We start from the raw sequence: 111,027 nt of genomic DNA on the forward strand, positions 1-111,027 counted from the left end.
CAGGGTACCCCCCAGCCCAGACAAACATACCCTTATCCCCCCCAAAGCCCAGCTATGGGGGATCCTTCCAGCCTAGCCACCTGCACCCCCTATCTTCCAGAGCCCACGTGCAGGGCCCCCCATCTCAGACACCGGCACTCCTCCCCCCTGAGCCCAGGCATCCAGAGGGAGAAACAGCCTGATGCTGGGTGTTTGTAGGGAGTTTCCTGCATGTCACCCCCTTCCTTCAGGGCATGCCAGCAACTGCATCTGCTAGGAACTCTCCAGCTCCACCTCTCTTCCCACCCCCTCTCCTCCCACAATACCTTATATTTGCAAGCTGGGCTCTGCTGGGTCCAGCAGCCCCTGATGGCAGCCAGGAGCTCTACAGCCCATTTCTGCAAGGGAAAAAGGAAATTCTGCGCAGAACATGAATTCTGCACAAATTCTGCATTGCTCAGTATTCCCCCAGATGTCAACAGTGGTGTTAACTGCCAAACTTCTGAACATGATTCATCCCAGGCTGTGCTGATTTCCAAGCAGAGGTCAGCATCATGTCCGCTCACACGAGGGTTCAGACACCGTGTAGGCCAGTCCAGAGATGGGAAGAACCCAAACCATTTAGAGTCTTGTAGTTGAAACCCACAGCTGTGTATTGCACCAAACTTATCTATGCTTGAAATGCTACAGCGGTACAGCAGCAGAATCGCAGCTGTCCCGCTGCAGCGCTTCATGTAGACGCGATCTACGCTGGCAGGAGGGTCATAGGTAATCCACCTCCCCGAGAGGTTAGCACTGCCTACAAAAGGGACATAGATCGGCTTAACTGGGTCACTCAGAGATGTGGATTTTTCACCCCCCTGAGCCACGGTCAGTCTAGTTTTCTTGCGTAGAACAGCTCTATAAGCCAATGCAGATGGGAGTTTGGGTGTCACATGTTCCCTGTGGGATGTGTGCCTACACTGCCTTCTGCAGTTCCAGAGCTGTGTGCAGGTGTAGGTCCCGGCTGAGTGCACTTCAGTAAGTAATTCTGGAGGTGACAGTGGCATAGACCGTGTTCTGACTCTCTTGCCGTTTCTGCCATTGTGCTCACTTCACCAGCCTCTTGTCTGAATACCAAAGTGAGCTGTGAAGATGATGAGAAGGGCAGGGCATATAGGAGCCACAGTATCTGTAGCAGAGAACAAAAGGGGCCTGATTCTTCATTGTTCTACTCCTTGTGTAGTCATTCATGCAAGTGCACAGTGGGTGTAAGTGATTACACAAGGACCAAGGCCATTCAGAATCCAGCCCATGTGTTGAGAGCATGGCCTGTCGGCTGGCCTGTCTTCTCCCCTGGGGATTTCTGAAAGCTAATTATCAAAGATCGACTTGAGGCAGCTTTATCGCTGATTAGCCCTCTGCCGCTGAATGCTTGTTAGGTCTGATTTTGCGGCTTGCTGTGCTCTTGAAGAGCATTGAGATTCTTCAAGCTTGTTTTTTTGGGCAGTAATGTTAGTAGCCGTCAGAGTAACTTAGCGGTCCTGAATGCCTGCAGGTGTCGCTAATAAAAGCAAAAGTACCCTTTGACACGACTATTTCATGGTCCCTGTTCTGCAGGAGACCCACGATGGGGAGGGGAGAGATCCATGCTCCTCACGATTAGCACTTTGGTCAGGGGTTCTCCCATTGCAATGTGAGTGCCATTGAGAGTCCCAGCCTGAATGTGCAAGACAAAAACAGATACAAAACCTCCTAAACTTGAGAGGCCTTGGGCTGTGATCTCAGGCTGCATGTTTGCGAAGTGTCTCTTCTGGCTTAGAAATGTCTGCTTGTGCCTGTCCCTCCAGCAAAACAATTCTCCGAGAGCCCAAACCCTGTGCAGAAGGTCCTGGGTTGCATGCTTCTAATGACCATGTCGTCTGTCGGCATGTTTCCATGCTCCGTTACATGTGTGAGACAAAAATGCAAATAAGTGGCCATGTACATATATGCAGAAAGGGTGGTTGGCCAGCTAATTCCACATAAGGCCTTGCGAGCTCATCGGCAGTCATGAATGATGGCTTGTTCCAGAGTTTTAAGAAGAGGGATAAATGTACACCGGAAGGTGCGTCTACAGAAGCTGCTTTGTAGCCATGTCTGATCCCATTGTTCAGTGTCATTAGCAAGGCTGGAAACACCAAAAACTGGCTTAATAAAATGACGCGTGTGTTCTGAGTTCTTGGCAGTGTTCTTTTTTCATTTCTGGCAGGAAATTCTGCTTCTAGCCCATGTATAACGGAGATTGGGTCCTTTGATTATTAATTCATTTGCATAACCCCAGGCTGAGTTAACTTAATCCCCGACTTTAAGGAAGGTGGGAGGCAGCGGGTGCCAAAAAGGCTCATGCAGGTGTGTGTGTAATCCAGTAACATTTCTGGGTGTGTTTTAAAGGTACAGGCTGGCGTTCTGTGGCTGGGTTATTTTCAGAGAGGAGTTTTGTTTAGCTCTGCTGCTCTTTCACTTAATGGCTCACCTTGCACATGTCCTGGCTTGCAGCTTTTCAGTGCTCCGCATTAATGAGCTACAAGTCAATAAGAGCCCTGCCGTGGTTGTGCTCTTTGCATGGACTTGAGACCTTGATAAGAATTTGACCCATATGCGCTGGTTTCCATGACATAGTACCATATTTGCTTTGGGAGCTCCTTTCACGAGTGCTGACCGAGTCCTGGGGCTACGCTTGACCTGGCCAAGGCTTCTTAGCCTATGTGCAATGTACCTTAGGTGGCACGTGATCAGGATTCATCACCAGATTTGGTCTGCTGGTTGGATCATTAGCTTGCCCAGCTCAGGCCAGGTACTGACGGGGAGCGCGGCATGAACGCTGATCCAGGCCAAGTAGCTGTACTGAGATTGGCCTCGATATACTCTGCTCCCCAGAGCAGGAGGGTTTGTACAGTTTAATGAGCCACTATGTTGAACTGTAGAGAAAAACCTCAAGTGGTCTTGCATGCTACTGTCATGCCAATCTCCTCAGTTGCTGTGGACATAAGCACTTGAGCTACTTGTAGAGAAAAGGGGGCAACCCAGACTTTAGTTAGAGAGTGTGTGTGTGTGTGTGTGTGTGTGTGTGTGTGTGTGTGTTAGAAGTCAGTCTTTTTTTCTTCCTAGAAAAGGGAGAACACTGCTACATGCAGTCTTTCCGTTGGTGAAAGTGGTTGCTGGTGCTATTTGATTTTTTCCTGCTGGTAAACAACCCAAGAGACGGGCAACATGTAGGATGGAAAAGATGAAGTAAGATAGCATGGTCAGAGTAGAAATGTCTGTTCTTGGATAACAGTATGTTGTATAGCATTGTCGGAGTGCATGGTGTGGCCCTACCTACAGTCTAATAACGGGCAAGGGTAAAAGGTGGAGGACAGCAAAGATGTGACACGAGACATTTCAGACGAGGGGCTCTAGAAATCTGTCCCTTAGTTTTGCTTGACACCGTTGACCTACAGTCAGCTCTGTTTCTACTGTGTGTGTGTTGTTTTTCTTCTTGCTATTGCAGACAAAGCATTACCTAAACCACCTAGGGAATAAACGTAGCTCCTGGGAATACTCTCTTCTTACACCACCTCATCTGCTGGCTCCAGTGAAGCTAAACAAGCCGTGTTTTGATGAACTGCTGCGAAGCGGCTAGTACTATCATGTAAACAGGGAAGCTCTTTGCATCAGCCTGACTCATTCAGTCTTTTGTGGGAGGGGGAGGGTCCCCTCTGTGCAGTGCAGAAATAATTATGCACTGGGTCTCTGCTGAATAAAGCAGAGCTAATGAGTATTGCTAACCAGGCCTTCGGTGCTACACCGGGGCCACTCAGCCAAAAGACACTCCTTGCAATTCATGTTCGTATTGAAGATAACGTTTAGGGTAAGTTACATGGCTCTAATATCAAAGGGAAGCCGTGTTAGTCTGGATCTGTAAAAGCAGCAAAGAATCCTGTGGCACCTTATAGACTAGCAGATGTATAGGAGCATGAGCTTTCGTGGGTGAATACCCACTTCACTGGAGCAGGATGAGGTCCTTCAGTCTGCTAAAATTCTCAGGTCAGGTGACCTAAGATGGAAGTAGATTCCACCTCCCTAATGTAATTGGTCCTAATTGATCTGAAAACTTGAAAAAGGCTTGCATGAGAATTGCCTTCTGCTGTCCATTTAATCACTGGGCTTCAGAGCTTCCTGAACTCTAATAGTGGCCAAGTAGGATTTTTTTTTAGGGCTGTCAAGCGATTAGAAAAATTAATCGCGATTAATCGCACTGTTAAGAATAGAATACCATTTATTTAAATTTTTGGATGTTTTCTACATTTTCAAATATATTGATTTCAATTATAACACAGATTACAAAGTATACAGTGCTCACTTTATATTTATTTTTGATTACAAGTGTTTGCACTGTAAAAAGACAAAAGAAATAGTATTTCCCAATTCACCTAATACAAGTACTGTAATGCAATTGTATCTTGCAATGCTGGCTACAAAAGTGCCATGCAAATGCCTGTTCTCACTTTCTGGTGACATTGTAATAAGAGGGCAGCATTATCTCCTGTAAATGTAACCAACCTTGTTTGTCTTAGCAATTGGCTGAATGAGAAGTAGGACTGAGTGGATGCGTAGGCTCTGAAGTTTTACATTGTTTTGTTTTTGAGAGCAGTTTTATAGCAAAAAAAAAAAAAAATCTACATTTGTAAGTTGCATTTTCAAGACAGAGATAGCACTACAGTACTTGCGTCAGGTGAATTGAAAAATACTGTTTCTTCTGTTTATCATTTTTCAGTGCAAATATTTGTAATCAAAATATATACTTTGATTTCAATTACAACACAATACAAGATATATATGAAAATGTAGAAAAAATCCGCAATATTTAATAAATTTCAATTGGTCGTCTCTTGTTTTGCAGTGCGATTAAAACTGATTAATTGCAATAAAATTTTTTAATCACGATTAATTTTTGAGTTAATTGCGTGAGTTAACTGTGATTAATCAACAGCCCTAATTTTTTTCTTAATTGAAATGGGGGGGAAAAGTATCTCTGAGAAAGAACTAAAACTCATCACCACCTTGATGGATTCAGAATCCCAGAAGAAATCCTCCTAGCAGGAAATCCCAGGACCTGACTAGTTTTTCCTAAATCTTTGCTAGAATCAGGGAGCGCTCTCTGTTTTCACCCAGTTCAAAACAATAGGGAGAGTGGGTGGTAATAGCTGATTTTTGATTGTCTAAAGGTCGTTGTGTTTTTCTTTCAGCATCACCCTCTATTGATGCAGATTGAGTGTTGCTGCAGGTAACATGCGTGGGTGAGAGAAAGCTCTTCTCTGTTGCTGGGTTGTGGAATTCAGTAAAGCCAAGATGTATTAGAGCTTCTGAAAAATCCTCAGTGCAGAGGCCCAGAGCCAGCCAAGTAACATGTTCTTTCGCCCAGTAGGGGCAGTTGATTTGTTTCTCCTCTCTGGCATTTTAGCCTGGTTTCACGTCAGCGCTTGGATTGCTACACTTCTCACTCGGCACTGCTGGTGAAACTGTTTACTGTGCAATTGCCTGCATCACTCAGCGTGCAAAAGCATGTCCGGTAAAGCCCTTCATCAGTGTAACCATCCAATGTCTCTTCCTCCCAGCAGGTGAGCGAGGTGGGTGATGGGATGGATGAAGCCGAGCAGGACCAGTATGAAGCCCGTCTCAAGGAGCTCTTTGACAGCTTTGACAGCACAGGTACTGGATCCCTTGGGCAGGAGGAGCTGACCGATCTGTGTCACGTGTTACATCTGGAGGAAGTGGCTCCTGGAGCGCTGCAACAGACGCTTCTGCAAGGCAACCTTCTTGGCAGGGTAAGGCCGACTGATTGTGGAGGGAGTAAGTGGCAGAGGCCATGTGCCCCTGCCAAAGCCAACAAGCACGTCCTATCTCATGCAACTGTCTAGCAAAGGGGGATAATGAAAATGTGGGGCATGCCCTGATTGTTGCATCTCCGTGGGAGCACATGGGAACTTTTGGTTATTGAATTCAGAATCCCGGTCGTTCCTGTAAATTAACGGCTTCCGTGACTTCTTGCAAGGGAAGAGGCAAAAAGAGCACTAGTCAATGAAGCTGCTTTTCCCTGCAAACTGTATTTTGCAGGACTTCTCTCAGTGCTCCCTGTTCTAGGCTAATGGCCTGACCTAGGCCGTTTCTAGGCTAGGGCAACCCACAATGGGGTAACTGGTTATACTGGCACCAAACCCTCACGTAGATATGGTGCCCCAGGGCACAGCAGGGCTTGCGCTGGTGTGTTACCCAACTGAGGTGCACCGATGCAGCATGTGCACATAAGGGGTTTGTGAAGATGTAACCATGCTGATGTTGCTAGGTGAAGGAGGCTGCTTATCTCCTCTGCTGTAAAAGGTAATGACCCTTATACAGTGACTCTCCTCTCGGCTGCTTGGAAGCAGGAGCCAAAGTGACTCAATTCGGACGTAATCTTTACCATAAGAAAATAGCCTGCTTTTTCCTATGGCTTTCTCTTGAACTGAAACAGTTGCTGAAAGAGGAATTCGTGACAATGAGGAAGAAAACTATTGCTAATGGATACATTTCTTAAGACTTTAAGGAAGTCTGTCACACTGAGTCTTTGGGCTAGAGTCACTTCCTTTCCGATGCAGAGCGGAGTGACTTCTGCTTCAACTATTGCACTCCACTAAGGGGGTTTGTTTATACACAAACTGCCTTTAACTCGGATGTTGCCCTGATTTAATTAAACTGGTGCAGCTTTGTTTGGTGCACTCGTTTAAACCTGTTTTCATCTGATGTAATTGATGCATCAATTTAGCTTATGCCGGTTAAATAACAGATATAAACCAGATTTAAACTGATGTAAGTGTGTCCACACACATAAGGTTGCACCGGTATAACTCAATTGGTGCGACATTAACACGTCTAGTAAAATGAGTGCAACATTTAGACCGGCCCTTATGACACTCTGTCCAAATATACTCCTGGCAGCAGGCTTGGAAACGGGCCATCATTGGTTCTACAGGTGTTCATTAACTTTCCATGCAAGTGATCTGGCTTTGTTTCAGTTTTGATACTGTTTGTGTTTAAAGTATTTTCCCTTTATTTCTTCCATGGGGTGGTGGTAAGAAGAAATCCTGTGACTTTGTGCTCCAGCAGCCTTCCAGATAGCGGGGAGGGGGTGTTCAGTCTTTGTCTAATGGCCTCAATTATTACAGAATTCTTAAAACTGAGGCTAGTTTCAGACATGACTTTGATCTTTTACATTTACAGTCCACTGTATCCTCCCACTCTACAGAGAGCATGGGATTTCCTCAGATGTAACCAGAATACTTTGCTGTGACTCCTGAGCGGGTGGATTATGTGGAGGAGCAGCTGTGGTCTGTGAATTGTTCGCCACAGCCGAGCTTCCCTCCTGCTAGCTCACGGAATCTGTGTACAATGATACTGTGTACCAGATTTGGTACCGGCTTGTCTGGATAACGGGGGTGCAAGTGAATGCACCTGTTTTTAAAGCAGCATTAGGGTGTGATGGTTGCTTTATAGACTTCAAGATCAGCCTGTTGCTCAGTGTGAACCAGGTGCATCATGGGACTTTCAAACTGAAAACAAATGTCACGTGTTGCTGGGCTGTATCCTATTGCACAAGACGCCTGCCCCTGAAAATGAAGAGCTTTGGTGCTTGAAAGCCTTTGTTTGATAAAACTCCTTAAAATCAGGAAAACAGAGGAAGCTAAGGCCAAGTTTCCTCTGCTTCAGACTAGGGCAAGCGCAATAATTTGACCTGCGAATTTCCCACCAAACCTAATCTCCCTCAGACAAAATAACTTTGTAAAAAAGAAACTTCCTCCCCCTTGGGTTGAGATTCTCTTGCTGATGGGACTTGCTGGCAGGGAAGCATTAATGGATACAAGAGGAGACTTCTGACCTTTCCAAATAGCAGCATGGCATTTGCTTGAATACTAGTTACTTACTTTCCACACCAGCTCGAACTTTGTCCGTTCAGACGCCATCATCCGGCTTCACTGAGGAACATGAGACCAGACGGGGGTGGGGAATAAGGGGTGCCTCAAAAGCCTGGTTGCTTGAATTTTGCCAGGGAATTTGGCCACCTATGCTAGCTGTAAAGCTAGAACGAAGTCCCTTGTCAGATGCCCACTTGGCGAGTAACAGGGACAAGGTAAAAAGGAAACGTTGGAAACGCTCAGCCTAAAGAAAAGAGGCTGCTATTAAAGAATGTCATGAGGACTGAATCACTCTTGCGTAGTTATCACAATGTGCTTAATCTCCTAAAGCTTTCCTGAGGCGATGACAATGTTTTGGGGGTTTTTTTGGCTTTGGGAACAGTTGTTATAGTCTCGTGTCTTAATGAGAGTTCTAATAATCTGTCTTCAGCCTCTCCTCACGCCTCCCCGCTTACCCCACTTGCTAGTGGCATCAATGGTCCATGCCTGAGTATGAACCTGATTTAATGGTTATCAAATCCTTTGGGCTTCCTAGGGAGGTTGTCAAGAGACTGGCAGTAAACACACTGCTCCCTAATGGAGGTCTATTCCATCAGCACCAATCTAGTTCCTGCAGATGGTTACTCTCCACACTATGAGTGGCTTTTGTTTTGTGTATTTAAAAAGCAACCTTGTTTTAAAGGACACTTGTGCGGTGGGGGAGAAATGAACTGACATGTCTAAGCAGTTGCAACTCGGCAAGTCATGTGCCGGCTTTTGTATTTGATGTTTGCCTATGAATAATGAATACACGAAGTCGCGGCTTGTAGTATGGTATTTTCCCAGTGCCCCGGTGACAAAAGTTATATAGGAATGCATACAACAAACACTGCTTCTGATGTACTTGGTGGTTATCTGGAATCATGTCAGTTTGAATTAAGCTAGCATACCACTTTCTGTGCATAAAACTCTAAGGATTAACCAATCCACTCTACCTTCCCAGTATGTCTTGGTTATAGAAATCTGATAGTTTGTCTTGCAGTAGGACTAACCCAACTCTCACTATCCTTTCTTATCTCCATTGTGTACTAAGGCAGTGCTCAAAATAACCCTTCAAATTCCTCTGTGGGGTGCATTTCATCGTGCCTTTTGAAATACAGTAGCCAGTGTGCTTGTACATTTCCGTCTATTTTCTGGACTTTAACAGTTAACTATGGTTCTTGCATCATAAATGCTCAATAGGGAATAAAAAAATTAGTGTTAGTGTGACTTTTTTGCATCAGTTGTGCTTCTAGTTCAGCCACACTGAAAATGTACGAGGTGCCTCCCAAAACAAGGAGACCTGGTCCCTGCCTTAGAGTTGAAATGTGAGGCTAGACCATGTAGCCATTGGAATGTATTTTACCTAGTTCCTTTCAGATGGCAGAAGCTTTATGCTGCACTGTAATAGCTGAATGTTTGCTGCTTGTGAGGGATCAGTTTAGTTTTACAGCTACATAGGTTCATACAGATCTCAATAGCGATTCCTTGCATCTAGTTAGCATTTAATGCTGTCCATCACTTTCCTCTAGGGCCTCAATGATAAAACTAGCTCTTTAAGGAAACTTGTCTTTCGAATGATTTTCAACAAAAGGAGACAAAACCAAAGTTTCCATCCCAAGAATCTTAAGTTTAAAGAACTACCAAGGAGAGTCTGTTTCTGGTAGTGCTATATGCTGTTCCTTCATGCTGTATAAAGATGGCTTCCTAACTCTCTTTCCTGCTGATCCTGACTTCTTTGATGGGAGGACTTTAGTATTGGGAGGACTGGGTTGGTTCCATCGCAGGAGGCTAAAACCTCTGGCTGTCCCAGCCCCTGTTTCTGGGGAGTATTGAGGCTCCGGCAGTCCAAGTATCCAGCACATTATAGAGACACGTATTAAACAGCATACAGCTTACGCTGTGCCAATACATACTGGAGTTGGGTGGGCGGCCTGGCCTGGTCTAAACTGGGGTTCGTAGCCACTGAGGTAGATACACCCATGCGACCCATAGTGCTGATGTGCTGTACTCGTGTAAACTATACCAGGATTTAATGCAGATTGAATCCTGTGGTGATGCCAGTGGTTAAAACTCGGGTGTAGACAAGGCTGAAGACTCTCTTGTGGCCTTCTTCAGGAGAAGCTGGAAGAGGTCGGGTTTCAGACCGATACGCCTGATGTAAAACGCAAGCAGGCGAACGTGCACAGAGAGCACCTGCTCTGTTTGTTTTCCTTTTGCAGCTCACCTTTAAAGGACTGCCTGCTGCCTCCCTGAAATCTCTTAGCAAAGTCTGCCATGATAACATTCTGTATCTCTCTTCCATTCTGGAATTTTGTGTGTGTGTGCATATAAAATGGGCTGTTTAAGAATTCATCTAGCACCAGTTTATTCTCCACCTGAGGTCGTTCTCGGTCTGTGACGGTATGGCTGGTTGCTGTGGGAATGAATTCACAAACAGAGGATTATAACTTCAAGTCGCGAATCTTCTATGAAGAACAAGGAAAGGGAAATCTAAGAAGCTGGTACCAGATTCTCTCATGGGAGCGGTAACTTGAAGAGTGTGGATTTGGCTTGTGTTGAGGCGAATAGTGAAAATAATGAATAGTTTGACACGCACACCAGCGCAGGGTCCCTTCTAGGCCTATATTGCTACGATTCTGTTTTTTTTTCTTTCTAGTGCCGATAAGGGTGCTAGTTTATAGGAAGCTTCCTTCTAAAAATGGGTCTCAGGATTTCTAACCACTGTCAGGAAAATGCTGCAACCTGCAGTGCAATTCGCCTCTGATCACTGTGGGGAAACTGAGCCATCCAATCTATACATATTGTCTGTTGATTTACTTGTACTTGGATAATTCTTCTCACCTGGGACAAGATGCCTTATTCAGTGGGTGAATACAATATAATTTAGTCTTTGTCTTCCTCTTCCTTGTGAGGACGTGGTGAGTAGATTGTGTGCATGGGATGAGAAATCCCCAGGATCATTTTGCAAGGCTATCGTAAATAGTGCACCAAACCCAACCTCCCCCCCCCCCCCCAGTAGCCTAAATCTGCTAAATAGAGGCAATAATTGTAAAGCTTTGGGACTGGGACCTTTCCTGCCTACCTGTTTGTAGCAGCATCTAGCACAATGGGCCACTGGGTTGCCAATGCCCTACAGAACTAATGCTGTGTCATTCTACTCCATTTTATTTCCTGTTTGTTATGCATTAGGAGCTTTGTAGTAAATGCTGTACCAACAGCACATGGGACCTACAAACTTGAGAGCTCTGCCAATTGCTAGATTCTGAAATGTCATTTGGGCTCCCATTAATTCAGTCATCAAGAGCATTAAACTTGACATCTGCTGTAACTATTTCACCACGGTGCTCTCTTCCTTCTGTTTCGAAGGGGCTCAGGAGTTTTTTTGATCTTGAGTTTCTAAGACTGTTTTTCAGAAGTTGAGGTAAATGGAGTTGCAGTCGAACCTCAGAATCACGAAAACTTCAGGAATGGAGGATGTTCGTAACTCTGAAACGTTTGTAATTCTGAACAAAACGTTCTGGTGGCTCTTCCAAAAGTTTACAACTGAACATTGACTTAATACAGCTTTGCATCTGAAGAAGTGAGGTTCTTACCCACGAAAGCTTATGCTCCCAATACTTCTGTTAGTCTCAAAGGTGCCACAGGACCCTCTGTTGCTTTTTACAGAGTCAGACTAACACAGCTACCCCTCTGATACTTAATACAGCTTTGAAACTTTACTATGCAGGAGAAAAATGCTGCTTTCCCTTGATTTTTTTTTTGTAGTTTAATGCAGGACTGTACGGTTGTTTTTTTGTTTCTTCTGTTGCCTGATTGTGTACTTCCAGTTCCAAATGAGCTGTGTGGTTGGCTCGTCAGTTCATAACTCTGAGGTTCTCCTGTATGTTCAATAGCTGTGCTAGTGTATTTGTACAGGCTTTGCTGTATCGCAGATTGTCTGTCTGATAGAACAGTATCTCCACTTCCATATCTTGACAAGCTTTTTCAAATCTCTGTGTACTGTACCTCCATCGGCCTTTAAAAAAGGCTGGGAAATGAACGTGTCAGCATGGTGACAGTAGCCATTGCTTGAGGATCTTTGGTGTAAAGGGACAACTAGCTTTTTAAAACTGTAATTTTGAGTTTGAGGTGCAGTCTGTCTGGGGGTCCCTTGCTCAGTTCTTTGAGTGTGTTCCTTTTTTACTTTTTAGCAGTTGCCTTTTCTCCAGACTTAAATGATATTTTTTGTGAAAGACTCATACAAACATAAGGTCTGTTTCATCATTTTCTTTGGACAGCCAAGATCAAATGTGCAATATAAACAACAAAAGAATACTTCCTCCCCTCTTTCTCTCCACCCCCCCTCTTTGGTTTTAATGATTTTTACTGTATGACAGAAGCAGGTTTAAAAAACAAACCAACCCTCACATGTTCACTCTTTCAGTTGACTGTGTCCCTCTAGCAGCTAAATCTTAGCGTTCAGAGATCAAATGCCAAATTTGTATTCCTCATGAGAGGCCTCCCAGCCTTTTTCCAATGTGACGACTTGTATTTTTGTTGTCATTTCCTTCATAGTCTCCATTTTGGGCAGGGCACCTGTACATTTTCTCAAGTTCCCCGGGGTTCTTGTTTCACTGCTAAACACACTATTGTTGTAACTTGCAGTGATGTATTGTAGGACTCATTATTTGCATTTTTAATCCCATTGCATAGCTGATTGCAATGTTAATTTTTTAAGACTACTATCAGCTTCTTCCCTGAAGACTAATCTCCTTGGGATTCTACTTGAAGCGGTCATGGTGAAATTGCTTCGTGTGATAAAAATGAGCCATCTGTCCCGTGTGCAGCTGTTTGGCTAGAGTTAAACACCAAGGGAAATGCACTGGTTCTACTCTCCCCTCCCTGCCCTCTCCTTCCCCTTCCTTAACACTGCTTGCAAAACTCATTCAATTGCATAGCAAACTCTGACTTGGCAGGAAATATCTCTTTAAGCCTTTAGCATTGATATATTGTGCAGCGGCTTCCTTCAAAACAATGAGCACTCTGTTAGGTGAGAACAATATAGTAATATCCCCCCCCCCATTCGCTAGCTATACATATCTACTCTTGAGTACTTAAGGGGTTATTCTTTGCCTCTCTGCTAAGAGAGGCATCTGAATAATTCCCACTAGTTATTGGTTGTATCCCTTGCACAGTGATGGGAGAACAGACCCCCCCCTTTTTTTTTTTTACGTGTTTCTCATCGCACATAAATAGTCGCCAGCAATTTACAGGTAGCTGGAGTTTGTTCCGTATAGTACAGCAGGAATAATCCACTAACTAAATTAAGCAGCAAGCCCATGCGAGGGATGCTTAGAAGTCATGTCTAATAGTATTTTAGCACCTTGCTCAACCACTCATTAACTAAAGTAGATTATATGTAACTTACACCCCTGAATTTGCCCCGTTGGCTTTAGTCAGCCCTTTGGTGCATTGATTGATTGATCACTTTGGCAGTCAGCTGGCTGAATCGTTTTGGGTGCTAAGGTTCTTAAGCACTGGTACTTCGGGCAAAGTGAGCTGGTGGCTCTGACCGCTCGGACTTGCCGCCTTCATCACGCAGCGCTTTCCGCCATTCTCCGATTGGAGAGAAAATTACAAGGAATGTGGTGGGGGATGTGAAACAAGACCAAGTGACTCCTTCGACCCCATCCGCGGCCCCAGCTACACTGGGACGTTGATTTAATGCTGTCAGCAGTAGGTCCTCTGAACCGGTGCTGAAAATGGTTTAACTGCTAATATATTCAGCACTGACTTAGGGTACCCTGTTGTTATTACTGGGGCAGTTTCCTAGTGCTGAATCTGAAACCTCCCCTCTCCCTCCCTCCCCCAACACATCCTAGAGAAGATGATGCAGGGGGGAACTGTTAATCTAACTCCTTCATCTTTTATTCATGCTCATTTAGTTTAAATGTCAATTTTTTTTTTTTTTTAATCAGGCAAATTCTCCCATCCCTGTAAACTGCCCTTTGAAGTACACTCGCATTTTGAAATAGACGTAGAATGAACGGCAGCAATTAGTATTCAGATGAAGTAGTCTCTAACAAGTTTCTTTACGGAACATGTATCTAACTCTGTTTAATTACTTCTTGTGCATATGTTTAAAAATCTAGTGGTGATTTGCATAGCTTGAACCGTTGAGTCCAGAATTCATTTGTGCTAGCAGACGAGCTGATTCTTTTCCTTAGCAGCAGTGTGCATGTACAGCAATCTGCATATTGTTACTCTTGCGTAGCTGTCTGGATGCTCTGTGATCTGCCCTGGGATAAGGAGAAAGCTCGCTCTCTGGCCTTGTCATTCACTGCTAATAAAGGTGCGGGATTTTTTTAACCTCAGTGTAACTAACATGTGTCAGCTGTCCTGAGGTTAAAAATACAGTGCGGACAAGGCTCTGTAGTTTTTACTTCAGTGGAGCTAGATGGGGGCGTAGTGTTGACTTCCGCTAGTTTACCTCATGGTTTAAACTAAAGTGCTTCATCTTCACTATTTACCTCAGGATAGGTCCCGTGCTTAGGTTAACCCAAAGTAAAAAACCGCACCCCTTTGTCAGGAAAGACGGCTTGTCTGGTTAGGCAGGCGTGTTAACACTGTACGACTGTGCAAACTAGCAGAACTTAGCTACAATTCGCTCTCTGGACAGTCCCGCCAGTGGTAGTTATCAGCTTGGTCCCGCATACTAGAGCTTCCACCACTGGTGCACTTGCACCAGTAGTGTATTTATGGCCCCCAAATCTGCTAGTGTGGACAAGGCCTCGGCAGTTAGTGCTACTAGCACAGGATATTTTTCAGGAAGAAAAAAAATAAACCAAATCTTGTACGACGCTGAGAATTCTATTCCGGTTCGTCTGGCTGAAAGGGAAATCCCTGAGGTTAGCTGTGGCTTGCAGTTGAGCCACGTTAAATAGCTTCACCCCTTGTCCTGTCATTTTCTTTTTCTGGCTCGCTGTGCAAACTGGGGGCAGCAATACAGCCTGGGGTGTCTGGAATTGTTGGCATTCAGAAATATGCTTCTACAAATGAGGCTGTGTCCCTGCCACATTACTGTTAATGGCAGTAAAGCAACTGTGCTTCTTACAGGCAATGCAGAAAGGCCAGGATGACAAATGCATGGATTCAAATCTTTTGTGGGGATCTGTCCTCCCTCTTCTTGTTTTACCATATTTAACACCCAAGACTTCTAGTCCTGTAGATGACCTTGAAAGTATAAACTAATGCACTGCTGTTTCAGTCTGTCAGGATGCAGGCTCAAGACACTAGTGCCAAAAGGTGTGAAATTCCCCTGTTTGTTTCTGTGGGTGTTCTGAAGCTTAATTACAGCTATTTATAAGCATTTCTATGTCACTCGTCACCATATGGCTACTATTTCACTGTGGACCATCAAACCAGACATCTCCAGCTAACGAAATGTTCATTCACTCAAACGTTTCGCAAAATAGCTTAGCAAGAAACTTAAAACTAGTCTGGTCAGAGTACTCGACCACACCATGCTCTGCCCTGTCCAGGGGATTGGACAGGTCTCTTCTAGCTAACTGTTCTTCAGTCATGATTCTGCATGTAGTTCAGTGTTCAAATTCGTGCCTTCACTGGGTAACCGAGCTGCTTTCTGGCATTCTCAGGAATTGATGTAAAAGGGGAGTCTGCCGTTGCCACCAGCTAACCTCCATGGTGAGGGTGGTGAGTTGTCTATGAATCGTGGGTGACTGGGAGCAGGTCTCCTCTTGGGGTGATGCAGGAGCAGTGATAGTACTTCAGGCTTGCTTAAGCGGTGTGCTCTGAAAAAGCTCAGAACTGTTCCAAAATGCAGCAATGGTTTGCTTAGCAACACCGACCTCTGGGATCGCATCGGCTCAGTGTTCTGCTCCCTGCTCTAGCTCCTCAGTGAATACAGCATCCAATTATACGTCCCAGCCCTGGTATCGGAGCCCTCCATGGGATTGGACCTAGGTACTCGAGATCACCTCACCTTTCCCACTAGTACCTCTGTGTTTCACTGGAACTGTGTCACTCAGCCAGCAAGGGGAGGCCTCTGAGTGCCGCAGACAGAACGTTCACAGGAGCCGGGCCTAGACCAACAAGCTCCCTCCAGGAGGAGAGACCGTAAGTCTTGCCACTGTCAGAGCTCAGTGGAAAATGTTCAGCTAGTACTTAGCGTTAGAGCTCAGTGACTAGCTGGTGCTTTTTGGTTCAGTGGCTGACCCCAAAAATCCAGAAAAAAAAAATCATCCGTTTTGAACCGAAACTGACCTTTTTGGCACCAAAAAAAAAAGGAACTTTTTTGTTTGGGTCAATTTGAAATGAAATGTTGATTTGAGACAAACCATTTTGATGTTTCCAATCCCCCCCCATCCCCCCCATTTTTTTGGCCAAAATATGAATTTTTGTCAGTGATGTTACTATTCACCTAAACAATTTTGTCCGCTCTGCTTCGCTTCCCCTCAATGTGTTGACACTCGGAGAAACACCCTACAAATAACCCAGGCTGTCTGTCTTAGGCTGGGAAAGAAGAGAAGAAGATTGTAGCATTTTCTTAAACACGAAGGCTATGTCTACACTAGCAATTGAACAACAAAACTTTTGTCTTTCAGAGGTGTTAAACCCCCTCCACGAAAGACACAAATTTTGCCGTGACAAGTGCCAGTGCGAACAGCCCGTTGTCGGAAGGAGCGCTCTCCTGCTGACAACACAAACGCCGCTCGTTGGGTGTGGAAGTTGTTTGTTGGCAGGAATGCTGACAAACACCGGCTACGCTGCACGACTTCTAGCGGCACGGCTGTAGCGACACAGCCATGTCGCTAAAAGCTGTGTAGTGTAGACACTACACTTCAACTACCAAGAGAAATGAAGCTGCTGTACCAGGTACTGAGAAGTGACTGGGTTGGGCAAGGTGCTGAGCTAGAGGTTATGTCTAAAGATTCTATATGGGGCTAATCTAGCAGGCAGTGTTGGTGCTCTGACACTGCCCTATGCCTTATGTTGTGAAAGATGCTCTGGGGGTCACTGATCTGTGAGCGGTTTGGTAGGAAGCACCATTATGATACCTGGTCTACAGAAGAATCCACCTGATGCATCAAAATGGCTTTCCTGTCACACAGCTGTACTCTAGGCATTGTTTGCCATTCACATAAGTAAGGGATGTCTCTTCACGTTGAGACTCATTTGAGACTTTTGCAATAGGTTTTGGTTTTAAACAAATCTGTGCATTCAAAGAAGTGGCCTGAGTACGTATGGAGCGCCATCTGCTTAAACAGACTCACTGCATGACTCGCTCAAGAATCACTTCAGACTTTTACCCAGGATTTCCTTGCCCATGTTAAAGGCTCTGTGCTGGTTGACTTATTTATGTGTCTTTCTCTCTTTCAAGGTCCACTTTGACCAGTTTAAAGAAGCGCTGATCCTTATCTTATCCCGAACCTTATCGAACGAGGATGACTTCCAAGAACCAGGTAACGTTTCTCTTAACGTGCTTGAAGAAACCTTTTTCTGTGCTTGAGAGAAGAGGACCCTAGCAGCATTTAGAGAGAGATGTGGATACAAGTGCTGGGGCTGACTGAGGCAGGGGGATTTCTTGTGTTCCTTTGGCAGAACTTTCCTTTTAAGAACCTCCTGGAGTGGAGGAGGGGAGAATTCTGATCAATGGTAGAAAATGTGTTTGGTTTTATGGGCATTTTTGGGGGGCATTTATATGCCACTTCTCCTCACCATGGTCTAGATGCCTGGACAGGCATGAGGACTTCTGGAATCCCTGTGTCTCAGAACTCAGCAAGAAATGTTGGGCTGGAAGGGACTGTGAGGTCATCTAGCCCCGCCCACTGTGCTGAGGCAGGACTAAGTCTACCTAGACCATCCCTGACAGGTGTTTGTCTAACCTCTTCTTAGAACCTCCACTAATGGGGATACCACAACCTCCCTTGGTAACCCCTTGTGTTGTATATGCCCCAGTGTTTTAGGAGCCTCTCACAAACAAGTACAGACAAACTGATGAATCCGTAGCTGTTCAGTTAAGATGGGCCTTCCAAACTCCTGAACTTCGGAGAAATGCTGACATTGGTTTTGGGTGATGGTGTGATAACTATCACTCACTGGGTGACGAGAGATCTGCACGGCTGTGTACTGCTGTCCTCTCCTTTTAGTGAAGCCGGGTGAGACGGTAAAATTACTCCATTTAATAAGTTAGAGAGAGAGGATGGTTGTATGGTTTAGGCGCTGGACTGGGACTTGGGAGATGTGGATCAAAGTCTCTTAATGGCTCTGTGATTCAGTTTCCCAGTTGTGGCATGGGGATGATGCGTCCTTTTCCCTCTCATTCCTGTCTCTTCTATTTATATCGTGAGCTCTTCAGGGCAGGGAGTGGGTCTTGTTACCTAGCACAGTGGGGCTCTGATCTTCGTTTCAGCCTCTACAGGCTATTGTAATATTGACACTGATAATTTGAGATTTTTATAACTGAATAGAACAACCTAGCTAACTTCACATTGCAAATAGAGACACTTCAAGTCTTTGCCCCCTCCCCCCACCACAAAAAGCAAGCCAGTTCCTTGCATCATTTGAGTGATCATTAAGGGTATGTCCAATACCCGATACGGCGGGTAGCGATCGATTTATCGGGGAGCGATATATTGCGTCTCAGAGATGCAATATATCGATCCCCGAACGCGCTCCCCGTCGACTCCGGAACTCCACCGGAGCGAGCGTCGGTAGCGGAGTCGACGGGAGAGCCGCGGCCGTTTATCCTGCGCCGTGAGGACGGGAGGTAAGTCTGAATAAGATTCAGCGACTTCAGCTACAGGAATACCGTAGCTGAAGTCGCTGTATCTTACATCGACACCCTCCCCTCCCCCCAGTGTAGACCAGGCAAAAGATGGGTGGGGGAGGGAGGGATGGATGGAGAATATAGCCAGCACTAATGCTTGTTGGTGGAGAGCATGAAGATGGTGCACTTACATGGGACGCCAGCATGTAATGACTCTCTATCCTGTCTACTCCCTGGTGACCTTCAACAGGCGTTGTGTAACTTCGGTGTGATGAATGCTAGGTTCATTGTCTAGTTCTTCACAGGAGCCTGAAAGGAAGTGACCAGGTGTGCCCAGAAAAGCTGAGATGAATTTTTAAATGAACAACAAAAATTGTCACGCTCTGTAGTCTGAGCTGGTTCTGCTGCTGCCTTCTGCATCTTATGTGAGAAATTATGTCTTGAGGATTAGGCCCATGACCTCAGCTTGCTTGATGATTGTTCCGCGTGGTCTGATTGCAGCAGGAAAGGTCAAGTGTGCAAACCCAGATTGCAGCTCCATGTGGTCGTTTTTGTAGCTGTGCACATCCTGGGGCAGAGAAACGGATCTCTGTGCCACACAGGAGTCTTGTTAGTTGTAATGTCTGAGTAATTAATCTAGCGAACATAAGAAAGGAATCCCAACAGTGCAGACTTGGCTTAATGCTTTCTGAAGAAAACCTGTTCTATGTAACAAGCTGTAATATGCCGTTTGTTTCTTAAGGTCTCAGCCTTAAATGACACTTTTTGAGTGACAGAAATATGACTAGCTTTCAGTTTGTGTCCTTAGTTTGAAGGAAGGCTTCTCTTACTGCTACTAGCTCTGAGTATAACAATCAGCTTGCCAGGGCAGCGGTCACTGCTAGCTAAGTTCTGGTGGGAGTTAGGTATCTCCCATACGTTAATGCAGTAGTTTGAATCCCTTGCGTTTTCCTTGTGAAAGATGTAAAAAATGTGTGGGGAGCCCTGTTAGTTTCCTAGCATTGCAGTGGCACAGGGACTTGTTCAATTGGACTTGCAAACCCACACCTCTTTGGGCAATTTCTTTCCCTGAGATTCAGTTGCTATAAGTTCATTGTGGCACAGAAGATGTGGGACCAACAGACAGCTCCTGGGTGACTTGCTTCCTAGGCTGTGGTACAGATGGCAGTTTCAGTCCTGGAATGGAATATGCGCTCTTAATTTTTCCTTAACTCCTAGTGGCTGGCTAAAGCAGCATCACAGGCCTGGTGAAGATTTATTCCTCCTTTCCTGTAAAGCTAGTGCCCCAGTCTAGTGGCGGGTGGGAGGGAGATGAGGTGGAAAATGGTAATTGGCAATAGAAGATGGAAAAATCGGGGATCCCACTCGGTGAGCTGGGAAGTTTGGACCCTCTGGGGAAGAACCAGCAGACTGTGAGAGAAGACACCTATCCATGTGTAAGGGGGTATTAGTTCCCTAGTAAACTTAAACATCTGCCCATTTCGAGGTTAAGCTTGTTTGCAGAGATTTTGTAAGGGATAATGCACAACATCAACAATGAGAGGCCATGATAGAGCTTCTACAGGCTGAAAGAGACGGGGAGAAATCCAGAGCAGCTATCTTTGGGAGCTGTGCGGAGCCCTGCTGTGGGAGTGCTGGAGCCCAGCCACTCTCAAGGGAATTCTGTCTGAAACTGAAGCAAACATGAGGTGTCCAGGCTGCTAATGCATCTCCAGTTACTAAGTTTGACAACTCAGGCCCTGGATGACCAATTTATTGACATAGAGGCCAAGTTAGTGGGACAGAGTGCTGACGGGACTTGAGAGCTGAAGTCTCTGTCGCCTTCATTAAAGCAAATAACATGCTAAACAGACTGAAGATATTGGGGAAACAAATTGGACTTAAAGCCATCAGAATAATTGGTCTTCCTGAGGGAAAACAACTGGACTGCTTTTCCAGGAGCTGAGAGTTCCAAAAATATGGCATTGAAACATAGCTGAAGGTCCAGTATGCCCTGAAGTCTCGCATAGAGCAAAAGAAATGCTGAGCATGCTACAGGAAGAAAAATCCTATTTAATGCAGCAGATGTCCAAGATACAAGTATGACAACAGCAGGAAATGCAAAGAATATATGCCAGTTTTTTAAAAAACATAGAGCGTTCTGTTCTACCCAGTTCTAAGAGTGACTTGAGAGAATTCCTTTCTATAAGGAAAGTGTCTGTTTGAACCATCTCTGTTTTTCTCACCCAAGCTCCAGGTCAGTCATTTGGCACAAAGATTTCTGGACAAGCTAAGTAAAAGCCCTCAGAAATGAAGCTCATTGGGGCTGACAATACAGAGATGTAATGCTTCAGACCTCTCACTGCCTTTGGGTCTGTTAACCATTCCTCTCCTGGTTCTCCTTTCTTTGTTTCAGCCTGTCATTTCAAGCTCTTGGCTAAATAGGGAATGGATTATGGACCAGTGCTAGGTTTATATGTTGTTCATCCTCCTCAGAAAGTTGCATGGCTGAGAGGAACTTACTATTGTCAATGTCCAGCCCTTTCTAGGATTAGTCGGGCAATCTGAGGAATGCTAAACATAATCTGGGGAGCCCTCCTAGCTGTCTATCATAGAGTAAGATCTAAATGGTGATTATTTTTTTTTTCAGAGGCACTGAGCACCTGCACCTCCCCCTTGACTTCAGCTGGAGTTCTGGTGCTGAACAACTGAAAATTGGGCCTTTAGAATCTGTGGTTCGCATCTCCCTTTGTTATGTCACATCTGTATGTAAATCATGTAATCCTTTCCCTTCTGTGCTTCTGAGCAGGGGACAGCAGGAAATCCAGGAAATAAGAGATGGCTTAACAAGGGGATAACTTTAAGTCCAGTAAAAATGCTGGATTCTTCTCCTAGATCTTAAATTTCTGATTGCCCTCTTATCTAGAGGGATCGCTAGTGAAGTGAAATTTTATACAGATGCAGACAATTGTGTGGTTTTTGTCAAACAACCCTCCCCCCCCCCCCCCACACACACACCCAAAAAAACAAAACCTTCCAAAGAACTGAGTGGAAAGCTGTTCTTGGCAGATGTATTAGTCCAATGAATGTGGAGAATCCCATGCCTGATGGCAAGGCACTATGCAACAAAAATTGTAACTTTTCCTTGAAACTGCACCAACAAGCTCTATGGTTCACATCATTTCATGATGCAAATCAGCCAGTTCCCTCTGTGAGCCGGGGGGCGGGGAGGATAGCTGGTCTCTTGTAAGGAGATGAGGTTATTTGTTTAATTCCCTTCCAGCTCATCGGCATGGAGCTGGCATGTGGAGCACCACAGACCATGCCCGTGCATGCCAATGAACCAAGACTAATTTGGTGCTCTGTGTTCAGTAGTGAATCATCCAACGAAGATGCTCAGGGACTTATTTTTCAAAATAATGGTTCTAGGAAGGGCTGAATTTTGGGTTATCCCAATGAAAACGGTAACCAAACTGAAGCAGTAGGGGCATGAACTCCAATAGAAGAGGGTAACTGGGGCCTGGTAAGCCCACCCCACTTGTGAGCTCACCTGTGGGAAGGTGAAGGAAATCTTATACAACATTCCAGTCGCTTCTAACAAATCTTGTTGGGGAAAGGTACCTAAAGAAGACAAACCACTCGGTAAGTCCAAACAAAAAGGCCAACTGATGCAACTCAGGGACTGGTGAGACCATGTCTGGTGAACACTGATTTCCAGTCCTACACTTTTTGGACTAAAATTGGAGTGTTGGAGATTAGGCCTGACGGATGAACAGGATAGTGAGAGGGTAGGCTATTCTTCCTATTGCCCCTTTTCATGGCCCTTAAAAAGGGTAGGGGGTGGGGAACTGACCGAGGGATTCCCAGATGGGCGGGGAGGGCCAGCCAGCCTTCACTTCACTCCAGGGACTCTGTTTTTTGTGAGCCTCAAGGACCATCAGATCACTGAAACAGCCAGGCCTCCGGGCAGCAGTGGGGATACCTGACCATCGCTGCTGCTCCAGTGAGGACCCACCCTGATACACGCAAGAGCCTGCTGTTTACTGCCCTCTCGTGTGTTGCTTTCCATTATCCTCCTGTTCTACTTCTCTTGGCTTTTCACCTGATCCCAAAGCCAGCTGTACCACAGGGCAAGAACACAACAAGATGAGAGAGTCCGTCCTGCTCTGCCCAGCATGAGAGAGACCCATAAAGGAGAGGCATCAGCCAGGTCACATCCCAGACTGGGGAAGTGAGCCAGAGTTCAGAGCAACAGCTGTTGCGGTCAACCTGCCAGTCCGTAGCATCCATCTATGACTAACTAGCTGCCTTCTATGCTGAGAACATCAACAAAAGCTGTATTCCCCCAACCCCCCTCATCCCACACTTTTACTATCCTGTCTCTTCTCCCTCTTGTGTTGGTCTTGTCAAAGGCAGGGAAAAGGACTCCTTTATAACTCAGGGTTAAGTCTGAAGCTCAGTTCTTTCTTCCCCAGCAGGAAGGAGTGCTTGAGAAAATGAGACGGACATCCTCCCCCTGAAAAGGGAATTCTGATTGTGATAGTTATGTATAAACACTCACTTCCAATTCCAGAATATCTTTTTTTTTTTTTTTCCTCCTTGTGTAACTTGATCAATAAACTCCCAAACTTTGGCATGACTTTTCTAGTGCATCTGCCACGGTACTAAGCAGGCCAAGGTCTCTGTACTGGAAACCCTGAACCACACTTACTTGTGTTAACGTGACCCTGTCACTGTACAACCTTTAACTCTCTGGGCCCGTGTAGGCCATCGCAATTGACACAACATAATTAGAGTAATATTTGTCATCTGGATTTTGAATGTCATAAAATCCAAAGGCTTTTGTGTCAGCTAGGGAGTTCTATAGGCCTGGAAGGAATGTCTATTTAATGCATTTTGACAAGCTGACACAATGTAGAGGTGTTCACTTTTTTTCTTAAAATGTAGAGCAAACTTCCTCTCTCTAATGCTGTTGGTATCAAATTTTCAGCAAGTAATGTAATTGCAGCACGGTCAGCCCCAAGCTTTCAAAAATCACCAATCCCGCCCCCCAGAAATAATGAGATTAAAAAAAAAATTCATAGGTTTTTAGGCCGTGATTCTTCCTCCTGTATGCTGCACTTGTTCTTTTGTGAAAGCCTCTGTCCATGTGCCTGGTAAGCGAACGCTGCTCTACATGAGGGCGTCATTCGAATTGGGGGGTGGGATTGGTTCAGAAATGGGCTTCGGGGAACTTCATTCTCGAGCTCGAAGCTGGTCTCTGCTCAGGAGGGAATGACTCGCTCCAGTTGACGCATAAAGCATAGCCTATCGCAACAGCTGTTGCGTGCAGAGGAGGAATCGAGCTTGTGGTTGTGGGAACGCTTGTGTGCTCATCGTGAGCTTTCAGTTTGGCAGGCAGCAAAGGAGCCAGTCAGCCCGTCTTGGTATTTTCCTTGAGAAACCTGCCCGACTCTGAAACAGTGTTAGAAGTAGGGAGGCCAGAAGAATCCAGCCCGTTGCCGTGACCCAGGTTGGCTTCCTGGTTATTGATTTCTGCTTCTGCTAGAAGATAACCGAGGGGGTGAGGAAGAGATGTTTGGGGAGCGCTCCCAGCATTTGGGAGAGGATTTTGTGCAGGTTTTTCTCTTGGAGAAAAGGGCGGGGGTCAAGAAAGCTAAACCAGTTGATCTTGAGTAACAGAGGGAGCACTTGGTCCGGACACTTGGGTTGAAGCCCGTGGGTGAGTTTGCCGATTTGGAGACCCGCTGGCGGTAGTGGAGGGGGTTGAGTTTCCCCAGGAAAGGCAGGTAGTAAGACGGCCTGTGTGCTCGCTGGAATAATGGAATTAGTGATGCTGCGGGGCTGTGTGTGTGTTTCACTGGGGAGGGGCAGATGGCAGGAGTGGCAGCAGGGGGCTTTGGCCTTGAAGAGTGCCCTGCATGCGCAAAGCCGAGGATGAGACGGCTGTTCTCTAATGGGCTCCTGCCGCGCCAGCGAGCTCCCTTTGATCCAGCAGGAATCTCACGTAACGAAACTCCAAGGGCTTCGTTCTGATGTGCTTGACAGTCTCGTCAGTGGCTTTCGTTCAGATGCAGCCATTCTCCCTTCGGTGGGTTCTGCCTTACGGGGCACGGAGTGTCCTGGGTTCCTGCTGACTTCAGAGAAGCAACAGCGCTGGATCAGAGCTCTCTCCTGGGTAACGATGCGTTCAAAGGGGACGTGCCCGACTGCAATGTCAGAAGAGAAAGGAACAAGAATGGCCTCTTGCCGCATAAGCACTTCCTGCAGAGGGAGCTGGCTGGGGACTTGGCCCAGTGGATGGGTTGGTGGGCGTGGGTGAGGTTGCAGCTCTTGCTTCACAGCAGCAGTCAGTCTGGTGAAATGTGCACTTTGGGGGGTTCTCCTCTCGGACGTGGTGGTGCTCCTGGGAAGGACGTTGGATTGTGAATCGGCTGGAAGCACATCTCTCAGGGAAGAGACCTACTCTGCTCCATTATTAAGCAGATGTAAAGCCTGGGGTAGCCATACATCCAAGTAAGCAGCTCCACCTGCTCTGTTGAAAGTAGGGGAGGGCTCCCCAAACTTCCCCTTCCTCCGTGGCTGCTGCGGGGAGCGCTCCCTGTCCTGTTTGCAGTCTGTGTTTAACTCCTGGGGGTAGCGGCTGATGTTGCAAGGAAAAACTCAGCTGGCTTCTGAACCGGAGCATCAGCATCTCAGACTAAGTGCACCAGTTGCCATCCAGAATTCCCACCTGGCTTGGAAGTGGCTGGTTGTCCAACCCTGTGGCCTGAAGTGCTGCATTAACTCCTGCCTAGAAAACAGGAGGAGGATGTTGGCTGTGGAAGAGACAGAGAAAAAGGCGGAGAGTGGCAAGTTAAAGGATCCTAGGAGTCCACTCTGCCAGCCAACGTTCCGCCACGGAGCAAGTGATTGTGGTTGAGAGATTTCAGCCACCTCAAAAGAGTGTGTGTGTGTGTGGGTGTGTGAGAAAATAAATTTCTGGCAGAAAAATAGTAGCTGTGCTTCATATACATTTGGCCTCTTAAAACTGCCTTTGCCCTGGGTGTTCTGACGTGGGCTCCCATCCTGCCATGAGCGATTTGGGCACTGAGCCATGATAACTTCCGTGGTTGTCGGTTAACGTGGAGTCACTTATTGTCTCATGTTTAACCAAGCAGAATGCACCTGTTTCTCCATCTAGAATTGGAGGGAAAATTGGTTCATGGATAATAAAGCAGATTTAAAAAAAAAAATAAAAATCTAAAATCAGTCACGTGTGTGTAAAATTAATCGGGCTTTTTTCTGTAGCAGCAAATAAGAAGTAGGGTTTTGTGTTTTAGAAGCCTGGTTAGGAGTGGATTATCAGGATGGAGTTAAAGATTAAAAGAATGCTCTAAACAAATTGAAGACCAGCTTACTGCAGTACTCGCATGCAGTTGGCTGCTGCGTTCGCTCATGATACGCAAATATTGGAGAGAACAGAACTGATCACCTAATGCTGCCCCCCAAAAGGCATGTTGGGAATAACTTACAAGCACCGTGAATGTTCCTAGCCATCGTGGGACTCTCTCTGCTGGACATGTATGGTCTGTTCCAGGTCCCTGGCTTTGCTTGTGCCCCAGTTCTGCAAGCTGATTCACATGGGAAACTTTCTGCAGTCAGGCGCCATCCATGTGGGCCTGAGAGTGCCCATGCAATCCGCTTTCACAACTGGGGCCTTCAGACAGGCGATGATTCATTTATAGGCGGGACCTTGCGCCTCCTAGAAAAGGGGTCTTGTGTCTTTAAAACTCCAGCAGCCTCTGCTCTGCCAGACAAACGGCTCCAGCAGGCCTCGGTAGCTTGCTGTTTTGTGGCTGCACATTGCTAAGACTGAAGTGTGAAATAGGGCCTAAGAGGAGTTTAGACGATGCCTGGTATCTCTGGGGATTAGGATTTACTAGATTCTATCTCTCTAATGTGATTTGTACGGTGGTAGGCTGCCTGACTTTGTTTGCAATGACTAGGAGTATTTGGTCTCTTTTTAAAGAATCTTGAGCAGTAAAGAAATTAATTTCCTCTTGAAATGACTGGCTTTCAGGGTAGTGGCATCCCTCATTTTAAACCCCTTTTGTGTGGTAGCTGGCTTTTGATGCTTGGGCTAGGAAAGCGAAGTCTGTCCTTAATAATAGGGGAACATTTCCCACAAGTGTTGGAAGGACTGATTCAATCTCATCTCTTCTCCTTACTCCAAGGGTCTGAGACTAGAGCCTAGTTTTGAAGTACTCTATTTGGTTCCAGGAGGTAGAAAATAAAGATTGACACTTGAACCATGGAGGCATTTACTCACCGAAACAGATAACCAGGAGATGTGGTGGATTCTCCATCACTTGTAGTTTTTACGTCAACAGTGGATGTCTCACTTTAAACTGTTTCAATTCTAAGCTATTGGGCTAAATGCTAAAGATTCCACACAGTGATGCCTGCCTGCGTTATACTGCAGGGCTGACTAGATGATCATAATGGTCCTTTCTAGACTTAATCTAGGCATGTGCTACCATAAAGATCAGTCTGCCTGTCAAGTTTTATCCGATAATTAATTGCAAGCTAAGAGTACAAGGTTAGGCACTAGGTAAGATTTTTTCCAAAGTGAGTTAGGCACCTAAATCTCATTGAAAGTCAGTGCATCCCCCACCAACCCTCATTTGATCTTCATTCAGCTTCTTCTTGGCAAGATAGCCCGAGGTTCTGTGGAAAGCAATGACTTGACCTGTCTCCTGTTCACACCCTGGAATACCAGAGGTCAGGAAGAGCTTTGAATACGATCGGTCTTTCCAAAAACACCTAAGAGTACACATCATGCTAACAAACTTCTTTTAATACCCTGTACCTAAATACCATCTAGCTTTCCTTTACCTAGCCGCTCCTTTATGTCTGCATCGAGCACAGCCTCATGTGTACCTTCATTAGCATATCACATTGATTTGAAAGTTTCTCTGCCATTTTCTTGTGTGCAACACACAACATGGGCCTAAGAAATCTGTCCTGGCTGTAGTCGTGTTCATAACTTAAGCTGAAACTAAGATACATACGTCAGCTCGGTTAAAAAACAGCACCAAAACATGCTGTGCTCTGGATGGGTTGGTCACTTTCTTCAGCATTTTGCCAGCAAATGTATATGCACATTTTCCTCAATATGAATTTGAATTACATAAATATTGCTCTACTAAAAATAGCTCCTGCTACAGCTGCTGTAATTTGAATGCTTATAATTCTGAAATGACGAACAGTTGCAACTGGATAGTTGTTTGTAGAACTACTTTGTATGCCCTCCTCTGAGAAATAATGCCTTGGGGGGTGGGGTGAAACTTGAGGACTTTCACAGTGTTCCTTGAGGACTTTCACATTAGCTGGGGATGCTTCCTGTTTGCAAGATAACTCTGTTCTTGGCTAACTGTACCCTGGAACCACCATGACTTTTAGGACTTCCTAACCATGAAGCACCTTTATGTTGGGTCTGTTTTCTGTTGTTGTTGTGTGTTTTTAATATTGAAGTGTTCACACCTTCATGCTAAGATGGGACTGCCCATCTGTCTGTGGATAGCCACAACAAACATGGCCACCTCCGCTTCTGATCCCACCCAGTTCAACCTTGGTCTCCTCCCACTTGGAGGTAGACCGTGCCCACACCACTACTGAAGATCCATACATGGTGCTCAGAACAGCTGGGCAGATGTTGCGGCTCGGGCTGGAGTTTGAGCTCTGCGGCCTCGGGAGGGTGGGGGGGCTTCAGAGGCCGAGCCGCAGCGTCTACACTGCTGTTTTTAGTGCTGTAGCACAAGTCCTGGAGGGCTGAGTCTGTAGCCCTGGGCTCTGAGACCTGCACTGTATGGTGTAGAAATAACGGTGCACCAGTGATTATGCAAATCAGAAGCCTAAAACAGTTGGAGTGCCGGGAATCCTATAAATGAGAAATGTACAGTTATGGGTCAGTACTTTTCCAGCATTCCCTGGGTTTTGATTGGCTGAGACAATTCCACTTCAGGATAACTAAATGCAGGGAAGGAAGGGGGGTATTGCGAAATCACCTCACAACAATAAGGCTTTGTTCTAAGCCGTGTGCTGCACCAGCAGTGCAGTTAAGGTGCACAGATCATGGTGTATCGTCTCTCACTCATTCCTTACTGCTTAGGAATCGGAAATCGGGCTAGAAAGAAGCATTGGTCTGTCCCTGCCCTTAAGTAAAGTTTGCGGAACATCATTTTCCCTTGCACTCTGGAGATAGAAATGTCCAGTCCCCTTAAACTCATTGGCCAGCTGGGTTTAGGCATAATACATGTTAGAAAGTCAGGCCTTTCCAGTCCAAGCACAATCTCACCGTCCTTTTCACAAATAGCACAAGTGTCCAGTTCTATTTTCAGAGGTGGATCTTCTGTGTCTTCAAAAGCCTTTTGTTTGCTAACAGGAGTTGTGCAAAGCATTTAGAAAAACCAAAACAGACGCTGGATTCTGCTGGGATTTAAGGAGTCGGGGAGTAGATCTAGCAATAGCTGCATTGTTACCAAGCTGTTTCTCACCCTCCCTGAAACCTTTCTAGATACAGGCCTCCCTAAAGATGTGTTTCTGCCTTTGAGAAATAAGATTGCACCATGGCAAGAGCATTTTCGGTGGGGGCTGTGGAGGGGGGCAGGAGAAAATAAATGGGCTAGTAAGTAGCCCCAAATGTTAGCATTTCCGAGAAAGCTGTGGGGTAGAGATTGCTCGGTGTTAGTCCAGCTTTAATAGCAGTGATAAGGTTTGCTTTTGTTCTCTGGGCTCTTAATCAGTCTATCTGCGCCCTTCATCACACAACTTTCATGTGTGAGCTCCCAGCTGCAGCAAATCTTGTTCAAACGTGCGCACAGAATTTGTTCCCCAGAGCTGCAATATATATGGATGGCGTGTAAGTCTGGAAAAATCAAAGCGTTCCCAGTCCTGTGTATTTTATAATTCATTGCATAGCTAACTTGCAGAATATTTTCCCTCTAACAAGCTTGAAGATGGCATCCATATCTAAAGGAATACTATCCAAGATGACACGGGGGGGGGGGGGGTGTTGTGTTATAAAGCCCCTATAACTTTCTTAGAGCCCTATGTGGGTGGTGGGTTTTTTTTTTCCCAATAATTGAACGGCTTTTCTGGTCTTTATTGCTGTTGCAGTCTTGTATTTATTTTGTACCAGAGCTCTCTTCAAATAAAATTTTAAAAACCTACTGCCTTCACCGCTGCCTCAGTGCATTACAAATGGCCAAAAAGCCTTGTGGGACTTTTAAATACAAAAGTTAACAAACAGAGCAAAACGAAGCATTCCCTTAATTGAATCCCTGGTTAATTTGATCCTCCATTTAATTTGACCAAATTCCAGACATTGAAGGACTTATGCTAAAAATAGCACAACTTCCCTCTTTTCAACGGTGCTGGGAAATTCACTGCCAAGTCTAGAAGGTTCCCATAAGGGAAGCTTGAAATTTTGGTCGTGAGAAGAGCTAAGAGACTCCCCTCCCCAAAATTACAGACAAGTAAAAGGGTTTGTAGTTGACATTAGCTCTATAATGCACCATGCAAGCTATGACGTGTACCCTGCTTGTCATGTAGATAAGATTGGTTGCTTATTTCAATCAAAACATCAGTGCCTTCTGGGGATGGCCCACTCCTCAAGTGCTCATTTTCCCCCCGCACTTGCGGGGTTGCTTTCAGACTTTTAGATTAAAAGTACCACATCCATTGAAAGCAAAGGGAGGGTTGCACAGGTCCTGCGGGTGGGACTCTGAAGAGCATGGAGCAGTGCATGTGTAACAGAGTACGTAATTAGGCATGCAGTAATCTTCATTACTGGTGATGGGCAAGAAGGAAATGGCTTGTCATCACTTTCACATCCCAGGCTGAGTTTGGAAGGCTGACGGTGAAACCTATCTATTTGCAACCTGAGCGAATTCGGTCTGGAAGTCAGTGAGGGACAGTAAACATAGAGCTCAAGACGATGCCATTTTGTAGTATCACTTTTCAGAGTACAGCGAGTTCTGTCTGGTGTATTAAGACCGTTACTGGTAACAAGCTGGTGATGTCTGATATGGTGGAGGAATGGGAACTGCTCGCAGGAGGTGGCACAAAACCCAGTGTTACACTGTGATCAAAAACGGAGTCTTTTAGATCTCCTGGTGGTTTTGTTTTACAGGAGCAATTCTTGAGACTCAACTGGAGTATTAGTTGGCTGCTCCATCACAGAGCCGTGAGCATGGGCGTGTACCTGGGGCGGTTCACCACTTCCCCTGACACCTGCCCTTTCTGCAGCTAGAGGGAAACCCTGGAGCACGTTTACATCGAGTGCACCAGGTTGCAGCCCCTTTTTCGGCTCCTCCAGAAACTCTTCCTTAAGTTCCGGCTGCACGTTTCCCTGCATCCCCTTATTTACACATACCCCATCCATAACCCCACTAAGTTGTGAGATCTCCATGTCCACCTCCTCCTGGTGCTGACCAAGATGGCCATCAACCATACCAGGAGGAGCACGCTGGAGGGGGTGTGAGGTGCTCTGTGACTATGGAGCCTATTTCTGATCCTTCTTAAAATTGCATCTTCAGGCAGAGTTTCTCTAGGCCATGTCCACTGGCTCCCTGGACGCCTTTGAGGAGAAGTGGGCGCTGTCTGGGATATTCTGCTTAGTGTCCTCCTCTGGATCCTAGATTTTGGACCTGTGACCTTCACTCCTGTCCCTGTTTGTTTCATTAGTTGTCCACTGTAATCATTTAACACCTGGGTCTGGTGGCTCCTCTCCTTAGGCTAAGGCAGTGGTTCCCAAACTGGGGTTTGTGAACCCCTGGGGGTTCGCGAAATGTTACAGGGGGTTCTCGGGGGGGGGGGGGGGGAAATTCCTAATGGCAGAAAGAGCTGACCCCGGGCAGCCCGGGGCCAGCAGCCCGGAGCCCCTGGACTTCCAAGAGCTAAGCAGATCAAAGCAAGCCTATCTATCACACTGAGGAGATTTAAACTTCAAGAGTCCTTATAAGAAATGGAAAAGGGGGTGGATATTTTTTGCTGTTTTTAAAATTAAATAGGCAGCTAGTATTTTTAAAATTATTATGAAGAACAAGTTTAAGCTTTGTTGTAACGTGTGTTGTTTCCCTGGACTCCTCAAGACCTCAGTGCTTGTGTAGGAGGAACTCTTTGAGTTGGCTTCTTAAATACCTTCATTCTTTCACATCTGATACTCCTTGATGAAACATAGGAGCCTTGTCTTATAACAGGCTTATTCAAAGTGATACAAGCTACGAAAGTGAGATCTTGCCGTTTTCATAATGTAAAAAAAATACTGTAAATAAATAATAATAAATAGTGTGTAATAAACATGTCATAAAACAAATTTTATATTTCCAAGATCACTGCTTTTATCATTTATACTCGGGTAAAGGAGAAAATCCCTGGAAATATTCATTTTTAGGAGGGGGTTTGCGAGACTTAAAATTTTAGTGAAAGGGGTTCATAGGTTATTAAAGTTTGGGAAACTCTGGGCTAAGGGGAGGGCCCTTTAGGTGTGGACGGGCCCATCCCCAGTGATTCAATAGGTGTGGCCTTGCAGCCTGGTTTTCAGAGTGAGAGCAGTCAATGTAGATTAATAAATGGACTGTAATGTATGGCTTGGAACAAAAGCCACAATCTTCAGTACCAACTGCATAACTAGCATATGTTGGCACCTTTAGGGCTCTCTACTTTTTGCAATGCTTATTCAGGGTCTTTTTCTAAATTGCTGTTTAGCATTTGCATCTCTGGGGCATTTTTGGTTTGGTTTTAGTTGCCTCTGCTCTCCAGGTGAGAGACCCCCCCCCCCCCCCTACAAAAACCGCGTTCTCAAAACCACTCTCCAAGATGCTGAGGAAATCTGCCTGCAGAATTAGGGCTGCGAAGTGAGGCATTCTTTGGAGACCTTCTAGAGCATGTGCAAATATTCATGGCAATGGGCACCACCTAGAGATGTCCCAGACTCAGTCCTATGGACAATATAATTACAAGAGGAGCTGCTCTTTGAATTGCCACAAGTATGAAGGAATAGCTTGTTCTTTATAGTTGTACGATGATGCATCTTGCTGGGACTAAATGCTGACTGCTTCTTCGGGAATGATGCTGCCAATGCTCTATCTTTGTTTTTAATTCAATAGATTCTTCACCTGAAGCCCAGCCCAAATACATCAAAGGTGGGAAACGCTATGGCAGGCGGTCTCTGCCGGAGTTTCAGGAATCCGTGGAAGAGTTTGCCGAGGTGACTGTGATTGAGCCTCTCAATGAGGCAGCCCGGAGTTCACACATCGCTTCCAATGACTGCGATGAGGTAAAGTGACTATCCACGGGACCTACGTCGCATTGATGGGATGTGTGAGGGGGAAAAGGGAGGTTTTGGACATGACCCTGGCCGCCTTCTGACTCCCTTCCTTTTAAGGGTACACAGTTCAGTTTCTTACTGTTGTATTGGTTTCACTGCTCTCGTGCCAGAACTAAATGTTTAAACTCCATCAGGGACAGTGTTCAAGCCATGGGAAGCCATCTGAGCTTGTGTATGTGAACATCAGGTATAGATGAATGCTCATTGACTCAGTATTTAAATCCAGCTACTTGTCTTTTGATTTCTGTTCCTCTCACCCCTCTTACACTGGCCCAAATTTAAATCTGTGCAAAAATGTGCTGACGTAGACAATACAAGGCAGAGCACTGTTTAGCATTAGGGAAGAAAGGGGACATCACAAACGGTTAAATGCGCTTCTCATAGCATGCTTTTTAAGGTTCCCTTTTGGGGAAAAAGACCTCTTCGCGGCATCTTTATGAGCATTTGGTTCTTATTTTATTGCTGAGTTAATATGTTGATTCACAAGTGAGCAGGTGAAAAGTCCAGTGACGCTGGAGAAATCCAACTGGATTAGCATCAATGCCTGCAATGCAAATGTTTGCCAACCATTTTAGCCCCATGGTGTACGTCAGTCCCTACAGCACTGTGTGCTCCCAGAGCACGTTAGTGTTCTGCTACCAGGAGTGTTTTTTGTGATCAGGCTTCTCCTTAAGTGTTGCTTTTTCCACAGTGCCCAGATTGTATTCTCACCCTCTCTCCTGCCAAGGTTGTGGTCAGCTGTAATGAATGCTCCTTGCCGTCCACCCGCCTCTCTGCCCTAGTCCATCCTTCCTCTTTATGAAGAACTTTTGAATAGAACTGACCACTTGCAGGCCACACTGCAAGCGCTATAGGTGACTGGAGCTTGCTCGGTGTAATAGGAAGGATGGCTTCCAGCCACACACGCTCCAAAGAGCTGTATGGCCCATTCTGCAGACTTGCGGAGGAGCCCAGCTCTTGCACGAGCGCTGGAGCAGTCTGTCAGGATCCCAACAAGGGCAGTCAGGGCCATGGGTCAGAGCAGGGCCACACCTGAGGCTGGGAGAAGCAGAGAAGTTGGTAGTCGGGTTCCAGGGTCGATACCAAGGTTCAGTGTCCGAGTCGGGTTTCAGGGTCTGAGTCAGGAAGCAGAGGGCAAAGCCAGGAATTCAGGAGTAAGGAGCAGGAACGGTCGTGGCAGCTAGAGAAGATCCATGCTGTTGCCTGGGTTTATAAAGGGCAGGCAGCCAATCACGAGCCATTAGGCTGCTGTCTGTCAAACCCTGAAGGCGGAACTTCCTATGGTCAGCGTCCACAACGGGTCCTGGGAAGTGGAGCATGAGCTGGCTACAGCTGCCGTTGGGAGATGTCCGCTGCCTGGTAGCTCTGCAGGCCTGGGTTCTAGACCTGAGGGGTGTTACACTATCAGAAGATGCTAGGATAGGTCTGGGATTTCAGAAAACCATCTAGGCTCCTTGGGCCCAGGAGGTATGCTACCACATGGCTGGTGCTACCAGCTGCACCCAGCTCTCCATGTGTACGTACAGACACTGTAATCCACTATCAAAGAAAAGCACTAGTCTGGAGACTTAGCTGAATAATATGGCTGTGACCTACCTGCCCAATTCAAGCGTTGTTCCTTGAACCCCAACACCGCAGGATAAGATTGCAAACTTTATGCTGCCCAAGCAGCTGAAATATAAGGTCCATTCAGAAATAGAATAGTAATAATTAGGTCTTGTATAAGTGCTTTTCATCCATCAATCTCAGTGCTTTACAAAGGAGGTCACAAACTGGTCCCTTTTCTATTTTTCGTGAAGAGAAATGGTTTCTTTGGGCTTCAGTTGAGTAAAGTCTGGGGGGAAACCGGAGTAGCTGGGATCAAAGCTTTGTTGAATCTATAGTTTCCCACAGCATAGTTCTTTCCAAACTTCCCTCCCTTGCTGTACCCTGCACATCGGCCGGGGAGAATGTGGTACAAGGCCAGATTGTGCATAATAGTTGATCAAAGTGGGCAGCAGGGCAGAGCTAATTTGAACTGAATGTAGCATCTCCAGAGTCCTTGTCATAATTATACGTTGTTTGGAAATAGGCTATTGTGTGTGTAGCATAATTTTAGGTTTAAAAAGATTAGATTTTTACTGGTAAATGTCAGTGACTGTTGATTTCACTGTACACACAAAAAACGTTGAAAATATTTCCATAGATGATGATCAAAACCAACAGGCGAAGTAAGAAAAATATGGCTTGGGAATTTATCAAAATCCATTGATTTAGTCTTGAATTAGGCTTGTTACAAATGGACTATAGAATGAATAGTAAACACGGGTCTGATTTATTGAAGGATATCTACTTTGTATATTTTGACATGTGATGTTGACAGTTTGTGTTCAAACAGTTTTTTTTAAAGCTTTAATTTTTTAAATCTCTGCATCTACGGTCATTAAATAATTATCTGAAACCACTATAACTTCCTGCAGTTGTGAAGATTTAAATCGATAAACTGAAAAAATGCTTAAAAATAAACATTGATATTATCGGTAAGAATTATATTAAAAAAATATAATCATCTGCCGACCCTAAACCGAATACAGAGCCTGGGGCTGAGGGTTACAGTGCAAACCTGTCACTTCAAACTGGGGCCAAGCATAAAACCATGTCCGACTGCAGAATTATTGCCTCCTGGATGCCACTCGCTTTACTCTGGGAGAAAATATTGCTCCATATTAAAAGTGTTCTTCGTAAATAAGATGCAGCTTCACTTAGTCTCGGGTCTGAATTTATACGTCTGGCCTGCAGATAATAGTGTAACTCCCGAAGTAAACTGGGGAGCTGTCTAGTCCTACCCAAGATCATGTCTGACGGTGCCACCGCTGGACCAGCCTTGTAAGATGTCTCCTACTCAAAACCCAGAAGAATACATGATTGTATCTGGTTGATGTAGCATGTTAATAACTGTTCTACACATTAGATCATGCTGACTAAATACCAGAATACCTCCCTCTGGCCTCTTTGTGCTCCTGAATAAAGTAAGGGCCAGTAATTAAACTATGGCTGTAACTCTGGCTTCATGTCTAACGAAGTGTGTTGTGAGCAGAAGAGACACGTCTTCTGCCTTCAGTTCATCCGTGAAAACTCAGTAGCAACTACAGTACTAGCTAATCTAGACGATGAATAACTGGGCTAGCTGTCTGATGTTAGAGTATTAATCCATGTATTGTGGTACAAACAGAGATTAAGGAAATCTGGCCTTCTTACTCCGCTCCTTTGCAGTGGCGTTTTACAGAACTGCCCTAACTGGAGGGTGGCGAGTCTTTGCTTGCAGAAAACTTTGTTCCTTCATTATATGCATTTGTTAGATAATACAACAGGGATTTTCCTGGCATTCCCATCCTCTTATCTTCTCAGTTTGTGCTTGGTGATTTCTATTGCGCTGCCATAATCTGCAACACCAAAATGACACATGCTTTGAGCAGAGACACTTCATAAATATTCTTGAGGTTCTGAAAGCTGCTTCCCCCTCCCAGCCCCTGCATCTCCAGTTGCCAGCCTGGGAATGTTCTGTTCCAGAGATGCCTGATTGTATCAAGCTTTATTTATAGTAGATCTAGTCATGTGCTCACCTAAAGATCTCAACTCCTGTTTTGCTTGTGTTCTGTAAGATCAGGGCATAGAATCATAGGGGTGGAAGGGACCTCAGGAGGTTATCTAGTCCTACCCGCTGCTCAAAGCAGGACCAATCCCCAACTATTTTTTTTGCCCCAGATCCCTAAATGACCCCCTCAAGGATTGAACTCGCAACCCTGGGTTTTGCAGGCCAATGCTCAAACCACTGAGCTATCCCTTCTCTTCCCCCCCCCCCCCCCGGTCAAACTCCACCATGGTACTGCTGGATGAAACTTGTGCATCTCATCGTGTGAGCACTGAGACTCTTCCTCCTTCCACTACCCCAAGCCACAGAATGTGCAAGGGAGGAGAAATAGTGTAACCTTGGTAGGGTGTATTTAGCATATGGCCACAACAGCACGTCGCTGATGCTGGATCCCTGCCACTGTGCTGTGTGTTTGCCAAACCCTGTCAATCCGATAGTGAATGTTCAGTAGCACTCAGTGGAAATTGTCCAGTGAGGGAGAAGAAACATTTGTTTTTGTTTCCCTTCCCCCGGGTTTGCTTATGATGCCTCCTTGGAGGGCTGTGACTGCTGAGGGGCGCCAGGCGCACTGCACTAAGTGGTGGATTATATCCATGAGCTTTGGTACTGCACTGCCAGTATTGCTAGCTGTCAGATGGGAGCGGATGCACAGACCTTGCCCTAGAGGGGAAGCGGAATTCTTTCCCCAGTGTGCTCTACAAACACGCCGACGGACCGTTGAAATACGGAATTGCGGGTAGGAGCAGGCAGCTGTTAGTAGAGAGAGCAATACTACGGTGCAGTGAAAACCTGGTTATCTGTAGGGGAGAATGAAATGTGTCGCTTTAAAATATACTTTAAAAAAACACCACCACCCAGACCAGAACTTTAAAAGACCAAGCTCCTGGCTAGTGCGCCTGCTTGCCAACGATTCCACATGGCTCTACGATCCTTTGCTTTCCAATCTCGCCTTCCTGGCAGTAATTCGACTGTGCACTTGGAAGAGAGCTGGCTTCTGCGGTGATATGTGCACTAATGTGTTTGCTTACCACCGTGGAGAGACTAATCCATCTCCTCTGGTGCAGGCCACGTGGACTGCACTGACCTCAAAATCAATGTTAATATACCTCCTCGGGATGTGCACCAGCTAGGAAAACTCAGCGTAATTGTATTCCTTTCTGTTAGCTGTAAAGTGGGTGTAAAAGGCTGGTAAATTAACAAGGTCAGTCAATTAACTAAGTAGCCATACTTGTTCTTCTGTCTGCATGAAACATCCTAATGCAGGTGTGTTTGTGCTGCTTTCTTTCAGGAGGGATACCAAGGACTTAATCCCTCGTGAGGTTTGCTCAACACTTGGATAAGTTTCTCAGTGCCTTCCTTCTACCTTTCTGTAATGCCCTCAGTAAGGTGTCTGAAAACGAGCGGGGCCAGCTGATACGTACTGAAGCCCTAAAACTTATGTATATCTTCAGCCTCCCAGACTGCAGCGGGACCTTCTGGGATCTGCAGGGGAGCAAAAGACACTACAGATTTGGTTAGGAATGACCCCCCTGAAGATGACATTCAGCATTTTTAAAGCCACTTCTCAGAAGCGTGGCTAGTGGGACTAAATCCTTGCAAGCAAGTCCTTGGCCAGTGTTTCTGTTGCATGTCTTTAAGCTTGTAGCTGTCTTCCTTATGAGTGACTAGCCCAAGCACAGCGTGATCCACAAGGAACTGACAAAGTGGGGCAGTGGCTTCATTGGGATGCTTCTTTGAACCAGCCCTGGGCCAATTAAAAGGGTTCATCTTGTATATCTGAAGCTGATCACTTCCTCCTTTAGCCTGTCCTCTCTCCCTGCTTGTGCTATGGGGAGGGTTAATCAATTTATTTGCGGAATCTCCGTCATTAAGCAGAGTAATGTGTCAACTACTTGGGAGATAGGGAATGAGCGCCTTGGCCTGCCCTGTGGACGAGGTGCTAATCGCCGCCTCCGCTATGAAAGCCCTTAGACATGGGCTTTAAAAACTTGTTGCAATCTCAGCTATTCACCTGCTGCCTTCTGACGCTGCCTTTGCTGCTCCGAAGCCCGTGTTGCAGGTATTGACCTCCTGCTAATGCAGCTTTTGAAACCCTGAAGTTGTTGATGCTGGGGGTTGGCCAATAGTCCCCACGTTCATAATTGGTGATTTGCCCAACAGCACGTTGGCTAGAACTGACTCCATTCAGCAGTGAGGAACGAAGAGCGGACAGGTACATCTGTACTTACGGCGTTGTGTAGCGTACAGACACTTCACGCCCGGAGAGCGCGGGTATAAAGAGCAGGGTAGACAGAGAGGCCTGGCTTCGGCAGGTAGATTAGAGAAGAGAGCCTTATACACAGCTCACCCAAGCCATTCCTCCTGTGTCTACACTGCAATGTAGCATCCCGCTGATGGCGCCCTTCACTGTGGCCTGTAGCTACATGTAGCTGATTTGGCCTCAGTGATTCATGCATTTGTAACTTCCAGGCTGGCCTGCTGCAGTTCCCGGTCGCTAGCCCAATACCCTGAGGCTGGACTGCTTACTAGGGACACATCACCCTGGTACACTGCTTCCCCTTACCGAGCAGAGTCTAGCTCAAGGTCGCTGCATTGACACCCAAAGCCCTGCAAAATGCCTGCCCTAGCTACCTGATCGCCTTTCCTTCCATGAGGGCAGCCTCCCGTGACTGCCTGGTTGCCACTGGAAAAAGCTGTTGACAAGCAGGGGAAGACTTGTATCTTAAGGAGATGGAGCTGGACCAAGCCTAACGAACCTGCTGCCAAATAAATGACCCCCATGCTCCCTGTGCTCCAAACCAATGGCAAAACCCACTTCCTCTTCAATAGAGCTTCCCGGCAATTACCTCCCCAAACATGCCAGCCGCTTCACCCTTTACACTTGTCAGTAACTGTAAGCTTGACCCTGCCAACAGGGCTTGAAGAGAGATTTTTGTACTTACTATCGGTGGAAATTATTTAGATACCATGGTGATGGACAACCTGTATAACACTCTAGCTCCGGGGTTCTCAAACTGGGGGTTGGGACCCCTCAGGAGGTCGGGAGGTTATTGGGGGGGGGGGGTGTTTGCGAGCTGTCAATCTCCACCCGAAACCCCGCTTTGCCTCCAGCATTTATAATGGTGTTAAATATATAAAAAGTGTTTTTAATGTATAAGGGGGGGGTCGCACTCGGAGGCTCCCTATGTGAAAGGGGTCACCAGTACAAAAGTTTGAGACCCACTGCTCTAGCTAGAGGTCTTTCTGGCAATCCTCTACTAGTGAGATGGCCAAAACCCAAACTTTCTGCCTCCTTTCTTACTGTGCTGTGGAGGGATGGTTATGTCCTAGCCGTGTGCCTTATTCCTGAATTTGCCTGCTTATCAGATAAAGAAGAGCTTAATCAGAGGAAAAGCCCGAGGAGTATGAATGTATACTTTCCTTTGCTTTTGAATGAAAAGGCAGTAATTGAAACTGGAAAATCTTCCATCCCTGACTTGCGTCACTTGCCAAGATGGCCCACAAAGTTGGGCAGAGAAACCGGGTTGGTGACTTTTTTTCAAAATCTAGGATCCTGAAGTCTTCGAAGTACAAATCGGATAATCCAAAGCATGTTTATCTTTTTAAAACAGGAGCTGTGAGTGGCTATTGTTTGGCCTCACTATTGGCGCTTAGTGGTGGCGCTTTATAATCAAAAGCAGCTGTAAATTGTGTTGCAGTTTAGAGGCTTGCTCAGTTTTGGGGATCTTTGTTCTGGCTGTTTGCATTAATGAGTCGACCCTTCAGCAAACACATGCCATCCCCCCGTCAGTCTGCCCCCCCCCCCCCCCCCCCCCCCCCCCCCCCCGCAAAAAATCTGATGTTCACATTGGTGCTAAGGATCACTTGAACATGTGCAGGATAGAATAGGCGCAGTGTGAGCCCCTGATCATCATTTTAATTAGCAATATATTCGGACCGAGAACAAAGGTCTGTCTCACTGAAGCAGATGGTAGGGTGGGAGAGGTTGCTACGTTATTATGGAGAGAGGCCGCAGCGAGCAAACGGCACGGGCTGCAGATGCTTACATGGGTTCTGAGCTGCAAGCTAGCGATCATTGAAAACCGGAGCCATCTGCTCTTCAGCCCAGCAAAGCATGTGTCTGTCAAAATAATACATTCCTAAAATCTCTGCCTTCTGCACACCGGCTCAGTAATGTGTGTGACCCACATCCAGCTGTAGAACAATCGCGCCCGCGACAACAATGCCTCGCGTGACATTGAGATGCACGGTCCACAGCACTGATGGAAGTCTCCCTTTGTCTTCCTGAAATAGGCTGGCTGCCTTCTGTGGCAGCCATTTTGGGTGTTGCTTGACCTCTGACCTCTGGTATCCCCCTGCCTCACAATGAAGCTCTTGTCAAGCATTCAGTCTGGTAACGAGTCCGTGTGCTTAGAGGGTCCTGCAGCAGCCAAGTACAATAGAGCCCCTGATGCTGGGCGGCAGAGGAGAGCGCCCGCAGATAAAGCGAATTACCGCAGCAGTCAGGCTAACGGGGCCGTTCGGCCTTCAGTGTCTGCAACAATTGATTATCCGCATAGAGCAGGGACGACAGGTGTTCAGCTCACCATTCAGCCGCTCTGAACTGTCTGGATTTATGAAATTACCTGGTGCTTCTCCAACGAGTGCTTGAAAGTTTTTCCAGTGGCTTCAGTTCAGCTCTTACTTTAAAAAATAAGAAACAAAATATTACGCTACTTGTATGTAAACCCTTCACAACCGGGCTCAGCGAGATTTCTCCTCCTCACCCCGTCCCGCTTCAAAATCCAGTTCACGCTAACAAATCACGCCTCCCACCAAAAGGGAATTCAGGGAGGATGCTGGGAAATACGCTTGAAGGTGGCGTCTATCTCTGGAGCCCTAGAGGCTATTCTTTGGCCGTACATTGTCGACTGCAGGAGTATGCTCCGTTTTCCACTTCCACAGACACAAGTTGTGGCCATTTGCTCCCCCGGCTCCTGCCTTCTGTATATTTTTCTTTCCTTAGAGGTCATTGGAGGTAAACTAAGAATCTAGCCAACCTAATTCTTTAATGCCATTCTGAGCGGAGCTGGGGAGTAGTATTCATTGAGGCTAAGCGGCACAAATTCAGGCCGTTCGGTCCGTGTTTGAATGCGTTCCTAGTCTGTCAGTATATTTGCCAGAACTGTAAATTTCATACTGTGGGTTGTTCGCAAAGTTTTCAGTTTTCTGTGCTGGTGCGATTGTCACATGGTAGGTGTGCATGCGTGTCGGTGTGTGCATTCAGCAGCAGGCAGGAGGTGCTGGAGGGAGGGGACGGAGCGGGGCCAGGGAGACAATGGGAGGGGGCGGGAAGAGGCAGGGCGAGGGTGGGACCTTGGGGGAAGGGACAGAGTGGGGCGAGGCCTCGTGGTGGAGCAGGGGTGGAGCACCCACCTGGACTGAAGAAAGTTGGCACCTGTGCGAGCAGCTCTTGCTCGCTTACATCAGTGACGTCCCATTGAGGCTATAGAAGCTGTCTTGCTGCCGTTTGACTCTTTACGCACGTTGGAGGATATTCTGGCAGTTCATTCGCCCACACCCATTTTTATTTTCCATGGGGGTCCTTGCTAGGGAAGCATGAATTTCCCCCACCCCAGACTGCTCTGCTGCTGGTTTTCGCTCCTGTACCAATCCCGCAGAAAGGCAGTGGTGGGCATGCAAATCGTGTGCTGTTAGGAGCTGCTATCATGCGGTTTACCTGATGATGAAACAGAAGCAAGAAGCCGTGCTAAAAAAGTACAGTGACCTAATCCAGTTTCCATGGTAACATTGTAGATTAATGGCTTTTAGCTGTAATCTGAATGAGACATATTAAACTTTTATATTGTGATTTAGAGCCTCTTTATGTCCTTGGTGACTTTGACTCTAAATCCATCAGTCACATGCGTATGCTTTCATGCGCTTCTTTTTAACTGCTGAAAAGTAACCTCTGATAATACTGCCATTAGAATGAAAGCTGATCTTGCCGGGCTTCACGTGTGCTGAGTACATAAGCAACGAAATGCCCCGTCAGTTGATTAGGGGCAGCAATATCTAGGGATGGCTGTGCAGTGCTTGGTAAATCCTTTAAATAATGCATGTGAAATATAGAACCGTGGAAGTAATTTGGCCACGGATACTTGGGTGCTGACTGCCATGTGCTAGGAAATCGTATCAGGGTGGCTGCCAGGTGGAGGACAAGCAAACCGCCCAGTGCTCAGAGTGCCTCGCCAGCACTTGTCCCTTTTCTGAGGGAGATCGCAATGACCCGAGTTCCTAGTTTTGTCTCCCACGCTCACCCTACCTCTGGAAAGGGCGTTCCGTAGGGAGCGGGCTGCTGCCGTAGGGACGGCAGAGAGTACATCGGTGACTTGCTTTGTCTTTCGACGTCGCCAGTCAGTATTCTAGTTTAGGTAAGGAGGAGCTTGTCGTTGTGGTTTCCTGTCCTACAGCGGCCGTTTGGTGATGGTTTCCTTTCCCAATGTGGGGCAGGTTCGGTGAGTAGAGGCTGACCTGTCCCACCCGTGTTACAATGGACAAGGTAAAGAACAGTTTAAGCTCTTTGTTGCATGTTCTGTGAGCAGATGTCCTGATCATACGTGTATGAGGGGCTTTACGGTAGCCCAGCTACTCGCTGGTGATTCACAGCCCCAGGGATATTTAGGATATTTGCCTAGGATTATAATAACGTGCTCTACAAGAGGCTATCCATTTGGAAGCGAAAGCTAGTGTGTTGTACGACCACCTGTTTGCCACGTGGACCTTTATAAAGTCCACTGCCTGCAAATACGTTTTTTCTAGATTTCGCCTCACGTCAGTGCTCTGCTCTCTCCCCGAACGGTCTCTAACCTGTCACAGCTGGAAGCAATGCCTAGAGTAGGATTTTAAAGGTGAGCTAGCACTTCTGAAAGGCTGTTGTGAACAAACCCACGCTGCCTTAATTCAATCAATTTAGTGCATCTTCAAGCCTGGGGGAGCCAGGATTTTAACTTGGTTTGGATAGGGGCGGTATAAAAGGGTGCAGAGCAGCTTTCTTGCTGCTTATCTTGACACTGAAAATCTGCTGCTTGTGCTGTGTGTGGACTTGTTGTAGCGGGAAAGGGGGTTCCGTACCTGGTACTTGGCGGTGTGCAAGATGAGATCATAGTGCGTAGTTTGCTAGTCGTTTTTGTCTTCTCTGGGTTGTCATATAGCCAGAGCAGAAGAGAGATGGCTGGTGCTGTTCCAGAATTGGAAAGATGGTCCAAAACCTGGAAGTCTAGGCTCATTCCCTTCCTTTAATCTTCCCCTTCACATCCTTCTATCACAAAGACAGATGGACTGGTTTGCTTAATGGAGCCCCTTTCAAAACAAACCTTTTTTTCCTTCTAACTGAACTGGTTTAACCAGACTCGGCTCTAGCCTGGTATCTTCCGATCTGATTTTTGCAATAACTACACTTATTGCAAAAGTGATTTTATTTTGAAATGCCCCTGGCAAACCCTCACCGAAATACCTTGGAACAGATACACTACTATCAGTGGACTTCATCAAAAAGGCTTGGATTGACAACTCGGCTCCTGGAGGCTGTGGAGATGAAAGTATTTCAGCATTGTTGGAATTCTGTAGCTCATCTGATGATGACCAAAGAGTCCTTTTTATACCTGTGCTGCCTTTGAATACTAATAACTTGTGGAACCTATTTTTTTCTTAGCACTGGAAGACTCAGGACAGCGAGGAATATGAAGCAGAAGGTAAGAACACGAAGAAGCACCTGCTTTTATCCTTGTAAAGTTAAGGAGGGGGAATGGAGGAGAATAAGAAAGTTAAACAATGGCAATTTCTTGGTAAGAATTTCTGACTCAGCCCTAATCTAGTCGTAAGCAGAGCCCTCGGCATCTTGCCCTGGGGAATGTGTATGGGGCAATGCTCAGCGGGGCCGAGCCCAGGAACCGGCTGCAAGTGTCTGAGGCTAAAAACCACATGGACCAGAGGAGGTTCCTGGCTCACTCTCGCTGGGGATGCGAGAGCCGTGTGTGCTGGAACCTGTTCCTCTGAAAGGTTGGAAATACTGGTTTTGTGGTTCCGGGAAGCCGGTGCTCGTTCCTAGGGCTGTGCAGAAGTGCTACGCTCAGGTGGCTGGAGAGGGGCCTTTAGACGCTCTTGCAGCGGAACATGGCGGATGAGTCTCTACTTTTGTAATGGCGGCCAGCTAACGCAAACGGCAGGTAGACTGCAGGGCTTCGGTTTTCTGTCGTGGCGTATTGAGATGGAAACTTGCCCCAAGGCTGGGATGAGACGAAAAGCCGGGCCCAGGAGAGGCGGCTGCCTGAGCCCCACCCTGGAGGCCAGTGGCCCTGGATCACCTTCAATCCTGCTCCCTCTCCCAAAGGGTTCTCCGCTTCCTGCATCCCAGTCCCCCGGAGGGGAGGGGGCGTTTCCTCTCACTTGCTGCCTTCACCCATTTTCATTCTTCTGTCCCAAGCAGACCTCTCTTCAGTTCTCGTTCATCTCCCTCTTCTCCTGCTTTGTCTTTGCTACCCCATTCCCTTGTTTCTCCTTCTCCCCCCGTAGCAGGTCCCAGTCTTTTGTGATGGCCGGCTGCTCGGGGCTCCCGTGCTGTGAGTCCTGGGGGAGGAGCAGTGTACGAACACACATCAAGCCTCTTGCTGCGTAGCGAGGTTCACTGGGCTACAGCAACGCAGACCCACTGCCATAGATGCTGCTAGTACAGGCCCTTCTCCTGGCTTTCCCCCAGCAGTGGGCAGGGCCGGCTCTGGCTTTTTTGCCGCCCAAGGCAAAAAAGCCTCCGCCTCCCCTCCCCACCCCCAGCGCGGCAGGGGAGGGCGCCAAGCCCGGCTGGGGCTCCGCTCTCCCCGACCGGCCGGAGCGCCGCACTGCGCCGCCCCCCTCTAGGTGCCGCCCCAAGCACAAGCTTGGTGGGCTGGTGCCTGGAGCCGGCCCTGGCAGTGGGAATGCTGAGATAGCGTTAGATGGAGTTGCACTCCGTGGCCACTAGATGTCAACGTGAGCCACAGAATGAAATGATTTCCTTCTACCTTGGCTAGAGTTTAAATTGTTCCCTTAAGGTTTTGCTGTGTGTGTCTTATCACTTGTACTGCAGTGACCTAACCAAAACATAGGGAGTGATGATCCCAGTCCAAAGAGTAGGAGGAGACATGGAAGTTCAATGCCCAGGGTCATGCAGGAGGTCAGTGGCAGAGCCAGGGATGAAACTGGTCTCCTGACCCCCAGTGCAGTACCCTGCCCACGAGAGCACACTGTCTTCACGGACTGTGGAGCACCGCTCGAGAGCAGTGATTGCAGGAGGCTGGTCAGCCACAGAAAGATCCTAAAGACTCTGCTTTGATTTGAGAGATGGCTAAACGTTTCCCATTTACTTTGGAAATACCAGTTTCTTCCCTGTGTGTGTGCGCGTAAGAGGGAGAGTTCAGGCTAGTGTGGGGAGTTGCAACAAAAAGTCTTCTAACCCTTCCAAGTAACCCTCTAAACGTTAACGTTTTCAGCTGTATAGGGTATTGCACTGAATTTATTTGCTTGGAGGAAGGGGCTCAAGTGGAGGTTGCTGGTGACAGAGAATTGTTTCAACGTCTCTTGATCAAAACATTTGCTTAATGGCATATTTAAGCTTCAGAGGGTTTGGGCTGGGGGGTTCTGAATGTCTTGCCACAGGAGCACGGCCAGGGCCGTAGGACTCCCTAGCAATAACCAGGTCTGGCCCTAGTGGCCGACACACAACTATCGAGGGAAGAGCTCTGGCAGACATTACATGACTCTGCAAAAGCTCCAGCTTGTGCGGAATGCAGCTGACCACTTCCTCCTCCGTCTAGGCTGCAGTGAGCACATCCAGCCTGCGCTCTTGTCCCTCCACGGGCCCCCAGCCTGCATTTGCGGCCAGCTGAAGGCCTTGGTCCCAGTCTCCAAAGCTCCTCGTGGTTCAGGTCCCAGCTGAGTTACAGACTACAGGTCATTCTGGGAGCATCAAGGGAGTTGCCTTCCCCTTGAATTGTGCAGATCCCAAAGCCCATGGTGGAGCATGAGAGTTAGACATGCTGCAAGATCTTCCCCTTTGATGGAGTCCCTCCTTTAACCAACTGACACAGCAACCCCACCCCACCCCCCAGTGAAAAACCCTGCCCAAGCAGAGCCCCTGCAGCCAGGGATGGAGCACAGCAGAAGATCCCATGAAGTTCACTAAGAATCTTGCCAAGCAAGGAGGAGGTGCCCAGATGCTGTGGTGATGGGCACCATTACAAGCCCCTAAGGGTGGGTCTACACTACCCGCCTGAATCGGCCGATCGATTTGTCACATCCCGATGGGATGTGACAATCGATCCCCGAATTGACGCTCTTACTCCACCAGCGGAGGTGGGAGTAAGCGCCGTCGACGGGAAGCCGCAGAGGTCGATTTTTGCCGCCGTCCCTACAGCGGGGTAAGTCGGCTGCGATATGTCGAATTCAGCTACGCTATTCGCGTAGCTGAATTTGCGTATCTTAAATCGACACTCCCCCTCCCCCCCCCCCCCCCCCCCCCCCCCGTAGTGTAGATGTAGCCTAAGGTAGATAACTTGCTAGTGCTGGCAAACAGCCAGTTGAAGGTGTTGGGTGACATAACTACGCTGGCACCTAGTGTTAGCTTCAGATTTGTTCTCTATTATAAAATCCTCCAGAGTTTCTTGCAGTGGTGTTTTGTATCTTTTTCTCTCTCCTTTTAATAATGTCAAACAAACTGCCCTTGTTTCAGGCCAGTTGAGATTTTGGAATCCGGATGACTTGAATGCATCACAAACTGCGTCGTCCCCTCCCCAGGACTGGATAGAAGAGAAGCTGCAGGAGGTTTGTGAGAATCTAGGGATCACCAGAGATGGCCACTTGAACAAGAAAAAGCTGATCTCCGTTTGTGAGCAGTACGGGCTGCAGACTGTGGATGGCGAGGTAACGATCTCGGGTGTCTCCTATAGAGGAAAGCTGGTGGCACAAAGTACTCTAAAGGCTTTTCCATAAGAAATGTCTCATCACTTTTACCAGGAAAATCACTCGCTTTTCTTTGAGAAATGCCTAGGATACATTTTAATTGTCCATTTTAAAGAGACAGGTGGTGACTTGGAAAACAGAATCCAAACCCAGTTGATAGCTTCCTAATGAGCATAATGGTTTTGAGTCAACAAATGTTCGATCCTGTCTTTATAAAAAGGTAGTAACAGCCCTAACTAATGATGGTTTCTCCAGTAAAAGGGGTCTAAACTGTGATTACGAACCAGAAAGTAAACGGCAGTTCTGTAGCCAGGGTATCTGTAGTGTAGGCCAGGGTTAATGGAGTTTATCCACTTCTTGGTTAGGGAATACGGAGTTAACTCACTTCTGATCGCTTTGTGTATAGCAGAGAGTGTCAAAATGCTTTTTAATGGCACTTCTGATTTTCACCCCGATGTCATCCTAGCCTAAACACAATTCAAAATAAGGGAATCTCTGCACCCCCTTAATGCCTACCAGGTCACTGCCCAGTCTGGAGCACCGAAAAGGTTAGTTTGCCCAGTTTTTTTTTTTAATTTTATTTTATTTACCACTACACCACTGTGTGGTATTAAACTTCCTCATCAGGAACTAGAGTGCTTGCCAAGAAGTCAACAGACCCTTGCTTTGAGCGCCATTTGCAAATGCCCTGGGGCAATATTTGTGACTCAACAGGATTTCAAAACTCAATTTGACATGAATATTTTTGTGTTACTGGGACATTCTCATGTCCATTTAGGATTCACAGGCTTGTAAAAAGTAGCTTTTCTACACCCCCAAATAACAACTTAAATGACTTTTTTCCCCAGGAAGTTTGTATTGTAGTGGGATAATATTCATTCGCAGTGTTTGCAACACAAACATTGCAGCGTCCTGCTACCATTGGGGAGCCAGGAATTGAAAGGGACTAGAAACGGTTGAGATTCTTTCATAGTCAAAGCAGAGTATAGTGCAGAAAGTCAATGAACTGTACATTTTAAACACTTTGCATATTAAAAATTAAGCTGTTTTAAAAACCAGGTCGCCTTGAGGTAGTAACCGGTATTTATTTCTTTGAATATACTACCCCTCGAGACAGTGAAATTCTTTAAACTGTGTTTTGAGAGGGGAGAACAGCTTAAAATGTTGCAGGGGGAAAATGCACTGGTACACAGGCTTCAGTGTAGTTGTATTTGGTATTTCTGTGACTCAGCCACTGTTCACAATACCGTCGTTGCCATCTCATTTATTATTATTAATAATAATTCATAATTAATAATCTGGTATACTGAGTAATTCTTTTGGGTTGCTCCTTAAATGACATCTGCACAAAAGACTTAAACTGGTAGAATTTTGTTTCTTTTATGCTGAGCTGTAAAAGTGTGTCTCATGTTGATACATCTGAGAGGCGCATCATGCGTATAAAGGATGTTGACTGTATTTTACCACTTTCAGGTGCTTGAAGAGGTGTTCCATAATCTTGAACAAGATGGCACAATGAGCATAGAGGACTTTTTCTATGGCTTATTTAAAAATGGAAAATCTCTTACGCCATCAGCTTCTACCCCATACAGACAACTCAAACGGCACCTCTCCATGCAGGTGAGAACCACTGGGACAGTATTTCTCTGGAAAATGGCTTCATTCGACTAGAATGCTGGACGTTTTTTAATAGCAGCTAGTCCCGGATGGTAGGGAGACTAGATAATGTAATATTAAGAGAAGCTTTCGGGTAGATATTGCTGCCTGAGTCTGCTGATAGGCCTTCTTGATCTCTAACCTGATTCTCTGACGCCACATTAGACTAGGACCCTGATCCAGAGTCCTTTAAAGTCAGCCGGAGCCCTTCAGTGGAGATTGAGTCATGCCCCACATGCTTTTATTTCTCCATGCAGGCACCTGATTGCTGCTGGTGGACCCCCAGGCATTACCAGAGTAATATTGCATTGGTGTAAGAACTGTGGACCAGAGCGGTCACTGTTTCAAGTTCCATGTTCTCTCTGCACAAAAGAGAACACGTTATTTTGAGAATGGCTCTCTCTAGGCATTAACAACAAGGAGTCTGGTGGCACCTTAAAGACTAACAGATTTATTTGGACATAAGCTTTCATGGGTAAAAACCTCACTTCTTCAGATGCATCAAGTATCAAGATGGTATCCAGTATCAAGGGGTAGCCGTGTTAGTCTGTATCTACAAAAACAACACGGCTACCCCCTGATACTTGATACCATCTCTAGGCATTGGTTATCAGACTCCAGAAAGTCAGCAGTAATGTCACAGGCCACGCTGGGGTGGGTTAAAATGACTGCTGCATCTGACTTTGGTTGTGCCCATCGTGAATACAAAGGCAATCTCTGTGTATGCTGTAAAGAGGAGTAAACTGCTTTGGTGTGGGGGAATCGGGATAAACCACCGCCAGGTCGCCTCTTATGGAAGCACCCCCAGGCTCCTGATACCACGGTGTAAAGTGGCAAAGAAATTTGTCGGCCCAAAGTGATCAGGTGAAAGCCTGCACCGCCAGGCAAACTGTTCCACTGAAACGTCACGTGGTCTGTGGGGAGGAAGGGCCGGCAACGGTAAATGTGTGGGTGGATTCCTGAGGCAGCCCTTCTGGGGGAAACAACAAAACATTCAAAGCCAAAATTGCCCATAGTTGGGTAATTACAACAGGGTAAAACGCTTATCAGCCTGAGAACCTGTCTTGCTACAGTATTTTCCTCCTTTATTTTACACTAGAAACTTAACAGCAAGGGCCTGGTTAGACTGGGATTTCACTGGGTTAAATGGAATTACTTCTGAGCCACATCGGTGCAGTTGAGAGAAGACTCAAGTCCTTACGGCAATTGAGTTTATAAGCCTTCCTCCTTTGGCAGCAGTAGGAAGATGTCCAGTGTTGCCCTTAGCTGGCCTTTGCAAACCCCCATCTCTCCTCTCTTCTAGTCCTTTGATGAAAGTGGGAGACGCACCACTGCCCTGTCCACGATGACTAGCACAATTGGGTTCAGAGTCTTCTCCAGCCTCGACGACGGGCAGGGCTGTGCCTCTGTGGAGCGAGTACTTGACACGTGGCATGAAGAGGGAATCGAGAACGGCCATGAAATCCTCACGGTAATTGGGTAGATCCCCAGCCACCTGATTTTGATTTTGGATGTTGCTGCTTGTGGATCTGTACTTTTAATCTAAAATGATGCAGTGCTGGGAACAGCAGGGATGTTGATATCCATGGTAACTTCCTAAGGCTTAGAGAAATGAGAAGTGACAACTCCCACGGAGTGAATGTGTTTTAAGATAACACAAAGGGCAGCATTCCATCCTTCCTGAAGCAAACCACCTATGCTTACAGGGGGCGGTGTAATTATTTAGATGTCTAAATACCAGATTGCACCAGCAAACCAAATACTCCAGCATCGGAGTGCTCCAAATTATTGTGCATACCAAAATGGAGAGCAAAATTTGAGAGCCTGGCTCATGTGGGTGTTTCATATCCAGAGGATAAAAATGTTCATATCCATTGCAAAACAGATGTCCTCACCCTGCAGCAAACTGCTTCCCAGGCTACCTTTTCAAAAGCTGTGGACAAGCTAAAGGAGAATTTCCTGTACTTGTTCTTGGCACTTGATTCTATGACACTGGGGATACACTGGAAGAATTTTTGCTTGTCTGTCAGTCAACGTTACACTGAGTTTGAGCATTACTGGCTGCTATAAACACTTGCACCAAAACTCTGCTATCAGCCCTAGGCAAGAAATGCAGTTTGGGCTACTCTAAAAATTCACAGCTGTTTTTTCTTTTTAGCCAGACTGGCATTTGAGAAATGTAGCTCCTTAATTTCTCTCTCATTTGCTGCTTGATTACTTTATTTTTTAGCTTTTTTCCTATCTGGTTTTATTAGCATTAACATGTGATTTCTGTCATCTTTACACACAGTGTTTTATATAATTTTAAGTATCGTAAAATAAAGTGCAACTAGAGGCCCATCAAAGGCTTCCACCATTGTAATTACTAGCAATGGGCTTTGTGATCTAATTAAGGTGAGGGGTTTTTTGTGATCTAATTAAGGTGAGTTTTTTTACTATAAAATACACAAGTTAATTGAAGCTAAGGGGTCATGCACAAATTAGCCTACCTCTCTAGTTGTCTTTATTGCAAGACTTTTTTTAATGTTTGAGAAGATCATTTTTAATCGTCCATCTTGCCACATTTAAATTAGAAACAAATGCAGTTTAGCTGAGACCTACAGTAAACAAACAAACATGCATCTGCCACTTCTGTCATGTGTGCACTTGATTGACTGTGTGTCTGATTGGAAATTGTGCCTCTCTCCTTCCCCTTTGCCACAGCGTGGATTTAATTTTGGGAGGGAGTTGAGAGGCTACGTTTCCATATCCCTGCGGAGATGCCATTCAGAACAGATTCACCACCACAGGCCACTTCTAGGCCTCCCCAGCTTTCTGTTGTCACCTTCTTCATTCAGGAGAAGGGAAGTTAGCCCTGTTGTGCTGACTTGTTTCTGTTTTACAGGCCTTGGATTTTAGCCTGGATGGGAAGGTCAATCTGATGGACCTGACTGGAGCGTTAGAAAATGAGCTCCTCCTGATAACCAAGAATGGAACCCATCAGGCCGCCTTGGCCAGCTTCAAAATGGAGATCAGACATTTACTGTAAGTTGGCAGGGTTTGTCTCCATCAGATGTCCCATATGTCCTAGTTATGTGGCCGGGCAGGGGTTTAGATACTGTTTGCTTACTCCACAATTCAGAGAACATCTCCCTAAAATGGTGTGAAAACTTGTACCTCTTGAGAAGCACCGGAGGGTATTTTGTCAGCACCTCCGAATTTCTCATTAGCCCGAGTATTGAGAGTCTGAGAAGCGACATACCTCAGTGGAAGCAAAGACTCACAGGAAAGCGCGCTCAGACTTCTGAAAAACCAAAACCACAAGAAAGCATCTCTCTTGCTTGTTCCTAAAGGGCTGGAAACAGTAACAGCCAAGATACGTCAATAGTTATGGCAAGGGTGAGATTTGATGCCTGCTGCCTTGAATGTTTCTGATTAGTTACGGTTCTCTAGTGTGACGTGGGTTGTCATGCAGTGCAAGCACACGGGATGTACAAAACTGACACTTAGGGCATTCAGAACCATGAGACACCTTGTTATCTCTTTCGCTGAGGCAGAAGGGTTTGCTCGTGCTGAACTGGGTGCAGCTCCCTGTCACTCCGGTCTGTTAGCCACCCCCAAATTTCTCTGGACTCTGCCAGCCTGTCCTTTGCCAGACCGGTAACACTTGGTGCACTCCAAGTCCCGAGCCCCTGGAAGATTGTTTCCCTGGAGTCGGGGGGCTGGAACAATTTGTCTAGTGGGGGGGTGCTGTGAGCCATTGAACCAAACTGTGCTAGTTCCAGCACCTATGCCTGGAGTATCCAGGCCTGTTACTGGACACTCAAAGAAACTGACCACGTTCATTATCTCCAAAGAGGCAGGGTACACCCCGGCTTGTTTGATTCCACTAAGAATTCACACTTTGCTTAATATTACAGCACTGAGGTCTACCTGGGATAAAACAAAGACAAGTTTATTAACAAACATGGATTTTTTTTTTAAGTGATACAGAGTAAGGGTAGGGGAAACAGGACTGGTTATGAATAAAACAAAAGTATAATACGCTTCTAAGAGTCTAGACATAACTTTAGCAGACTACAATCCTTTGTCTCAAACGGTTTCTTTCTCAGAGTCCTTTGCAGAGCTTGCTGATTTTCAGTCAAATTAGGAGCCAGATTTTTCATGAATCACTCCCTTCCGCCAGGAGTGTTCCTCGTGAAATGCATCAGGAAAATATTTGTTTGCTTCTGCTTCTGTTTCCCCAAACACAAGACAACCCCCTGTGGCTTTAGTCTCTGGTGCTTTCCCAGCTGATTTCACATCCCCCAGTCAACCTGGCTTTTCCTGTTGACTTACATGCAAATGTATCTCCTCTTGTGTTGTGCTTAATTTACCTCAGAGGCCTAGGCAGACAGATCACACAACATTTCTTTGTCGGGGAAAAACTTGTTTATCATCCCTGCCTGGTTACCTAGTTTAAACATTTTTAGCCCAGTGGCACAGCTCCACCAGTGCAGGAAATTAAACTACTCCAAAGCAGTTCCTAAACTTGTCCGTCTTGGCCAGCAAGAGTTGAGACGACAATGCACTTGTGCCCGCGCTGCTGAAGAACTAGAACTGATGGGACAAGCCCATCCGATCTTTCACCAAGAGGAAGGTGGCTATGACCTGGAGGCAGGAGGGATGTATAGTGGGGGAGAAAATGGGGTATTCCTCAGGCCTAGAGATGTGTGAGTGACTTGTTTGGGTGCTGGGGAGCCAGGGAAAGGTGTATAATCCAGGATTCCTTCCTTTCAATAGGGAGCGAGTTGACCAAGTGGTGAGAGAAAAAGAGAAGCTGCGCTCAGATTTGGAAAAAGCTGAAAAACTGAAATCTCTCATGGCCTCGGAAGTTGACGACCACCATGCTACCATAGAGCGTCGGAATGAATACAACCTCAGGTATGGCAGCCCACCTGCTTTTCTGCCTTCACTGCCGTGAAGGAGGCTGGAGTGATCGGAGAACACCGGTCTCTCCATTTTGTTTGGTCGTTGCAGGTGTATACAGTATTGGTTGTACATAAAAATGAGATAATTGCTTTGCTGCGTGTGTGGGGCTCTAAAAAAAAAAAACTTCAGGCTGAAGTGTGTGTGTGTGTGTGTGCGCTCTGAAGGGCTCAGGGGGCTTACCCAAATTGATCCTGTCTTCCTCTTTCCTACCACCCATTTCTACAGTACCAAAGGTCTCCGAATTCTGTGCAACCCAGTTCCATCTCTACAATTCCCTCTTTTTTTGGGGCATCATGGTCCTCACACCTGGTTTTCGTGCTCTCATTTTGCCTTCCTGATTAGGTGGCAGGAAGTGTTACATTTTGTTTTCCACAAATATAATTTTAATTGAACTCTAACTTTAAGATTTGGATTGGTGAGAGAGAAATCCCAATTTAATCCTAACAATGGAGTGGCCTATGCAGAACATCGCATGGGATGTGCATGTCGCTCAGCATTGTACAGTACGGCCGGTGGGTGTGTATGCTACTGATCTGTGCATCTCTGCTTTCTCTCCCAGGAGTCTTTTTTCTCATCTAGGAGTTGTTGGTGTAAGACCCAACTGCTTCTGTGTGACTGTTCCTACCTGACTTGCTTTTTAATGGTGTTGGCCCATTCTTCTTACCATCCTCTCTTGTGTTAATAGGAAGCTGGATGAGGAGTACAAAGAACGCATTGCAGCTTTAAAGAACGAACTCCGGCAGGAGCGAGAGCAGATCCTGCAGCAGGCTGGCAAACAGCGATTGGAGCTGGAGCGGGAGATTGAGAAGGTGAAAATGGAAGAGAACTACGTCCGCGACCGGCTCACCCTTTCCCTAAAGGTAACAAAGGGCTGGCTGAAGTTGCAGAACTTTCTCACTTAATTCAGCCCTCATTACGAGACTCAATGACTGCGTGTGTTGTGCTGGATGAAATTACCTTTAGCAGCATGATTTGTATAGGTGCAGGCGTTCCTGGGTAGGCTGTTGCCTAGATGTCATAAGGGTCCCAGACTCTGCAGCTGTGATCTGCAGCGTGTACATGTCCTGTCAACACAGACACCAGATGGGCTATTCTTTCTCCTGAGGGCATTCTGCGCCAAAAAATTAAAAATGGTGCGCCAGAAAATAAAAATTTGTGCACATGATATTTTAAAATTCTGCCAATTTTGTCAAATAAATGTGGAGGCTCCAGCATGGCATTGGGGAGCACAGGCCACTGGCTGCACAGAGGTGGGAGATCACTGCGCAGCTCCCCTCTGGGACACGGACTCAGCAGTGAGGCTGCACCCAACCCCGACACAGTGCAAGGAACAGGCCTGCCCCAGAAACACTCCAGGGCCCTGCCCCTCCATGCCAGGTGCACCAGGTGCACCCGGCAGGATCCAAGTGTGGAGGGGCTTAGTGTTGGGGGGGAACCCAGAAGTGGGTTGAGAGGGTACTGTGTGGGGCAAGCTGGATCCGGGCAGCTCAATGGGGGGGTCTGGATGCGGGGGGGATCTGGATGCACAGGGGCTTGTTGGGGGAGGGGGGTTCTGGGTGCAATGGTAATGGGACTCTGCAGGGGGGGTCCAAGTGAAGGTGGTTGGGGCTCAGTGGGGGGGGGCTGGGTGTGGGAGGGATAGAGCTTGGCAGGGGGCTCTGGGGGTGGGGTGGCGATCCAGATGTGGGTGGCTCATCAAGGTGGTGCAGGAGGAGTGGGGCTCATCGGGGTAGGGAGCGCTCTGAGTGCGGGAGTGTGAGGCTCAGTGGGAGGGGCTGGGCATGAGGGTTGGGCAGATGGGGAAGCAGCTCCCTGTACAGCAATCCCTCCCCCTGCAGCTAAGGAGTGATGGGCGCAGGAAGCGGGGTGGGTTGGGAGAGAAGGGGGTTGCAGAGCTTCCTGCAGCTGGGGAGAAATCTCAGGGTGGGTCTGACCCGGCCCCGGATGCTGTGCAGGGGAAGAGGAAGTCCTGTCCTCCCCAGCCCAGCCGGGACTAGCAGCTGAGCCCGGCACAGATTAGGAGCCACCAGCCGGGTCTTCCCCAGTCCTGTCCCCTGCCCCACAGTGATTTATCTCTCTGCCTGCTGCCCTGGGCACCCGAAACATACTGCTGGGGAGGGTCGCATGACCGCTCTTGTGGGTTCCCTTTGCTTCCTTGTCAGAAAATCGTTTTTCTGCGGGGAAGCAAAGAAATCTGTGGGGAACATAAATTCTGTGCTTACGCAGTGGTGCAGAATTCCCCCAGGAGTAAATTCTGCTTGATAGCTGTCTGTTTTATCATCTGGCCATCAGCTAGCAGAGGAAACATCTTACTGCTAAGGTCTTGACATATCAAAATACAGCTCTGAAACCCCCATAAACCTATCCTCCAATTGGATCCGTATTCTCAAAACAGTCTGCAGGGTTGTGTTTTTTGAGCTGGGGCCATTAGTATTTAGGCCCCAGATTCAGGTTCCTTTCCAAAATGTTTTTAGAAATAGCAAACTCATAAATGATCTAGTTTTAGTCTGAATACAATTGGATCGGGCAACTCTTCACTCTCAAACTTCATAGTTAGTTTTTTCAACTAGGCAGAAATAAACTAACTAAGGTGAGCAGGCTGTACGCAAACAAGCTCTGGGGGTGGGGAAGGAGGACATTTAAAGATATTGCTGATGTCAATCCCCCCATCTGCCTGGAAAGTTGTCATCTCCTCCCTAGGCAGCTGTTGGCCAGATGCATGCAGGGAATACTAGGGAGAAGAGCCCCAAGACAGGACTAGGGGTTGTTCTTCGCTTTGTACGCTGCTTGCAGGTCCAGGCCTTCCTGTGCGCAACTTTGGTGTGACAAGAGGAGTCTTCCATTTTTTACCAGCAGACAGATTCACACTTCGTGTTGGTAACTGACATTTGTACCAGTATCCGTGTCGGAATCCAGGCTTGGGCCTACTTCTGGGCAAGACAAATGTACCTTCTGACCTGACTGACTGTGGACTTTCTTGGGTGTCAGTGTTTGGAAAGTTTTTAAAGCGAACAAAAATAGACCAGAACTTTAAGATCCCCTCTCCTTTAGGAAAACAGCCGTTTAGAGAGCGAGCTGTCGGAGACTGGACAGAAACTGGCAGAGTACGAGAGCCTGACGAGCAAACTGCAAAGGAACTTGGAAAATGTCTTGGCCGAGAAGGTGAGCCTCCCTTCCTTCCGTTGTGCCTTTCTAATAGAGAGCAGATTCCTAAAGGGTGGCTGTCTGATGCTGATTTAACCGCTAGCAGGAGACTTTCACTGTGAACATGATCACAGTGGACCTTAGTTACTCTAACAACTGTGTCTGGGTGTTACTGCAGGTTATATTTTCCTAAATTATCAGTAAATGACTTACTATTTCGTATAGTGCCCTAAAGTGGGCGAAGCATTTTCCAAATCCCAGAGAAAACAGTCTCTTTCCTGCAGAGCTGGTTTTCTATGGTCCTAATCACAGAAAAGGAGTCATAGACACACATACATGGGATCCTGCCTTAGATAAAGACACGACATTAGGAGCCCTTGCACTCTTAAATCTGAGCTAAAAATTGGGGTGAACAAATTAGGTAGGTGGTCATGTTTTAATAACCTGCACCGTAATTTAGGATTGGACCCTCTTTTGGTCATTTCACATGTCAATGTTCTTAAAAGATGTAACGGTGTAGAATTTCTGTGCCTCTAATCCAATAAACGACTCCTACATTTAAACAGGTTACTCTTTCGGGATAGTTACTTTTATAGTTGCATTATATATTATTGGCTAAAAATAAAAATACCCACTGGAACCGAAGTTAGTGAAATGAGCATGCGGGACTGTGAATTAACATCTGGTCTGTTGCCTAGGAAATTGTTTTGATCTCTTGCTGTCTGTCCCTTCTGACAGTATTTTCTATATAAATAAATAAAACACAGCCTGAGTGGAATGCTTGGGAATTGAGGCCTGGCCTTGAATTCTGCACCAGGATTATTCACAGTGGAGGATTAACTAGATGGTTTTCATCCTGTGTTGTAGTTCGGCCACCTTGATCCCAGCAGTGCTGAGTTTTTCCTGCAGGAGGAGAGATTGGTACAAATGAAAAATGAGTATGAACAGCAGTGCAGGGTGAGTGAATCAAAGGGTGGGAGACACCAATTTCAGTACTGGATCTCAGTTCTGTACTTAACGCATCATTCTCCTAGGAATCGAGAGCCATGTCTAATAAGGTGCAGGTGAGTTCGCTATTCTATAAACAAAATACACCTCTACCCCGATATAACGCTATCCTCAGGAGCCAAAAATTCTTACCATGTTATAGGTGAAACCGCTTATATCAAACTTGCTTTGGCCTCGAGCATTTCTGTTATTAATAGTCAGGAAACATGCTTGGCCCCACCCCCTATCCGACTTCCACCTACTTCCCGCCCCCTGACTAACCCCTCAGAACCCCCGCTCCTTCTCCCCTCACTACTTCCTCCAGAAACCCTCTGCCCCAATCACCCCTCCCAAGACCCCACTCCTATCTAAGCCCCCTGCTCCTTGTCCCCTTACCGCCCCCTCCAGAGACCCCCATCCCTAATCGCCCCCAGAACCTCCAAACCATCCAACCCCTATGCTCCCTGTCCCCTGACCGCCCCCCGAGACCCTCTGCCACTTATCCAACCCTTCGGCCCTGACCCAGCACCCTTAACATGCCGCTCAGAGCAGCGTGTCAGGCTCCGACACACTGATCTGCTGGAGCGCGCAGCCCTGCCTCCCAGAGCACTGCTTTAAAGTGTTGTATCTGAATTTGTGTTCTATCGGGTCACGTTATATCGGTAGAGGTGTAATGCCCCCCACCCTCCCTGTTAGACCAATGCAAGCCTTTGGACCTAAAAGCCCCTCTTTTAGCTGTTGCTTTTTAAGGAAAATGACCATGACACAGGGGAGTACCTTGATTGGGATATGAAGCTTTTCATGTTAGCCAGTCCTAATACAGCTCCAGGCAAAAGTTACCTTCTGGCTGTTTGTTGGCCTTTGGAACAAGTTGGGTCTCACATTGTGAAACTCGCTACCACCTTTGGCTGCCCCAGGGACAGGCCAAAGAACAGTTGCATGTAAAGGGAGCTTTTTTTGCCTGAAATCTTATGCATTTAAACCACGGTGGATGAAAATTGATTTTTTTTTCATTAAAAAAAATCAGATTTCTTAAAATTTAAATAAATGATTACAGAAAAAGCAATCTGAAATTAAATTTGAACTTGACAACTCATGCTAAGACCTAAACATATTAGAATCTACTGAAATCATTTAAATTAAACTGCACAAAAAATGATACTAAGCCGTACACGTTGGCTGCCAACCTATAAAGAAAGTCAACTCACTGAACTGGTGGATGTCCCTGGCTAACAGCTGGAACCAGAGTTTGTTGAAATGCTAAGCTAGCTTTTGACAGCAGCAGCCTCTTCTGCAGGTGCAGAGAGAATATTTTCTTCATTTCAGTTTAGTCAACTAGTTCAGTTCATTGACTAGCTCAGTGGTTCTCAAACTGTGGGCTGGGACCTCAAAGTGGGGCCAGACCCCATTTTAATGGGGCTGCCAGGGCCAACATTAGACTTGCTGGGACCCAGGGCTGTAGCTGAAGCCCAAGCTCCATCCCCACCTAGGGCGGTGGGGCTCGGGCGGTGGCCCTCTCTCCCCGCACCCAGGGTCATGTAATAACTTTTTCGTCGGAAGCGGATTGCGGTGCAATGAAGTTTGAGAACCCCTGAGCTCATTCCAAGTTAAGAAACCTATTGGGAGTTAAAGCAGGAAAGCTTGTTTTTTGGGTGTTTTTTGCTTCGAATATGTGAATAATAACTAGGTGTGAGAGGATGAGATCTATTCGTTCTAAAATCTTAAAAGACATGACCAAAAACAATCCATTCAATTCGCTAACTACAGATAAAACTACTCCTTATGTTTAATAAATCAGTTAGTTTTAAATGCAAAACATGTTTTGATCAATTTTTCTTATGTATCCAGCATATTTAATTTTAAAATGCCGTTTTGGTGCATTTTTAGTTGATTTTAAATCTCCATTCAAATGAGCTGGAATACTAGATGACTGTTTTCCTGCAATCCACACATTGCAGGAAAACCGTCATCTAGTAAATAAGAGATGCATCATTGATCATTTTCTAACATAATAAAAAATATAAAATTTAAGAATCTGAATAAACGTAAGTTAAGCTACACAACTGCTTAAATAAAAGTTTCTAGATCTAGTATATCCTCCTGGTTAGCAAAACGAAGTGCCAAATGTAGCGAAAAGGCTGTGTTCAGTTGTTTTACTGATTACCAACCAGTCATACTCAATCTTTCTTTAGGTAAATAACGAAGTACAAATGCAAAACACAATTAAAATTAAATCAAGGTTTTCTGCTTGCTGATTTAAATCATGATTTACAATGCTGTTATTTAAATCAACCCACCCTGATTCAGATTTCTTGTAATTTGTGCCCCCAAATATCTACTCTAATTTGTCCACTTTCTAAGGACTGCTGTGGCTGCAAACGTTCACAGCAGAATGGATGAGCTTTCTTGTTTCACAGGGAATGCCCTGGTTTTAGATGACATTTAATCCACAGCAGTACTGTCACTCTGCTACCATTCTGGGATTCCAGCAATTTGGGAGCTAAAGCCAAAACCCCTGTAGAACTGGTTACATCAACTCTGAAGGTGTTGGAGAGGAGGTTGGGGGAGTGAAATTTCAGTGTTCATTTGGTGGATGTTTTCCAAATGCACAACAATTAGTGTACATGCATCCTAGCTCAGGTACTCATTTGCGCCAATAAATGCCAATGCCGTGTGCTCAGTGCGTCGTATGTGGTGCAGAGTCAGGATATCCTGTTGGCCACTGGACAAAAGTAACAGATGGTAAATGAATTAATGTGCAGTGAGGGCATCACAGCCTGTAACTTTCATATCAAGGTCACAGCAGAAGGGTGGTTCCCCTGTGAGTGATTGTAGATATTTCACAATTACGTCTGAAAGGCTTTTATGTTGTATCCTGGGTAACAACCAATGGGAAGCAGGCCAGAATGTAGGGTATGAAAGCTTCATATGTTTCATATATGTGAATGTGCTGATAGCTCAGTGAGTAAACACACACCTCGGAGTTACCTGTGCGTGTTGGAACTTGGAAAAGGACAGCCATAGGTCTTGCAGATGGGAGGATAATTAGTGCTGTTCTTAGGCTACTCCAAGATTTTTGGCAAGTCGATCTCGTAAAATAAACCACTCTGAATGTCCTGTCATGTTGCAATACATCTGTTCCAGTGACTTGCTCTATTTCATTCTGGTGTGTTTTCTACTCAGGAGCTGCAAGACCAGATCGATGAACTCCAGTCTGAGCTGGAAGAGTATCATACTCAAGGCAGAATATTTAGGCCTTCTCTGGAAAGCTCGCTGCATGAGGAGTTTGACATTAAAAATGGGGGAAGCGGTGGTGTGGAGCCTGACCAAGGTAAAGGATATTTCCTCTAGGTTTGTCTTGGAGTAGGCTCTTCTGCTGTGATTCTAGTGGAGGGATTACAGGGATCTCTCAGCTCTGGAAGTTTTTGTGACAAAACGGATTAAATGGGAGTTGATATTCCAGAACTAGGCACAACTTGAAACTTACTGACATAAGGAAATCCCAAATATTCCAACACTTGGAGCAGTCCCTCCACTGGAATTATCAGCAGTCGTAGTAGGGCAGGATATTACCACAACTCCAAGTCAACTGTTAATTTGTTTATGAAATCTTAAAAGCCAAATGGTGTTTATACACTTGCTCTAAGCACGTCTAAAAGCCTAAAGAATAAGCTATTACAGCACCCATACGGCAACACACAGCATGAGCATTTGGTCAGAAAACTCACAGAACTAGACCCACAGGTACTCAAACCCATGTGGGCGGGTCCAACTTGGTCAGGCAGGTACTAGTAACGAACCCTTTAAGAGCTCAACTTTTTATACAGACAAGTGATGTGTTTGCCAGTTGCTACCTTTAGTTAAGAACCAGTCTGAGGCAGTTTGGGGTTGACCCCTTCGCCGCTTTGAGCAGACAAGATTTTATGGCTGGGCCTGCTTCTTTGGGATGACATTGGTGTGTTAGGGGTCGCTCCTGATTCAACACAGAACAACTTTTCTTTATTGTGCAAACTAGAGGGTGCCGTTCCTGGTGATCAGAGGCGTCTCTTTCTTATCAGTCACATTTTAAGCGCAGCATTTTTACAACTTATCTTGCCACTTACTGTGACGGGTTGGATCATAGAAACCCCCTTGGGAGCTGCCACCAGATGTGGAAAGACTACCTCTGCTCCTGTTTTCCCTGCCAGCTCAGGACTCCAGCACCCTATCTTGCTGAGCCAGACACTCGGGTCTGATCCAACACAGACCCAGGGTCTGAATCACTTGTCCCAGAGCTGCAAGTTTACCTGAAAACAGCTCACAGAAGTGTGCTTGTCCTTAGCACTCAGATGCCCAACTCCCAATGGGGTTTAAACCCAGATAAATCCATTTACTCTGCATAAGCTTTATGCAGGGTAAAACTCATAAATTGTTTGCCCTCTATAACACTGATAGAGAGAGATGCACAGTCGTTTGCTCCCCCAGGTATTAATACATACTCTGAGTAAATTACTAAATAAAAAGTGATTTTATTAAATACAGACAGTAGGATTTAAGTGGTTCCAAGTAGTAACAGACAGAACAAAGTAAGTCACTAAGCAAAATAAAATAAAATGCGCAAATCTATGTCTAATCAAACTGAATACAGATAATCTCACCCTCAGAGATGCTTCAGTAAGTTTTTCTCAGACTGGACACCTTCCAGGCCTGGGCACAATTCTTTCCCCTGGTACAGCTCTTGTTGCAGCTCAGGTGATAGCTAGGGGATTCTTCATGATGGCTCCTCTTTCCCTTTGTTCTCTTCCACCTCTTTATATATCTTTTGCATAAGGTGGGAACCCTTTGTCCCTCTGGGTTTCCAGCCCCCCTCACTGGAAAAGCACCAGGTTAAAGATGGATTCCAGTTCAGGTGACATGATCACATGTCACTGCAAGACTTCATTGCCCACTTGCCAGCACACACATATACAGGGAGACTAACAGGTAAACACAGCCATCTGCAGACAATGGTCCTGGTTAATGGGAGTCATCGAGATTCCAAACCATCATTAATGTCCCACACTTTACATAATTACAATAGGCCCTCAGAGTTGTATCTAAAACTAGAAATATAAAATATAAGAGTGGTACATTTCTACAGATAGGATGATCACACTCAGTAGATTTAGTTTTGTAATGATACCTTACAAGAGACCTTTTGCACAAAGCATATCTCAGTTGCATTATATTCACTTATTACATGGTTTTTATAAAAACCATATAGACTGCACAACGTCACACTTACATTTTTCTCCCTGTATTTTCAAAGCCTTCCAATGGCTGCTAAAACCCATTTATTTTCCTTAATCTACAAAACACACATAATTTTCCTTCACTAAACTAAAGCAACATAACTTTTTTGGTACCTGTCTAATCCTGCACCATCACGACCACCATCTCAGCAAGGCAACATGAGAACAGGCAGATGATGATGGACCATTTCTTTTAGTCCTTGGTCTACACTGGGGGGGGGGGGGATCAATCTAAGTTACGCAACTTCAGCTACGTGAATAATGTAGCTGAAGTCGACTTACTTAGATCGACTTACCGCGGTGTCTTCACCGTGGTGAGTCGACTCTGCCTGCGCCTCTTGCAGTGCTGGAGTACAGGAGTCGATGGGAGAGCGCTCGGGGATTGATCGCTGCCCACCAATACAGCCAGTAGTGAAGACATACCCTTAGTGTGGTGCAGCTGCTCTACGCCAAGCTGCCAGCCCAGCCAGGTCCCAGAGCTGACCTGTCGGGTCCAGGGAGAACTGCCTCATTGCAAGGTGGAACCTCTGGTGACGTGAAGCTGGTGTAGAGGTTTCAGCTGTACTGGTGGAGAGGGAATGGCTCCAGTGCTCGTATGCAGCAATGATTCGTGGCTATGGCTTCAGCTGGCACAAGTCAGACGTCTGAGGGATGTTCAGATTGACACCGGGTGATGAGGGTGTGCCCAATGACTCCAGGATAGGAAGAGTGTAGAGGTGAGCTTAATGCAGGATTTACAACACCTCCGTCCTCCCCTTCCCCCCAAAGCTGCACTGTGGGCAGTTCAGTGAGAGCTCAGGAGTGGGGCCCCCATTCTGATATTTAACCTCAGGGGAAGTGTTGCCGCTGGAGAGCGGACAGTCACTGTGTTGAGCATTAACACTAAAATGAAAGCTTGGCATTGCTTTGCCCCAGGTGCCTCGGGATGGTTTGAGCCTGAGCTGGGCTGTTACAGAATCCTGCTGTAGTAACTGACATCCTTGAGTTTCAATAAAATCCAGGAGAGTAGATGGTGAGGTGCTTTGCTTTTTTTTTTTTTAGGTCTTGGTTCTGAGGATTGCAATCCGCTAAATATGAGCATAGAAGCAGAAATGGTCATTGAACGAATGAAGGAACAACACCACAAGGAGCTACAGCATCTGAAACAGGAGCTCAAAGACACAGTAAGCTATCTTCATTCACAAATAAAGCCTCGGAAATTCCCTCACCTCTTCATGGTTCCCTTGGAAGGGGCGTGGCCTTGGCTGTTCCTTTTCTTGCTGCCATTTGACCTGCAACCCCCAGTGGTGTGTCTGGGTTGGCCTCTAATCGCTTTCCTCCATCCAGCACAAGTGCAGCGCTCACCCCCTGTGGTTGGGAGGGCAGGACACCTCATGAGGCTGCAGCATCACAGCCACCTACCAGCAAGTAGAAAATAGTAACGCTTTCCTGCTGTACACTTGGACTCTTGGTCTGTAGGGAGCAGGAAACTTGAGTGGTGCCCCCAAATTAGTCACCTGAGTAGTTGAAGTAATTGGAACAATTGTTAATTTGAAAAGCTGTTGGATGGAAAGTTGATAAAGGTGAAGTTTTAAGCTGCCTGGCAATGTTAAACTGTGGTAGTGTGGGGGTTTTCAGACTCCTTATCCCACCTTCCCAGCTGAAAATATACCTAGTTTGCGTCCATACATGACTACAATACAACTCTGTAAAAGGGAATCTCAGCACTTGTCTACATTACCTGCTGGATCGACGGGCAGCGATCGATCCAGCGGGGGTTGATTTATTGTGTCTAGTATAGATGCGATAAATCGACTGCCGAGCGCTCTCCTGTCGACTCCGGTACTCCACCAGGGTGAAAGGCGCAGCTGGAGTTGATGGGAGAGTGTCAGCCGTTGACTTACCGCAGTGAAGGACACCACGGTAAGTAGATCTAAGTACATAGACTTCAACTACGCTATTCACGTAGCTGAAGTTGCGTATCTCAGATCGATTCCCTTCCCTCCCAGTGTAGACCAGGACTCAGACACAGTGAGTTTGTAATTTAAGAAAATTGATGACCCCCACAATTGGGGATAGGGGAGAGAGACAATAGTTTGCTGCTTCTGGAAATCAGTTTTTCCTTGAAGAGCAGATCTTTTCTTTTGCATGGCTTAATATATTTACTTTCTTGGTGAATCAACAATGAAAAGCTTAACCGAAGGATTCTGAAAGCGTGGCTGACTAAAGTTAAAACAGGACCACAAACTCTGGTCTAGACGTACCCTTCCTGACTTGTGAAAATCAGTTGAGACCCTGCACATTGTCTACGCTTTCTTTTGTTGGTTTCACAAAAGCATGTAACATGAATTTCATTTGTATGTGTGTAAATATTATCCTTGCCACGTTAAGAAATCAAGCTGACTGCTCTAGCATTCCTATTCTGCTTCTGTGGGGAAAGGCAGTTTAAGACACTAATGTGCAAATGAGAATATTGCTCCTCTGTAAGCTAGAAAAAAAAAAAAAAACCTGCATTTTTCTTTTAACACAGATGAGCCATTATGAAAAACTAGTCGAGACCAAGGCCCATTGTGAAAAGGAGCAAGAAAATGTGGCGAAGAAATATAATGAAGAGAGGCAAACCATGGAAAAGCAAATAAGTGCCCTTAAAAACCAAATTGAAGCACTCCAGGGAGAGACCGCGATGCTCAAAGAGGAACGAGAAAGGATTGACTGCAAACATAATGAGGAGAGAAATGACTTACAGATGAGCTTTGATAAGGAAAAGGCTAATCTCCAAGAACTGCTGAAGCTAGGACATGAGGAAGAGCTCCGGGTTAGGCTGGAGCAGGTACAAGAGAGCTTTAACCGAGAGCGGGAGGAGCTGGTTCAGAATGGTATTTGGATGGAAGAAAAGATGAGAGCTCTGGTGCAGACCCTGCAAGAAGAAAAGGGGGAGGTAGAACGTGGTTTCCATGAGCAGCTGAAAAGCCTGACAGAAAAGCATGCTGTTGAGAGGGAAGAGCTACAACACAAATTGCTGGAAAAACACCAACAGGAACTCCAAGAAGAAAGGTGAGACAGCACTGCTTGGGCTATGGGCTAGGCAGGTTCGCTGAACTGAACTAGTTCAGAAGTTATTCCTGATCTTCAATGTGTTTTGACTCTTCTTTAAAGTTCTAATAGTATAAACTGTTTTTATTGTTAAATGTGAATCTGTTGGTACCCAAAAGCCTTTTCTTCTGTTTTTTTAGACTGGATGCTTAATATTACTGGTTTCAGTTCGACTTCAGATAAATATAGATATAAAATCAAACTAGTTAATAGGACGTAAAGCACAGTTAATTGGTAAATCCCATTCAGTGTCCATGCCCTTTACATTCTTTGTGTCTTTATTGAAAGACTTTTTTTAAAATTACTGCTTGAGTTCTCAAACCCAAGAGCTAAATCTCTGGCCCTGAACCTGAAAGTTGATCAGTGCAAAGAGATCACTCCCCCCCCCCCCCTTGCTCTCATGTGAAGCATCATTGAGAGGGTTCCACTCACGTGAATCAGCTGGCACCTATTTTTGGTAAGACTGCCTCTGAGAATACTGCATGAGTTATGTTCCTTGCCAGGCAAGTAGATTTTTTGAATCCCAGCAGGTTGTCTCTCTTAAATGTTACTCTGGGTCTCAAAAGAAAAATCCAACTATTGAATATCTTGGTCTGAAACGTGATTAAATGTGTAAATTTCAGTTGTTTCGTTAAATAGTTTGAAAACAGACATATTTTCCGGAATTGGCAGAGGTTTTAGTAATGTGTTATGTTGACCATATTTAGGGAAAAAATGGAAACTGAGTATAACAGAAGAACATCTCAAACAGAAACTCAGTTTTCTGTCAACAGACAAACAATTGTGAACAAGTATGAAGAAGCACTACGAAATCTTGAAGAACGCTACCAACGAGAACTGCAAGAACTCGCCGAACAACAGCGTGAGGAGAAATCTCAGTGGGAATTTGAAAAGGATGAAATCATCCAGGAATGTGCTGAAGCCCAAGAGCAACTGAAGGAAACGCTGGAGAGCAAAAAGGCCGTTTCTTTTGTCCTAACACAGGAGAAAGAACTCCTGGAGAAGAATTTAAAGGAACATGTGAACAAGCTAATGTGTGAAAAGGAACAGCTCCAGAAAGAGCTGCAGGACCTGAGAAATGCTGCTGAAAAACAAGAGGATGAGTTGCATAATAAAATACTGCAGCAACAAAATGATCATGAAAGAGAGCTAAAAGACAGAGAAGAACAAATGTCTGTGGTAGAGGAAAAAAGGAAGCTGGTTAGCCAAAGGCTTGAAGTGCTTGAGACTGCATATGAAGAAGAGAAATACAAACTGAATTCCAAACTTCTTGCTTTAGAGGGTTTAAACAAAGAGACCCATGAGAGAGCAGAAAAAGAGAATGCACAGATGACTTTGGAAATCGTAAAGCTTCAAGAAAAAATAAAGAAGTTGCAGCAGGAAACACTTGACTTTTCCAAACTGCAGAATGATTACAATGCCTTGGCAGATGAATATGCAGAAGTGAAGAGCAAGGTTTCAGCACTCTCTGGCATGCAGCAATTGGAAGAGAATGGAGAGGTTCTTATAAACCTACAGAAGGTTCATGAGCAGGCTGTGAAGGAAAATGTGAAAATGGCTTCTGAGATTGTCAGGTTACAGCAGAGGTTACAGAGGCTGGAGCAAGAGCCAAGGAAACTTTCCAGTTTTGACCAATCAAATTCTGAGATGGAAGAATCTCAGGTGCAAGACAGGATAGAGCAAAATGAGGGTAATGTTCTCAAAAATCTGCAAGATGGTTGTAAAGAGACAGATCATGGAGCAAACTTGCTTGTTCTTTCATTGTTGGAGGCTAAAACTAAGGAGCTTGAAGAAATGGTTGAGGCTTATTCCAGTCTAGAGAAGATGTATGAAGACACTAAGGTAGAGAACCATGCCCTGAAAATACAGATTGGTCAGCTTCTGGAAAATATAATGGTATTGGAAGCAGAATATAATGAAGCTAATGACAAGAAGCAAGATCAGGCTTCCGAAGTGTCTGTGCTGGAAATGAAACAGACCGAGCTTGAGAAAATCTTTGAGGCGGTTCCCAAGTTGAAGATGTTCTATGAAGACGTTAAAAGAGAGAATGGATGTTTTTGGGAAGATAGCAAGGTGGCAAAAATAACATCTGATCATGCTACAGACCATAAAGAGCTTTGTTATGAAGTTTCTAGGCTACAGACTGAACTAAAGAAGGCTGAGGAAATAACTGAAGCTTCTCTTCAACTTGAGAAGATCTGTGGAGCAACTAAAGAGAATGGAGAGCTGAACAATCTAGTACTTCACCTTTGGAAAAAGATTGAAGAGCTAGAAGAAAGATTAAGGGCACAATCTACACTTCTATTACAGGAAGAAATCCAGCTAGAAAACAAGGGCCTGAAATCTGAAATGATAAAGTTGTTTGAACAAAATAAAAAACTTGAAGAGGATGTATCAAGACTTACAAGCCTGCAGCACAGGTTAGAAGAAAGTAATCAAGAAAGTGTCAAACTCAGGCAAGAAAAAACACAGCTCCTGGAAGAAGTTAAGGAACTGGAAAATGCCCGTGAGCAATACGAACAGGAAAAGAGAGAGCTGCACAGTGAGAACTTAAGACTGCAGTGCAGACTTGGAAACCTGGAAGAACATACTTTGACGTTTAAAGTCCTGCAAGACAAACATGACCAATGTGCGACCACGATAAAAGACCTGGCAACGGAGAAAAGAGCGCTACAAGAGCTGAGCAGGAAGCTGAAAGAGAAAGTTACATCTCTGGTTAAGCAAAAAGACACGCATTCTCAAGAAGAAAAAGAGTTGAATTCAACGATACATGATTTGCAAAGCACATGTAGTGAGCTGCAGCAAAAAGTTGAACTCCTGAGGTAATGTACACTTTAAAAAAACTTGGGACATATCTGTGCTCCCCCCAAAATCTAACTTTGCTGCTTGCTGTGCTTAGAAAACTAACCTGCTAGCATTCATTGACTGGCATGTAACTGCTACTGACTTACTTATGCTTGCGTCACATTAACAAGTAGATTAACCTTGAGTAGAAAACAATGCCTTGGATTCTAATGACTAGTAAGAAAACTACTTTAATGTGGATTATGAAAGTTTGTAGGTTAATTTTAATCTTCTGTGCAGTTATGTAAGTGATGATATTCTAAAAGCAGTGATGGTAAAGCAAGAGTAATTTGTCAACTGTTCAGTGTGATTGTATGCATTTATTCTTGCAGAGTGTATTTTAGTTGATAAGTCTCAATGAAACAAACATTTTAATGTGAAAGAACATTACTGTAACTTCTTTGGAGTGCTTTTAACTTTCATACTAATAATCTCTCCACTTCTCTTGCCTTAGTTCTTGGCCTGTAACTCAGGGTACTAACGGAGCTGCAATTTTCTAAAATGTTAAAGTTAACACTAAACAATCTTGTAATTTTCTCAAAATAGGAGTACTTAAATCCTTCAGAATCCATTAAGTATATGATATGGTAAATACCAGCATAACTAAGAACTCATAGCTCATAATAAATTACCTTCATTTTTGTTGAAATTTAGCAGTTAAAGAATTTATTCCCTTGAGATTACACAAAGTGGTTACAAATGGCTGTTAACTTTTTATTAAATTCTTATGGGAAGCCTGGAATGACCCTTTCAAGTGTTGCATCATGTCTAGAGCCTGATTTTTAAAAGCACCTACTCTAAAATCGCAAACAAGAGAAAAGACAGGTCAAATTCTACTACTTCTCATGCTGGTATTCCCATTGTATTGAACTGCTGTTCCTGAAACAGATGGTCTAATACATTACAATAGGCAAAGTGCGGCAAAACAATTGCTTTCAAACTGTCTGAACTATTACGTTGTCTTCAAATCACATTACAAACAAAAAGTTCTGTAAAATATACACTGAGATTTTTACTGGATTACAGAGGTGTAATTTAAGTTTGCAGTCACATTTCAGTGTAATCGACTTTTTTTTTTTTATTCAATTTGTACATGAAATTAAAACAGCACCTATGCAATGCTCTGGGAGGTGCTCCTGGTAAGCATTACATAAAAGCCATGTAAATTCATCCATATGATATTTATCAATGGGAAGTTCTGCTGTTTCAGTTGTCAGAAGTAATTTGCCTTTTGTAATGAGAATGTTTTCTACCAGTGGAGCTGGAAGAGGTACAAGAACATCGGTGTGTTTCAACTGTCTTGTCTCTATACTGTAGATGTGAGGCTGAGAAGCTCAGAGAAGAAAATGCTATTCTGAAGAATGACATAACCCTGTTAAATGAGGAAGGTAGTGTTTCTAACCTGAAACTAAGGGAGCTAAATGGATCTCGAGAAGAAATGTGGTAAGAATACGAAGTGGCATATGTTGCATGTGCTTCCTGGTTTTAACTGCAATGCAAACAAGAAAAACGGCACCCTTGTTGCTGTTATGGGATGTAGAAAGTCAGTCTCAAAGTTCTCTAGCTTGTTGTATGCCTTTAAAATGACAGTGATTCTTTCCAGTGACAGCACTTATTCGCTGTAGCGTTTTGGCAGCATATGAGCTCATACCAGCCTCTGCTTGCTCTGTACGTTGCCAGATGGGGAAAGGGTACTTCTCTCACCAGAGAAGCACATCACCTACTAAATGATCTACTGAGCGTATGTACTAATGCTGCCCTTCCCCTTGCTCAGCAGCAGAAACAGCCACCCTGAGTTCACTTGAGAAGGCAAGTGGAGGAGCTGCCTGGCAATGTGGTTCACAGGCCCAGCACGCTGCAGCTGCTCACATTGTTTAGCAACCATGTCTACCTGCTTGCAGTGGTCCTGTTGCTTCTGATGTGCAAAAATGATGTGCCCAAAGACATTTACCATGAAAAAGGAGGGGGAGGGGAAAGGAGCATTTGAATGCCTTGACTTCCATCTCTCTCCTGAAGGACTGTCAAACATGGGGTCCTTGGAGTGCCAGAGCCTTCCAGAAAAGAAGAGGAAGTATTTCTTGGACCACGTGCATCAGTCCCTGAGGAAAGACTGGGAAAGCGAGCACTGACTGTGCCTATGTGAAAACAGCAGTTCCCTGTCTTAAGAACATAAGAATGGCCATACCAAAGGTCCATTTAGCCCAGTTTCCTGTCTTCCGACAGTGGCCCAATGCCAGGTGCTTCAGAAGGAATGAACAGAACAGGCAGTTGTTGAGTGATCCATCCCCTGCCTTTCTACTACTAACCAGGAATTTTTCAGCCATGACCATTTCGGATGGACAGATGGTGCATTTTGAAACAGTTCTAGCACGTAGCACATTTGAAAAAAACAACTTTTAACCATACTTTTGTTCAATGTCCATTATTTAGGCAAAAAATGGAGGCTATAAGAAAGGAGAAAGTGGCCGTGCAGAAAGTGGCGGACAACTTGAGAAAACAGGTATGTAGACTTGAGGCTTCCTCCTAAATCTCTTCTGTAAAAAGACATTCTGTGCATAAGGTAATTTCTGCCCCGTAGTTTAAATGTCATGAAGGCAAGAGGAGATGCACCTTGCATACATTAAAAAATTCAAAGATATTCTAAAATAACCATAGGTTCTTCTTCGAGTGATTGTTCACGTCCATTACACATTAGGTGTACGCGCGCCGCGTGCACAGACGTCGGAAACTTTTTCCCTTAGCGGCTCCCGGCAGGCCCCCCCCTCCCGCCAGAGTGGCGCCCCGCTCCAGGGTATATATATCCCTGCCGACCCGACCACTCCAGTTCCTTCTTACCATCCGTGGCGGCGTTGGAACAACTCTGTCTCTCATCTGAGAGTGTCCCTTAGCAATAGTCAATTAGAGTTCTAACAGTTATCAGTTAGTTGTTGTAGTGTTTAGTCAGGACAATGAGGATGGGCAGAAGGCCCCGACCTCTTCCTCCTCGCCAGATGAGGCGGTAGCGGGCACACTGGTGTCCGGCCCTCCCCCGATTGACCACCAGGCGCACCAAGACCTGCTTCGCCGGGTAGCCCTCAATCTGGGCTTGCAAGCGGAGGAGACTGTAGAGCAGGATGACCCCATGGTCGATATCCTGAGCCCAGGGGGCCCCTCCAGAGTCGCACTCCCCATTATACGGACAGTACAGTCCAACTATAAGACGGTGTGGCAAACACCGGCCTCCAGTGCTCCAACTGCAAAGGGAGTGGAGAGGAAATACTTCGCCCCATCTAGAGGGTTTGACTTCCTCTTTCTGCATCCATCCCCCTGTTCTTTGGTGGTCTCGGCGGTCAATGAAAAGGAGCGGCATGGCCAGCAAGCTCCTGCCCCCAAGGGCAAGGAAGCCAAGAGATTGGACTTGTTCGGGAGAAAAGTCTATTCTTCGGGGGGCCTTCAACTGAGGATCGCCAATCAGCAGGCGATTCTAAACAGGCACAATTTTAACTCTTGGGCATCAGTCGCCAAGTTCAAGGACTCCCTCCCATCTGACGCACATCAGGAGTTCAAGGCCCTGGTGGATGAGGGAATGGCAGTGGCCAAGACCTCTTTACAGGCCGCGCTAGACTCAGCAGACGCTGCGGCTAGAACAATTGCGTCTGGAGTCGTGATGAGGCGTTCGGCGTGGTTGCAGGCTTCAGGTCTCCCGCCGGAGGTGCAGACCACGCTGCAGGACCTCCCGTTTGAAGGTTCGGGCTTGTTCTCCGACCAGACGGATGCCAGGCTACATAGCCTTAAGGACTCCCGAGCGACCCTTAAGTCGTTGGGTATGCACACGCCGGTAACGCAGCGTAAGGCCTTTAAACCCCAGCCGCCGCAAAGGCATTACCACCCTCGGCCCCGACATGAGCCTTACCGCCGTCGAGGCAGGGATAACAGGCGGAGACGTAACAATACGCCTAACCAGGGCCAGAGTCACGGCCAGGGCAAGCCACAGCCAGGAAATAAGCCAGGCTTTTGAAGTTACGCCCGAGGACAGCGTACCATATCCCATTCCGGATCCTCCTCCTGTCTTTCAAAGACCGCCTGTCCCATTTCTACCGGGCATGGTCGCGCATAACATCGGACCAATGGGTCCTGCGCACAGTGAAGGCGGGCTATACCCTCCAGTTTTCCTCGCCCCCTCCCTGCCATCCCCCTTCCCCGTCCCTCTTCAGGGACCCTTCTCACGAGCAACTTCTCAAGCAGGAGGTTCAGTCCCTTCTCGCTGCTGGAGCAGTAGAAGAGGTTCCAATAGACCTGAGGGGAAAAGGATTCTACTCCAGATACTTCCTGATCCCCAAGGCAAAAGGAGGCCTCCGTCCTATTTTGGACCTGCGCGATCTAAACAAGTTTCTGATCAAAGCTCGCTTCCGTATGGTCTCCTTGGGAACTATTATTCCATCCCTGGATCCGGGGGATTGGTATGCTGCCCTCGATATGAAAGACGCCTACTTTCACATCTCAATCAATCCGGCCCACAGACGTTTTCTGCGCTTCGTCGTCGACCAGCGCCACTTCCAGTTTACGGTCCTGCCCTTCGGCCTGGCGTCAGCACCACGAGTGTTCACAAAGTGCATGTCCGTGGTAGCAGCCTTCCTTCGAAAGAGAAGAATGCATGTATTTCCGTACCTGGACGATTGGCTACTCGCGGGCAGGTCGGAGGCCGAGGTCCGGTCTCACGTGACGCTGGCCCTGCAGACGTTCGACAAGCTCGGCCTCCGGGTCAATGTGCCCAAGTCCACGTTAGTCCCCACACAGAGGCTGGACTTCATAGGTGCAACCCTGGACTCGGTAACTGCACAAGCGAGCCTACCAGAGGCACGGTTCAGGTCAATTCACAGAGCCGTAAGCACAGTCCTAATGTTCCCCACGACAACGGCAAGGTGTTGCATGCAGATTCTGGGGCATATGGCAGCTTGCACACACGTGGTCAGACATGCCCGCCTGAGGCTTCGGCCCCTACAGTTGTGGTTCGCCCATACGCACCGCCCCAACAGAGACCCATTGGATCAGGTAGTCACGATCCCAAACCAGGTGCTCGGCTCGCTACGCTGGTGGCTAGATCACCAACAGGTATGCGAAGGGATCCCCTTCGATGCCCCACAGCCCACTCTGACGTTGGTAACAGACGCATCGGACTTGGGTTGGGGGGCACACCTGGGAGAACTGCGGACCCAAGGGCTGTGGTCCAGAGAAGACAAGCTGCTTCACATCAATCTGAAGGAGCTAAGAGCGGTTTGCCTCGCCTGTCAGACCTTCCGCGCCACCTTAAAAGGTCAAAGCGTGGCAGTCCTGATGGACAACACTACCGCCATGTTCTATATAAACAAGCAGGGCGGGTCACGGTCTTCTCCCCTCTGTCGCGAGGCACTCCAATTATGGAACTTCTGTATAACCCATGCGATACACCTCATCGCAACGTATCTTCCGGGGATTCAAAACGGCTTAGCAGACCGCCTCAGCCGATCCTACCGAATGCACGAATGGACGTTGAGGCGAGACGTCCTGCATTCGATCTTCCGGAGGTGGGGCTTTCCCCGGGTGGATCTATTCACCACCAGGGACAACAGCCAATGCCCTCAGTTCTGCTCGTTCCAGAACCTCAGCCGGGGGTCATTACCAGACGCTTTCATGATTCCATGGGGAGGGAGCCTGGGATATGCCTTCCCTCCATTCCCACTCATACACAAGGTTCTCCTCAAAATCCGCAGGGACAGGGCGACGATCATACTTATCGCCCCGGCCTGGCCACGCCAGCATTGGTTCACGTCCCTGCTGGAGCTGTCAATAGCCGATCCAATCACCCTCCCCCTCCATCGCGACCTAGTCACGCAAGACAAAGGTCGCCTACTCCACCCGAACCTGTCTTCGCTACATCTCACGGCATGGCATCTCTCTGGCTGAATGATGCAGAGCACAGGTGCTTTCACCAAGTCCAGCAAATCCTCCTTAATAGTCGGAAGCCCTCGACAAGAGCGACCTACCTGGCAAAGTGGAAAAGGTTCTCCCACTGGTGTGAGCCTCAACGCATACAGCCTTTACAAGCCTCGGTTCCGTCGATCCTGGACTACCTTCTGCACCTAAAGAATCAAGGGCTTGCGCCCGCCTCTATTAGGGTTCACTTAGCTGCAATCTCGGCCTTCCATCCGGGAGAGTTGGGAGTGTCAGTGTTCTCCAACCCCACAGTGGCCCGATTTCTCAAGGGGCTGGAAAGGGTGTTTCCCTACTCGCGCCCGCCTGTCCCGACGTGGAGTCTGAGCCTGTCTTAACAAGACTCATGAGTTCCCCCTTTGAGCCCCTAGCCACTTGCTCCCTTGCGCACCTCTCGTGGAAGGTGGCGTTTCTCGTGGCCATCACTTCGGCCAGAAGGGTATCGGAATTGAGAGCCCTCTCTTCGGAACCACCCTATACAGTGTTCCATAAGGATAAGGTGCAACTGAGGCCGCACCCCAAATTCCTCCCAAAGGTGGTAACACAGTTTCACATGGGGCAGGACATTTGCCTACCGGTGTTTTTTCCTAAACCCCATACGGACCCTCACCACCGCAGCCTACATACCCTGGATGTCCGCAGGGCGTTGGCTTTTTACCTGGAACGGACCAGGCCGTTCCGCAGATCGCCCCAGCGGTTTGTTGCTATTGCGGAACGTATGAAAGGCTTGCCTATCTTGTCACAGCGCTTATCGGCATGGATTGTGCATTGTATACGCACTTGTTACGAGCTCGCCAATGTTCCGGCCCCGGAGATCCGGGCCCACTCGACTAGAGCCCAAGCGTCCTCAACGGCCTTCTTGGCGCAGGTCCCTATCCAGGAGATCTGTAAGGCAGCCACCTGGTCGTCGGTGCACACGTTCACAGCCCACTACGCGATCCATCATCAGACCAGAGAGGACGCGATGGTCGGTCGGGCCATGCTACAGTCAGTTGTATCTTGACTCCTACCCACCTCCAATGGTAAGCTTGGGAATCACCTAATGTGTAATGGACGTGAACAATCACTCGAAGAAGAAACGGTGACTTACCTTCTGTAACTGTTGTTCTTCGAGATGTGTTGTTCACGTCCATTACACTTCCCACCCTCCTTCCCCTCTGTCGGAGTCTCCGGCAAGAAGGAACCGGAGTGGTCGGGTCGGCAGGGATATATATACCCTGGAGCGGGGCGCCGCTCTGGCGGGAAGGGGGGGGCCCGCCGGCCCGACGGGAGTCGCTAAGGGAAAAAGTTTCCGACGTCCGTGCACGCGGCGCGCGTACACCTAATGTGTAATGGACGTGAACAACACATCTCGAAGAACAACAGTTACAGAAGGTAAGTAACCGTTCTTTCTCCTTCACTGGTCAGTATTGATTAAAGGTTTCCTTGACATATTGCATTAGAGGTAGTTGCACGCTTTCATTACCTAGGTACTTAGAGTAGTTTTCAGACTTTTTAAGGTGTTTTCTGTGTTGTTCAACCTGGAAAGACTTCCTAATGAAAATACATACTTATATCAGTGCAACTTCTTCGCGTAGGGGTGTCCCTGAGTGACATGTTCTATCCCCCTAACTCTCCGTGTAGATAGACCTCTGTCGATGGGAGGGCTTCTCCCATTCACCTAACTACTGCCTCTCAGGGAGATGGAGCAGCTCGCCCGTCGGCATAGGTAACCTCTTCACTAAATGCTTCTGCAGTGCAGCAAGAGTAGACAAGTCCTTAATTTTAACACATGTCTTTCTTTGTCTCCCTGGTGGGTACTGCTCTGTAGCACCCAATGGGAGATATTAGTTGAATTTCCAGGGCTGGCCCCTCTTCCCAGATCAGTTGGGCATAGGAATGCTGCCAGTGCTGGATATTTCATGCCCAGAGATGCATTAGATTTACTTGCATCAATTACAGGCTCTAAAATTTTTAAGTGGAGTTCTGTACAGTCCTCACGGAGTTCTGTACAGTCCCCACAGGTGAAGAGTAGTAGGTTTAAAAACAATAACTCAACAGGTTTTTGGGTTTTTTTTTTAAGTTGGTGCCCCTTTTTTTAATTTTGCCTAGAAAATGCTGCTTGCTCACGGTAATTTATCTTGTGTATGGGACTCCTATACCCCTCAAAACGTATGTCCTCATGGCAAAAGAGGGATTGATGAGTAGAGATTTGTCAGGCACGGCAAACTATCATGAAAGTGAACTGCGTTAGAACGTGGTGCTGTTTGGCTTGGCTTAAAATTTCTTCCTAGAATGATTGAACAAGACAGATTACAATGAGAGCAAATAAACATGTATGTTACTGGAGTTCTGACTGGTTTAGGTAGAATACTGCTCTTGGGAAAGCACAGCAGTGTAAGTAGGTCATGCCATCATATTATGAATTAGAATCTGGATAGGAACCATTCCCTTTGTATGAAAGAGATACTGTACTGTGTATCTAATTCCTAAACCTATTATTCAGTGCAGGAGAGATTTATTTAGTCATTCTGATACTTCTTGTTTTAATCAGGTATCAGATTTGAAAGCCAGGAACCAGCAGCTCGACTTTGAAAATGCAGAACTTAGTCAAAAGAATTCAAAAAACCAAGCAGACGTGCAGGATCTTAATCAACGGCTGGCAAGAATCCTCAGGCAAAAAGAAAAGGAAGTGGGGAAGTGTACATTGGAAGAATCGGAAAGGGAGAGATCCAAGCTGAAAGAGGAACTGGAAAACTGTCAAGTTAAGGTACAGGGTAATACAGACGCTCCCAAAGTTACGAAAACTCAACGTAAGCAAATCCGAGCTGACAGAAAAAGTTCCGTAAGCTAGAAATAGGAGGTGTTTTTTTTGTTTTTGTTTTTTGCGTAATGGTCAGAGATACGTTTCCGACTTACGTAAAATTCAAGTTATGCAAGGCGTTCCGGAACGGAACACTTGCATAACTCAGGGAGCGTCTGTACTGTTTCATGGTTAATGGTGTGACACTACTGAATTTCAGGAATGACCGCAATTGCATAGGCACCCCCATGAAGCTAGCAACCATGCTCTATCTCTTAACAGTGCATAGTCTTTCAAAACTGTTCTTTAAATCCCATCTGCAAACATGGGTGTTTGTAGAAGTGGAGATGGGGAGGGGAACTGAGCCAGAGAGTCTGCTCTTCGGCAGTGGTTAAAAGGGGGATTGGGAAGCAGGTAGAAGAGCGCAATTCCTAGGATTAGTTTTGAAAATGGGAATGCTAAGAGATCGTGGCTCTCTTGTTTTCACAAAGTTCTAACATAGGTATTTTGCTAGAGCCACTATGGCCTAGAGCAGTGATGGGCAAACTTTTTGGCCCAAGGGCCACATCTGGGTATGGAAATTGCATGGCAGGCCATGAATGCTCACAAAATTGGGGGTTGGGGTGTAGGAGGGGGTGCAGGCTCTGGGGTGGGCTGAGGATGAGGGGTTGGGGGTGCAGGAGGGTGGGACCAAGGGTTTGGAGGGTTGGAGGAGGATCAGGGCTGGGGCAGGGGGTTGGGGTATGGGAAGAGGTCAGAGATGCAGGCTCCGAGCAGCGCTTACCTCAAGCAGCTCCCGGAAGCAGTGGCATGTTCCCCCTCCAGCTCCTACGCAGAGGTGCAGCAGGACAGCTCTGCGCACTGCCACGTCCACATTGGTTCCTGGCCGATGGGAGCTGCAGGGACCGCACTTGGGGCCGGGCAACGTGCGGAACCCCTGGCTGCCCCTACACGTAGGAGCCAGAGGGGGGTCATGCTGCTGCTTTGGGGAGCTGTGTGGAGCCACAGCATTCGTGGAGCAGGGTAAGTCCCCAACCCTGCTCCCCGGCGGGAGCTCAAGGGCCGGATTAAAACGTCTGAAGGGCTGGATGTGGCCCCCAGGCCGTAGTTTGTCCTTCCCTGGCCTAGAGTTTGCCCTGTGCCGTTGCGCAGACTGTCTCTTGGATTGTTTTTTTGTGTGATCTTGAATTTTTCCATGAAGATGGAGTTCCAGTTCAGTTAGCGTTTCATTTTTTTTACTTTCCCCAGTCATCAACTCTGGTGTCTTCTTTGGAGACTGAGCTGTCTAAAATCAAGGTTCAAAATCGTTTACTGGAGCAGGAAAATCACCTCCTCAGACAGGAACTGGAGAAGACCAAACAGGTAAAGACAGTCCCTAATCTAGTCCAGACTCTGCAGATGGTGAATTTATACAGCTGGCAGGATGGTTGCTCTTAGCATTTATATTCTGCTCTCCTGACTGTGTTTGAGGTAATTAGCTTGTTTGTACAGGAAGGCAATGACAAAAGAGGAATGCAAATATCCTTGCAACAATGTCCCAGTGTGCACACGGCTGTTCATAAATTTGCTCTGAAGGCTGTAAAGACTGTTTTCCCCTTAGTCTTCCACCAGATGTTCCAAAGCAATGGGCTTTGGGAGCCCTGTCTTGACAATGAATGGGTAGAAAGTAACATTAAAAAATACGGCATTTTATCCAGTTGTGATTCTGTAGCAGCTGGTCATATCCACATGGTCTCCCAGTTGATGATTAGTCAGTTCCAGGATGCCCTCTACAGGAGACTTTTGATTGCTGCACCAATTGATGCCTTATCCCTAGAAGGCTTCAGTAGATATAAATTTTACTAAAAAGAACAGGAGTACTTGTGGCACCTTAGAGACTAACAAATTTATTAGAGCATATGCATCTTATATGCATCCGAAGAAGTGGGCTGTAGCCCACGAAAGCTTATGCTCTAATAAATTTGTTAGTCTCTAAGGTGCCACAAGTACTCCTGCTCTTCTTTTTGCGGATACAGACTAACACGGCTGCTACTCTGAAATAAATTTTACTGGAAGTGTTGGTATGATAATTTCATTTAATTAAACAGTCACATTAGAGCCAATGGAATCATGCTTAACATATTGTAATCTCAAATCCCTGGAACTAAAGTTGCCATCAGGGTCAGATTATTAACCCTTTTGATCTGGGCTCCATGAACTCAATTTCATCCTCTTGCATAACTGCAAAACGCAGCCTCTTTAAGCCCAAGTGACTCTTTACACTCCCCGGCAGTGCGTCCTCTGTCTACACTGCTGTTTTTAGCGGTGTCGTGTCCCGCAGCGCTCCTGGAGTCTTACTCTGCCACAGGGAGCATTTTTATCTTGTGTTTGTGGTTTTGTAAAGGCCGTTGTGCTTGGGTTTTTCACTTTTTAGAAATACCAGGAGCATAAGCCCCTGCTCTACCATGGTTTTGCTGGAGAACCTCTGGGAACTCTCCAGAATGTTTCCTCTCCAACCCATTAGTTGAAGGTTGGAGGGTGTTGAATCTTTAACAAAGGCTTCCTTTTTCCTAAGCCGGGGTAGGCAACCTATGGCACGCGTGCCGAAGGCGGCACGTGAGCTGATTTTCAGTGGCACTCTCACTGCCCAGGTCCTGGCCACCGGTCAGGGGGCTCTGCATTTTAATTTAATTTTAAATGAAGCTTCTTAAACATTTTAAAAACCTTATTTACTTTACATACAATAGTTTAGTTATCTATTATAGACTTGTAGTAAGAGACCTTCTAAAAAGATTAAAATGTATTATTGGCACACAAAACCTTAAATTACAGTGATTAAATGAAGACTCGGCACACCGCTTCTGAAAGGTTGCCAACCCCGTCCTAAGCATTAGTCAAAGTTACATGAGCATTAACAAAAGCAAAACAGAGTTTTAAACAACCTGACTAAAAATGCTGTCCCCTCTCAATTGTTATCCCAACAGCAAACAGAGTGAAAGTATGTCTTGCATTTAGCATACGGGCGGAGCAGTTTTCAGAAAGACATGGAAAAACAGTGTGTTGAAATTAACTGTAGCTTTCACGTAAACCAAGGCAGGGACTGTATTTTTAAATATATTTGTACTGTGCCAAGCCTGAAGCGGCCCTGATCCCTATAGAAATAGCTGTCTAAAATGTTTGTGAATAAAGTCCTAAACAGCAGCAGAAATGCTAATTGATATGATGACCAGATCTGAGGGATTTCTGTCTCCCACAGCTGCCCAGATGTCCTGATCTCTCTGACTTCCAGAATGAAATTTCTAGTGTAATAACTAAAAATGAAAAGCTGCTGAAAGAAAAAGAAGCCCTCAGTGAGGAACTAAACAGATGTGTTGATAAGGTAATAAGAACTGCAAACGCTTACCCATATCCCAAACCACTTGCTGTGTCCAGTCCTAATTCCTATACAGTACATTACTCTGTGAAATAACTTAGCTATTTTTTTTCCCTCTTACAGTTATGCCAGACAAATGTGTCTGGTACTATTTCAGTATTTATATCTGGGCCTCCATATGCTCTGCATTGTTTGTTTGGAATTTGCTGCAGAATCAAATTGTAGCAAATTTGTGTTCCAGAGTCTAAGCTTTCATTTTAAAATGTGGGTTTCTAGACCTTGGGGTTCGCCTACGTGCAGACTTTGCACTGGTTTAATTTAAGGTTTGATTTAAAATCTTTTTCATTAAATCAGTGGAAAAGGCTAGGTGGATGCTCTCATTTTGGGTTAAATCAGGCTTCTTATGATTTAGTTTGAGCTTTTTGAGACACAAGCTGGAAAGGAAATAACTAATTCAATTATAATTCACACTTTATTTTGGTGCAAATCTGAGGGAACACTCTTACATTCTGGACTGAGTGTCCTATATCAGTTTAATGTCAACATTTTTTTTTCCATACCAGGAACCCAGGGACCTTGATGCAGAGCTCAGGTCCAGTTCAGCCTGGAGTACACCCAACCTTGATTGTACCATGGACTTTAGTAGATGTAATAAAACCACCAGTCAAAAAGGCAGCCGGCAACAAGATTGTATTTTCACTGTAACCTGCGCCTTTCTTTTCTAAACTGGTGGCTTAGAACTCAAGCAGTGTATCTAGCGTGCAAATTGTATATATTCTTGTTAGTTCCTTGCTATACTACACTTTCTTTATCTGAAACCCCATTCAGCTCAACTCTCATCAACGTCAACATGAGCTGGAGAGAGAAATCCCCAGCAATATTTTGCTTACAGACTAGTGGTACGTTGTCATTCTATATATTCTTCCTTGCTCTCATTTCAGGTAGCTAAAGTGAACTTCTTAGAGAATGTTATTGCCAGCTTGAAGCAGGAGCAAAAGTCCTGGGAACAACAAAGTCAGACACTGAAAACGCAGCTCACAGTCTCCCAAGAAAAGGTACAGTAATGTCTTTTGTTTTGATCCTTCTGAAGAATAGACATTTTTGTTAGCCCCTTGGACCAGGCAGGAGTTCGTACCAAATAGTCCTCTTGTCCTTTGTACAAAGATAATATGCAATTCATACCTGGGACATTTTGAGGCGCTCCTTTAGTGAATTTTCATAGGGGTACGTGAATGTGTAACATGCGATGGGTAAATTTCTCCCTGGGGCTATAGCTGTGGTTTCACTTCTACTGTTAGATTCCCCTTTGCTTACGCCTGCTTCCCAATTGCCCGGTATACCTGTAAAGAGAGATTCTGCACTAGCTAGTACTAAACACCACAACCCTTTCCTCTCCTGCTGCTGCCTCTCTTCTCCCACCTGGCCTGCTGGGGGAGGAAAGGAGAAGAGGCGGCTTGCTTGGCTGACAGCAGTTGTGGTACCATAGTTGCCCTGGATTGCCAGGAATAACCTCAGCAGAAATCCTTCATATTTCCTCCTTGAGCAGGAAAATATTACGGGATGGGAAGGCAGATGCATGAGTGTTGCATTCAGTGTGTTATGTGGCGGGTAACTTGAAATGGCAGCTCAAGTCATCTGGCATCTTTCTGGAATAGCTGACAGAATTATGATTTTTCTTCACCTCTTCCTTGTCAGGCAGAGATCCTATTCATCCCCCCATTCATTAAGGATCCTCGATGATCCTTGCTATACTCCTATTATAGGCACCTCCACAGATAAATCCCTGTTGTACCAAATTTATATACGGAGTCTAAATTCACTGTAGGCGAACTGTTTGTTTTATTTTGCTTTGACCAGCAGGCAGTCACTAAGAATTTCTGTTTCTTCATTGCAGCAAGTCTAAAGCTGTCCTTCTGTGTGCATTTCAGGTTCAGAGTCTAGATGAAGCGCTACAAAATATCAACCTTCAAATGTCACGGCTAAAATCAGACCTACGGGTGACCCAGCAGGAGAAGGAGGCTCTTAAACAGGAAGTGATGTCACTACACAAGCAACTGCAAAATGCCAATGACAAGGTAATTCTTGAATAGCTACCTTTACCATACTAGCATGATCTCAGAATAAATAGCATGATCTCAGATCTTACAGCTTTGTATACCCCAGCTTATTGATTACCCACAAATTTCAATGAAAGGAATTGCAATTGCTGCTGTCTTTTGAAGCCAGTCAGAGTATCCTGCATATCATAATATTTTATTAATGCACAAGCACTTAAGTATTTTTGTTGGTTAAGAACATAAACAGTGGTAGAGTCTTGAGCAAGTAGCAATTACATATTTAATTGTGGACATCTTGGGAATAATGGAAATCTAGTTCCTTCCCCACTTTGTTTCTTAAGAGAGAGACCCAATAAAGCTGTCAAAAGATAGGGATTGCAGAAGGCTTTTATCTGGGTACCCTCCAGCCTTGGATTTCCATTATAAAGGCCTATAAAGAACAGTACCTTCCAGTCAGGTTTCTTTGAGGAAGTCCGAGTAGAAGAAGGTTTAGCCAACTCTTTCTTTACTTCATCAGTCTGGTGCTTGTATTCAAAGAATACAAGAGGACAAAAGAGCATAGTTAGTTATCATCCTTCCCTTTTTGTGAAGATATTTGTTCATCATAAGTTTTAGCTGGTCCTCCATAACTGTAACCCACACTCAGATCTGTGGTAATTTGCACTTAAAATAGACTTAAAATCTAGTTATATGGGTGTTCGGGCAGGTTAAGATCAATCAGAACCTCCCGTTTAAATGATCTTTCTCGTTAAAAGGGATATTTTGACACTGCCTCAGAGTAAACTTTCAAAAAAAAAAATCTGTACAGTTATTTACACCGTTGACTAGGTAGAACTACAGTCCTGTACCAGAGTGGGGCTTCAGAGACTTTTTAGACTGCAGTTGTCCTAACAAGTGGAACTAATGATTGGGAAAAAGACTCAATTTTCAGGTCCATTGTGTCCTTTCAAAAAAGAGTTCATTATAACAGCCTGTCCCTTTACTTTGTTAATAGATAAGGAACACGAATACTTGGGGAGGGGTGTAGGGATCAATCTTGTAATCACTATCCTGATTTGCTTGCATGGTTTATATTATAAATACTTTGTGTCCACATGGAAAAGAGGTATGAGACTTTTTTTTTTTTTCTGAATGTTAGAACCAGGATCAAATTATATCTATAAAACTGCATGCTATTACTTGCCTGATGAGGCTTGGAAGTGGGGCAGTTTGCTTGATTTTTATAGTTGGGCTAAGAACACTCCTATTAAATGTCAGAATGGCTAACTGGTGACTTGTCATCTGTGGTTTCAGCTAAGAGGAAAACCCTCTAGGGTTTTTTTTTTTTTTTTTTGCCCTGTGATTAGCACCTTGGTTATTTGAAAGAAACTGGATGTAGGGAAGCAGGAAAACAGAAATTCATTTGTAAATCTTAGAGTTTACGAGTTCCTGGTAAATGCAAAATCTTTCTGAAGACAGAAAATATCTGCTTCTTTGTTTAAGGCCTAACCCTGCAATTCTGTCTGTCTTAAGAATCGGGTTCTAGAACTGGCTGTGCATTCCTCAGGGCTGCAGAACCAGCAGAAGAAGCTGCACTGGGATGAACTCGAGCAGCTGATTAAACAGGAGCAGCAGCTGCTGAGGCAAGAGAATGAGAGACTCCAGAGAGAGGTCCAGAACACTAGAACAGATCTAACTCATTCCAGGGAGAAGGTAACTTGAGAGAGCTAACACTCTAATAGATAGTGACTGCATGATGGCAGAATCCCTGTGATGATGCCCATTTTGCAACTTGTAATACACAAAAAAAAATGATGCTCACTGGTTTTTCATAGAAATATCGCAGTAGGATTGCATAACAGCGTTGCCACCATCTCCTCGAACAACGTTACCTGTGCTAGCAGAAGCACTCCTCTGTCAGCATAGCTGTGTCTATGCTGGGGATTTGTTGGCATAGCTAGGTCAGTAGGGGATGTGTGGTTTTTCACACCCCTTACCATCATAGCTGTTTTGGTATAAGTTTTAAGAGTAGACCAGGGGTCGGCAACGTTTGGCACGTGGCTTGCCAGGGTAAGCACCCTGGCAGGCCGGGCCAGTTTATTTACCTGCTGACACGGAAAGTTCAGCCGATTGCAGCCCCCACTGGCCGTGGTTCGCCGTCCCGGGCCAATGGGGGCGGCGAGAAGCGGTGTGGGCGAGGGATGTGCTGGCTGTGGCTTCCTGCCGCCCCCATTGGCCCGGGACGGCGAACCGCGGCCAGTGGGGGCCGCGATCAGCTGAACTTTACGCGTCAGCAGGTAAATAAACTGGCTCGGCCCGCCAGGGTGCTTTCCCTGGCGAGCCGCGTGCCAAACGTTGCTGACTGCTGGAGTAGACCAAGGCTTATGAACTTTTTTGTTTTAAAAACAGTGCTCCTGTTTTAGGGAGACTTGATGGTTGAGAACTCATCATATTTAATCTAACCTTAATAGAAAACTGCTATAGGCTGGCCTGTAAATTAATTGAAAACCATTAAACTTCCTTTTTAAAGCAGACCTTTGCTGCAGTGGCTCTCAACCTTTCCAGACTACGTCCCCATTTCAGGAGTCTGATTTGTCTTGCATACCCCCCATTACACCTCACTTAAACTACTTGCTTATAAAATCAGACATAAAAATACAAAAGTGTCACAGCATACTATTACTGAAAAATTGCTTACTTTCTCATTGTTACCATACAATTATGATATAAAATAAATTAATTGGAATATAAATTGTACTTGCATTCCAGTGTATAGTATATAGAGCAGTATAAAGTCATTGTCTGTATGAAATTTTAGTTTGTACTGACTTTGTTAGTGCTTTTTATGTAGCCTGTTATGAAACTAGGCACCTATCTAGATGAGTTGATGTATCCCCTGGAAGACCACTGCATACCCCAGGGGTACATGTATCCCTGGTTGAGAACCACTGCTTTACTGGAATTCACAAATTTTTTGGTTCCCAGTAGTAGGGAGAAGGGCGGACTCTGTTCAGTTACTTTACTAAATGTATAAAAATAAGTAGAAAATATTGTGGCTAGGAAATAGGTTGGTAGCTTACATTTAAATTCAGTTCATTGAAATTTGATTTGCTTTAGATCAGGTCAGTTTGGATATGCTAGCCAGTGGAATCTTGAATAGAAAACAGATTCTTAATGCTCTACGATGCCTTGCTGTGTTCCTTGTTCAATCTGTGCTCTCATTAGATCCGGCAGTTGGAATCTGCGATCCTTTCCATGAAGCACCAAAAACATCAAAGCCAGTCTGGTATTGTGAAAGCCATAGAGCAAGAGAAATTAAGCTTGAAGAGGGAGTGTGAACAGCTTCAGAAGGAATTGTCTTCTGCTCACAGGAGGGTTAGTTTCAGACCATAAAACAAATAACACTTTTTCTGGCTTCAATGCGTCACTAGTTTTGCGGCAATGGCATTTGATCAGATGAAACTCTATAATTTTACTCAGCTACATAGAAATCTTCTTTGTGAGTTGTGTGCTGCTCTTGTGAAATCTGATGGAACTTGGGCAGGCACTCTTGGGTTTTCTGTGTATAGATAAATAAGTGACATGACTGGTGTAGGTGTGCAACGTTTTACATATTTATGGTGTCTGTCCTGAGTGAGGTTCTGCAGCCTATCCAGCATGATCAGGATGGGTCTCTCTAAGCACTTGCTCGTCTGCATGCATGAAGTACTGTCAGGCACAAGTCCTTAATCTTGACTATACGAATTTCATGTTGAAAGCCACATTTTCTTATTGCTCTGGGAGGTTTGCAATTTACCAAAGCAAGACTGCAAGGCTGTTAAGTGGTCAACCTGTCCTGTTCCTGACAATGAAAGCTAACCCTGAACCTGCTCAGAGTATAATGTAGTATTGGAACACACAAACTCTAAACAACATGTATCCTTTGGCCTTTTTTTGAAGAGTCCTTGGATACGCCGCTCTTGTATCCCAGCTTTAGTTCATGAGATTCAGAACCTCTGTTGTTTCACACATTCTTCAACCTGCAGTTTAGGGGTTCTGCCTTTCTACATCAGTCTTAGAGATGGTTTCCATTTATGTCAAATGTGTTTAGTATTAGTCTGATATTGAATACTTGAGAGAGTCCTGGGACCAACATGGCTACAACATTGCAAACATTGAGTACTTGCTTACTTATTCTTTGTCTCCTTACTAGCGGTTTTTCTTGAAGTACTGAGATATATGGTTTAATGTAGATGTTATTAAACAAAGTAGATAAAACCATAAGCCAAACTACATTTCTTTTTTCCTATTAACTTTTTACAAAATGTTGTGTGTACATACGTACATGTACACACAACAAAAACAACCGACATAACAAACTATAGATACATTTCTCATAATGTGTTAACCATTTGCTACCTAACTGTAACTATGCTTGAAGTATTTCATTATATAGAATATGAATGGTTAAAATATAAATTATTTGTATTACACCGTTTACAATCAATTTGTTTATAAAAGTCAGTTAGTTTTAAATCTTATGCCTTATTCTTATTTTATGTACAGAAAAACTGAGGGGGGGGAGGAAATTGTTAGAAGAGTGGAAGGCAGGGGACAGGCATTTAATAGGATTATTCAGATACTTCCAGGAAAGCATCTCCATAGCTCTCAGAACGTTTTGTGGGTATTTTTGTTAGATATACAGTTCTTTCCACGCAAAACAACATTCCTAAGGGAAGATCTTCTCTTTTTACAGATCAGTCAGATGAATTCACTTGAGCATGAATTGGAAACCATCAATTTGGAAAATGAAGGGCTAAGAAAAAAGCAAGTCAAACTGGATGAACAACTAATGGAGGTACCTTTCAATAAATGTTAACGTTATTGAATAGAGAAGAAATGGGACCAGTATCTCATGGTATCTATAGATCAGTGTTTCCCAAACTTGGGACGCCACTTGTGTAGGGAAAGCCCCTGGTGGGCCGGGCCGGTTTATTTACCTGCCGCGTCCGCAGGTCTGGCCGATCGCGGTGCCCACTGGCCGTGGTTCGCTGCTCCAGGCCAATGGGAGCTGCTGGAAGTGGCGCGGGCCGAGGGACATACTGGCTGCCGCTTCCAGCAGCTCCCATTGGCCTGGAGCAGCAAACCGCGGCCAGTGGGAGCCGTGATCGGCCAGACCTGCAGACGCGGCAGGTAAATAAACCGGCCCGGCCCACCATGGGCTTTCCCTACACAAGCGGCGTCCCAAGTTTGGGAAACACTGCTATAGATGATGTATTTAAAGATATTTTCTTGGTCTCAGTGGGATAGGAATACGATACATTAATGTGCAAACTTAAACTGATAAGGCTGGCCAGGTAGAAGTCTCTTGCAAATGCCCAGTCACATCCCCATTAATTAAGGAATTATGCTGCATGACAAATGTGCTCCGACAAAGGGGGATGTTTGTCAGAAGCTGTAAGAAGAAACTACAGCTACTTTAGGGTCATGATCAAATGGAAGACCGGGAGATTTTTTTTTGTATCCACAGATAAGAGTAAAGACTCTCAATGTTTCTATCCAAACCTTATTTGGCAACATTAGTATGCAAATTATAATTTTAGGGAGCTATTGATTATAAGTGTATAAAACTACTCACTTGTAACCTTTTACAGCTTAAGGACCATGCATGTTAATTTTGAACACTTGCTTTTTAACAACCAAATATCAGACAAATTTACTAGTCCTGCTGGAAAATAGCAATTTTCTGGGAGTCTTATTCTAAATTCCTCCTGCTCCCTTCAAGAGCCAGTAACACAAGATGGGTCATATGAACAAAGAAAAGAAAAAAAAAAAAAATGGCCTGTCCTCCTAACTTATTAGTCTGCCTAATTTAATTATGTGCTTGGAACAAATTTATGAAAATAGAATTTAAAAGGTTTCTCTTATTTATGATGGAAATATTTTGCAGCTGAATGTGAACTTTGAACTCATGACCTTCTGTCTGACCTTATCCCCTAAACTTGAAGGAGAGAATGGTGAAGCAAAATCCAGTCTTGTGCCAAAATAAAAATGAGAGCATCTCCCAGAGGATGCTTGCCTAGCAAGATATATTATAAAAGACTTCAAAAAGTGCCTAGATAATGGGCTAGAAATAGACCCCAAATAGACTATCAGAAAACACTAATTCAGTTACGTAACTTAAAATATTACTATAACATTTCCATAAGAAGAGAGAATTAATGGCTGACAGAATGTCCAAAATACTGTTTTATATATGCTCAAAACAATTAAATTTTCCATTCCATGTAAGACAATTGAAATCATGGGAACCCAGATATACTGTTAGACTGGACTGTTAATGCTTTTGGCTGTTTCTTTACCATACATGGAAATGCATTCTCTTATAAAACTTTATCTAGTAACATGCAAGATTTTTCTGTCCTCTTTCCTAATCTTTTTCCAACAGGTGTGTATAAAACTCACTTAGCACTTTGCACATCCTAACTACTCTGACTTTCTCTCTTGTGCTTGTTCTCCTTTTGTCTGTGGCTAACCTGTGCCTAGAACTCAGTGGTTGGAACTAGCAGAGAAGGGTGCAGTGCTCTGTCTGAGATAGTGTGTGAAGGTAGATTAATCATTTTCAATGTACTACCATAGCACGGAGAAATCTCATTTTTGTTTCTTTACTATGCTACTAATTGTATTGGGTTTGTAACACTCCATATCTGTAAAGGAGTCACTATTCATTGTAATATAGCTATGACTATACTTAGTTCAAATGCCGTATTGCTTACACTAAAGGATGTGGATATATCATGAATGTTCCATCCTGTAGGTCCAGAAATGTGGCAAACCTTTCGAAGTCTGTTCCCAAAATTATTTGAAAAGTCATAACGGATAAACTTTTGACGTCACAAAATGAAAAGTGGCTCTGAAATTTCATTTTTCTTTTTTCATTTATTAAACGGCCATTTACTTTCTTGAGAGGGTTGGCAATGTCTTCGTTAACATCAGATATGTTGCATGCCTTTCACTGAACTGTCGGGCACTCTTTTTTTAAATGCAGTCAGACTACATGACAGCTTAAATCTTTTAAGGAATGCAGTTCTTGGTACTCTTTCCCTAGCAGATTAGAATGGCAAAAGATTATACTTCATTTTTTTTCTGTCTAGACAAACAATGTTTCTTTGCCTTTATTCTCTTGAGGTACTGCTAGCATCTGTGCTCATGTTCTAGAGTCCTCCATTAGTCATTACTGTGTTTCATTGTGTCCTATTAACTGAAATGCTTTTTTGATAAAACCCGTCAGATCTGCAGAGAATATAGATAGAATTCTTTCTTAGCCTGTATTTTGGAGAAAGGAGGAGATTAGCCTTTGAACACTGTGTATTTGATTCAGGAGAAAGTTCTGATTCTCCTGTAGAAAATAAACACACAGGGCTTGTCTACACTGAAAACATCATATAACTTCCTTGTTTCCTGCACCAGGGCAGCCCAAGGTGAAAGCCGTAGCATAGACAGGGCACAGGAGTTCATACCACTATGGTTCCCAATATAGACACGCCCACGGAGTAAAACCACAAATATTCGCTGACGCATCCTTCTTAATCACACCACTTGGGAGGGAAGAAGCAAAATCATGTTTGCAGAACTAAAAAACCACAAACACCTTACTCAAGAGACTAGTGCAGGTGTTTTGAGGTGTCAGATTAATTATACATCCTTTTAACAAGCTATTGTATATCAAATAGATTAACAGGAATAGAACCAGTCCAATCTTATTCAAATGCATGTTGGTCTTTTTAAAATCTTAATATCTTGACTGTGTTGTTTTTTCTTTCAAATATCACAAATGATTCTAGATATAAACTAACTTTGCCTGGAATTTTGTTTTTAAATTCAATTGTTAATGTCTGGAAAAATGTTACTTAAATAATCACACGTTGAATTGTGTGGGTATTTAAAAACAAAATAAATGACTTCTAATCTGTAAACTTGTCAGACAACTCCCAGCTGAGACTTCCATGTTTGTAATGTGATCGTGCCAGCAATCACATTGCAGTCTTGCCCTCATCTGAGCAGTGTCATCCCATTGCTTGAAAGCAGCACTTTGTCAGAATGAGAGAAAGAGAAGTTAGACCCTCTAGGCCAAGTCCTCACTAGGTGTTGTTTTGTAGTATGACATATTGGTTAAGGAAGTGATTCCTGTGGCCTCCCCACCCCACCCCCAACATATTTATATGCAAAAAGGCCTAGTTATACTGTTATAACTGGCATAAAAGTGCTTTGGATAGTATAGCTTAGTTCACTTGGGGAACTGGTATAAACTATAACTGGAAAAGCACTTTTTTGCGGGTATAAGCTGTGTCTACATAAAGAGGGTTTTCTGGAGGGTTTATCCTCTTCTAGGATAGACAAGACGTCCGGTTTTGATGGTAAAGAAACCTCTTCAGATTGTTAAACACACCCATATCTGAAGAAACCCCTCCAAGACTCCATTTCTGTACACAGAAGTCGAATTGTTGTTTGGAATCTCTGCCTGTAGCTGGAGGCATCACTTGAGTAACTGAAAATATAAAGGCGTCCGTTTTCCAGCATTTAGGGGTAAATATAAAGAATGAGGCTTTAGTCAACAGATCTGAATGGGATATAACGAGTAGCATTATATGACTTAAATCCTACATGCACTGAGATGAAAACATCCTACTCTCCGTTTTCCTTTAGGAAAATGGCTTTTGGCATATTAGTGAAATTCCATTAAACTAGAGCTGGACCAAACTCACAGATCAGAGCACTGCTGAACGTTGGGAAAGCTTTGGATCAGAATGGAGTGACCTGAGCCCATTTTACCAAGTAAATAATTGCATGGCCTCCTTTCGCCAAGCCCCTGCTTGGTTGCTTTTGCTGTGCCTTAATACTAAACTTACAGCTAATGCTGTTAAGATCAAGTCTAAACAAAATGAATATTGAAGTTAAAAATTACCAATGGCTCATTTAGGGTTGACAGGCTCTTAACAGTAACTAGCCTAAATTTTAAACTGGGCCCAGGAAAACATGGATCAAAGGTCAGATTTCATTAGACTAAAACAACAAACACGCATACATTTTTCCTTTTAGAAAATGCACAAAGGTTTGTTAACCTCATAACTTCTTATTGTGGGTAAAAAATAGAGCTATTGCAGAATAGTTAACACAGTACATGTATTCGCCATCAGATCAAGTTTGTTTGACTCAGTTATACAGAGAGAGCTTGCTGAAGACTTGAAGTGGGTTTCCAGTAGGGTCCTGTAGCATATGCTAGTAAATAGCTTCTTACTAAATAGCTCTTTTGGGTGGTTTGAAGTGTAAACAATATCGCTCCTAATGGCTGGTTTTATTTTATTACTCAGATGCTACACTCGAGCTCCAATGTGATGCTTAGCCAATCCCAGCATTCTCGGGAGCTGCAGCAGCTCCAGCAGCAAGGCTGTACTATGGTGCCCAAGGAGCAGTTCCTGCAACTCCAACATCAGCTACAGCAGGCAGAGAGGAGGAGTCAACGACTGCAGGAGGAACTTGAAAATAGACCGTCTGAAACAAACATGCCACAGGTACAACTCTCTTTACTGTGCAGCTTCCGAGTTAGAAAATGTATTGATTAACTGTCCTGTTTTTTTCATTCTGACATGATCCTTTCTCTGTTTATGCCAGTTCAAAAATAATGGTATCTTCCTAATACAAATATCTGTATAGCATGCCCTCAGTTTGCATGTCATTTGACTGAGACCATAGCTTAATTGTGCAGTCTTTCTAATTCTCCTGAGTATTAACCATTCCCAGCTAGATATTACTAGCTTTTCTCCTTTTGATCCACATTTTTGATTTGACAGTACTGTTTTTATTTATATTTTTAATATGTGATCAAATATGAAACTACACAGTTTTAAAGGTACAGCACAACTATAAACTGCACAAACATCTGTATCTAAAGCATACAGAACTAGCAAAGTATATTACTGCCTCATGGAGTCCAGGTGTGTCAAATGTTGCCTGACATCATACAGACACTTAAACCCACTTCTGAAAGGGTCACTGCAGCTTCATTATTCTCAGGTCATAGGAGGAGACATTCTGGAAGGTGGCGTTATGATAAAATGTATATACTGTTGCCATTTCTGAAGGAAAATTCAAAATGTATTTTCAAGACTAAATTGTGGCCACCATTCACATGGGGTGGGATTTTCAATGCAGTTGTCATCCAGTTTCTTTACTATTTGAACAATAAAGTATAACCCAAATGTGCAAGAAGTGTGTTATAGGAGATAATGCAGAAGCACTGGTATGAAAGCTGGCATTTCCGGTGTAAACTTCAGTTTGGGGAGTTTCTCTCTGCCACTTTAAATTGCTTCAAAAGCAAAAGAGGTACCCAAAGGACTGGTCTCTGCCTTATATGTAAACCAGAATGTTTGCCTGACTTCCTTTTATGGAGGGAGGTAAAGCTTCAGATAACGTTGATTAAAAAACACTACTGTAAACGCTTCCCCCATATCTCTTAAACACAAAAGCTTAAATTTAAACACAATCTTACACTCAAAGTAGAATAAGCTCGGTAGCATTTTTCTTTAAAGCCTTGAGCTTTCAAAAATTGAAATTTTTTTAAAGTTAGGAAGAGCCTTTGAACATGCTCAGTTTCTGTGTTTTTATGTAGCAATAGTGTTTTAAGTTTCACGGGGTATGAAACTTGTCATCGTGCTGTCTCTTCGGAATGATTTGAGAAGGTGACGGGACCCTTCATCATTGTTTACAAGAGTATAAAGTGTATCCTGGGAGAAGGAGTTGCAACACAGAATACTTTTTCAGCATAAAAACAATGAAAATCAATTCATAACCGTATCTTTTGGGGGACTCACTCATATGTAGGCTCTATACAGACTGGGTTGGGGTAAAAGGGATAGCTCTATCGGAAAATTCATACTCCTGCCAAGTGCCATGTACTTGAATGGACTTTTTCAACAAAAATGACAAACCTCTTCAGTGATGCCATTTTTATTTTTAAGAGCATTAAGTATTTAAGGATGAGACACATCATCCAAAAGCATGGAAACGAAAGGCAAGCACAGCAGGATGAATTAAATACAAATTATATTGCATGTAAGGTCTTCTGTCAGGCACTCTGATGACAAGAAGGCAATATTACCATATGTTAAGGTCTTGGGTGACAGAGTGTGACAGGTAGAGTGTAAGGTTTAGTCTGAAATTTTGTTATTTAAAAGCAAACAAAAAAAGGCAGGAAAAAAAGCAATCTTATAGCAGCTTCTGCAAGTTAACATACTGTGAACTGTCTTAAGAGTATGTAAGGTGTGTTTTTTTTTTTTTTTTTTTTTGAAAACAAGAAAAAGTTTTTAAATTATTTGAGCTCATCAAGCATAAGCTAACTACATGCTATAAATAGTGGTTCTGCAGGTGAATAATGTGTAAATCTTCCCTGTTGGGTATCTCTGCAAGGCCTTGTCTATCCTGGAAAACTGCATTGAATTAGATTTTAAAAATCAATCTAGTTAAACCTATGCAAATCTCTATTATAGATGTACTTAAAACCTGTTTATCCCTTTCTTACAGTGATACAGCTTAAGCAAACTAAATTGATATTAAAAAAAAGTTACACTAGCTCTACTGTATCTACAATAAGGGTTCACATAGGTTTAAGCAGATTGATATATATATATATTTTTTTTAATCAATTTTGTTACAGCAGAGCACTTTTTCAGTATGGTCAAGGACTATATCTTTGTTAGCTGCTTCTAGTCCATCACAAGATAGAACATTCCTTTGTAAAAACACCTTGGTTTTTTTTCCTTAGTTGATTCCTAGGGTAAACGTTTAGTTGAAAGCTTATTTACGTTTCAATGTCCCCTTTAGCATCTTGAAAACTTGCGTCATATCCCCTCTCCACCGTCATTTCACCAGTGAGTACAACCCCAGATTTTCCATGCTATCTGTATACATTTAACCCACCTAGTCCTGGTGTTACTCCTGCTGCTGCACTCCTACAGAGCTCTTCTAGCTCCAAGGCCTTTCCCTAATAAGGTGCCTAAAATTAGGTACAGTAAATATGCATACAAGTAGAGTGATGGTGATAAACTTTGTGCTTGAGTTGTACTGTGTGCTCCTTTTCTGTTCCAGTTTTGTTTGCTTTTTTGGTCATAGCCATGTTCTGTCCTTGTTCCATCTGTAATCACTGTCAAGCTGTTGCCCTTCAGGATCACTGTTTTTGTACTCAAGACTTCAAGTTCTCTAAATTGAAACTCTTGAGCCGTCTGTTACTCACACTAACCTGTCTACTCTAGACCTTTCTGAACTCGAGATCCTTCATCTACATTATTTTATTTTTTGGTCTGTCTCGATGTTGAGTGCAAACTTTGATACTTTCCTGTGTTACTTATAGTACAGACAGAATTGGAAATATTAGCCCCAACAGCAATCCCTGTACTGCTTTCACTTCCTCCTCCATATACAATAACCTTACAACTACAAAGTGCCCCCGCCACCTAACCAGTTCTTTTTCCATATGTTTTAGAATCTGCGCTTGTTTAATGCCTCGCTTTCTAACATGATTGATCTGTCCAAAATACGTTTAAAAATTGGTTGTCCCTCACTTTATCCCTGTGTGGACACAGTATAAACACCAAAAAACTTCGTCCAGATTGTTTTTTGAATTTTACAATTTTAAAATGCAACTTATTGTAGTGAAATCCCTTTCAGAATACAGTTTTAGCCTAGAGCCAATTTGTGTGTCCCAGATATAGACTCTTTACAAACTAGGTTTATAATGGAAATGCTGAGAACTTTCTAATGTAGTTGAATTGGACTATACCCTTCAGGCAGATGCTGCTCGTCTCCCAACAATATTGAGACTATATACATATTGTGGCAGCTGTATTTCTCTAGCCAGAAGTTTACAGCTTCACTTTTTCTAATTAGCAACTGCATAAAGTTAATTGACATTCCCCACCCCAAAAAAAGTCCCTGCAAAATTGATGTTGGTGAGCCATCTGAAGAGTCCTTACACCTAGAAAACATTTTCTGAATGTCTTCACAACTGCATTTGTTTAGTGCTTGTACAAATATTTAGAAAAATATAATTTGTGATTCTCTGCATGCTCTGTGATGACTGTTGCTTTTGTTTGTTTTGCTTTGCTTGCTTGGTGGTGGTTTGCTTTAATAGCAGTGTATGTATTTTAAAAAAAAAAAAAAAATCTTGATATCAGGGTGAAGTATCCCACTTGCCTTCTTTCTCTAGGCCTTGCTACCGGAGCAGCGAGCAGTGCATGCAGATTCCTACAGGAGGATTGGGCACCTCTGAAAGCTTGGCTGCTAATGATCTCATTCCTTACAATGATAAACTTACTTACACTCAAACTGGCATAAGCTGAGAAATTTGAGGATCAAATTATTCTGTGCTTTAAAAACAAAAAAACAACAATAAAAAAAACCTCTATAGTATTATGTTTTTCCTATTTATTTGTGTAGAACCTATTCTGTGAAGAAAATTCATAAGCTGTCATTTTTCAATTTGTTACAAATCCTTTTTATTTATGTTATTTAAATTGTTGACTTGTTCATTGTGGAAAGAAATACACTATTTTTCTCAAATGGTTGTAACTATTTTTATCAAAAGGTACTAATTTTTATATATGAGATTTGAAGAAAATCTGGGTTATTTATACTGAGTTTTGTACAAGATGTATAAACTTTTTAACGGGGAAAGATGACACTTTTTTTGATGTACCTGAAAAATAAAACATTTTAAATATAACAGGTGTGTCTTCTGTCTTACTAATGTATCATACTCACTACAATATTTCAGCTTTTCTAAACAAAAATCTTTTGGCCAAAATATTTATTTCACTGTTCTCTGATATGGTGGATGGGAACTATTGAATAGTATGTAATAACATGGGCCCACATTCTGTCCTCAACTGGAGTGGGAGTTGCACATACATTTTTAGCAAGAGCTGCATATGCACATTTGATGAAGGAATTTGGCCTCAAGCATCCACTTCCTATGTAGTGTTGGATTTAAAAACTCGGACAAAATAGTAGTATCTGTAATGACTGAAGTCCATCTTCGAATCACAGTTCTTAGTATTCCCGTATTTCCCAGCAGTTACTGTTTTTAAGCTAGACTTCAGCATTATTTTAACAGATGTGTATAACCATTTACAGCATTATAGCCTGGCTCTTGTCTACTTGGAATACAAGCTGTGTGAAACTTTTTTTTTTTTTTTTTTTTTTTTTTTTTTAAGAAAACTCTGTCCTGACTTACTGAGGTTTACATCTTTTGAATGAACCTGACCTGCTTTGAGTCCATTTTCTCACTTCCTGTAACTTCAGGAGAAGGCTTTATGGATTCATAGACTAATCAGATAAAACTTAGTTTCAATTGGTGTTCTCAAATTCATTTGAACACACAACTCAGATTATAAACCAGAACAAAACAAAACAAAAAAAATCTGCGGAGACCTGTAAGTTTTATACAGTTATACTTGACAGACAAGTTGGGTGAGGTAATATCTTTTATTGGGCCAAGTTCTGCTGGTGAAAGAGAGAAGTTTTCAGGCTCCACAGAGCTTATTTTCAAAAGCTTGTCTCTTTCATGAATGGAAGTTGGTCCAGTAAAAGATATTACCTCACCACCTTGTCTCTCACACCCTGAGACCAAGCAGCTACAACACAGCATACAGTTATGCTTGTCTAATTATTCACTTCATGCCCCAACAGCCAAACAAAAGTATTTATGACCTATGTTTCAGAGTATCTCACTAAACTTAAAAAAAAAATAGATGAAAATATTTTGGCTAGAACTTGTTCTGGTAAGTTCTACTTACTGCTAGATTTTATATTAAATCCCTCTGGAAAAGTCCCCAGTCTTATTACATTATATACTGCTTCCTACATGATATGTGATTCTAAAATACTGTTTTTAACTACAGTATATATAAAACTCCTTCTATTGAGATCCCTTTGGCGCTTCTTCAGGTAAAATGTAATTCTATTTGCAATTCCCTCCATAATGGAATCCATTCTATAGAATTTTAAATAAGCAACTATTCTCTGGGGAAAAAATACACTCTCCTCCAGCCTCCGATTAATGCCCCACCCCATGTAAGAAAGTGGCTTGCTTACAGGCCCTTTCAGGGTTCAGTATTTTATCAAAGTGACTCTTGGCTAACACCCATTCAGATGTCTTTTAAAATATAGGTAGAAACTGACATTTAAACTAACACTGTTTGTATTTCCTTGCCTGTGAATGCTAATTACCAAAATGTCTCCAAATACCTTTCTTTGTGATCTGCCTTCTCTTCCCAACTGCTCCAGGGAAATTGCAATGCAGTGTCTGGTTTTTGCAGGCATTCTCATTGCAGTACATTATTTTGTTTCAGCAGGCTTGTGAGTTACATTGCTGAAGAAAACTGGCAAAAGGAGGCTGATTACTAACATTTCTGAATAGCCAGAAGCCTGTAATCTACAGCTATAATAAAGGAAGCAAACTTTGGGGAAGTAGCAAGTCCCACCATTTATTTTTAAAGACTGAAGGTTGTGGGGATTATTTGACTTTAAAGAGACACTGTCAAACTTCATGCCCTAAAGTTTGTTTACTAATAATATTTTACAAAATAAAAATAGGTTTGTTTGATTTTTGTTCCCCTGCAGTAGTGAACCCAAACGCAACAGAACTGTCAGGTCTGATTTTCATTGCCCAGCCTGAGTGAAAAGTAAAAAGCACATATGAAAATAAACTAGATTTGTTAAATTTAATAATCTATGGTATTGCTAATAAGGACTCTAAAAATTATTATAATGTTGACCGTGTCCCTTTAGAATAAGTGCATAAATATTTGCCTACACAAACTGCGTAACAGATGTGAGCCCATCTTTTAAAGCAGACTCATATTGGCTACCAAATCTGTCTCCCAGCCCAGTATCACCTGAGAGGAGACAAATAACAATTGATGTGTCTTTGTTACTTAACTCTCACATAACTGTTCACCTTTTAGGGGGGCCATGCTCAGCTTCTAAAGATGATGGAAGAACGTATGATGGATGTTGAGCAGAAATTGAAGCTTGTGAAGAGGCTTCTCCAAGATAAAGTGAACCAACTGAAAGAACAAGTAAGCCTTACCATTCCTCTCCTGGGATCCCACATACCTTGTGTACACAACTTAAGCGAGCAAAGTATGCCAGATTCTACTTTTGTTCCAAGTAGATTGTAAAAGCCTTTTATGCTTTTGATCTAAAACCACAGCACGCTTGACTAAAGATTGAGTTCAGCATCCACAATTTGTTAGTAATTGACTGGGAATTATGATTGCTCAGTACCTTGCAAGACCTAAAACTGGGAAACAAACCTCTCCAATTTGGGAGAAGCATCTTAATTGAAGAGTGGTTGTACCTGGGGTAAGAGGGAGAACAAGGTACTTTCCCAAAGATTACACTTTGGGGATGTTCCCTCCCAAGGATTTATAGCACGTGGCAAGGGAAAAACTTACCCAGACACATAGCAGGTTCTTTGCTCCTGTTTTCCTTTATTAGGATACAAGCGTCTTCTGAGTTACCTAAATGTTCATCTCTTCCCTGTTGGAAAAAATAAAAATGCCCAGGAATTCCAGTGAGCTTTTTAGTAGTCTCACTAAATAAATTACACTAACATGCAAGTTTATTTCACAGTTCAGGGCTGAAAAGTGTACAAATAAGCTCTCTTATTTGAGATATAATAGATGAAAACGGGCAAATGCACTGCATGTAGATTGGTATATTGAGCACAGCTGTGTACTTAACTTTCCTCACCATGTCACAAATGTTGTGTTCCCTTTCAATGCATGTAGGAGTTCATGGTGACTGAAAATCCATTCCCAAAATAAGATTTTAAGTCTTGTATATGATTTACTTAACTTATATTAATTCTACATTCAGTCAAACAATTTACATTTTGGGGATGTATTATTAAATCAGATTACTTGAGGGGAAATGGAAAATACTTTCCTTAGTGAATAGTCAACACATTTATTAAAAAATGCAATTTTTGTTGCAATATTAGATTTAAATAGCTGAGACAATTTGTTCCTACCTCATATTTCCCTGATGACAGAATCTATCCACCCAAAGCTGGAGATGACTGGTTTTAATTAAATTTAGTCCCACAGAGGCAGCTTCACTATACAAGTGAATGAACTGCATCTTAAACCCAACAAAGCTTCCAAAGATTCAAAACACAAGTCGTTAGAAGAGTCAAAAAACTAAGATCTCCCCTTCCTCAGGAGATAAGGTGGCCCCTGGGTTCACTTACTTTATCTAATTTTTACTGATCTCTTTTGAGAGGAGCAGGACTGGTAGACATCTCCAGGAGTGGCAGAGAGGACCTTCTTAAGCAGTGGGTCAGTGGAAGGAAGATAAGATGATTGGTGTCCTGAAAGATCTGAGATATCTGGTAGTAAATTTGCCAGGCAGATTAATATGGCCAAGTATATGGCTAACCATTAAATTCAAGTACATAGAGTCTTTGAACAGAAGAGAATCCTGAGCAGACCAAGCTAGTTGTTCAGTTGAATAAGGGATTTGGGAAACAGTGGTGTGGAAGGCCCAGGCAGGCGGAATTATTGTCATTGGTGGGCTCATCCCTGGAGTTGTGGAGTCACAGTTGCAGCTGGACTCTCCTGTAAAGTGGGAGGCCAACAGATTTTACTTTCCCACTCATCAGGGAAATGCAGTACTGACAGACAGGGTCCAGCTGCCCTTACCATCGCCCCAAATCACCCACAAAAGGACTGTTCTCAAAGGAATAAAGACAGAGTACTGGTGAACTTCACCCACTTATATAGGGAAAGCCTGTGTTCCAGAACTTTCCATCACAGCTGTATCTGTGGGACCCAGGTGATGTGTCTAATTGCAGTCATCTGCCACTCTGGGCTGATGGGTTCTGGTGTATGAGAATTTACCGAGCCTTAAAGAATTGGGGCATGATTCTACAAACACTTGCATGCACTAACTGCATAAGCAAGGGTTTGCAGATCTTGATTTGTGGACCCATAATATCTGTCTCATGTCTGACCTTCTGCACAACCTCTTTCCACCTTCAAGATAAGAGTAGTGCCCATAAACATTAGGAAATGTTTCATTTATAACAGGTGAAAATATCCAATTTGGTGTATCCTTTTCCTGTGGATGATTTCGTATAATCATGCACTACATGAATGAATGGATGAGGGTGCTCACAATAAATTGAACCAGCAGCTTGCCTAAACACAGCACTGCTTTCACTTGTATCTCTTCATACATAAAAAGCTGGGAGTAACTTTTATATATATATATATATATATTTAGCTCTCCAAGAATACTAAAGCAGATGCAATGGTTAAGGATCTCTATGTTGAAAACGCACAATTGCTGAAAGCTCTGGAGATGACAGAACAGCGACAGAAAACTGCTGAGAAGAAAAACTACTTCTTAGAAGAAAAGATTGCCAACCTCAGTAAAATAGTAAAGAACCTGGCATCACCATCTTTGAATTCTACTCCTCAATTAAGGTCATAGCAAAGCCATACATATATTCAAAAGCTCTCTTGCACTTTACTGAAATGTTAAGATTTCAACTTCTCACTGTGCTGCCTTTTTGTATTCTAGATGTTGGTTAACAGAGGTCCCAAAGTAGATAGTTTAAAGTTAAAACCTAAACTGGTAGCTGCCAACAAACTTCTGGTTGCGTTCCTAAGCCACTTTCCTGCCCAGTTTTGTCAAAAACTACCCTATTCAGGATTGTAGAAAAGATTTGGATCTGTGATTCTATGTAACTTAACTTATTTTAACTGCTTTATTTTTAAATATATACTCTGGTTTTATTGTAGTGAATTAATTTGGTAACTCATGTCTACATTGAAACCTAGGTCTAAGGGGAACCTTTGCAAATTAGGTCTCAGTTAGGCTTAGAATGTTTTAAAAGTTTATGTATAATACACCTCTACCCCGATATAATGCTGTCCTCGGGAGCCAAAAAATCTTACCGTGTTATAGGTGAAACCGCGTTATATCGAACGTGCTTTGATCCGCCAGAGCGCGCAGCCCCGCCCCCCTGGAGCACTGCTTTACCACGTTATATCCGAATTCGTGTTATATTGGGTCGCATTATATCGCGGTAGAGGTGTACTTTAAAGTCTAAACTCAACATATCATCTGGGTCATCTCTAGATGTCATTGTCAGAATAATTCATATTAGGAAACAGACTTCATCTGTTTCCTATATACTGCAAATAGATTCTGGAGTAAAGCAGTATGCTTCAACTGATGCACTAGGCTTCTAGCCCATTGATCAATGGCTGTTTCTTTCCAGGGTTCAGCTTCCCAAGTGGTGGTTAAAACTTGGTAAATTGAATGCTGCCATTTAACTAACCATAGCAGTATCTAATCCTGAGAAATGTCCCATGTGGTGAGTGTGACAATGACTTACACAGCTGCAATTAAACACTCCTTTACAAATATGTTAAGGGCCTTAAATTAAAACAGAGGAACAATCTCCAAACAGAAAGTGATCTGGCTTCTACTTGAATATTTTTTAACTAGGCAAAGCACTGAAATGTATTTATGGAATAATCCTGTATTGGCAGGAGAATGGAGAAGAGGACCTACATAAACTTTAGTCTGTAATATCTATGGCAATGATCCTGCAATGGGGTCTACTAACATAGACCTCGGATGACCATACACACTTCCATTTGGTGTCAGTGGGAGTCTGTACAGACAGGTCTCTGCTAGTGGGTCCTGCTACAGGATCCGAGTTTGTGATTGTAAAGAGTTATATTTGAGGTCACCTCAGCAACTTGGAACGATAGCATAAACTAGCTTCCTGCACTACTATAAATATGGAACTTAATGTCTGTGTATGAAGATAACCACTTATTCAAGCTTTAAGAAACCTTGTTTATGAAAAGAATGATAAACCAAACTGTATTATCTAATGACTAGATAAAAATAGACTTAAGACAATAAGATTTTTAAAATGTTAATGTGAATGTAATACTGGTGAGAGGGGCCAGGATAAGACTGGAAGAAGTGTTGTGATTGGCGCAATCTATATAAGGGCTTGAAGGATCGATTGATCAAGGTGAGAGGGGCCAGTTTGGCAGCAGTAGTGGGATTTGGAGGAAGGGTTAAAAATGTTCAAACTGTATTCAAACCCTTGTCTCTGAGACTGCCAACAATGTGCCAGTTACGGTAGTGTTTGTGACATGCAACTGTCCACTAGGAACTGAAATGAGACTGCCAATTCACTTGCCACAAGCCACTCGCCAGCCTGCAGAGAATGACTTTCAGTTTATACTGATTTAGCCAGGTAAAGCATTGTCAAGACTGTTATACCTAACAGGTTACTTATTAATTGGAGGGTGAAGGGATTGGATAATAGCTACCTGGTGTGACCCTTTCCTTGTACTGCCAGTCTGCTCGATTCCTTTATGCAGGCAATATTGTGAATGTTACAAGAATCCATAGAGATTTGTTTTCTTCCTATGTACAGGAATGGAGCATAAGGACACGGCAGAGAAAATAATCACCATGAATGCATGTCCGATGATAGAAAATTATGCACTGTTTTCCTGTTGAAAGGGTGCAATGAATATACAGGGTTTTATTTAAAAACAAAAATCAGCTTGGAGTGTTTACATTTTAACTCTTAAAACTTTAAAAAGATTTGTTCAATATACCTTAAAAGGTAGACCAATTACAATGATAGCACAAACATATCTAGCACTACACAAAGCAAAAAAACCTTAGTTAGAAATCATTTCGTGACTGTACTGTGCTGTCCCTTTCCACTCGCAATCTTCTATCTTGGTAGATGACAAGCTCTAACGTTTGCCTACACCATTTTTACATTGACTGCAGAAGCAGTCTTTTATTACTGCAAATTACATTGAAGTAAATTGGTGTTCCCTTTTTAAATTCCAAAGAGTATAAATATTTTGCTTATGCTAATATTGACCAGTTAGCTTGGTAAGTCACACACATAATAAAGTTTTGATGCATGGGCAATTGGACTAAAATGTGTGTTGACAATAAGGAAATTGAGCACACGTCTCTAAGGTTATGTCTAGCTTAGGAAAATAGGCAGTATTTTTAAAATGGCAGAGTAGACATAATTCAGCTGGCTATGGTCATCCTAGAAAAAGGTGTTAGCTAGCATTTTTTAATGCACTATATTTTCCTAGACTAGACAATGACCTAGGGCGTGTCTACATTTACTGGTCGATTGGCACTGCTGCAATCGATGCAGCGAGTGTCGATGTAGCGGGTCTGGTGAAGACACACTAAATCGATGGGAGAGCACTCGCCGAGAAGTGTAAGGGAAGTCAATGGGAGACGCTCTCCCATTGACACAGCACAGTATAGCCACCTTGGTAAGTGGATCTAACTACATCGACTTCATTTACGTTATTCACATAACTGAAGTTGCGTAAGTTAGATCGATTTACAGCGGTAGTGTAGACCAGCTCCTAATGTTAACATATGTGGCAAATTGTCAGACATCATGGGGATATTGAAGTAGAGATTGTAATTAAATAAAATCTCACATGGATGCTTTTTTAAAAGAATAGACTCCAAATTTTGGCTTTCTGGCACTTATTTTCTCTTGGATTTTAAAAAAAGCACTAATCAGAATCGATGTCAAAAAAGGGTAGGTAACTTTTGTTGCAGGGATAGTGCACAGAGATTGATTTCTCCCCCTTCTCTCTTAATCTATCCTTCCTTTCATGTATTTAGCTTCAAATACTAATCCCACCACTGAGGACAGTTGGGAGGTGGGGGGCCATGAGGGAGTTCAACCTCCCTTGTTCAGGCAAAATTCAAGGTGATTTCATTGGGATATTTGTGTGAATAAAGCGTTCTCAAAAGTGCCCTTTGACATTGCACCTTCCAGAGCTATTAAATGCTGCTGAGAGCATCTGCCAGAAGGGTTGCTTGAGAAGCAGTTTAGGGCACTTCCTCCCCAGATGGTATGCAGTGGTGAAACTGAGGACCCAAACTCTGATGCCCTGTCAGTGAAATGTATGCCTGACCACTGGGCTGGCACAGTTACTTGCATATACTTTTTTACCATGCATTTGAGCCAATGGATATACACCTATGAAAAGTATTAAGTATTTATAGTCTCTGATGCCTGAATATCATGTTAGAAACCTGGATATCCCATATAGGCATTCTAAAAATGCCGAAGTCTGTAATAGCAAACTCATCTATGCTCAACAAAACTTGAAGCACTAGGCCTCAATCAAAACAATGGGTCTTGCCAATTCAAAGATAATATAACAGTGTTTTAAAAAGTATTCCCATTGTTTCCTACACCATGCTGTGTGAATCACTGTGAAGATAAGTGTTTTGGAATTGGGTTTTTTTTTGGTGGGGAATATATATATAAATTCATTCCAAACAACTTGAGGGATTGTTTTATATCTGCACAGTTAAGGAGCTGTGTGTCAATTTGCATTGGTAAAAAGTATATACAGTATTAGCACTTTTTCCTCAGTCAGTTAAGGATGAATTTAAATTCAAAGAAAGGAAATTTTGATTTTGTCAGAGCAAAGGGATTTTGTAACCCAACTGACATTCACTATTTATGGATGTTGCATAAAATGATTTAAGGAAACAGTGTACTTTAGCAAAGAACAGGAAAATCCTTTGGTAAATCTAAAGGAAATGATGTTATAACTGCATTCTGTTGCTTTGCTGATGTTCAGCCCTCTCACCCATTAATAGCTTCTGTTCCCACTAAATGTCAAATGCTGTAATTAGTGATAATTAACTTCTGTAGAGATGAAGACTAGTGGGTGTATTTTTTATCATGTTTGCATTGTATTATATCAGTATAATATACTGTATTACAACAGTTGTCTTTATACCATCATGTAAAACAGAAAAAGAAACCGACATTTATACTGAAATTAAAAATATAAATTACTGTATTCACAACTTGCTTTATTTTTTCCTTGTATGAAAATATTTGAGTATTTTGCTATGGAGACCAATAACTCTATTTAGTTGTAATTCATATACCTGTACTAATCAAAGCAAAATTTGTAACTGGGTAAAATAGTAATAAAAATTGACAGGTTTGTAGTTAATGATAAAAACATTATGAATTTTCCATTATGGAAAAAAAGATAAACCAGTTTAGGGAAGAAAAAACCAATAATGAACCTACCTCTTAATTTATTTTTACTCTAGCCTGTTCTCATCCTCCAGTGTTTTTCCCCCTTAATCATTGTTACCGGTCTAAATATTTTTATTAAAAAGCTAATCTTTAATACACAATTATTTGATTGTAAAAATTATTAAAATATTCAGAATTTGACTTCAGATAGGCTTTTCTATTGGTAATAGATTAATGAGCTTCCTCTAATTTGCACTGCTGGAGGGTTGGTTTCTTCTTCGAGTGCTTGCTCATGTCGATTCCATTCTAGGTGTGTGTGCCCACATGCAGTCGGAGATTTTTGGCTTTGCAGTACCTGTAGGGTGGGCTGTAGTTCCCTCTTGAGTGCCACGCTCATGCACTGCCAACCTTATGCCCTCTCAGTTCATTCTTACCACCCATGATGGTTGGTCGTAGTGCCTTGTCTTGGATCGCAAGAGCATTAGCAGTTCTTACAGTCCATTGTTCTGTCCCCTTTGTTGTTATAATAATATAGATTCTAGGACTGGAAGGGACCTTGAGAGGTCATCGAGTCCAGTCCCCTGCCCTCATGGCAGGACCAAATACTGTCTAGACCATCCCTGATAGACATTTATCTAACCTACTCTTAAATATCTCCAGAGATGGAGATTCCACAACCTCCTTAGGCAATTTATTCCAGTGTTTAACCACCCTGACAGTTAGGAACTTTTTCCTAATGTCCAACCTAAACCTCCCTTGCTGCAGTTTAAGACCATTGCTTCTTGTTCTATCCTTAGACTAAGGTGAACAAGTTTTCTCCCTCCTCCTTATGACACCCTTTTAGATACCTGAAAACTGCTATCATGTCCCCTCGGTCTTCTCTTTTCCAAACTAAACAAACCCAATTCTTTCAGCCTTCCTTCATAGGTCATGTTCTCAAGACCTTTAATCATTCTTGTTGCTCTTCTCTGGACCCTCTCCAATTTCTCCACATCTTTCTTGAAATGCAGTGCCCAGAACTGTACACGATACTCCAGTTGAGGCCTAACCAGAGCAGAATAGAGCGGAAGAATGACTTGTGTCTTGCTCACAACACACCTGTTAATACATCCCAGAATCACGTTTGCTTTTTTTGCAACAGCATCACACTGTTGACTCATATTTAGCTTGTGGTCCACTATAACCCCTAGATCCCTTTCTGCCATACTCCTTCCTAGACGGTCTCTTCCCATTCTGTATGTGTGAAATTGATTTTTCCTTCCTAAGTGGAGCACTTTGCATTTGTCTTTGTTAAACTTCATCCTGTTTACCTCAGACCATTTCGCCAATTTGTCCAGATCATTTTGAATTATGACCCTGCCCTCCAAAGCAGTTGCAATCCCTCCCAGTTTGGTATCATCCGCAAGCTTAATAAGCGTACTTTCTACGCCAATATCTAAGTCGTTAATGAAGATATTGAACAGAGCCGGTCCCAAAACACACCCCTGCGGAACCCCACTTGTTATGCCTTTCCAGCAGGATTGGGAACCATTAATAACAACTCTGAGTAGGGTTATTCAGCCAGTTATGCACCCACCTTATAGTAGCCCCATATAAGTTGTATTTGCCTAGTTTATCGATAAGAATATCATGCGAGACCATATCAAATGCCTTACTAAAGTCTAGGTATACCACATCCACAGCTTCTCCCTTATCCACAAGACTTGTTATCCTATCAAAAAGCAACAGAGGGTCCTGTGGTCCTTTGAGACTAACAGAAGTACTGGGAGCATAAGCTTTCGTGGGTAAGAACCTCACTTCTTCAGATGCAAGTCAAAGAAGTCAAGATCCTATCAAAGAAAGCTATCAGATTGGTTTGACATGATTTGTTCTTTACAAATCCATGCTGGCTATTCCCATCACCTTACCACCTTCCAAGTGTATACCTCCATATAATATGGAGATATCCCTATCTCATAGAGCTGGAAAGTCATCAAGTCCAGCCCCCTGCCTTCACTAGCAGGACCAAGTACTGATTTTGCCCCAGATCCCTGAGTGGCCCCCTCAAGGATTGAACTCACAACCCTGGGTTTAGCAGGCCTATGCTCAAATCACTGAGCTATCCCTCCCCCAAGTTGGCAGGTACTTAGTTAGACCTTTAAGTTAAGTGTTAGATTGGTTGTTTAGGAGTTAGAGTCCTGGCTGGGACTTCGCCTTAAGGCCGGGCATACACCGTTCCCAGGCTTTAAGCCATGTTCATCATGCAGCCGGCCAATGCCCATTAGTGACCCCCTATGAGAGCTGTTTAAAGTGTTTGGGGGAGTCCACAGAAAGGATAAGTGCAGATCTGCAGAAACTTTTGCCCTCAAACTCATGCATTCCCTAGATGTCAGAAGGGCGCTAGCCTACATTGAAAGGATCAAGCCATTCCACAAGTTGATGCAATTCTTCGTTGCGGTGGCCGACAGGATGAAAGGTCGTCCAGTGTCCACTCAAAGAATTTCTTCTTGGATCACTGTCTGTTTTCGCTGCTGCTGCTACAATCAGGCGAAGGTGCCACCTCCGGTGATTGTCACCGCCCACTCAACCAGGGCGCAAGTCTCTTCGGCAGCTTTCCTAGCCCAAGTGCCTATCCCAGGACATCTGTAGGGTAGCCACCTGGTCATCTGTCCACACGTTCACATCCCATTACGCACTTACCCAGCAGGCCCAGGACAATGCTGGCTTCGATAGAGCAGTATTGCAAACTGCTGAACTGTGAACTCAGAGCCAGCCTCCGAGGATACTGCTTGTGAGTCACCTAGAATGGAATCTACATGAGCAACCACTCAAAAAAGAAAAAACCTGTTACCTACTTTTTCGTAACTGTTGTTCTTCAAAATGTGTTTTCTCATGTCCAATCCATTACCTGCCCCTCTGTCAGATTGCTGGCAAGAAGGAACTGAGAGGGCATAGGGTTGGCAACGTCTAATATACCAGCACATGAGCGAGGCACTCAAGAAGATGCTACAACCAACCCTACAGCTACCACTAAGACAAAAATCTCCCATGGGTGCGCACCCACCTAGAATGGAATGAACATGAGCAATCATGGAGCAATGGAGAACAAGGAGCAATGGTCTCAAGTTGCAGTGGGGGAGGTCTAGGTTGGATATTAGGAAACACTATTTCACTAGGAGGGTGGTGAAGCACTGGAATGCGTTACCTAGGGAGGTGGTGGAATCTCCTTCCTTGGAGGTTTTTAAGGCCCAGCTTGCTAAAGCCCTGGCTGGGATGATTGAGTTGGGGATTGGTCCTGCTTTGAGCAGGGGGTTGGACTAGATGACCTCCTGAGGTCCCTTCCAACCCTGATATTCTATGATCTCGAAAAACAACAGTTACGAAAAGGTAGGTAACCATTTTTCTATGCCATTTTTGATGCTGGTGTGCTGTGAGCATTGTCTATCATACTGACCAAATATTCTCATTCTTCCTTGTGCTTCCCTGTCTGTATCCAGTTGTTATCCGTTGTTTTACACTTAGATTGTAATCTCTTTAGGGCAGGGATTGTTTTTTGTTGTGTGCATGTCCACCACCTAACACAATGGAGTCCTGGGTGCTGCAGTAATACAAATAGGCAGCTTACGCACCTCAACTAGCTTTGCACCATGCCCATCCATTAGCCTAGTGGCTCTTGCTTTTCGCTGTCACGGGCGAGTGTTCACGTGTGACATCTCTAGGGGGCTGGAGAATGAGAACAGGCCTGTGGGGGGAAGGGGGTGTAAGAGCTCACCTCCTGAGGGAGTTTGACAACCCAATTATTTAATATAGTTTCTTGAGTAGTAGGTGACCAGCCTCCCAATGGAATCAAAGCATACAGGCCTTACTCCCAAGCCCAGCTCTCAGACCATGGGCCGGGCCACCACAATGGGACAGGGCTTGTGATCTAACTGCCATACAATGTGTATCCTGTGTGTTCCCGTCCTGCCTCTTTCCTCCCAGGGCCAAGTCTGGGCCTGTTCTGGGCCCCTTATGTCTCCCAGCCTCTTTCCTTTCCTCTGTCATCCTCAACTAGGCCTGTTCTTGGCCCTTTGTGTCTCCCAGCCTCCTTCCCCACTGTCTGGTCTGGGCCCATTCCTGCCCCCAGCTTGTGTCCTGGTCTCCTTTCCCGCCCATAGCCCCCAGGCTCAGGACAGGCCCGCCCCAGCAGGA

General features: G+C 44.5%; 1 protein-coding gene across 9 annotated transcripts; it reads left to right on the top strand.

Moving 5' to 3' along the window:
* Positions 1 to 5,601: 5,601 nt before the first annotated feature.
* Positions 5,602 to 105,264, top strand: NIN (ninein). 9 transcript variants are annotated; one of them, XM_054028099.1, is made up of 29 exons: positions 5,602 to 5,807; positions 17,332 to 17,413; positions 32,853 to 33,022; positions 44,398 to 44,437; positions 47,449 to 47,639; positions 49,152 to 49,298; positions 50,638 to 50,805; positions 52,219 to 52,358; positions 54,096 to 54,236; positions 54,970 to 55,144; positions 57,336 to 57,446; positions 58,296 to 58,385; positions 61,599 to 61,746; positions 64,727 to 64,848; positions 66,195 to 66,718; positions 67,465 to 69,579; positions 70,919 to 71,044; positions 72,032 to 72,101; positions 78,084 to 78,299; positions 79,581 to 79,694; positions 81,568 to 81,690; positions 82,626 to 82,739; positions 83,613 to 83,759; positions 85,254 to 85,433; positions 86,946 to 87,095; positions 88,456 to 88,557; positions 93,071 to 93,271; positions 99,719 to 99,832; positions 102,042 to 105,264. In XM_054028099.1, the coding sequence occupies exons 1-29, from the start codon at positions 5,622 to 5,624 to the stop codon at positions 102,249 to 102,251; spliced, it is 6,417 nt and encodes a 2,138-aa protein (XP_053884074.1). In that variant the 5' UTR covers positions 5,602 to 5,621; the 3' UTR covers positions 102,252 to 105,264. The 9 variants fall into 9 exon arrangements, with proteins under 9 accessions (XP_053884074.1, XP_053884075.1, XP_053884076.1 ...); XM_054028100.1 differs by lacking the exons at positions 99,719 to 99,832; positions 102,042 to 105,264 and adding exons at positions 95,580 to 95,626; positions 96,961 to 97,476; XM_054028101.1 differs by lacking the exon at positions 86,946 to 87,095.
* The last annotated feature ends 5,763 nt before the right edge of the window (positions 105,265 to 111,027 follow it).

This window comes from Malaclemys terrapin, chromosome 4 (genome assembly GCF_027887155.1).
Source record: "Malaclemys terrapin pileata isolate rMalTer1 chromosome 4, rMalTer1.hap1, whole genome shotgun sequence".
Lineage (NCBI taxonomy): Eukaryota > Metazoa > Chordata > Testudines > Emydidae > Malaclemys > Malaclemys terrapin.

Excerpts from the sequence above, each read along its gene's own strand:
- NIN (XM_054028099.1), top strand. The coding sequence starts at position 5,622 with ATGGATGAAGCCGAGCAGGACCAGTATGAAGCCCGTCTCAAGGAGCTC. Across the intron at positions 79,695-81,567 it reads AACTGGAGAAGACCAAACAG|CTGCCCAGATGTCCTGATCT; the intron begins GTAAAGACAGTC and ends TGTCTCCCACAG. Across the intron at positions 88,558-93,070 it reads TGGATGAACAACTAATGGAG|ATGCTACACTCGAGCTCCAA; the intron begins GTACCTTTCAAT and ends TTTATTACTCAG.